The following is a 144,179-nucleotide window of genomic DNA, read 5'->3' as shown; positions in this document are numbered from 1 at the left end:
GGGTTTCATGTGATAAGCGGAACTTACCCACTTGTAGAATTTTTAAGTATTTTTCTCCAAATGGAAATACCTCTCACTGTAAGTACTTTGGAGGTAAAAGCCAACAAAACTCTCCAAATGGGTTATTTTCAATCCCACAGTCATAGTGCTCAGTAGTAATAAGTTGGTTCCAGGTCTATTCATGAGAACCACTGAATATAAAACAAGTAAAATATATTATAAAGAAATAAAAAAGTGTCCAAAATGGCACCCTATTTCTTACATAGCACCCTACTTTAAAAAAGAATATCGGTCTTGGCCAAAAGTAGGGAATAGATGCCATTTGGAATGCAGMCACTTACTTCCCATCTTTATCTAAAGATATAGTTTTGTCACATAATGAACCCATTGCACTCACCCACCTAATTGAACTAGTCTTACTATTAGCTACCAATCAACTATTCAGAGTTGAATTGACTATTATCTCTTCTAGATCTTCTCTGTCATCTAGTGGTGTCAAGTCAAATTGCACTGCTGTAGTGTACCACTGTCACTGAGTTTGGCAGAGGTTTCCAAACCTATTTGAACTGTTCCCTCTCCAAAGCTCCAGAGATTATTCGGTCACCACAGACAAACAAGGACCCAGTCTCAAGATGGGACAAAGAACTTGGGATACACAGGTGGTTTGGGTAATAGAACTTTCAAATTAAATTCCTGCATAAATTGGTCATTACATTTGATTTGATCTTCATCTAAGTCACAACAATAGACAAATATAGTGTGCTTAAACTAATAACACACAAATGATTGTATTTTTCTTGTCTATATTGAATACATCATTTAAACATTCACAGTGTCGGTTGGGAAAAGTATGTGAACCCATAGGATAATGACTTCTCCAAAAGCCAATTGGGAGTCAGGGGTCAGCTAACCTGGAGTCCAATCAGTGAGACAAGATTGGAGATGTTGGTTTGAGCTGCCTTGCCCTATAAAAAAAATKGAGTTTGCTCTTCACAAGAAGCATTGCCTGATGTGAACCATGCCTCTAACATAAGAGATCTCAGAAGATCTAAGATGAMGAATTGTTGACTTGCATGAAGCTGGAAAGGGTTACAAAAGTATACCTAAAAGTCTTGATGTTCATCAGTCCACGGTAAGACAAATTGTCTATAAAATGGAGAAAGTTCAGCACTGCTACTCTCCCTARGAGTGGCCGTCCAGCAAAGATGAYTGCAAGAGCACAGCACAGCATGCTCAATGAGCTTAAGAAGAATCCTAGAGTGTCAGCTAAAGACTTACAGAAATCTCTGGACCATGCTAGCATCTCTGTTGACGGTAAAACAATAAACAAGAATGGTGTTCATGGGAGGACACCACGGAAGAAGCCACTGCTGTCCAAAAAAACCATTGCTGCACGTCTAGAGTTTGCAAAAGTGCACCTAGCTGTTCCACAGCGCTACTGGCAAAATATTATGTGGACAGATGAAAGTACAGTTGAGTTGTTTGGAAGGAACACACACAACACTATGTATGGAGAAAAAAAGGCACAGCACACCAACATCAAAACCTCATCCCAACTGTAAAGTTTGGTGGAGGGAGCATCATGGTTTGGGGCTGCTTTGCTGCCTCAAGGCCTGGACAGCTTGCTATCATCGATGGAAAAATGAATCCCCAAGTTTATCAAGACATTTTGCAGGAGAATGTTAATTGAAGCTCAACAGAAGTTGGKTGACAACGACCCAAAACACAGAAGTAAATCAACAACAGAATGGCTTCAACAGAAGAAAATACGCCTTCTGGAGTGACCCAGTCAGAGTCCTAACCTCAACCCGATTTAGATATTTTCTACATTGTAGAATAATAGTGAAGATATCAACTATGAAATGACACTTAAGGATTCATGTAGTAACCAAAAAAAGTGTTCAACAAATCCAAATATATTTTATATTTGAAATTCTTCAAAGTAGCCAGCATTTGCCTTGATGACAGCTTTGCACACTCTTGGCATTCTCTCTACCAGCTTCACCTGGAATGCTTTTCCAACTGTCTTGAACGAGTTCCCACTTATGCTGAGCACTTGTTGGCTGCTTTTCCTTCACTCTGTGGTCCAACTCATCCCAAACCATCTCAATTRGGTTAAGGTCTGGTGGTTGTGGAGGCCAGGTCATCTGGTGCAGCATTCCATCACTCTCCTTGGTCAAATAGCGCTTACAGAGCCTGGAGGTATGTCATTGTCCTGCTGAAAAACAAATTATAGTCCCACTAAGCACAAACCAGATGGGATGGTGTATCGCTGCAAAATGCTGTGGTAGCCATGCTGACTAAGTGTGACTTGAATTCTAAATAAATCACAGACCATCAGACCTCCTCATCCATGCTTCACGGTGGGAACCACATATGCAGAGACCATCCGTTCACCTACTCTGCATCTCACAAAGACACGAAGGTTGGAACAAAAAATCTCAAATTTGGACTCATCAGACCAAAGGACAGATTTCCACCAGTCTATGGCCATTACTCATGTTTCTTGGCCCAAGCAAGTCTCTTCTTCTTATTGGCGTCCTTTATTAGTGGTTTCTTTGTGGCAATTCGACCATGAATGCCTGATTCACGCAGTCTCCTTTGAACAGTTGATGTTGAGATGTATCTGTTACTTGAACTCTATGAAGCATTTATTTGGGCTGCAATCTGAGGTGCAGTTAACTCTAATGAACTTGTCCTCTGCAGCAGAGGTAACTCTGGGTCTTCCTTTCCTGTGGCGGTCCTCATGAGAGCCAGTTTCATCATAGCGCTTGATGGTTTTTGCGACTGCACTTTTAAAGTTCTTGAAATTTTCCAGATTGACTGACCTTCATGTCTTAATGTAATGAATGCCTGTCATTTCTCTTTGCTTATTTGAGCTGTTCTTGCCATAATATGGACTTGGTCTTTTACCAAATAGGGCTATCGTCTGTATACCACCCCTACCTTGTCACAACACAACGGATTGGCTCAAACGCATAAAGGAAAGAAATTCCACAAATAAACTTTAACAAGACACACCTTCTAATTGAAATGCATTCCAGGTGACTACCTCATGAAGCTGGTTGAGAGAATGCAAATTCCCACACTGTAATTGTTTGGACACAAATGCTCTCACCGCATACCTCACATAGAAGATGGCGCTGATAGAGATGGCAGCTTTGCTTCAAGTCCTTAGGAAACTGTGCAGTATTTAGTTTTTTTATGTATTATTTCTTACATTGTTAGCTCTTTTTTATAACCATGTGTATGTGACCAATAAAATGTGATTTCCAAGCTTCACATATTCTGGTAGTCTCCTAAAAAAACTCGTGGGTCCTCCTCGTCTTTTTCCAACGAGCCTCCAGCTATAACTCCTTGGCAGGCGCCCTGCTCCGAAAATCAATACATGTTACTTCTCTCGTGGATAATTGTGCCAGATCCAGTGCAAGCTTGTTCTGTTCTTCATCAACACAATTAACCAAAACAAGGCCGCTTCTAGTCACCTTGGTTGAATCTATCTTTCCCACTGCTTTCTTCACAATCCTTGATATCACAAATGGATTTCCCAAATGAATCTCCTTGTCCAAAAACGCAGTCCAATAACAAATGCATTATTGGACCGGTCCTTCAACTTTTGCTCGTTTTGTTCCATTCTTTGATTTCACTATTTTTCATTCATTGTCACACAGTTCACTTGCCGCACTTTCAGATTCTAGCACAGTTGCCATTATCTCCCAACCACCACCATACAAGAGTTCTAAACACCTAGCCCCTAACCTTAACCCATTGTAAATGTAAACTTCTATGGGGTATGGAAGTCCCAAGGATTCCGGTTAGCACGGACCATTCGATTATAAGAGTTCCGGATGTGGGAGGAACAGCTGTTTCGGACACGATGACGTATATCCGCTTTCTTTTAGCTATCGGCTGGCTAGCAAGCTAACAACAACAACCGTTCGGATATTCAGATTACATTGAAGGACGTGTAATTGAATTTCACAGGTGATCAAGGCAAAGTACAGTAATTGAGCTTTACAGGTGATCAAGGCTTAGTACACCCCCTGGAAGCTAAGGTGGGTACAGACAGAACGTTGAGTTGAGGATAACTAAAGATAACTGTTGTTAGCTAGCTAACGAATGTTAACTCTGATAGCAAACTTCTGCTGGTAGTATAGGCTGGTACCGAGATAGCTAACAAACATCAAATATCCGTGCTAAATGAAATGGCAAGCTAACGTAAATTAGCTTGATTGTTTAATAAGTACTATCTAGGCTTGTCGATTAAGGCAGCCCCCCGCACCTCTCTGATTCAGAGGGGTTGGGTTAAATGAGGAAGACACATTTCAGTTGAATGCATTCAGTTGTACAACTGACTAGGTATCCCCCYTTCCCTTCCTTTCAGTGTCATAACTCAGAAGGGTCGCTTTATAAAAATAAAAAAGTTACATATGGTAAATTGTTATTAGCCGTAGCCAGCTAACGTTCTAAGAAAGCACTATCAGAGATGTGATCCTCATTCCGCCTGACACTTTATGTTCTGACAAACCATAGCTAGGTATTGTAGTCTGTGCAAATCGAATCTACTTGCATAACAGTGTAAACTTCCCCAAACAATGTGTCTTTAATATTTTTTCAGTTTTCAATGCGGTGACCAAGTATCAGCTAATGTTACATCTTGCAGCTGGATAGCATTTTGTAGTCGTCCGCATTGGAAGAGACCATTCTGTTGTTCCAGCCCAACATATCTGGGCTATGTGCAAGGCACCATAAGACTCCAAGAGGACACTAACAGATGGTGTAAAACATGGACCAGGGTGTTGCCGACAGTCCTGCTATCATTGTCATTAAGGCACCCAACCAGAAGTATGATGACCAGACAATCAACTGCTTCCTGAACTGGACAGTGGATCAACTAAAAACCCATATCTCACATGTGTATCCCAGTAAACCGGTGAGTAGGCTCTGGATTACGTACAGTGAGATTGCTCTCCGTATTCATTTCCCTTGAGGTCTGTTCAGATCAATGATGTATATAAAAAATCATTGGTTCAGATGGGGATTGAACATTCAGTATAGAAATATATTGCATAGTAGATTCAATAAAATAGAACAATAGAGCCATGTCCACTCTGATGTGGGATGTCTTGATTCTGAAATGCACTTCCCTGTTTATTTAACTTTTTAATTCTTGGAGGTTACAGCCATCTGGGACAATTTGTCGCTATCCCTGAAACATCGTATAGGCAGACTGTCAGTAGCACAAATGTTTAACTAGCTACTGTTTTCCCACTGGGCATAAACTGGTTGAATCAACATTGTTTACATGTCATTTCAACCCCCCCAAAAYCTGTGATGACTTTGAATTAACGTGGAAAACGAATTGGATTTGCAAAAAGTCCTCGACGTAGTCTTTTTTTCCCCCACCCAAGTTTTAACCTAAATCCAATGACATGGTGAAATGTTTTGTTGRTTTCACGTTGAATTCACTTTAGTTGATAACTCAACCAAATGTACATCAAAACTGACATCTGTGCCTGGGTTAGGCTACTGACATCTGGGTTAGGCCTACTTCTCCCTCAAATTTCCAGGGCTGCATTTGTATGCACAGTTACAGCAGCCATCATCGAGGATTATCTGTTGTACAAAGATGTAAGTGACTGGATGCGTTGTGATCTGATGCAGGGGTAGGCTATAAGTAGGATACATAACCTAGTAGTCCAAGACTAATTTGAATTGAATCTTTTGTTTACGTGAATATTTTTCAATGAGTGGGCTTAATCCGATTAGTTGGAGAGAGAGAAACAGAACCTGGCTCGGTTTGTTTTGATGTGAATGAGCCAATTAGTAGTATAGGTTTATAAACCGTGTCATGTGTTTTATCTACCTTGTTTATTTGTCTGTGAAAAAAGGACTGCAGAATACTGACAGTCTAACTAGCTTCATTTAGTCTTTGCTGAATTCACCATCACATGGATAAAGCAATAATGAAAGGTTGTGCTTTGGCCTGTATTTGAAAAGATTCCTGTCTTGAAAGTGTGTAGATTTGACGTCAGGCTGGACGGAGGCCAGTGAGATTCCTCTGTTCTCTGATTTCCTTATGGTTCCTGCTCAGTAAACACTGAGCACTTAAAATCACTCTCGTCTGGTAATCTCAGTCTGTTGTGTGTTCTCCAACTTCTCTGGTTAGCATCATCTACCACTGTTTACCATAATAGTTTTAACCAGGTGACAGCCTTCTTTGTTAAAGCTGCAATATGTAACTTTTTGGGTGACCTGACCAAATTCACATAGAAATGTGAGTTATAAATCTGTCATTCTCATTGAAAGCCAGTGTAAGAAGCGGTATATCTGTTCTATGTATGCTATTTCTTTGCTTCCCGGCGTTGTCATTACCCTACCCTACTAACCTAATCCTTGGTTTCCTAACACCTGTCGCAGGGATTTTTCTGCCATTGTAATCCTTGGGCGTATGGCCCAAGTGTTTTTTTTCGGGCTACCTAAGCCCCCTTTTGATCCAGAAAAAAAACCTGTGTCAATCTGATTAACTAAACTGAGATTTAAGAGTACATGTGGCCAAATCGTTTTTCAAAACGTTCATAGATGACCAGCAGGGTCAGATAATAAATAAGTTGTTCTATGTTCTGAACTGTCTGATTTTCATTGTAGAGCTCCAAAGACCAGAGGCTGGTGTATTCTGGGAAGCTGCTCTTGGATCACTTAACACTGAAAGATGTGCTCAGAAAGGTCTGTCTGCTGCATTCATTTTCTTATTATTTCATCTTCACTTGATATTCTGTCCAGAGATTACGGCAGTGTATGCATTCATCTTAGATTACATTCTTAAAGTCAAGATGATTACTTTGACAATTGTAGTTTAATGCAATAGTGTGGCTGTCCGTGCTAATGGCCACGGATGACTCTTACAGCAGGATGAGTATCACATGGTCCACCTGGTRTGTGCATCACGCACCCCTCCTGGGTCCCCCAAGGTCCTCAGGAGCCACAGTAACAAGGCCACTGGAGTCCCCTCTACTAGCTCCACGGTGAGTTACCGGTATGCACCCATTGATTGCCACACATTTCATCATCCCAGCACACCTTGGGCTAGCCTGAGTGCCAGTCTGTTTGTGCTATCATGCCAACTCATTGTCATGCCAAAAATGGCTTGACAATGAGCTATGGAGATGGCAAGAGCACAAACAGACCTGGCTTATCTAGGCCTACTTTCTATTGTAATCCACACCAGCTCCTGAGATGATTATACATACATACATACAGTTGAAGTTGGAAGTTTACATACACTTAGGTTGGAGTCATTAAAACTAGTTTTTCAACCACTCCACAACTTTCTTGTTAACAAACTATAGTTTTGGCAAGCCGGTTAGGACTTCTACTTTGGATTCCTAYAAATCAGCTTGGCTAGACAATCTGGACCCTCTCTTCATAAAATTATCCGCCGCCATTGTTGCAACCCCTATTACTAATCTGTTCAATCTCTCTTTCATATCGTCTGAGATTCTTAAAGATTGGAAAGCGGCCGCGATCATCCCTGTCTTCAAAAGGGGAGACACTCTAGACCCAAACTGTTACAGACCTATATCCATCSTGCCTTCCTTTCTAAAGTCTTCGAAAGCCAAGTGAACAAACAGATCACCGACCATTTCGGATCCCACCGTACCTTTTCCGCTATGSAATCTGGTTTCCGAGCTGGTCATGGTTGCACCTCAGCCACGCTCAAGGTCCTAAACGATATCATAACCGCCATCGATAAAAGACAGTACTGTGCAGCCGTCTTCATCGACCTGGCCAAGGCTTTCGACTCTGTCAATCACCGTATTCTTAACGGCAGACTCAACAACCTTGGTTTCTCTAATGACTGCCTCGCCTGGTTCACCAACTACTTCTCAGATAGAGTTCAGTGTGTCAAATCGGAGGGCCTGTTGTCCGGACCTCTTGCAGTCTCTATGGGGKTGCCACAGGGTTCAATTCTCGGGCCGACTCTTTTCTCTGTATATATCAATGATGTCGCTCTTGCTGCGGGTGATTCTTTGATCCACCTCTAAGTAGACGACACCATTCTGTATACATCTGGACCTTCGCTGGAAACTGTGTTAACAAACCTCCAAACGAGCTTCAACACAATACAACACTCCTTCCTTGGCCTCCAACTGCTCTTAAATGCTAGTAAAATGAAATGCATGCTCTTCAACCGATTGTTGCCCGCCTGCCCGAATATAGTATCACTACTCTGGATGGTTCTGACTTAGAATATGTGGACAACTGCAAATACCTAGGTGTCTGGTTAGACTGTAAACTCTCCTTCCAGACTCACATTAAGCATCTCCAATCCAAATTAAATCTAGAATCGGCTTCCTATTTCGCAACAAAGCCTCCTTCACTCATGCTGCCAAACATACCCTCGTAAAACTGATTATCCTACCGATTCTTGACTTCGGCGATGTCATTTACAAAATATCCTCCAACACTCTACTCAGCAAATTGGATGCAGTCTATCACAGTGCCATCCGTTTGGTCACCAAAGCCCCATATACTACCCACCACTGTGACCTGTATGCTCTCGTTGGCTGGTCCTCGCTACATATTCGTTGCCAAACCCACTGGCTCCAGGTCATCTTTAAGTCTTTGCTAGGTAAAGCTCCGCCTTATCTCAGCTCACTGGTCACCATAGCAACACCCATCCGTAGCACGCGCTCCAGCAGGTATATTTCACTGGTCATCCCCAAAGCCAACACCTCCTTTGGCCGCCTTTCCTTYCAGTTCTCTGCTGCCAATGACTGGAACGAATTGCAAAAATTACTGAAGCTGGAGACTTATCTCCCTCACTAACTTTAAGCGTCAGCTGTCAGAGCAGCTTACCGATCGCTTCAGCTGTACAAGGTCCATCTGTAAATAGCACATCCAACCAACTATCTACCTCATCCCCATATTTGTTTTTGTTTTTCTACTCTTTTGCACACCAGTATTTTCTACTTGCACATCCTCAACTTCACATATCACTCCAGTGTAAATTGCTAAATTGTAATCACTATTGGCCTATTTATTGCCTTACCTCCTTACTTAATTTTGCACACACTGTATACAGATTTTTCTATTGTGTTATTGACTGTACTTTTGTTTATCCCATGTGTAACTCGGTGTTGTTTTTGTCGCACTGCTTTGCTTTATCTTGGCCAGGTCGCAGTTGTAAATGAGAACTTGTTCTCAACTGGCCTACCTGGTTAAATAAAGGTGAAATAAATTAAATTAAAAAAGTGGAGTTAGAGAAGTAAAATAATCCAAACGTATTTGTCTGTTTTCTCAGATGGGTCAGAGCCCCAGTGTCCCCTCCCAGAGTCAATCAACCTCCTCTGAAGAGAGCTTTGACGGGCTGAGACATCGGACAGGCCCCGCCCCTAACCATGCAGCACACCCTGCCTTTATGCAAGGGTAAGTCCTTATACACCAACACGGTTAGTTCTGGACACGTTATGATTGGCCAAGAGGTGAACTACTGTTGAGAGGTCTCACTTCATAATAGATTTTTGTGTGTTTTTATGTGTTAATGCGCTTGTTGTCTACTGGTAATGCCCAAATCCCTTACCCCGCAGCTGTGTACTTACCTTGCAGCTACATGTGGAACCAGTTCCCGCCACAGCAAGGCCCTCCCACCAACATGCCAGCCTACCCTGGCATACAGTACAATCCCATGACGCTGCTGTGGTGGCAGCAGGTGTACGCCCGGCAATACTACATGCACTAGTAAGTCTGCTGTCTCCCAATAACTGTGTGACAATATGCTCAATTACCCATGCTGTGTCATGGAATCACTGAGATTCAATCACAATTATCTCACTTTCACATGTTCTCTATATAAAACTAACCAGGTTCTCAGGTGGACGAATTATCTGACGCATGGAAAAAAGTCACGACCATGCTGATGGAACGAGGAAGTATCGGTACAATTTCATAATTGTCGACAGAAAATGTTTGTTCGACATGGGATCTTTTTGTGTCGTGAAAATGAATAGTGCGATAAATTGCGGTGGAAACGCCTTCATGCACAAATATTGTTTTTACGTGGATTTTATAATATTCGCATGAAATCTGTCAACAATTAGATGGAAAACTAACTACTAATCCAGATTCTCTACATTAATTTCTCTCCTTTCTCTCCCTCTCTCTCTGTCTCTCTCCCTCGCCCTTCAGTCAGATGTTGGCTGYCTCGTCTCACCATCTCAGGCCTGACCTGCTCTCGGCCCAGCCTGGCCAATCAGATCCTCTGAACCCGCCTCCCCCGGAGGAGCGCCATGGCGACCCCAACATCCAGTTGAATGCCCAGGGAGCGGAGGCGCTGCTGAACGAGGAGGATCAGAACTGTGATTGGCTGGACTGGGTGTACACTGTGTCATGCGCCGCCATCTTGCTCAGCATAGTCTACTTTTACTCATCCTTTAGCCGCTTCGTCATGGTGATTGGTGCCATGTTGCTGCTATACCTGTGAGTATTCCCATGCACCCTCTGAAATTAATGCTGTCTGTCCCTTTTAGTGGTGACATACTAGACTGGCCCCAGAACTCGATGTATGTGCTGTCTTGCCAATATCCAAAGATTTTTAAGCCTTGAGACAATTGAGGCATGGATTGTGTATGTGTGCCATTCTGAGGGTGAATGGGCAAGACAAAAAATGTGAGTGCCTTTAAATGGGGTATTTAAACGGGGAACTGCAGCGCTGCTGGGTTTTTCACCCTCAACAGTTTCCAGTGTGTATCAAGAATGTTCCACCACACAAAGGACATCCAGACAATTCGACACAACTGTGAGAAGCATTGGAGTCAACATGGGCCAGCCTCCCTGTGGAATGTTTTCAACATCTTGTAGAGTCCATTTCCCAATGAATTAAGGCTGTTCTGAGGGTAAAAGGGGGTGCAACTCAATATTAGCAAAGGTGTTCCTAATGTTTAGTATACTCAGTGTATTTGTACAAATTGTGTAAATGGAAAGTGAGTTCTGAATACTTTATTTTAACCCTATACCTTTCTTTCCTGGTCTTCTTGGCTCTTTGACCCAACAAATGTGTTGTGAAATGGTCACCTATTATGTATCACAGGGTTTGTTATTGGCTGTTTCTCTGTGTTTTCGTTAGGCACCAAGCAGAGTGGTTCCCCTTTAACCTGGAGAACGAACTTCAGAACCCTGGGGACGGGCCCCACCAGGACGAGATGGAGGCTGACCTTCATCATGACCTCCAAGAGACGGTAGGTCATCTGCAACCTCTGACCTTTTACCTTTAGTTTAAGTGCTTTTGAATGTCAGGACAGAACCCCTGGAATGATACAGTAATTTAATTTGCAATAGCAGTGATGCATGATTTATGTAATGCTTGTTGCTTGTCTGGTAACGTAATATGGCATTGCTATGGTGAATGATTACAATTGTAAGACGGGGGGGGGGGGGGGGAATCTATCCAGTTTTACAGTTTGTGTTGTTTGACCTACACAGGAGCGGGTGATGGATGACGGCTTAGGGGATGATGATGCGGACAGTGGAGAGGAAGGACCAGAGGATCCCAATGGTATTCCCCATGTTGGCTTCCTCAATACAACTTGGTCATTTATTGTCACGTTCTTCATGTCTCTTATACCTGAGGGGCCCCCCAATGCTGCCAACTGAGGCAATGAGCCATGGAAGTCAGAATGCCACTAGTGACTGGACTGAATACACTATCTTAGTATGCCCAGTGAGTTCACCCCTAGGTCTACACAATCATTGTACATCTACCTGATCACAGGGCACTACCGAAGAACTGAATGGTCACAGACAAAAAGGTTTTGAAGTGAACAACAGAATGACACTTTGGGGGAAAATGACATAATTTGAAACTTTCAATATCATGAGATCTAAATATTCTTCAGTATAATCTTCTCGGTCGTTGTAGTATAGGAAACTATGACTTGTAAGAAGACGGAGAACATTTATCCCTGTGTAATATTATCTGTTTAATACAATGATAATTAGCCCTATTTCTGTGTGAAAGAATAATCAAGTATGTACTGTCTGTATAGTTGCAATAATTGTTAAATTGTATAATAAGTGTATTATGTTAATATAAACTTCAAGCAATCAGTTAGAAAGTACCCTAAATCATATTTGTTGTGATGTTTGGAGCGTAATCGGTTAAAATGGAACCTTGGGGCGTTCGTTTGTTGGTAACGGTCGTGAGCATCAGATACATGCTCGAGCTCAAGCATGATTGAAAACAGACAACTTTTTTTTTTWAAGAAAATATTTTATACAGTATAAAAAACATATATTATTGTTTTTTATATGAATTACTATAACAATGGTGCAGTAAAACCGTCCTGATACTGGGTTTCCATGGTTACTAAATAAATTGCGGCGCGTCCTCTGAAGTTGAGTGTCACAACAAATGCTTGCTAGTTAGCAAACTAACGTTAGCTCATTACTTCGAAGTTTGACAAAGAAAATAACCGGTTGAAAATACTGAAACGAGTTGCCTAGCTGGTATCGCTGGCAATTATGTAATTTTTTGAGGCATTATCGGAGTCTGAACCTGAAGACTCAGTTCCGTCGATCAGGCCCAATTTTAGTTCTGAAAGGGACGATGAGTAATTGTTACAATCAACCGAAGTCATCCGGAATGGTGGAAAGGGTAAAGGCATTGAATTTGCATTGAATTTGGCCGTCACGTCAACAAACGACAGGCACGGAAATGTGTTTCTCTCAACTGAGTTTTGCAAACCAAAGAAGATGGGAGTTGACGTGTCTGTTTTCATCAGAGATAAACTAGGCCTAACTACGACGCAACGCGAAGTGCCTGGACACAGCCCTTATTAATAACCGTGGTATATTGGCCAAAAATACCAACGTAATTAGAGCAGTAAAAATACATGTTTTGTCATACCCGTTGTATACGGTCTGATATACCACAAACACCCGAGGTGCCTTATTGCTATTATGAACTGTTTACCAACGTAATTAGAGCAGTACAAATAAATGTTTTGTCACACGCGTTGTATACTACGTCTGTCAGCCGATCAGCATTCAGGGCTCGAACTACCCAGTTTATTATTAGTAGCCTATGACTGTCAGTGAGCATTCATTAATTTGATGACAAACCGGTGTGCCCCTTTTTGACAGCTGTCTTGGTTGGACTTCTACATTGGTAGGGTCAATATGCAGGTACTGTATGTAGGCTATAACCTAGCTACTGTGCCTCGGCAGTCAATGGCCAGATGCAGAAATGTGAAGGTAATTAGTCTATTGCAGTGATTCCCCGTTCCCCCAAAAGAAACTCAGTCCAGCTTTAAACTTACTCTTGAAAGTTGTAATAGTAGAATGCACAAGGTGCAATTTCGAAATTGGGTAGTGCATCATCAGTTCATCTTGTAATGCATACCTTAGAGAGCTATTTATAGAAATGTCCAGATCAACTAGCCCATGTCAGCTAACGTCTTTTTAGCCCATAGGTATTGCTGTAAACATTTTGTTGGTTTTATTTGTCAGGATCTGTATTATTCCCATTTCAAGTTCTTCATCAAAGCACCATCCTATTTGTATTGGCTCCACCTGATCATGGAGTACCCTCTTGTGATCAATGCTCTGAAGAGGCTCAATCTGTTCTCAGAGGCACTGTAGGAGTTGGAACGATCTGGTATTATTTTGCTAGCAAGAATGTATCATTTTGTAAATATGCAAGTGCAGATATTTATTTATTTCACCAAACAGAGACAAAGGAGAAACAATGGCTACCATTTAATTTAGATTTTTTCCCACCGCTGGGTCTCGTTTTTTCAGAGTTCCCAGTTGTCTTGAGCGCACCGAAGTCTGAGATATGCGAGTTCCCAGTTGTTTTGAAGACAGTATTAATCTCAGCGGAGGGAAGGAGAGAGCAGCAGAGGGTCCGCCTCTCATGGTCCCTGCTCTCTCCTTCCTTTCCTGTGGTGACATTGACCAGAGAGAGAGTACGCTGTCTTGCACCTGATGCCGAAACTCGAGTCGCACCGCATCTACATTTGCATCTGCCTCATTCACAAATAAAACATTTTCCTATGACCAGAGAAAGTTAAATATTCCTCTATATTAAAATAGACACGACGAGCTGCTAATAATAATGAAAACGCAGCGCTATCGATACACTTGGCTACTTATTCATTGCAGCGGCAGCGCAATTGGAAGTAGGGAGAAGCGCGTTTTATGTTTTGCAATAGTGTTGAAGTAAAACAGTGTTGACTGCTGAATAAAAACTTAAACATGAACTCACTCGTAAAAAGTGCAGCTCTTTGCTGTATGCTTTGACAGTTTCTCTCTGGTCATGGTTTTAAAGGTTATGAAATCTCACAGTCTAGTATCAAACTTTGCTTTGGCTGGGGTCGTGGAAGCTGCAGGCATGGTGATTTGAGCTATCCGATTGGCCAGCGCTGTAGGCACACTCGAAAGAGTTTGTCTTTTCAGACAAATGAAATGGTCCAAAAGGGAAACACTTTGCTTACCTGGTGCGCAGGGCTTCTGAATCAAGTGAACCTACCGCCAACAGCGCAAAAAAAATATATGTTTGGTGATCAACTATGAATGCCTAGAAGATAGACCAGTCGATGACCACTGGTTTGTTGTAAGCCATGACAAGTAGTGGCATGATGGACAAACAGACAGGTACCCAGGCTAGTTTCTCCCTATGGTACTCCATAAAACCATGGTCTTTGGTATCCATGCTGTTTTGGTGCCCCTTTTGGGGGGGGTCCTTTCCAGTCCTTTCCAGTGGCAGTTGTCTTGGAGGTGCATCAACGTCCTGTGTCTCTTCTTCAACTATGGAGAAGTAAGAGAGAGTTTTGCACTTTGGAGCTGTGTACTCTGTGAAATCCATATGAAAGTTTCCTCACTTGGGGCTCCCGAGTGACGCAGCGGTCTAAGGCACTGCATCTCAGTGCTAGAGCCATAACTACAGACCCTGGTTCGATTCTAGGCTGTATCACAACTGGCCATGATTGGGAGTCCCATAGGGTGGCTCACAATTGACCCAGCATCGTCCGGGTTAGGGTTTGGCCGGGGTAGGCCGTCAAATCTAAATAAGAATTTGTTCTTAACTGATTTGCCTAGTTAAATAAAGGTMAAATTAAATTGAAAAAATTCATGTTTTGTTGAGATTCATGTAAATTGATTGTTGTAAACAGTGTATGGAAACTCTATCTTAGATCCTCACGGGGGTTGGCTGGTGGTGAATGCTATCTCAACTAGGGATGCACGATATATCGGTGAACATATCGGAACCGGCCGATATTAGCTAAAAATGCCAACACCGGTATCGGTCTGATGTCTAGTTTAACACCGATGTTAAAAATCTGATGTCAAAGCTACCGTGCATACCTATATAACGTAGGTACATAACGTAATGAGTTGAGCAGTCATTTGAAAGAGTAAGAACATTTCAGTGAGACAACTCAAAGGCGAAATCCATTAAAGCCAAGATAATGGAATTTGTTGACCTTGACAATCAACCGTTCTCTGTCGTGGGTGATGTTGGCTTTTGCCGACTGGTCGAGCACTGGTGCACACTACCAAGTGCGCTATTTTTCAGATGTTTCCCTTACAGAGTTACACAGTAATAGCGTCACTGCTATTAGCTTCACGACATACATACTATGGAACGCTGTTTGGGTATCAAAAAAGATACAGTAGCACTGTTAAAGCTGTACAAAAAAGTCTGCAAACACCGGCCACAAACAATGTTATTTACAATACCGCGTTGGTAATAAAGCATAATTTGTTCGACCGCAACTTCTGGGGTAGCTAGCTTTAGCTTGATACCTAGCTAGCACCAATACAACCAGCCTGAAAACAATGACCATTAGAAACTGCAGTCATTTTCATTATTCTTAGCAATGATTTAGGAATCCTTGTGAGAAAGTATTAGCTAGGTTGCCACTTGTTTGCCTAGTAAAATTTAACTTCAGTTCATGAAAATAAATAGCTAGCCAGCTGTTGCACAAAGCTAACGTTATAAGCAGCCAGCTAGCTTCATCTGGCTTGTGATGCTCGACCAGACCAGGTTATGTGTTGTGAAGCTAGCCACAGTAAGGATTAGGCACAATAGTGGAATYTGCGGGTTGCCTTCAAAATAAAAGTATGTCATTGACAGTGATGCAAATGAATACAAATAGTAGAACTTTGCCATACTTTCCACTATTGTGGCTAATCCTTATTGTGGCTAGCTTCACATAGATGGGTCCGACCACCATTAATCAAATAAGAACTGTCTTATAAATTAGGATTATTTTAGATGATGACACTTAGCTATATAGTCAGCTTGTAACGCTCGTCTTCCTCCTCTTCTGAGGAGGAATAGTAGGATGGATCGGAGGACCAATGCGCAGCGTGGTAAGTGTCCATATTTTAATAAAGAAAATAGAACACTGAAACAAAAACAACAACGTGAACGAACGAAAACGAAACTGTCCCATATGGTCAGACACAGGAACAATCACCTACAACCCACAATAACAAACAGGCTACCTAAATATGGCTCCCAATCAGAGACAACGACTGACACCTGCCTCTGATTGAGAACCATATCAGGCCAAACACATAGAAACAGACAAACTAGACATACAACATAGAATGCCCACTCACATCACACCCTGACCAAACAAAACATAGAAACATACAAAGCAAACTATGGTCAGGGCGTGAAACAGCTAACTATAGCTCCTGAAACAGATTGTCCTTTTGATATGTTTTTGGGGAAGAACATTGTTTGCATCCATGAGCTACCTAGCTTTTTTTTTATGACCAGCACTGTAGGTGCGCGAGACAACTTTACCAGCATCATAGCATTCGTATCGATGAATCGTGACATATGAAATACGAGTGATAGTGTAATCAATGTGTAATAACTACGTAAAAAAATTATGAACATGTTAAATTATTTATGTGACGTGCTGTCATATTCGGGTCCTGATTGGTCAACAAGCTTATTTGACACTCAAATAGTGTTATTTGACGTGTATCTTTTTTGACGCGCAAAGACGCAAACGGCGTTCCATAGAAATCCTGGTGTAAGAATGAAACGACTGAACAGCAAGTAAGTGAAAGAAATAGGTTTTGATTATGTTTTACTGGTAATGGGGACATACTGTACATAAATGCCAACAAATAACTTGTTGGTCAGTGTGGTGTGTGTGTGTGTGTAACCTTTATTTAACTAGGCAAGTCAGTTAAGAACAAATTATTATTTACAATGATGGGACTCCCAAACTATGGGACTCCCAATCATGGCCGGATGTGATACAGCCTGGATTTGAACCAAGGACTGCAATTACACCTCTTGCACTGAGATGCAGTGCCTTAGACCGCGGTGTCCGTGTGTGTTAACTATTTAACTGTACTAGAATGCTTAAAAGGCCGCAAAAAAATGTAATATCGGTTATCGGTATCATTTTTTTTGTCAAGGAAAGTATCTGATATCGGTATCTGCCAAAAATATCATATCAGTGCGTAATCTCAACTCATGCTATGTATTCCAGAGCACTCGGGTCATGTGGACTCCACCGCTGAGGGAGAGCTTCTCCTATCCCTTCTTTGTCCTGCAGATGCTGCTGTGAACAGGTATTTTCAGTTCACATGCCATTGATCTTAACTATTTATAACCATCTTGGGCTTCACCACTCTTTTCAAAACCCTATTTATGTTTTATAGATAAATATTCAGTTAGATATATATTCACTTAGATAAATTAATACATGTCACTGATGATTCATGCAAATAATACTGTTGTCTTTGCACCATTTTGTAGGCATTCCAACCGGAAGATCCCTAGTAATTTTTGGTGCTTTCAATGTGTTGTTCCTTCCTCCTTGGCCATTTGCCCAATTTGTTTTGCTAACTCAGGTAAATAAATCCACACACTGAGGTAAAAACGCATACCTGGGATGTACCAGTCAATTTTCAAGATTCTGTTTATGTACTGAAGATCCTCAGCTGTACAGTAGGGTTCCGTGACAATACATTGAAATGCTTATGTTGTCTGTCTCTTCAGGTTGCATGTCTGTTAGCCCATCAAATAACAGGCTTCGAAGTTTGACAAAGAAAATAACCGGTTGAAAAATACTGAAACAAGTTGCCACGCTGGTATCTCTGGCAATTATGTAATTTTTTGAGGCATTATCGGACTCGGAGTCTGAACCTGAAGACTCGATCAGGCCCAATTTTAGTTCTGAAAGGGATGATGAGTAATTGTTACAATCAACCGAAGTCATCCGGAATGGTGGAAAGGGTAAAGGCATTGAATTTGCATTGAATTTGGCCGTCATGTCAACAAACGACAGGCACGGAAATGTGTTTCTCTCAACTGAGTTTTGCAAACCAAAGAAGATGGGAGTTGACGTGTCTGTTTTCATCAGAGATAAACTAGGCCTAACTACGACGCAACGCGAAGTGCCTGGACACAGCCCTTAACCGTGGTATATTGGCCATATATACCAACGTAATTAGAGCAGTAAAAATACATGTTTTGTCATACCCGTGGTATACGGTCTGATATACCATATACCACAAACACCCGAGGTGCCTTATTGCTATTATAAACTGTTTACCAACGTAATTATAGCAGTACAAATAAATGTTTTGTCACACGCGTTGTATATGCCCAGGGACAAGTGTTATTTCGTCACACTCATTCCTGTACGGTGGTGTTTTCTAGGCCATCATCGCACTGAGAAACGATGTCGCACGAGTCTGCAAACCTGGAATCATCACAATTGCAGTTATTTAGTTATATGCTGTGGTAAATTGGTGAAATTACGTTCCTCAGAATTTGACATTTTTTTGTGACCATTTTCAAGAGAGATCTATTGAATTCCAATGGTATGATAGCATCCCAAGGGTCTCAACTCTATACCCCCAATGTAACACCTGGTAACATGCAATTACATACAGACTATTGGGAAAGTATTCAGACCCCTTCTCTTTTTCCAAATTTAGTTACATTACAGCCTTATTATAAAATTGATGAAATTTTTTTTTCTTCTTCTCATCAATCTACACACAATACCCCATAATGACAAAGCGAAAACAGGTTCTTAGAAAGTTTAGCAAATTTATTTAAAAAATTTAAAAAAAATTAAATACCTTATTTACATAAGTATTCAGACCCTTTGCTATGAGACTAGAAATTTAGCTCAGGTGCATCCTGTTTCCATTGATCATCCTTGAGATGTTTCTACAACTTGATTGGAGTCCACCTGTGGTAAATTCAATTGATTGGACATGATTTGGAAAGGCACACGTCTATATAAGGTATGACAGTGCATGTCAGAGCAAAAACCAAGCCATGAGGTCAAAGGAATTGTCCGTAGAGCTCCGAGACAGGTTTGTGTCGAGGCACAGATCTGAACATGGGTACCAAAAAAAATTCTGCAACATTGATGGTCCCCAAGAACAAAATGGCCTCCATCATTCTTAAATTGAAGAAGTTTGGAGCCAGCAAGACTCTTCCTAGAGCTAGCTACCTGGCCAAACTGAGCAATTTGCGGAGAAGGCCCTGATGGTCACTCTGACAGACTGAGCAATCGGGGGAGAAGGGCTTTGGTCAGGGAGGTGACCAAGAACCCGATCTCTGACAGAGCTCCAGAGTTCCTCTGTTGAGATGGTTGTCCTTCTGGTAGGTTCTTCCATCTCTGCAGCACTCCACCAATCAGGCCTGGTAGAGTGGCCAGATGGAAGCCACTCCTCAGTAAAAGGCACATCACAGACCGCTTGGAGTTTTCCAAAAGGCATCCAAAGGACTCTCAGACCACGAGAAACAAGATTTTCTGGTCTGATGAAACCAAGATTGAACTCTTTGGCCTGAATGCCAAGTGTCACGTTTGGATGAAACCTGGCACCATCGCTATGATGAAGCATGGTGATGGCAGCATCATGCTCTGGAGATATTTTTCAGCGGCAGGGACTGGGAGACTGGGCCAACTTTGATTTGATTTGAGGGAGACATGGTGGAGTGGTAACGCGCGTGTAAGCAGTTGCTTCCGACGCCACTTGGGTACACTGCTGCATCCACCGAGAGGCTCTTGCTGCCAAGGCCTGCCAAGGCCTGACAGCTTGAAAGACGTTTTGGACACTACAGTGAAAATGGTTAACTTTGTTAAAGCAAGGCCCCTGAACTCTCGTGTATTTTCTGCATTATGCAATGATATGAGCAGAGACCATGTAATGCTTTTACAACATTTACAATGTGCGCTGGTTATCAAGGGGCAAAGTATTGACAAATTTTTTTGGAATAGAGAGACGAGCTTAAAGTTTTCTTTACTGACCATAATTTTCACTTGTCTGACCACTTGCATGATAACGAGTTTCTCACACGACTGGCCTATCTGGGTGATGCTTTTTCTCGTCTGAATGATCTGAATCTAGGATTATAGGGACTCTCCGCAACTATATTCAATGTGCGCGACAAAATTGAGGCTATGATTAAGAAGTTAGAGCTCTTTTCTTTCTGCAATTAGCTAATTTTGCTAGCATGTGTAGTACACGTGTCCAAACGCTCGCGCAGATGCAGGCAAACGTCGGACGAAAACTTCAAAAAGTTATATTCCAGGTCGAATAAACTGGTCAAACTTAGTAGAGAATCAATCTTCAGGATGTTGTTATCATTTATATCCAATAAGGTTCCAACCGGAGAATTCTTTTCAGTCTCTATAAGTAATGGAACGCATGACGGTATAATGAGGAAAGCGCGTGACCAAGAACTGTCAATCTGCCAGACCACTGACTCATTCCCCTCCCATCCGGTCCCACAACACAGCATAAGCTTAATTCCACATTCTACTGACTGTTGACATCTAGTGGAAGGCGTATGAAGTGCAAACAGATCCATATATTACCGCGAATTGAATAGGCGATGACTTTAACAACGACCACTCTCAGAATTTTCACTTCCTGTTTGGATTTTTTCTTGGGTTTTTGCCTGCCATATGAGTTCTGTTATACTCACAGACATCATTCAAACAGTTTTAGAAACTTCAGAGTGTTTTATATCAAATAGTAATAATAATATGCATATATTAGCATGTGGGACAGAGTAGGAGGCAGTTCACTATGGGCACGAAATTCATCCAAAAGTGAAAATGCTGCTCCCTATACCAAAGAAGTTAACAAGGACAACACACAGGTCTTTCCATCATTGTATAATTTTTTGTGTGCAAATGAACTCAAGCTTACGGACAATGTCAAATGTGATATAGCAAAGCACCTGAGTGAGTTGGATGCACAATTACGCAGGTACTTTCTCGAAACGGACGACACAAACAACTGGATTCGTTATCCCTTTCATGCCCTGCCTTCAGTCCACTTACCGATATCTGAACAAGAGAGCCTCATCGAAATTGCAACAAGCGGTTCTGTGAAAATTGAATTGAATCAGAAGCCACTGCCAGATTTCTGGATAGGTCTGCTCTCATTTTCTTGCCTTGGCAAATCTCGCTGTTAAGACACTGCCCTTTGCAACCATGTACCTATGTGAGAGTGGATTCTCGGCCATCACTAGCATGAAAACCAAATACAGGCACAGACTGTGTGGGAAATTATTTAAGACAGACTCTCCAATACAACCCAACATTGCAGTCATGTGCATCCTTTCAAGCACACCCTTCTCATTAACCTGTGGTGAGTTATTCACAATTTTCGATGAACAAATAAGGTTTTATATGTAAGATGGCTAAATAAAGAGCAAAATGATTGATTATTATTATTTGTGCCCTGGTCATATAAGAGCTCTTTGTCACTTCCCACGAGCCGGGTTGTGACAAACTCACACTCATTCTTATGTTTAATAAATGTATCGGATAGTGTGTGTGTTGCAGGCTTACAATGATGTCAAAAAACAACATTTGAGAGTGTGCTGACCAAGGTGCTAAGCTGGAGGTTGAATATTTGGGACTATAAAAAGTTTGGGAACCACTGGTCTAGAATGTCATTGTATGCTGTAGAGTTAAGATTTCCCTTCACTGGAACTAAGGGGCCTAGCCCGAACCATGAAAAACAGCCCCAGACCATTATTCCTCCTCCACCAAACCTTACAATTGGCACTATGCATTGGGGCAGTTAACGTTCTCCTGGCATCCGCCAAACCCAGATTAGTCCGTCGGACTGCCAGATGGTGAAGCGTGATTCATCACGCCAGAGAACGCTTTTCCATTGCTCTGGAGTCCAATGGCTGCGAGCTTTGCACCACTCCAGCCGACGCTTGGCATTGTGCATCGTGATCTTAGGCTTGTGAGCGGCTGCTCGGTTATGGAAACCCATTTCATGAAGCTCCCAACGAACAGTTATTGTGCTTATGTTGCTTCCAGAGGCAGTTTGGAACTTGGTAGTGAGTGTTGCAACCGAGGACAGATTTTTACGCGCTAGGCACGTCAGCACTCGTCTGTCCCATGCGTGTGTGGCCTACCACTTCCTGCCTGAGCCGTTGTTGCTCCTAGACGTTTCCACTTCACAATAACAGCACTTACAGAGTGTGCAACGCTGTCAAGGCAAAGGCTGGCTACTTTGAAGAATCTAAAATATATGTTGATTTCTTTAACACTTTTTTGGTTACTACATGTTTCCAAATGTGTTATTTCATAATGTTTATGTCTTCACTATTATTCTACAATGTAGAAGATAGTAAAAATAAAGAAAAACCTTGAATGAGTCGATGTGTCCAAACTTTTGACTAGTACTGTATGTAAATGTGATATTTCTGTTTTTTATTTTTAATAAATTAGCAACAATTCTACAAACCCGTTTTTGCTTTGCCATTGTGGGGTATTTTGTGTAGACTGATGAGTAAAAAAAATATTTAATCAATTTTAGAATAAGGCTGTAACGTAACAAAATGTGGAAGAAGTCAAGGGGTACGAATACTTTCCGAAGGCACCGTAGGTCATTTATTTTCCTTTCACACACGTTTCCCTTGACCACACATAAGGTTCTGAGCTTTCACCACCACCTGCGTTTGACCTTGGCTCTACCTCTGTTGTCATGGAATATATTTTGATTTGTTTAACACTTTTTTGGTTACTACATAATTCCATATGTGTTATTTCAAAGTTTTGATGTCTTCCCTTTGTCTAGTACAAATAAAGAAAAACCCTTGAATGAGTAGGTGTATCCAAACATTGTTGGGAAGTAAGCATTTCACTGTTAGTACACACCTGTAGTTTACGAAGCATGTGACAAATACGTTTTGCAATAGAAAATTAAAACAAGTTTGTTATTGGTCACTTTCCCTCCGTTTCAGTCCGTTTTCTTCCATTTGGTGCGTTATGAACAAAGCCCTGTACTATGTTCTCTCACACTGATTCCCACCTTACTGTGCTACACTTCACAGTTCTGCGATCTGGGACGTGGAGGATCAGGAGAACGGGAAAGTTGCCGCTATGTACCCTCCTGTCCATCAACTTCCGACCTCACTTCACCACAATGTTCCAGAACAAAGTCTACAAAGTGCTGAAAATCCCCAAAGCTGCCAAATATGACTTTTTAATATAGGGATATCATTTTGATTAAACATGTTAAATTTCACCTTCAATCTCAACTTCTTTAGTCTGGTGTTTTTCTTTAATCTCTACACTACAGAATAATGCCTTTATCTCTTGAACAGTTTAAAAAGCTTTAGCTGAATCCCAAATCATCCTGTTTGCCTCGCCCCTCCATTTGCGCATTCACACGCGCCTCCACCATATGCACCATATGTCTCAAAACTGAGTGACTGAAAATTATGGGGGGTGTAGAAGCTAATTGGACCCTCCGATAGCCACTTTGACTGAATCTGCTACACTGGCTTCCAGTGGTGTAAAAATACTTGAAAGTACTACTTAAGTAGTTTATTGGGGTATCTGTACTTTACTATTTATATTTTAGACAACTTTTACTTCACTACATTCCTAAAGAAAATTATGTACTTTTTACTCCCTTCATTTTCCCTGACACCCTAAAGTACTCGTTACATTTTTAAATGCTGAGCAGGACAATAAAATGTTCTAATTCACAGACTTATCAAAAGAACATCCCCGGTCATCCCTACAGCCTCTGATCTGGTGGACTCACTAAACCTATGCTTTGTTTGTAAATTATGTCTGAGCATTGGATGTTTAATGTTTAACTATTACCCTGGCTATCCGTAAATAAATAAAAACAAGAAAATGATGCTGTCTTGATTTGCTTAATATTAGTAATTCAAAATGATTTATACTTTTACTTTTGATACTTAAGTATATTTTATCAATTACATATACTTTGGATACTTAAGTATATTTAAAACCAAATACAGCAGTATTTTACTGGGTGACTTTCACTTTTAATTGAGTCATTTTCTATTAAGGTATCTTTACTTTTACTCAAGTATGACAATTGGATACTTTTCCCACCACTGCGGCTTCAGAGCGAAGTGGTATCCCATAACGCATTGCATTATTTTTGAGTTTGCGCAATTTAACAAATGAATATCGGCTTGCCTAATTATGAGTCACCTGCATTTATTTGTGTCTGATTTCGAGACATGACACTTTACATCTGAAATACTTCCCACATTAAATGTTTAACTATTACCAAGGTTTTTATCGTGTAAAACGACAGGGGGAATTATTTCATTTGAATTTCATGCTTGTTTTATTATTTAAATGTGGAACATGAATTGCATCATTCAAGTCAAGGGTGTGTCCTGGAGTTGATGGGTTTATTTGATCCCTTCGCCACTCTTGAAGTCACCCTGCGAGTTTCGTCAGCAACACGTGACAACGGAGAGCCCCCAGAGAGAGTTGGTAGGGGTTTGGGATTCACCGTAGGTATTGTACACATACTGATGGTGTGCTTTGCACTTGGCTTAAATATGCAGAGAGGAACAATAGACATTTCATTTACTTTTAATTGCTTTCCATCAACACTTACAAAAAATAGTTTCCATCCTACATGTTCTTATCGTATTCAACAACATATTACAGGAGAATGTTCTGTGCTTGACTGACAGCAGTAGTGAGGTCAGTGTAATACATGGTCCTAAAGAATACCCTGTTTATAGTACAGATCAGAGCCATATATTATTTATGGTAAAGATCATATAATACAGATGGAATCCATTGCACTGCAATACCATTTGTGTTCTACAATGAATTGTACCTACTGCATACATATAGTATCACAAATACCAAAACAACATTTGTAATGACTTAAAATAGCCAACATTTTACCAGAATTGTGTTCAAATGAATTGCAACAATGCACATTAAAATTTTTGTTAAAAGATAGGTGTTTGGGGAAATGCATTAGATTTCTGTAAATTTCATTAGTGATATTGAAGTTACAATAATTCTGTGCACATTCACTGATATTGCATGTCAAAAATTACAGTTCATACCCATTCGTGAACAAACACTACATCTGTGACATACAAACACATACAGTACATTATTGACAAATTAGTATGATGAAGTGTGTACTAATGAGTTCATATTTGTCATGTAATACATCAGGTTGGTTGTCGGGTTGAGGAGGACGCGACTTTCACAAAAACATTCAGAGCACTACCGCATTCATATTTCACTTCAGTTTCAACCGATATGAACAGCCTGTCGATATTCCGTCCTAGCTTGCTCGTCTCTCTTACGCATTTTGGGCAATGTGTGTGTGTGTACTACTTGAACATTAACACTATGTCTACAGTATGAATAAAAGACCAACAAAGAGCATTCACAAGGCACGTAAGCTCTTGTCTGTATAAATCAGCTACACACTAATAGTCAATAGAGGAGACACACAACGTGGATGGGGTTTGACAAACTCCCCCTAGACAGCGCAATAGAAGCATCACTCCAGACATTGTATCGTACTGAAAACTCGTATATTATTGCTAAAACAGGAGCATGTGCGCTAAGCAAATGAGAAATATATAATTGCATTTTACAGATCATTTCTGGAAATATTTTTCAGCATAAAAATGACATCTGCAATATTGAACCTACTGATACGGTGTACATTGTGACACACAAGTATCAAAACTTGTACAGCATAAATTGTACAATATTGTGAGAATACAATTTGACTGCACAGAATAACGTTGTTCATTGCTTTTAGAAGAAATCTAACGGCACATTACTTTTTTGTTCACTTTCCTGTTTACCAAAAATAATTGTCCCGAGAATAATAAATCCAACAATAATACACAAATAGGTTATAATAGTGAAATACTGTGCGAATAGTGACAGACAAGCGATGAGTGTAAAAAAACTTCCCACAATCAGAAATCATGTTGATTTCAAAGTTGTAACTTTTTCTAGACATTTGAGCAACAGTTCTGTGGATCTTCAGATTCAATGGTTTTTAACTCAATTCAGACCTGTGCACTAATTCCTACTGGCAAACAAATCTAAAGTGCTTATTGTAGTATTCATCCCATCACTTTCTTAACCTTAAAATTAGTATTTCAGAAAATGTTCCATAGAAACATACAACAGAAAGCACACAATCCCACAGAAACAGCATAACAACATATACTTACAAACAAAGAAATATTCTCAGTTGAACAACTTCATCTGAGCAGCAATACCAATAGTGAGAATGCAACTTGCAGAGTATATAGTACAGATACAGTACAGGGGCAGTGAAAAGATGTCACCGTTGTCAATGTTTCACAAGCAAGACAGATTATGGGGGTAAAGGCGTCCGAATGTCTACATTTACATTTAAGTCATTTAGCAGACGCTCTTATCCAGAGCGACTTACAAATTGGAAAGTTCATACATATTCATCCTGGTCCCCCCGTGGGGAATGAACCCACAACCCTGGCGTTGCAAGTGCCATGCTCTACCAACTGAGCCACACGGGGTCTACATTCTTCGTTTGGTTTGCAACAGTTTAGATTTAGATTACCCGTGTTAAGTCATGATGTAACCAGTTTGCACTGACGAAAATCACAGAAATAACAACTTGAATCATCATGGCTTGACTGACATGTGTTTCTGGAGCTGGTTTGTGTTTAGTACATTTTTGGAAAGGAAATATATATTATTTAAAAAATGTAGACAAACCAGAATAGCTCACATATGACATGTGCCCCAAAAAACAGGATGCACGTGTGAATCTCTTAATTGGTAATAAAATCTAACTTAAAATGTACATGAGAAAATATACCTTATATAGTACAATTAAGTAAATTTACGCATACACAACAATTGAAGAAGATTCCGCATATGTGTGACGGTGGTGGCCCCATCCTTTGGCATCTGTGGCAGTGTGTGGGAAATGATTGGTTGACACGGGGTTTCGGTAGGCAGTGTGAGTCTGGTTCATTCATGTCCCGGCAATGTGCTCGCCACTGCGGGGCAGTCAGTCCTCTGTGCACTGGTGGGCCTCAAGACCCCCATAGCTACATTGGACCACTGGAGGTCACTGGAGCTCAACTGTTGACCCAGCAGACCCACAAAAGGGGCTTCTTTTCCAGAGACCAGTCTGATTGCTCTGCTCAAGTCCTAGCTTGCTCACTGTACCAGGGTGGCCCTCTGTGGGGTTAGGTGGGGGGTAGGACAAGGTCTCCTCCATCACAAGGCAGTCTCTAAGGCTGAACTCTCTCCTCCTGCCTCGGTAGTGTCCATGTTGACTCTAACACAGGCTACCTTCTCCTGGCTGCCAGAGACAAGGGAGGGAAGCAGATGGGAAGAGAGGCATCAATGGGCTGGTTGTGCTGTGCTGGGCCAGGATATCAATGTGTCAAGGATAAGCAGGAAATGTGTTTCTGATGTAAGTGCAATGCTGTCTGTGAAAGTGTCAGACGGCAATGCTAAAATTAAACTCAAAGCTCATACCATGCTCTAAGAATATACGGTTGTTAACACCCTAGACTTGAAGATGGCGGGCTCATGTCTTAAATTATGTTGTTCTTAACTATTATAATTGGGACGGAAGGATAAAACGAGGCAGCACCCAGTTAGATCCTCAGGACATGTAAGAACCTCAGGGCAAAGCCTCTTCAACGCTTTGCTTTTGTATATCGTAGGCAAATATATCCGTAGGCAAATACAATATTCAGGAGAATAGAATGTATTCTTGTTTTATGGAAATATCCACACACAATTCAGATCTCACAACATACAAGCGACTGAACATGATGCAAGTTATGACACAGCAAAAGCAATAACTTAATACTCTCGTTACATACGAATGGATAGATTGTCCTTATCATACCTATTAATTAATTCATGGGCTAGTCACAGAATTAAGTCGATTATTTAGTTATATTAGATTCGTTACTGTCCATAAGAATAGTCACAGAATATAATAGAATTATATGATCTACAAGGGGTAAGTTATCAATGTGATCTTGTCTTAATGAGATTTCAGTAGACCTGAGGTGTGCCTGGGGAAAAAGGCCCCTCCATTTTCAGGACAAAGAGGGGTGACAGCTAAAGACGAGTCGTTGTCGGCATAGCTACCTTTGGCTACGCTTCATAGACGGGCCGAAGTCGGCGCTCAACGCCACTGCTTTGCATGCCCCGCTTTTGGCCATTTCCTCAGAGATATTAACATTGCCGAGGTCACATGAGCTACATGCAGCGAGGAACAGGACAGAACAAGGGAGGGGAGACAGACATGCATGCATATGGATAAGGTAATCAAACAAAAGATTGAAGTGCACACAGGACTACTTGGCACCAGTTCTCTGTCATTGTATCTTGCACTAAAAATATGTACAGGCTTATGTGTAACAATTTCTCTGTTGCCAATTGTTACTCTTGGACAATGATTGTCTGTGGTGAGTTCTCTACGTAATCAATGTGTACATTAGTCATTAGTATTCACATGGTTTTAGAGCCTTTTTACCTGGCCATGATACTATGTAGCATTATGTATCATAACAATCCCGCCCAAAACACAAACGCAACACGCTAGGAATGTGTTTTCAATAAAAAGGCATCATCTACAGGTATAGTAAATAGCCAAGTTACGATTTTGGCCATGCGCTCATTGATGTTACTGTAAATTACTGAGTAGGGTTAAAACTCAGCACGTGGGCTGGATATATCAGACACCCACCCCTACCGCCTCTTCATCCATTGGGAGGGTTTGAGCGATTATTCTGTACGATCTGTTCAAGATAAACACGTTACAGAACTAACATCAGCACTGTTATCTTTACATACTGAGACAAGGATGTCCCTACTGGCCAAGAGCAGACGCTCTTATCCAGAGCGACTTACAGTAGAGTGCATACATTTTTATTACATTTTTTGTTTTACATACTGAGACAAGGATATCCCTACGCGCCAAACCCTCCCTACCGGCCAAACCCTCCCTAACCCGGACGACGCTATGCCAATTGTGCGTCGCCCCACGGATCTCCCGGTTGCGGCCGGCTGCGACAGAGCCTGGGCGCGAACCCAGCCCAGCCTGGGGCGCGAACCCAGAGACTCTGGTGGCGCAGCTAGCACTGCGATGCAGTGCCCTAGACCACTGCGCCACCGCCACCGCCGCCTCTTCATCCACTGGGAAGGTCATCGAGCGATTATTCTGTACGATCTGTTCAAGATAAACACGTTACAGAACTAACATCAGCACTGTTATCTTTACATGCAATACCAAGAATGTAGAGATGGAGGACAAATTTGAATAGTATAACAAAATCATATAATACAAAAACAAAGCATGTCCAACATTTAGCTATCCAGTGTAATGTACTCTGGTTGAATGGTGGGCAGCACTCACCTCCCTGAGAGAGTTTTGACTGGGATCTTGAGCAGGTTCCCACCGTCATAATGGACCTTCACAGCATTCACGCCCACCTGTTCTTCTATGAGYAATAGAGCCTGGGCCTCCTGGGACCAAGGGGACAAGCGGAGAATTACAACTGAGTGTACCCATGAGGGTGCAGGTAAATTGCCATGGTCTGAGCCCCTTTGCCCGTTCTAGTCACTTGATTTCTGTGGGGACAGGTCATGTTAGCGTGCTAGACAGTGAACGTTGTCTGGGAACTAATGGCTTTAAAAGTATTATTGTGTGTTACCCGTTTCTCCCTCTCCTTCTTCTTCTTGTCATCCTCTTTCTTCTTCTTGCTCTCGGGCATCAAGTCGTCCAGATAGCTGAGCTCCCTCTTGGTAAAGAAAAAGTCGAGAAGCTTCCGAATGAAGACGAGGGCCAGCACCTTTAAGCAAAAACAGGATATTTTAAGAGGGAGAGAGGAAGCAAAAGAACTACACAGGCCCATACACACGGTTTTAGATATTTTCATGTTTACAAACACCCTTGTTGGTAGACAAGATATCACATTTCTCCAGTTTGTAAATTGTGAGAGTGATATTAACCATGGAGAGATAGAGTGATGGCAGTACTACTATAAAACATTTAGCTCTATGGGTATTACCATCATGGGGAAAACGACAGCGGCTGCGGAGGCCTTGATGACCCACAGCAGTATGAGGCAGGTGAGCTGCACCAGGGTGAAAACATGGACCTTCCACAGGGGAACGTATCGCAGGTAGATCAGGTCAGGCTGGTGCTTGGCTGGCATACCAAACAACTTGATACGGTCAAAGAACTAAGAGAGAGGGAGAGAGATGTGAACATTGTCCTGAGCACCATTTCATCATCCGTTTCGCATTTTTTTGTCAGGAAACACATTTGAAATGAAAGAGTTCAACTGCAATGACATGTTTTCTTGATCAAAGGGAGTTTAATTACAAAAAGAGTAAGCTCATCATTACAGACAAAGGCATTGCATTGCTTTACTGTCTAAAGATCCAAATCTCTGATCATATCCTCAACTAATCATTGAATATAATCTCACCTGAATGCCTTTGAGTGAAGAGGCTCCCATGTAGAGGAAGACCCCGTACAGCACCGGCATAGGAATGAACTGGAGGTTGGGGGAGAAAGGTTGGACATACAGTATATAATAATAATAATAATTTCAAGCGTCTTTAAAAAAAATCATCCATGTCAACATTTCAACTGTAAGGTGAACACATAAGAGTCATTCACATTGCATTATGGGTCCAGCGCCCATCGTCTTATATTAATAACCCATCTTATTTTTTAGAACACTTTTCTGAAACCCAAAGAGGTGTCACCTTGAGTGCGGAGGTCATGAAGACGGAGCAGCCCATGAGGACAAATATCATGAAGCCGGTGACCCTCTGCTCTCTGATGCCCAGGAACTTGGGCTGTTCTCCTGGCGCCGAGCAGCCCGACTCCACCTTTTAGATTTGATTCGATCACATTAGACGAATGTCTAGTATACTCAAGAGAAATACATTCTTTTTCTAACAAAAACCCAACTCACAACTAATCACTTACAACAGAGGTGTCAAACTTAATACCTGGAGGGCCGAATGTCTGCTGGTTTTTGTCATTTCCTATCAATATGTTCAGTTAAGACCTAGACAACCAGGTGAGAGCAGTCCCTAACTAATTGATGACCTTAATTGATCAATGAGGTACAAGGGAATTGCGTTTTACACCGCTGACCTCGAACGAATAAACAAAAGACAGCAGCAGGCTTGCCAACCTTGAGGCTGTTGACGTGGGAGATGGAGAGCACGGTGGCGGCTACGAACCAGGGCAGGCCCATGATGGAGCAAACCCCCAGCATTACCGCCACCACCAGCAGGTCCAGATGGTAGCCACAGCCTTTCTACATGACGGAGAAGAAGGGGGGGGGGGGGGAACCGGGGGGGGAAAAGACGAGGATAAAAAGTGATTATAGTATACTGTAGTTGGGAGCACCGAATTGTACACAGTGAATACTCTTCATGAAAACACTAGCTACATTCAACCCAGTGAATGATAATATAATGGACAGGACAAGGTGACAAGAACAAAACATCCTTGTAAGAAATGCGTCTGTTCCACCCCACCTTGACGGTGTGAATGGAGTCTGTAGACCACGGAAGTCGCTGCCATAAACCAGCGCCGGCTCACCTTGAGCTTGTGCTCCTTGCGGTTGATGATGACGGCGGTGATCTGCTGGTCCATGAAGATGAGGATGGTGCAGAGCAGAGCGGGCAGCGCCGCCACCAGCAGGGTCCACCAGGGGTTGGTGCCCAGCGGGGAGATCAGCCAGCCGCGATGCTTGGAGGTAGGCTGTAGACCAGAGCATAGAGTTAGCTTTTAAACTATAATGCTCATAGCTGGCAGTCAGGCTATAGTGTTCGAGTTAAGTTTATTTGTCATATGCACAGGAACACATGGTGTAAACAGTACAATGAAATGCTTGCAGGTTCCCCTCTCGACAATGCGACAACAATAAGAATAGAAAATAATTAAGTAATGCAAATGTATAAAAAGAGTAGAAGCTCAATAGAAGCTAAAATAAAATAGAATAGATATTTAGCAGAGGTATAAATACAAGGAAGGCACATTACAATATTTACACGTGTGCCGGGGAAGGGAGATATGAAGTGTGGTGTGCAATATTAAACAGAAGTCCAATAGCAGCAGCAGTGGTGTGTGTGTGTGTGTGTGTGTGTGTGTGTGTGTGTGTGTGTGTGTGTGTGTGTGTGTGTGTGTGTTTGTACCTGCATATGTGTGGGCTTGTGTGAGTGAATGACTGAGTGACTGACTGAGTGAGTGAATGACTGAGTGACTGACTGAGTGAGTGACTGAGTGACTTAGTGACTGACTGACTGAGTGACTGACTGAGTGACTGACTGAGTGACTGAGTGAGTGACTGACTTAGTGACTGAGTGACTGACTGACTTAGTGACTGAGTGAGTGAGTGAGTGACTGAGTGAGTGACTGACTTAGTGACTGAGTGAGTGACTGACTTAGTGACTGACTTAGTGACTGACTTAGTGACTGACTTAGTGACTGACTTAGTGACTGACTGAGTGAGTGACTGAGTGAGTGCAGGTGTGCTAAGGTACGGAGAGTCAGTGTAAACGGTCAGTTCCAGTTCAAGTGTTTGGTTTGTGGGTAAAAACTGTCTCTGAGCCTCGTGGTCCAAGACCCGATGCTCTGATACCGTCTGCCAGACGGTAGGGGAATGAACAGTCCGTGGCTGGGTTGTGTGTGGTCCTTCATGATGTTTTTCATTGTACATTACATTGTCCTGTGTACACTTTACTGTATCCTGTGTGACTTTGATTGATTTTAGCTATAATGCAAAAGGCTAGTATCTAGCTATCGCATTACACTATTACACCTGCCGTGGTGCTTGGAGGTGGATCTGCAGCAGGGCAGAGAGTTAGCTTCAACGCTAAGGCTAAAAGAAAGCCATCCCGTTGCGCTCGACAGATCTGAATAGGTCAGTGTCCACATTAGCTTACTGGTATCACTACTGCCTCTAGTATCAGCCCAGGATATATATATATATCATTGCTGTCATCAGTATCACATGACATGTTGATATGATCAGTATGCCATATGGCAGTACGGCGTCTTTTGAATGCCTACACAGAGATACAGTATCAAAAGAGTCCTACCTCAAAGCGGTCGGGTACGTTGAGTTTAGGAGAGGGGATGCCCATCAGATAGTCCACCAGCACCATGATCATAATGGTCAGAAACACGGCAAAGTCACTGATGGTGGAGCGTACCTGCACAACCCATAATAATGACATTTTGCATAAACGTGGTAACGTGTAAACAACAAAGCCATTGTAATTCACTCAGTGGGAACACCCACACACAGTAGCTAATGGTAACAGCAAAGCGTGAGACATATTGTGTGGGAAGAATGTGACGACCTTGAAATTAAACTGTGAATGTTGTTGCAGCACAATACACTTTTAGAGGAACATGGACACACACACACACACACACACACACACACACACACACACACACACACCTGTCTCTTATACACATCTAGATGTGTATAAGAGACAGCATTGATCGCAAGTGAATAACACACCATTGTAGGGAAGTATCGCTCGGTCTTGATCTCCTTGAGGAAGGAGGAGAGGAAGAAGGTGGTGAAGAAGAGGATGATGGACCAGAAGAGGACATCTGGGATGTAGGGGCCGTGGTGACCACAGGCAGGACCAGCAAACTCTCCATGGAGCAGGTTACACATCTGGCAAAGAGAGTAAAAGGGTCAGAGAAATACACAGGCTCAACAGATGTTTTCGCAGTGTGTGTGTTCCTTGTGTGTGTGTGTGTGTGTGTGTGTGTCCTCTGACTGACCGATACGTTGAGACTGTTCCAGGAGATAGTGTCTGGTGTGTGTCCTGTCTGGTTCCACGTCTGCAAGATCTCAGTGGAGGCGTTGGCCGGTGGAGAACACTGACACCTGAGTCAAGAGAAGAAATCTTACACACTCCATGCCTTACACTCCCCACACAACCATCATTTCCCCTTTTCCATCTTTGGGCGCGAGTCGGTGGTAATATCATCTGAAACACTGCAATCCAAATAGAAAAGGTACATTTCCTGACTAAAATGTGTGTTTGGTCAGCTATTTTTTTTAAAGGCAGCGGAAAAATGGCAGCTCCCATTTCCCGCGGCTTTTGCCCYCCGCCGAGGCTCTCTGACCCAGACTCACGAGTAGAGGGTGAGGTTGTCCAGCTCGTTGTGCATGTTGACGGGGTAGTGTTCCCCCAGGTGGAAGAGCTTCTCCAGGGCCTCGTAGATGAAGATGATGCAGATGAGCGCGGCGAAGGCCTCCTCTGTGAAGCGGGTGATGTAACAGACCAGGGAGCTGGCGTCCGTGGCAACCAGGACCAGGCAGAGGAAGGCCGTCCACAGGCCGATGCTGGTCCTCAGAGACAGGTAGGACAGGCCGTAGTCCCTGGGTAGGAGAGGAGAGGAGTTCGAGACTCAATAGTGGTGGGGCTGTCAAATCACTAAACAATGCAATCGAGTTGACTCGCGGGATTCTCTGCGATTATTCGCAAATTACGAATTTGCTCAAAGTGAGCTGTAATTTAAGATTTTTCATACAAGAAAACATAACAAGAATATTGATGTCTTGATTTTATCTAAAGCAACGGTTAGAAAAATTTGGTAAATTAAGAAAGCACACTTTATTTAACCTCAATATCAACTTTACAAGGCATTGTACTCGATTTTAGCTGTATATATATAATATATTTAGGATGTTTTCAGTGTATTTTCACATTCATATCTTATTAGGTACTGCAAGCAGTGAGCTCAAAGCATATAAACGTTATGACAGTTGTAGGGGAGGAGCAAGCACTCGGACCATGCCTTATGAAATGATTGAATGACCTTGAGCCTGTCCCGACTTCTTTCATAACTAGTTATGGCCCTGAGTTTTTCCTGACCATGTGACTTGACCAAGAAAAACTCCAGGCACTTGATTTACTGTGCATGTATACAGTACATAAAATTCAGGGAGTTACTGATCAGAAACAAATTAGAAATCCCCAAATGGCAGGTGAGCTTGTACTTGCAGGTTGTTACCACCAGAGGGCCACAGTGCAAATGACAGTGAAACCAGGATATGGTTGCACACTCACTTGCAAAACTTGAAGAGGATCTTCTCGAAAACTAGGACAGGCCCCGTACTGCCCAGTATAGTGAGGGGCTGACCCGCAAACAGAGAGAAGGCCACTCCTGTGAGGGATGCCCCAAACAGAGACTCTATGGCACTCTGTAGCAAAAGAAGAGAGGGAGGGGAAGAAGCAGTGAGAACGGGAGGAAGAGGAGGAGGTGGTAAATACATAAGAGGAAACCAGAGAGAGGGAGAGACTAAGGGGAATAAGGCAAAGCGGACAGAACACCCCACATAACATAGCACATCAGTTTAAAGTGACATTCCAGCTCAGGCTGCCGAGCATCAGACAGTGTAGATAAACTGCTTTACTTCATCCACCCCGTCGGCCTGTCTGTACTTATATCCCTCCGCCACTGGCCTTCTAATGAGTTTACTCAGACGCATCACACACCCCGGCACGCTGACGCTAGCTACGCCAACAGTCTCCCTCTGGAGTTACTGTAGGATTTGTGTGTGTAACTCATTGTCAGGATCAAAGCATGGAGACAGTATTCTGAGTAGCTCGCAGTGAGGAAGAGGAACACTGTCTAACCACATCCGATTTGCTTATAGTGATATGAATCCTATATGCTTTTAGTGATATTTGTATATAGTAATAAGCAAATAGGGTAAGACCTTTTGGTAAGACCTTTTGTTAAACGTATACATAATTAGTGCAAGGCTTACATTGACTTGTTAAACTCTAAGTGACTTGCATACATTAAGGGATACTGCACAGATAGAAGACAGACTGCTGTAATCGGAGTGGCATTCATTGACACTCATGGACAAGGACCCACTCACTATGTTKCCCTTAGTGGCCTCGCCCAGCAGCCCCCCGAAGGTGATGACAGGGGACATGCAGGCGCAGTAGAGGAACAGGATGGAGGCCAGACACTGCAGGTTCAACGAGTCCCGGATATCGCTCCAGTAGAACGGCGCCTTCCTCTTTATATCCATCACCAGGCCTCCAAAGATCCTAGAGGACGGGCAAAACCACAACGCTTCACAGCAGGCTAACTAAAGTATCCCAGATGAATCCCAGATTACATCCTTAGACATCTGGATTAGGTTTTTTTTGGACCATACAAGCCACTGGGCACACACCTGTCGAGTCAACGTTTTCCTCGCCATTTCAATGAAATGACATTGAACCAACGTGGAATAGACGTTATTGACGTCTGTGCCCAGTGGGAACGCATTATTGGACTCCGAGATAACTCTTTTGGATCTATAGGGCTCCCAGAGATTTGTTAGGACCCACAGATAACTTTTTCAGAACGTCAGTGTTGTACGGTACACCATAACCTAGGTACTTTCTGATACTGTAACATGAGAAACGGTTCCCTGACTGAGATGATCAAGCCTGTCTAGTAACATGACGACTGGGCCAGCAGCCTAACCTTTCAGCGCCTTTGGCGTTCCAGTTCGACAATTATACTGACCAAAAATATAAACGCAACATGCCACAATTTCTAAGATATTACTGAGTTACAGTTCATATAAGGAAATCAGTCAATTTAAATAATTTCATTAGGCTCTAATCTATGGATTTCACATGACTGGGAATGCAGATATGCATCTGTTGGTCACAGACACCTTAAAGAAAACGGGCCACACAATGGGCCTCAGGATCTCGTTACGGTATATCTGTGCATTCAAATTAGCATCAATAAAATGCAATTGTGTTCATTGACCATAGCTTATGCCTGCCCATACCATGGAACATTTCTAGTATCTTTTGTTTCAGCTCAGTACACTGAACAAAAATATTAACGCAACATGTAAAGTGTTGGTCCCATGTTTCATGAGCTGAAATAAATGATAGAAGAAATTTTCCATACGTACAAAAAGCTTGTATCTCTCAAATTGTGTCCACAAAGTTGTTCAAATCCCTGTAAGTGAGAATTTCTCCTTTTCCAAGATAAATATATAAAATCAAATTGTATTGGTCACATACACAGATGTTATTGCGGGTATAGCGAAATGCTTGTGTTACTAGCTCCAACAGTGCAGTAGTATCTAACAATTTACAACAATACACACAAATCTAAAAGTAAAAGAATGGAAATAACATATAAAGTAAGTATGGAAGTAATATATATATGTAATATATATATATATATATATATATATATATATATATATATATATATATGGAAGTAATATATATATATAGTAAGAAATATATAAAATATTAGATTGAGCAATGTCGGAGTGGCATAGACTAAAATACAGTAGAATAGAATACAGTATATACATATGAGATGAGTAAAGCAGTATGTAAACATTATTTAAACATTGTTAAAGTGACTAGTGTTCCATTATTAAAGTGGTCAGTGATTCCAAGTCTATGTATATAGGGCAGCAGCCTCCAAGGTGCAGGGTTGCGTAACCAGGTAGAAGCTGGCTGATGATGGCTATTTAACAAGGTCTGATGGCCTTGAGATAGAAGCTGTTTTTCAGTCTCTCGGTCCCTGCTTTGATGCACCAGGGCCCCGAGCTTAATGATGAGCTTGGAGGGTACTATGGTGTTGAAAGCTGAGCTGTAGTCAATGAACAGCATTCTTACATAGGTAATCCTCTTGTCCAGATGGGATAGGACAGTGTGCAGTGCGATCTGTGGATCTATTGGGGCAGTAAGCAAATCCATCCACCTGACAGGTGTGGCATATCAAGAAGCTCATTAAACAGCATGATCATTACACAGGTGCACCTTGTGCTGGGGACAATAAAAAGCCGCTCTAAAATTTGCAGTTTAGTCACACAACACAATGCCACAGATGTCTTAACTGCAGACCACGTGTATGGCGTCGTGTGGGCACGTGGTTTGCTGATGTCAACGTTGCGAACAGAGTGCCTCATGGTGGGTTTAAAATCTTTGAAACTGTTGCATGTTGCTTTTATATTTTTGTTCAGTATAATTTGACCTAATATTATGACCATGGATGAGTAGATGTACCCTGATATGTATCAAATTACATTTTAAAACAGTTAATAGTAAAATGTTTCTATGCTCATATATGGTTTTGCAGAAGGATTTTAGGCTAATGTCCACACATCAGCTACAGCGAGTCAGCCTACCATTACATCTGTGCTAGAAGTTAGAACTTCCTTCACACAAAGTACGACAAAAACTCAAAAGATGCCCATAGGTTATTCTGTGACTTTGGCTAATCCACTTTTTTTTTTGCCTTGGTATCGAGTATTGATATTGAGTATTATGATACTAAACCTGGTATCGAAGTCAAAATTCTGGTATCGTGACAACACTACCATCAATAGGGTCTGCCAGAAAAAAATGTGGAGCCCCCAAATGTGGTACACATTTATAGACACTTCCTACAAGAATTAATTGACATTTTAGAGATCTTTGGTTAATGGTAATTTCCTAACTGTGATGCTTAGAGCTAGGTTCCTTGCTGAGGGGAAGGAACCCTGTTAGTTTCCCACCGAGGTTGGACACACTCCTGCTCTCTGACCCAGACACCACTCAACCCATTCACACCCAGGTTCCTACCTCACACACACACTCCGCTAACTTACACAAACACACTCAACCTACCAGTCTCAGGTCTAAGTCACCACACCTTTGTGTGTTCAGGGACTGCATAACACCCCGTAAAGACTATCCCTTATCCCTACCTTAGTCCCTCTCTCTCTCTCTCTCTATATATCCCTTATCCCCTATCCCTTATCCTTCCCCCCCTCTACCTCTCTCTCAGTCGTTCTCTGCCGGCATGCTGCTTTTTATAGCAGCACGCCGAGAGTGGATCTGCGGAGGGGTAAATAATGCAGTGCCCAGTCTGCGAGGTGTGTGTGTCCTGGGGGAGTGAGGTCACAAATAATCACACTCTACCAGCAGGGCAGCCACGCGATCTCAGAGGCTTTCACCAGAAGAGCATGAGTATTTACTTATGTCAGCATCGTAATTGTAACGTGTGCAGTGCATTGGTGCATGTCACAGTATGTGGGCATGGTATGTTATTCATTTTTTTCTTCATAAACAGTCTCAATAATGGATTACCTTATACATGTTTAATGAATTTCATCAAGAATAAAAAGCATCAAAACAGTAAAAAAAAAAAAAGAGTTTTACAACCTATTGCCTATGTCATACCATAGTATTTAAAACAAAGTCTTAGGCAGTGTCTCAAATGATACCCTATTCCACATGTATGGTAGTCCACTACTGTTGATCACAGCTCTTTGTAAGAAATAGGGTGTCATTTGAGATTTACCCTTATCAACTCTTCTGTATGGGGCAGTTTCCCCCAGACACAGATTAAGCCTAGTCCTGGAATAAAAAGCAAGCTCAGTGGGGAATCTCCATTGAAAATGCTTTTAGGTCCAGAATGAAGCTTAATCTGTGTCCCCGGAAACCTCCCCTATGAATTCGTACGCATAGCTCACCGTCCGGTTCTCTGCAGCTCGGGCCCAGCTCCGTGGCCTTCGTCCTCCTCCTTCAACATCTCCCCAGAGGGTGAGGGCGACCCGTTGGGCTGCGAGGGAATCTTCCTCTTCAACTACAAGTGAGAGAGCCATTATAGGTTTGGCTCAGATGGTAGAGCATGGAGTTGGCCACGACAGGGTCGTGGGTTTGATTCCCGCTGGGGCCATCCATACGAAAAATACATGCGCGCATGACCGCATGACTAAGTTATTACAGGGCTGTTATATCCTCTACTGCCACCAGGAGGCACAGTCATACACATCATGGAAACATCATCGAAAACTAACATGCAAGCCAGTGTTCTTCAATCCTGGAGACCCACTGGTGGTACAGGGTAGACTATACTTCCAACACATCTGATTCAACTAATCATCAAGCCCTTGATTAATTTAATCAAGTGTGCTCGTGCTAGGCTGAAACAAAAACCCCTTGTGGCTCTCCAGGATCAAGATTGAAGAGCACTATGTGACCAATCATCTGAAATCAGGCTTGACTTCAGACTTCATGTTGATTTTCTGTTTCTGTTTATATATGTCAACTTAGACCCTCGCCTGCGATGGGACGTTCTTGGGGGGTTCGATTCGTATCGAGGGGTCCCATTCTCCTGGGGGCAGGACTGTCACCTGGTCCAGAAATTCATCTATCCCAGACAGCAGGTCCATCCGATCTTTGGCCTTGTACGCCACATCATGGAATATCTACAGAGAAATGCAGGAAAGAGTATAGCTTTTACGTTTTGATCTTAAAATTGATCTAGTCTGAACGCCACACCCATCCCCCCCGATGGGAAAAAGTTACTCAAAGGAGTTAGTCTATTCTATGCACGTGGGGGGGAGCTAATTCATGTTTATGACTGAATGTTACCAATCTTCATAAGACTATAAGGATAAGTGCACAAACAGCAGCACGTAAAACGTCTCCCGTCCTCTCACCTCATCTGTCATCAGTGTGGCCATGGATCTGCCAATCTCATGGTACTGAGGGCCTTTACCGTGTGGACCCAGCAGCAGAAACAAAAACCTGTAGGGGACACAAACCATTTTCACGCATTAGACTGAACGCAATGTAGATGGCCAGGTATAGGCAGATACAATGTGTTTTATTCAAAACCCAACATAATTTAGTATATTTGGTGATATGACTCCAAATACAAAATGGTTTAGGCTACTGGTAGGGGAGCAGGTGCATGAATAAAACCTAGAAACAGCAGGTTAGACAGAGAAAGAGCAGTGAAAGAGTGGGTGTGGAGATGTAGTGTACCTACCTGGTGGGCACGGGCACCTCTGTGAGCCCTGTGATGAGGACGGCGGGGGACAGGCGTACGAAGGCGATGATGGGCCTCTCCAGGAAGTCCACCTCCCCTACCAGCACGTTGGACGCCTCGGCGCCCGGGGGAATCTTCTTCATGAAGTTCATGTCCACCTAAAAGAAGCGGAATGGGACAGAGAGAGAGAGAGACTTTATGAAGTAACAACTATATGTGACAGTGTCTCCCAATCCTGGCTCTGTTTCTGTGAATCCTGTGAATCCTGGTCCTGTGAATCAGGTGTGCACTAATCAAAGGATTGATGATGAGTTGATTAGTTGAATCAAGTGTGTTAGTGTTTTTATTTTCACCTTTATTTAACCAGGTAGGCTAGTTGAGAACAAGTTCTCATTTGCAACTGCGACCTGGCCAAGATAAAGCATAGCAATTCGACACATACAACATGTTAGTGTTAGGGGGGGAAAAAAACTAAAAATGTGCATCCCTTTGGGTCTCCAGAACCAGGATTGGGAAATAGAGGACAGCGCCGGACTGAATTCTTAATCCCGCTCCCGCCCACTACTTTTCTTACCGCGCCCGCCCGCTCCTGCTGACTTCTCGTCCGACTCCCACCCACTCCTTTTCTTACCGCGCCCGCCCGCTCCTGCTGACTTCTCGTCCGTCTCCCACCCACTCCTTTTCTTACCGCCCGCTCCTGCTGACTTCTCGTCCGACTCCCACCCCACTCCTTTCTTACCGCGCCCGCCCGCTCCTGCTGACTTCTCGTCTCCGTCTCCCACCCACTCCTTTTCTTACCGCGCCCGCCCTCCTGCTGACTTCACGTCCGTCTCCCACCCACTACTTTTCTACGCGCCCCCCGCTCCTGCTGACTTCTCGTCCGACTCCCCACCCACTCTTTTCTTACCCGCGCGCCCGCCGCTCATGCTTGACTTTCTCGTTCCGTCTCCCACCCACATCCTTTTCTTACCGCGCCGCTTCCTGCTGACTTCAACGTCCGGTCTCCACCCACTACTTTTCTTCCGCTGGCGCCGCCCGCTCCTGCTGACTTCTCGTCCGACTCCACCCACTCCTTTTCTTACCGGCGCCGCCCGCCCGCTCTGCTGACTTCTCGTCCGACTCCCACCCACTCTTTTCTACCGCGCCCGCCCGCTCCTGTGACTTCTCGTCCGTCTCCCACCCCACTCCTTTTCTTACCGCGCCCGCCCGCTCCTGCTGACTTCCGTCCGTCGTCTCCACCCACTCCTTTTCTTACCGGCGCCCGCCCGCTCCTGCTGACTTCTCGTCCGACTCCCACCCACTCCTTTTTCTTACCGGTGCCCGCCCGCTCCTGCTGACTTCTCGTCCGACTCCCACCCACTACTTTTCTTTACGCGCCCGCCCGCTCCTGCTGAACTTCTCGTCCGACACTCCCCCACTACTTTTCTTACCGCCCGCTCCTGCTGACTTCTCGTCCGTCTCCACCCACTCCTTTTCTTACCGCGCCCGCCCGCTCCTGCTGACTTCTCGTCCGACTCCCAGACCCACTACTTTTCTTACCGCGCCCGCCCGCTCCTGCTGACTTCTCGTCCGTCTCCCACCCACTCCCGCAAGAACTGGTCCCAAATCTGGCCCCAGGCCCGCAATGTAGGTGTATGGGACACAGATTGCTTTTGCATCCCCGATCCCAGCAATTTAGATAACACATAGCATACAAAACAGAAAGACTAACCGTTTTGAAATAACCTTGCACAACTTTAAAAGAAGCAGGACGATTCGCAGGCAGACAAATCCATGCGTCATCAATGTTTATTTCCAGTCAATGTCGGAGCCTAAACTATAGCCAATCCTATTTAGGAAGTCATTTTCCATGGAAAGACAACTGCGTCGTGCTTCTCCGCCCATGCATATAGGCTACAGGCTATTTAATTGACACCACACATAGGCGCATTTGTTGTCGCGCGCCCAACAAAAACGAGGAAGCAGAACTAGCCTATACGAGTTTGTGAACTGTGACACAAAAAGGTATTTTTAATACAATAGATAACACATACAACACAGAAAGACAACCGTTCAAAATAATCTGTGGGACTGTAACATGTTTTCATCCCAAAGTTGTGTTTGACCGCCCGCCCACAACATGAAAAATGCCAACCGCGCTGCTATGATCTGTCGGGGACCATAGGTCCCGCGGGATGCACACGGCAGTGCGGCCCTATATTGGGAAACACTGGTATAACAAATCAAGCCGAACAAAATATATACGTTATGTCATGATATCTACCTGGAGCCCAATTGGCACAACAGAGTAGGGAGAGACTTCAAATGAAAGGAAGGAATGACGGGGGATAGAGGGATCATGCTCAGTGGCAGATGGACGCTAAGGTTGGAGGAAGCTACGGTGTTAGTGGCGTAGAGGGAAGCTATAAGAGGCAGTACTGAGCAAAGGAGTCCCTTTCATCACAAGGTCGCGATGTAACAGAGCTGGGAGACCTTGCCCACTGAGATGGGTAATATCTGCATCTCTCTCTCTTCCACAAACACACACACTCTGTCTCCTTCTCCCTCTTTTGATTAGACTACCCCAGTCAAGTATGAGCTTGCTTCTTGGCAAACACATGAAAGCTGATGACTCCTCACGGCCGCCAGCCTACTTATTTCATGGCTGAAAAGAGTCATACATGGATATAATGAGGGATAAGATCTCACTTAACCAAACCCAGTTATTGAATTAAAACAATGTACAGTTCACTTTGAGACTGGCTCTTGGTTCTAGCAGGCAGGGAGTGGGTGAAGTTTCTTATGCTCAGAGAGTAAGGGCTGTGATTGATGATGGTTGTCTTGGATGTCTGGATGAGAGTGGCTGATGATGGGGGGGGTTTCTTTGCCCAGTAGCAGGGGTTACCTTGCTAAAGTCCACACTGCTGTTCTCTTTACTGACCCCAGCTCTGGAGGGTCTCCTGTCTCCAGTCTTGCTGCTGCTATCCAGGTTACTGGGGACAGAGTGCGTGGACATCAGTGGCCCTGTAACGACAGACAGACAGACAGACAGACAGACAGACAGACAGACAGACAGACAGACAGACAGACAGACAGACAGACAGACAGACAGACAGACAGACAGACAGACAGACAGACAGACAGACATGGGATAGCGGCAGAAGAGTGTTAGAAATTTCAGCTCTGGAGGACCGAGGCACCTGCTGCTCAGTGCATTCTCGTGGATACATTAGAATGCCTACATTTGATTACATTGTGTTTTTCATATATCATTTATATGCAGAGTTTGCAAAGCATCAAAACACAATACAGGTTCTTCTTTTGAAATGTATTCAGAAATGATGTAGCTATACTGACTGATTTGCAAATCTTTTTCAATAGGTTCTCTGTATAGGCCCAGACTACATATGCATATATAATAGTATTTGATACATAGTTTGATTTATACACTCTCAAAGACCTTAACAAATTGCTAACATAATGAAAATTCATTATGGCCTACAGTGATAAGGGTTCAAGAAATTGCACATCCGCCTCCCCACTTCAATGCACCCTATAGCCATGTGAGGTGAGCCGTACACAGGAAACGCCAGCACTTCAGCGAGGGAGACATGCATTGAGGAAATTACCACAGAAATTAATGAACTGTAACATAGCGACACCACACACTCCCCTCCCTCTGTCTCAATCACCTAGAACGTAGATGAATGTTGAAAATGAATAGGTGAGTTTCCTTGTGGTCATCCTTGACCTGTGACCTGTTGTAACCCGGCCCTGCGGGCTACTAGGCAGCCATGTCTGGATGAACAGAAGCGCCATCGCTCACATTCCTTACAAAGCCTCTGGGAGTGACGGGGATTAGTGGAGGTTGCGTCCACGGACACACTTCATTCAGGAAGATAAAGCCCGGAATGCGGGCTCCATGCTGGACCTCAGGCCACAGTCCATATGCAAACGAGTCCCAATAATCAAATCATATCGTTCCAAAACCAGGGGCACACTGAGGACAAAAACTACTGACTCTATGATAATCTGCCTTCATCTGCATACTAAGAGCTGACACGACATGTTATGTGTGGTACTGTGGCATGAGTGCTTCCGTGGCATTAGACAGTTCATTAGATAGTTATTACCAGAGAATCTGGCAATCAAAATGTGAGTAGGTGTACTGTATATACAGTTTCGGCCAAATAATTTGGCACCCTTTCACTTTTCATAAATAATTCTCTATTTCTTCTAAAATAGGTTTACATTTTTTTTTTAATAAATATATAGCCACATAAGCATTAGTGAAGTCGGGCACTGATGTTGGGCGATCATGCCTGGCTCGCAGTCGGCCTTCCAATTCATCCCAAAGGTGTTCGATGGGGTTGAGATCAGGGCTCTGTGCAGGCCGGTCAAGTTCTTCCACACCGATCTCGACAAACCATTTCTGTATGGACCTCGCGTTGTGCACGGGGGTATTTTCATGCTGAAACAGGAAAGGGCTTTCCCCAAACTGTTGCCACAAAGTTGGGAGTACAGAATCGCCTAGAATGTCATTGTATGCTGTAGCGTTAAGATTTCCCTTCACTGGAACTAAGGGACCTAGCCCGAATCATGAAAGACAGCCCCAGACCATTATTTCTCCTCCACCAAACTGTACAGTTGGCACTATGCATTGGGGCAGATAGCGTTCTCCTGTCATCCACCAAAACCAGATTCGTCCATCAGACTGCCAGATAGTGAAGCGTGATTCATCACTCCAGAGAACGTGATTCCACTGATCCACACTCCAATGGCAGCGAGCTTTTCACCACTCCAGCAGACGCTTGGCATTGTGCATGGTGATCTTAGGCTTGTGTGCAGCTGTCCGGCCATGGAAACCCTTACATGACGCTCCTGACAAACAGTTATTGTGCTGACATTGGCTGAAATAGCCGAATCCACTAATTTGAAGCGGTGTCCACATACGTTTGTATACATACTGTATATACACAGAGTGTACAAAACATTAGGAACACCTTCCTAATATTGAGTTGCACACCCTTTTGCCCTCAGAACAGCCTCAATTTGTTGGGGCATGGACTCAACAAGGTGTCTAAAGCATTCCACAAGGATGCTGGCCCATGTTGACTCCAATGCTTCGTAGAGTTGTGTCAAGTTGGCTGGATGTCCTTTGGGTGGTGGACCATGCTTGAAACACACGGGAAACTGTTGAACGTGAAAAACCCAGCAGTGTTGCAGTTCTTTTTTAAATTTTTTAATTTTTAATTTTACCCCCTTTTCTCCCCAATTTTCGTGGTATCCAATCGCTAGTAATTACTATCTTGTCTCATCGCTACAACTCCCGTACGGGCTCGGGAGAGACGAAGGTCGAAAGTCATGCGTCCTCCGAAGCACAAACCAACCAAGCCTCACTGCTTCTTAACACAGCGCGCCTCCAACCCGGAAGCCAGCCGCACCAATGTGTCGTAGGAAACACCGTGCACCCACCCCCCTTGGTTAGCGCGCACTGCGCCCGGCCCGCCACAGGAGTCGCTGGAGCGCGATGAGACAAGGATATCCCTACCAGCCAAACCCTCCCTAACCCGGACGACGCTAGGCCAATTGTGCGTCGCCCCATGGACCCCCCGGTCGCGGCTGGCTGCGACAGAGCCTGGGCGCGAACCCAGAGACTCTGGTGGCACAGCTAGCACTGCGATGCAGTGCCCTAGACCACTGCGCCACCCGGGAGGCTAGTGTTGCAGTTCTTGACATGCTCAAACCGATGTGTCTGGCACCTACTATCATACCCTGTTCAAAGGCACTTAAATATTTTGTCTTGCCCATTCACCCTCAGAATGGCACACATACACAATCCATGTCTCAATTGTCTCAAGGCTTAAAAATCCTTCTTTAACCTGTCTCCTTCCCTTCATCTACACTGATTGAAGTGGATTTTCACCTGGATTCACCTGGTCAGTCTGTCATGGAAATAGCAGTATGCTGTTTTGTACACTCAGCATCCAACATTGCAGAACCAATTTTAGTTTTGTAAACTATATAAAGTTTATCATTTTAAGACAAATGGCATGGACACAATTATTGGCATCCCGGAGCTAGTACTTGGTTGCACAGCCTTTGGCCAAGATAACTGCAGACAAATGTTCTTACAGCCATCAATGAGCTTGTTGCACCTTTTACGGGTCATTTGTCCTACTTTTTTAGCAGCAAGCTGCTCTAGTTCTTCGATGTTTGAGGCGGTGCCCTCCACCAACTGCTGTTCACAGATCTCGCCATAAGTTTTAGATGTGATTAAGATCTGGCCTCTTCTCTCGCCACTCCATTACGGTCCATCGTCTCTCTTGAACCATCCCTGGGTGCTTTTGGATGCGTGTTTTGGTGTCGTCGTCCTGCTGGAAGACCCAAAACCTTCAATGGAGACCCAATTTTTGGACACCGGGTTGAACATTGCACTCCAAAACACCTGCAGGTTCATTGTGCTTTGTGCACGTTCAAGGCCCCCAGTACCAGAGTCAGCGAAGCAACCCCACAGCATTATCAAACCTCCCCATCTTTGATTGTAGGGAGGGTGTTCTATTCATTGTATGCTTCTAAAAGCTCCAACAAATCATCCTTAACCGCCTGTCTATGCCAGCATGGGATTCAAACTCAAATGAGCGATACTCAGAACGAGGTGAAGTAAGTACGTAGTATATCGTTTGTTTGCAAATGTTGTCAAGCATGGGATTCAACGTTCACTCACGCGATACTCACAACGTCGTACTTTATATTGTTTCGTGGCAAACGTTGTCTTTACAGACATTAAGTAATGGAAGATTACAGAACCACACTAATAAGACCATAAGCTGCCACCCTTAATGCATGTTTCTCTCCAAACCAGCAGTCTCTAGTTGTCATGACCAGACCTTCCAGAGTCAGCTCTCTTCTACACACACTGCTATATATATATATATACATACAAGAGATAAAGACTATCCAGGTCTGGGAAGACAAATAGTCACGGTGGATGACACCACCCTCCCACCCCAACCCCACTCTATGGCTTTATATTTAGCATGCTATTTGCACACGTAGGAGTCTCTAGCGAGACTCTTAATGGAGAAAACGTCTCTGAGACATCTGTGTGTTTATACTCGGGAATTACGGAGGAGCGACGCCAAACAATGCTGCTCTGGAAAAAGACGAGACGTTTTTAAGTTGTTTAAGTCTGTCCCGACTGTATATTCACAATAGGACAGTCATGCAGAGCAGTGACAGTTATAGCTGGGAGGATACGCCATGATATGAGACCTGTTGCCATAGTGGCGAGTCGGATTAACTCGGATTAACTCAACTCTTACACTGACTGGATTAAACAGGCCCTCAAGGGATGGAAAATAAGGGATGGAAAATGTGCAGTCGATTAAAACCCCCTTCAGGTTTCATCTTAGGACTGAATGAAAAAAAAAAAGGTTTGCAATGGAAAAAGTGGACAAAGAAATATCACAGAACCAGTGTTCAACAGAATACTTTTTTCTTACTGTTGGACAAAAATCTACTGGCCTGAACAGAATTTCTACAGGCCCAGACATTGTGTAGTTAAAATGCATTGCCCAAGCAGGGCCTACAGGCTGGCAGGCTTCCTCTCTATATTCAGCTAGCAATGTATCAAAACGCTGTGTAATAGAATCTAGCGATATAATTATTTAGAATTGCATTCATTGGGAAAGGGGGATACCTAGTCAGTCATACAACTGAATGCATTCAACTGAAATGCGTCTTCTGCATTAAACCCATCCTCTCTGAATCAGAGAGGTGCGGGGGGGGGGGGGGGGGGGGGGGGGTGGGGGGGGGGGGGGGGGCGGGGGCTGCCATAATCAGCATCCTTGTCTTCGGCAACCAGTGGGTTAACTGCCTTGCTCAGGGGCAGAACAACAGATTTTTACCTCGTCAACTCAGGGATTCAATCCAGCAACCTTTCGGTTAGTGGCCAAACGCTCTAACCACTAGCCTACCCGTCGCTCTAACCACTAGGCTACCTGCCGCATTCACTTTGTTTCATTTTGAGAATATTTTTTTTACATCTCAAAATAGGACAGTGCCCCTTTAAGACGACTGTGTTTCAAAAGAGAAGCTATTGATCTGGCCACAGTAGGCTAGCCAAGACAAATGCTAGGTGTCTTTTTGTAGCTTTCTTTGTGCAGACTATCAACAGTAGCCAGCGTATTGCTAGCATGTTCACTATTGAAGGTTGACGTTTGTAAATCAATTTCCCTAAAGTAAATGGATTGGTGAGCTCTTCTTTTTTACTCTGGACGGCTCGCGTGTGCCGCGTGAGCAGATCAACTTATGTACTGCTCGAGAAGTTGTGAGTCGCGGTCAGCGTGGTTGAATGATTTCTCAAATACAAAACAACAAAAATCTGTTGTTCATATTTCTCAAATACAAACAGCATGACTTTTCCGCGTGTAGTCTTCAATGGTGTTCAAGACTGCAACACGGCAGGTAATTTAGAGCCATTTTATGGGATCTAAACCAACCATGCTATTTTTTTTTTTTTTTTCGCATTGTTTGTAACTTATTTTGTACATAATGTTGCTGCTTACCATCTCTTATGACCGAAAAGAGCTTCTGGACATCAGAACAGAGATTACTCATCTTGAACTGGACAAAGATCAGGGTGCCTGGTAAGGAGCCGGCGACGAGTGGCTAATATGCCTTTGCCATCGGTACTATTGGCCAACGTACAATCACTGGATAATAAGGTGGACGAACTACAAGCACGTATATCCTATCAATGGGACATTAAAAACAGGAATGTCTTATGTTTCACAGAGTCGTGGCTGAACGACGACATGAATAACATACAGCTGGCGGGTTATACACTGTATCGGCAGGATAGAACAGTAGCCTCTGGTAAGACAGGGGGTGGCGGTCTATGTATATTTGTAAACAACAGCTGGTGCACGATATCTAAGGAAGTCTCAAGGTTTTGCTCGCCTGAGGTAGAGTATCTCATGATAAGCTGTAGACCACACTATTTACCAAGAGAGTTTTCATCTATATTCTTCGTAGCTGTCTATTTACCACCACAAACCGATGCTGGCACTAAGTCCGCACTCAATGAGCTGTATACGGCCATAAGCAAACAGGAAAATGCTCATCCAGAGGCAGCGCTCCTAGTGGCCAGGGACTTTAATGCAGGGAAACAAATCCGTTTTACGTCATTTCTATCAGCATGTTAAATGTGCAACCAGAGGGAAAAAAACTCAAGACCACCTTTACTCCACACACAGAGACACATACAAAGCTCTCCCTCGCCATCCGTTTGGCAAATCTGACCATATTCTATCCTCCTGATTCCTGCTTACAAGTAAAAATATAAAGCAGGAAGCACCAGTGACTCTGTCAATGAAAAAGTGGTCAGATGAAGCAGATGCTAAGCTACAGGATTGTTTTGCTAGCACAAACTGGAATATGTTCCGGGAATCTTCCGATGGCATTGAGGAGTACACCACATCAGTCACTGGCTTCATCAATATGTGCATCGATGACGTCATCCCCACAGTGACTGTACGTACATACCCCAACCAGAAGTCATGGATTACAGGCAACATCCGCACTGAGCTAAAGGGTAGAGCTGCCGCATTCAAGAAGCGGGACTCTAACCTGGAAGCTTATAAGAAACCACGCTATGCCCTCCGACGAACCATCATACAGGCAAAGCGTCAATACAGTACTAAGATCGAATCGTACTACACCGGCTCCAAAACTCGTCGGATGTGGCAGGGCTTGCAAACTATTACAGACTACAGGAGGTCAGAGAACTGGCCGTGTGGTGCCAGGACAACAACCTCTCCCTCAACGGGATCAAGACAAAGGAGATGATTGTGGACTACAGGAAAAGGAGTACCGAGCACGCCCCCATTCTCATCGACGGGGCTGTAGTGGAGCAGGTTGAGAGATTCAAGTTCCTTGGTGTCCACATCACCAACAAACTAACATGGTCCAAGCACACCAAGACAGTCGTGAAGAGGGCACGACAAAACCTATATTCCCTCAGGATACTGAAAAGATTTGGCATGGGTCCTCAGATCCTCAAAAGGTTCTACAGCTGTACCATCGAGAGCGGAACCGGAACGACGAGTTCCACCCTCTCTCTTTGCAAGTCACGGGCTGAATTTTCCCTTACCATTCCCTTACCTACGAGATCCTGACTTGTCAGTGACGGAAATAACCAGTGACGGAAAACCCTAACACCAGAACTACTGCTCCCTGCTATCCCACACATCCCATTCCTTCCCAACAGATTCTAAGGTACCAGTTATGTTTCCCTAGATCTGTCCATTAGAGATTACATAGCAGGTAAATGTCAACTGGAACGCCAAAATGCACTGAGAAGTTACTGGCCCGGTCAGCCCAGTGACTGAGGAGATCCACTGGCTCGACATGTTTTTACCGGCCCCGCCGCAGCGGGCCATTGTTAATGTCGGACCCTGCAGAACTATGGTATGGTAAATGATGAAACACATTCTCGAGGGGAGCCATGCACACACACTGAGCAGAGAGAAGTGGAGGGACCAAGCCAAGCAAGGTGGGGTTAGTGTGGAAGGGCTGGATGAAGAAAGGTGGAGACAGAGGGAGAAAGGAACGTGAACAATAAATAGCCTAGGAATGGCGCGAGATATGAGAGAAAAGGAGAGAGTGCAGACAAATGTATTTGATAAGACTAAACTAGAGAAACACAGACAGAGAGGTATGCAAGAAAAGAACAAGGTAGAGGGAAACAGTGTGAGGTCTTGTTGAGTTAATAGAGGAGGGGTATAAAAAGTGAACCTTGCTGGGGGGTTTGTCATGGATTTGTAGTCGGGTAGGGAAGGAAGGCACAGCCAGCATGCTGGTGCTAGTGTTCTCTGTTCAAGCCGTGACTCACACTGGCAGGCTACACAGATATTTGCCTTCTAAGGGCAGCTGCTGGAGCCCTYTAGTSTGCAGCGACGGTTGCYGAKYGGWATACGCCTCCTCATCCTTYGTAATGKCGGTGGGTGGCGACTCGTCGTCCTCAGGCGGTGACACCACCACCTCCGGGATGRCCTGGSGGACCGGRGCGGGGCCAGRRGCGCGGGGAGGGTYTGGGGAGCGGCGGGGAGTAGGGGGSGTGTTCTGGGGGGTGGTGAGGGGCGAGGGTCCGGGGGAGGGCCCCCCAGCGGAGGTGGAGGAAGAGGAGTTAGGCAGGAGGAGGTTGAGGAGGACGGAGACCCGGGACTCTCGCCTCTGGGACAGGTTGGAGACGGAGGCCCCCGGCTTCAGGGAGTGGCGGGAGGCAGAGAGGCCCTCCCCTGGAGCGGCGGGAAGACACAACAACAAAGAAGAGAAAAGAGGGAGAGAAGAACGGGAGGAGGGAGGAAAAGGGGGGGGGGTGGTAAAAGGAGGAACATATGAGGGAGAATGTCATCAGAGAGGTGGTTTTAGGGGTGCATTCTCTGGGGGCAGAGAGAGAAGGTGGTGGGAGCTTGGGAGGAGTGTGGTTAGAGAGAGACAGAGGCGTCGAGAGGTTCTTGCAGGGGAAAGGTGAGGTGTCCACAACAGACCAATAGGCTTGTCCACTCAACAATCACACAGTGACAGACTGAGGGGGAGCATTTTGGGTAGAGAGATGCTTGCAAGCAGGAGAAGAGGTGTGGGCTGGTTAGCATAGTGTCAGGGTACAGTATATTGTGCATACAAATACAGAACCACACACAAACCAGACATATTTCATATCTGTCCAAGCCGTGCAATAATTGATTGTGTAGCACATTAATATATGACATTTCACACGTATTTTATACCCAGGCAACATTGCATTCAATGCATTCAATAGAACAACATGTGACAGTAGGACAGAGACCATTACAACTGTAGCACGGGCTCGTTATTTCAGTCACATAAAATAGTCACACACCATACTCATCGTACACATCACACCCTCAGGTCATGCTCAGCAAACGAAACATTTCGAACTGCAAGAAGAGCATCACCCCGACCATTCCGACATAGAGTAGAAGCCATTGTTAATTCTGAGGCCAAACCCTGAGCCAGGCCAGCCACACGCACCATCCGCACTCAGATGTATCTTTTACCGTGGGGGGGAAGGGGTAGTAGTTGTCTCTATGAGGCTTATGTCCTCATTGTAGCGTCTACTCACTTCATTAGTTTGACACCTCCTGAACTGCCATGGTGGATTTGGTCTTGTGTGGCTCAGTTGGTAAGACCGTGGCGCCTAGCAACGCCAGGGTCGTGGGTTCAAATCCCGCTGGGGCCACACATACTAAAATGTATGCACTCACTGTACTGCAAGTCACTTTGAATAAAAGTGCCGGCTACACGGCATACATTACATACATGATTGTTGTGGTCATAGCATCTCCAAACATACATTCTTAGGGAAAAGGGTTCCAAAAGAGGGTTCTACATGGACCCCAAAAGGGTTCTACCCGGAACCAAAAAGGGTTCTCCTATGGGGACAGCCGAAGAACCCTTTTGGAAGGCTTTTTCCTAAGAGTGTGTGTGGGAGATGCTGTCACCTTTCCTTTTTTGGAATACCAAGGATTGCAAAGATTATGTGAACCCCCTCGAGGCTGGAGGAAAAAGGAAATGGACTGTGCGTGGCGCAGGGGATCTCACCGTGTCTCTCAAGCAACAACGGGTCTGAATGTTTCTTGCCTATGTCTGCGATTGAGCGCACCAGCGGGATGCGGTTGCTGAGCTTCCTCTCGTTCTGGTGGTGGTGTCTCTTCAACATGGCCTCACGCACCTTCTGACCACAGCTCCTCCTGCAGCTGGCCTGACGCCACCATGCTGTCAATCAGCATGTCTGGACACACCATGTAAACACACACACGTACGCATTGTATTGCCTTGTAACGTTGTTCAATTGGAGGTTACACACACTGGTACACACACACACACACACACACACACACACACACACACACACACACACACACACACACACACACACACACACACACACACACACACACACACACACACACACACACACACACACACACACACACACACACACACACACACACACACACACACACACCACACACACACACACACACACACACAACACACACAAATTCAGTTTCACCTTATTCAACCAACTTTTCATTATTGCCTTGTTTATCATTTGCACACCCAAATCGAAATAATCAAATAGCATGCACATGAGCATACACACACACACACACACAAACTCTTCTGATATGAATATACCTGCAATCTCCTCGATACAGGTGGCCCTCATGTCTAGCATGACGGTTCCGTTGAGGATGCAGCTCCTCAGCTCAAACAGGCTATGTAGAGACAGGGTGGCCACGTAAGGCTTGCTCCAACGCTCCCCTCCATCTTCCACGTCCTCCTCAAACTTCAGCCACCTAAACACGCACGCGCACAGACAAGCACATACCAATAAAAAAAATCGAAATCAAATTTCCCCAATGCTGACTGAGAACAGCTTGACCAGAGGTCAAGACCAGGCCTGGACATATCAGACAATTTGCATTCCCTTGAGTGGTTCACTTTTGAGAGGTAATGGGAAAAGTTTGATAACGTTTTTCCGGCTTTTACCTCCTGTCAGCCTGAAACCAGTTTCAACCAGTTTTTTTAAGAGAGGTAAATTGCTGTGTATTTGTGTCTGAGCCGTGAGCGTAGGCTGACATTGTCTGGGATGGTGATATTGCCATGGCTATGGAGGATGACTAAGATAGATTGACTCACAGCCAGACTTGTAGGCAGTAGAGCTCTGTCAATCTTACCCATTACTCATGATAACACATTGCCACTCACACACAAGACGCGTCACTATCTCATAGTTCTCTGTTCCCCAGCCCCCGCAAGACAATTTCAAGGGGGTTATAAAAGGCCACAGTTTACCAGCCTACCGTTTTGGCCATTAAAAAGTTGGTTTCCCTGAATATTTTACCACAGTCAAGAAGACGACTTCAACATTCTCAAGACGCAAAGCTAAACTCATCGACGTTTCATGGAAAACCTACGGTAGCAATAAAGTGCCGCTGAATTTAGACCTGAACGAACAAAGAACAAAGAACGACATGATGAAGTCACATGGACCCTGGAGTGTGGAGGCTGGACCCTGGGCTGGGCTGTGAACTACCTGGCTGTCTCCTTCCACTCGGTGGCGCTCCCGTCCCTGAAGGACAGCTCGTCCAGCTCGGTGAACAGGTCGTGGGGGACGTGCTCCACGTCGTCATCTTCCGTACCCAGGATGAACTGCACCCGCTGGGAGGGCGTGTCTAGAGGGGGAGGGGGGAGGGGAGAAGACAGAGATATAGAGACGAGGACTGGAGGAGAGCGTGCGAGGAGCAGGATCCACCGCTTAGCTTCTGAATGGACTGCTGTGAATTCCCGTAAACGCACACACACACACACACACACACATACACACTCCCCCTCCATCAGTGTCACTGCTTGCTCCTGGAGGCCTGGGTTTGCCTTTAAGAGTGATGTTCCATTCACAGCATGCACACTCTCTCTAAACGAACGGACAGATAGATAGGTCTCCATGTTTCTGCCTCCATTTGAAGAGCTCAGCCAAACACTCACAGATGCCTGAGAGACTTTGCCAGGTACCCTGGCTACTACAGGTTTCTGTTTCTGCCTCTGGGAAGGATGATACAACACACTATTCAAATTGAGAATAATAATCCAAGTTATTTGGGAGAATGCTTGAGGGTAGCAGCTGGGGTGGGAGTTGTTTTGAGTTGATGTGATTCCAATACGCTATGATTATGTCTAGTGCTACACTACTGACTCGTTATCCAAATTAGCCCATGGTAGCCTACTACAGAAACACATTATTTACATAAGTATGCAAACCCTTTGATATGAGACTAGAAATTGAGCTCAGGTGCATCGTGTTTCCATTGATCATCCTTGAGATGTTTCTATAACTTGATTGGAGTCCACCTGTCATAAATTCAATTGATTGGACATGATTTGGAAAGACACACACTTGTCTATATAAGGTCCCAAAGTTGACAGTGCATGTCAGAGCAAAAACCAAGCCATGAGGTCGAAGGAATTGTCCGTAGAGTTCCGAGACAGGATTGAGTTGAGGCACAGATCTGGGGAAGGGTACCAAAAAATGCCTGCAGCATTGAAGGTCCCCAAGAACACAGTGGCCTCCATCATTCTTAAATGGAAGAAGTTTGGCACTGTCATGTCTACTCCCGCTCCCCCTCTCCGGCGCTCGACTTCGCCAGATTATTCATTATTACACACACCTGCCACCATCGTTACGCGCACATGAGACTCACCTGGACTCCATCACATTCCTGATTACCTCCCCTATATCTGTCACTCCCTTTGGTTCTTTCCCCTTTTATTGATTCTGTTCCTGTGTTTTATGTCGGTACGCTACTCGTGTTTCTTGTTTTATTGATTATTAAATTCACTCCCTGTACTTGTTTCCCGACTCCTAGCGTACACGTTACAGGAACCAACCAGACTCTTCCTAGAGCTGGCCGCCCGGCCAAACTGAGCAATCGGGGTGGGCCTTGGACAGGGAGGCAACCAAGAACCTGATGGTCACTCTGACAGAGCTCCAGAGTTCCTCTGTGGAGATGGGAGAACCTTCCAGGAGGACAACTATCTCTGCAGCACTCCACCAATCAGGTCTTTAAGGTAGAGTGGCTAGACGGAAGCCACTCCTCTGAAAAAATAGGCACATGACAGATCACCTGGACTTTGCCAAAAAGCACTTAATGGACTCAGACCATAAGAAACAAGATTCTCTGGTCTGATGAAACTAAGATTGAACTCTTTGGCCTGAATGCCAAGTGTCACATCTGGAAGAAACCTGGCATCATCCCTACGGTGAAACATGGTGGTGGCAGCATCATGCTGTGGGGATGTTTTTCTGCGGCAGGGACTGAGAGACTAGTCAGGACTGAGAGAAAGATGACCGGAGCAAAGTACAGAGAGATACTTGGTGAAAACCTGCTCCAGAGCGCTCAGTACCTCAGACTGGGGAAAAGGTTGACCTTCCAACAGGACAACGACCCTAAGCACACAGCCTAGGGTCTGAATACTTATGTAAAAGTTATATTTCAGTTGTTTTAAAAAAATATATAAATTAGCAACATTTTCTAAAAACTTGTTTTTGCTTTGTCATTATGGGGTGTGTGTAGACTGATGAGGGAAGAAAACAATTTAACCCATTTTTAACGTAACAAAATGTGGAAAAAGTCAAGGGGTCTGAATACTTTCCTGAATGCACTATATGTGCCACCACATATTTATTCAATTGCATGAGGAGATGAACGAGGACCACCACGGAAGGTAGAATAGAAGTTAATTGTGAAAAAAAAAAAAGACACTACATTAACCTATTAAATTGTTGTCAGCATATATAGTATCTGACTTTCTTCCTTTTTTTTACTATTGCTTTAGTCAGCTAATGGGTAAAAATGGTTAACTTATTAAATTGTTGTCAGCATATAAAGTGTCTGACTTCATAAATGTATTACACCGTTTCCTATTCCTTTAGTCAGCACCTCTACGAACATTTCTAACAGTCAGCTTTCTACTGGACTTTAAGGTAGAAGTTGGTTACCATAAGTGGGGTCCTCGCGGTCCTCCTCTTCGTGGTCCTCCTCCCGCTCCCGCCTCTTGCGGTGGTGTTTGTGGCCTCTGCGATGGTGCCTGCGTTTGCTCTCCCGGCCCAGGGGCACATGGACCCCGACGTAGACCGCCCTGTGGCCTAAGACAAACCAGACGAGACCAGAGAGAGATTTACCTGGTTTCCATTTTCTCTGAATAACCTACTTAGATAGGGAAGGAAAAGACCATCACTTTTTTTCACATTTGTTTATTTCTGCTGTTACTTTTTTCCACAATCCCTCATTATAGTTTCTGTTCCACTGGATTGTTAGATTGTTGCTCTGAAATGCAAATGTCCTAGTTTCTGTGCCAATAGTCACGTTGGAGGAGGAGTCGATGCACTTTGAATTGTGAGATACTCTCAAGTTAGGGAATAACGAAAATAAGACATGAGGGGAGAAGAGAAAGGAAAGGATAAGAGAAAGACATGAGTCTATCAGATGAATATACAAAGAGAAAGAGATGAAGGGAAGGAGCCATAGAGTCTTTTAGAGGGATACAGAGACGGAGAATACAAGAACAGAACAGGGGGGAGAGGGAAAAGATAACGAAGGGAGAGAGAGAGAGAGAGACACACGACAGATACAGCGAGGGAGGAATCGGAGATACGTGTGGCAATGATGCTGTGGCTAGCAGCATTCTCCAGACGTGAGCCTCAATTGACACTTCCTTTAACCCTCGAGTCTAAGTAGCCGTACTGCTATTAGCCCATAGCATTGAATAACAGATTCATACATGGAAAAATAGAAAATAGTGTCTGACTTTCTTCCTTTTTTCTTTTTTACTATTGCTTTAGTCAGCTAATGGGTAAAAATGGTTAACTTATTAAATTGTTGTCAGCATATAAAGTGTCTGACTTCATAAATGTATTACACCGTTTCCTATTCCTTTAGTCAGCACCTCTACGAATACTTCAAGAGGAAGTTTATTTTGAAGTGTGGGAGATATAGAAAAAAAATACTTTGACACACATTTAAACCCTTTTTTAGGCACTAAACTACTTCAATATACACTGAGTGTACAACACAGTAACGACACCTTCCTTTTATTGAGTTGCCCTCAGAACAGCCTCAATTCATCAAGGCATGGACTCTACAAGGTGTCGAAAGAGTTCCACAGGGATGCTGGACCATGTTGTGTCAAGTTGGCTGTATGTCCTTTGGGTTGTGGACCATTCTTGATACACACAGGAAAGTTTTGAGCGTTAAAAACCCAGCGGCATTGCAGTTCTTGACACAAGCTGGTATGTCCACCATACCCTGTTCAAAGGCACTTAAGTCTTGCCCATTCACCCTCTGAATGGCACACATACATACACAAGCCATGTCTCAATTGTGTCAAGACTTAAACATCTTTCTTTAACCTGTCTCTCCCCTTCATCTAGACTGATTGAAGTGGATGTGACATCAATGAGGGATCATCATTTTCACCTGGATTCACCTGGTCAGTCTATGTCATGTTCTTAATGTTTTGTACAGTCAGTGTATACGTCCATTCATTTTTTTAAACTGGTACCGGGCTACCTTCAAGTCCTGTGACGCTTGTGGGGGTCGTAGAGCAAAACCACCGACATGTACGTGTTTCCATAGACATGTCATAATAGTTTGTAGGCTAAACCGTTCGGACACTACAGACGTTTTCGTGAGAAGACCGATTTACGGGATGTCTCATGGTCCGACAAAACACGGAAGGTCAATATCTCTAGCTTAAACAGACGGTTTTTAATGCGGATTCTTTTATTATGCTAATTTGATTTTAATCAAAAGGGTTAAACGCCTCTCCTCTGTCTGCCTCGTTCCCAGGAGACGGACCACAGAGGATCACTCTCAATCACAGCTGGCTCACTGCCAGCTCTGTTTCAAGGCAACACAGAGTTATTTTCTAAAATGAATATAACTCAAATATTGCCCTCATCCTGGAAAAATGCACTGTGAATGTTTTATTTTTTTTATATATTTTTTTTTAGGGGTGTGAATGTTTGTGAGCACGTACTGTGAATGTTTCATGTTTCAAATGACTCATCATACTGATTTGTATGACCCTAAATAGCCTACTGACTATTTAGTGCTCTCTTGGTCAACCATTCCGTATACTGCGCTGCAACCTCAAACGAAATATGCAGCCTTTTTCTGCCAGGGCCAGGTATTGGCATGTGTTGTCTTTGCTCAGTACCTAGTAATTAGAGATAATGACAGGTCCTGTTTGAAATCCCCTTGAATGTACAGCTCCGATCGAGAAAGCTAGCATCGTAACCTAGACAGCCGAGATACTCAGAGGCCATGTGGTCAGCTAATCATGTCCTAATCTCCCAATGTGCGGCTAATCAAAGTTAGATAACCAGAGAATGTTTGCGGTAAGGAGACACCACCGTACTGTTATGTACTGTAGTTTTATGTGATATGACACTACAATACCACAGCTGATACTATCCCAGCGGGCAAAACTGGTCAAAATCCTCCCATAACCAGTTTCTGGTTGCAATGACATAATTTCAGATGTTTTTTCCCCGCGGGCAAGGCATTTCATCCCATTGGAAATCCTTATTTGTAATTGAAACCAAAGCTTTAGGCTAATTCGGGAAAATTGTGACATAATTATACATCATTATTTTTTATATAGCCCTACAGGTATGTTTAAAAAACAAAACACAAAGAGTCTCCAGCTGAACTTGAATAAAGCTGTACATGACAGATAAGTGCAATTACAGTTACAATATTCCTGTGGGCTCATGTACGCCTGGCTAATGAACATTCCCTTCTGGGAAGCTACAGGAGTGGAGAGCCAGGCTGGGGCTGGCTTTAACCTTGCCAAGAACTCAGCGACACCTGTTCTTTCTATTCACAGCACGTCTCTAGGCCTATATGTGGACAGGAAGCGCCCACACAGAGACAACTAAACAGGCATGTAGACAACAGTAACAAAGGAAAACGCACATACTGTAGCTATACACACACACACACACTGACTGATACATGAGCCCACAGTTGGAGTCAATTCAATATCAATTCAGGAAGTAAATTGGAAGTGGAATTGACCCCCATCCTGACTGCTACACCACTCCAACACATTCCCCACAGGACTAGACATACACAACGTTACAGTAAGTGGGTAGGGCTGTACTGTAGGGTCTTACTCTCCAGCTCTTCCGTCTCATAGTTGGTGTGGGTGGTGGAGCTGGTCTTCCCGAGGTCAACGATGGCCTCCTCGTCAAGACCCTGAGAGACAGAGATGGAAAGAGGTGTCAGACCTTTAATGGACCAATAAACTGACAGTTGAAACCAAGACTGAGCCAGAGGCATATTGAAAACGACTTTAGAAGACCGCCAGAGTGGCATAACAGCACATCCAACCATTAGTCTAGGTTTACCACCGAAATCACCGACAAGATTGATGTCTGTCTGATATTCAGGGAACAACATGTGTATCAGCAGCTTTTGTTGCCTTCGCAGAGAACAAGCTGCTTTGACACACACGCCATTTCAGTGTGTTCGATTTGATTTCAGGATTCAGGAAAAATCAGGCTACTATAATATATTGTCTCCGGGAATAGGCATATTTGACAGTATTCCTGCACCTGGGCTAGGAAATGTTAGCCTGATCCCACCATCCAGAACACTGTGCTCTCGTTTCGTTTCACTTAACTGAATCCGTGTAGCAAAACAGAATACCATACGCTCGTGAGATCAGGATGGTCCTAACGAAGTTTGGGGAAATGTAGCTTATCGGATAGGATGAAGATTTGTCACCCTCTGGAGGAAAGGTAATGGTACTTTATCACAAGGATGTTTCAGTGAGTCTTCGTGGGGAGATACACTAGGGCCCTCAAATTAAAATCTGGACCTCGAAGCCAGTTTCACTGCTTTAAATAAAAAATAAATCCCTCTAATCAGGAACTGATTTAGACTTGGGATACTAGGTGGGTGTAATTCATGAATTATCAGGTAGAACAAGAACACCAGCAGGCTCCAGAACTTGCAGGGTATGATTTGAATAGCCCTACACTAGGGGTTTAGGCATATATCGGCTTTAAGTATTCTTCATGGACCTGTACTGATACAGTACAAGCATAAGGTAACATAAATCACAGTTTGGCAAGAGTAAGTAAGTAGATGTATCATTTAGCATAAATGTACTAATGCAGGGATGCAAAAAGCAGCATCCCAGAAATGGGGCAATTTAATAATAAAGTGTATTTGTTAAGGAACAGTTTCAAACATTGACACATTGAATTAGGCCTATCGTTAGTCAGGGCAAGCACTTTTTTTTTTTTTTTTTAACCAAATCTCTATTTTGGGATGTAAATAGCATGCTATAGAAGTGTTCAGACACTTTCTTGTGATTTCACTTGGTTTTGAGAAACTTACCCCACCAGTGATAGACCTCCTCAGGCTCATTCGGCAGTATGTGGGCACGCAGAAAACACGAACAAAGCTCCAAAAACACCCAAATACGTCCTTTCAGAAACGGCAAAGCTTCCAGTATAGTGATGCAGGTCTTTAAATGTTGTACACAATGAAATTGTGGCATTCCAAACTATCCGCAATTATAGATTTTATTTTGTTGAACTCAAGCAATACTTTTTAGTGTGTAAGCATGTGTGTCCTTTCAGCAAATAGAGATTTTTTTAATTTTTTTTTAACACTGTCCTTTAAGCTTGCTCGAATTTGCAGCATCACTCCATAGATGGAAATAATATAATATTAACCAGCACTGTCAGCAATGCTCAGTAACTGGCTTTTAACTTTGGGTAGTTACACACATCAGTTCCTAGATTGGCTTTAAAATAATGTCATATTAAACTGAGTCTCAGCGATATGTTGGTACGAGCAGCAACGCAGATATTCAAATGAGCGCGACGTAACACTTTGCTCTCACACAGGCACACAGAATATCTGCGCATGTGCAAGGGCGCGCTTCACGCTGCTACAACGTGATAGCTACAGGACCAAAGCAGTGGAGTTAGCCTCATGCTCAAACGGTCTTAGTGCAGTAGAACAGAGGAGGTTCTGCCTGAAGATGAAAGTTAATAGAAAAACTGTTGTAGGCCAGTTACAGTTGAAGTCGGAAGTTTACATACACTTAGGTTGGAGTCATTTTCAACCACTCCACAAATTTCTTGTTAACAAACTATAGTTTTGGCAAGTCGGTTAGGACATCCACTTTGTGCATGACACAAGTAATTTTTCCAATAATTGTTTACAGACAGATTATTTCAATTGACATCATTTGAGTCAATTGGAGGTGTACCTGTGGATGTATTTCAATGCCTACCTTCAAACTCAGTGTCTCTTTGCTTGACATCATGGGGAAAATCAAAAGAAATCCGCCAAGACCTGGAGGCGAACATAGCACAGCAGGCTATGCATCGGGAGCTGCTGGAGGAACAGCGTCAGCAGACCGCTCTCCTGCGAGCTGAACTCAGCCAGCTGACAGCCGCCCAGGCCAGCATAGCGGCAGGCGCAGCAGTCTCTCGTCCCAGGTTTATACTGAAGCTGACAGAGGCTGACGACATCAAGGCTTACCTCCCAAGCCTTCGAGAGGATGGCGGCTAGGGAGAAATGGACCCATGAGCAATGCGGCCAGCCTGCTAGCACCCTTCCTATCAGGCGCGGCACAGAAGACCTATCAGGATCTGACGGTTGACCAGGCGACGCATTACGAGGTGCTGAAAAAAGGAAATCCTGCGCCGGTATGGTTACACCCTGATTAACAGGGCACAAAGATTCCATGATTGGGCGTATGATCTTACAGCAACCCCCGATCACAAATGCATGATCTAATTAGGCTGGCCAAGAGCTGGCTAACTGCTGAACCCCTGACGCTCATGACATCGAGAAAGTGGTCATAGATACATTTATACGCTCTCTCCTGTTCTAAGTTAAAAGGTTATCCAGCCAAGCTAACCCGCAGAGTGAAGATCAGCTGGTAGAACTGGTGGAAGGACAACAGGTGGCCTTGGAGGTCCTGCGCAGTGGACAATCAAGAAGGCGGAACCCTCCACTCGACCGAAGGAGCAAAAAAGGAAGGAGGACCATGCTGGGAGCCCAGCCAAGGATGGGGGGGATGCCAACAGCTAGCTTCCCAAGACGATGCCCCTTCCTGAACCTGGACAGCAGGAAGTGCTCCAAGTGTGGCGAGCCGGGACACATCACCTGGGACTGTCCAAATCACGATGTCCCGAGGCCTTTGGCCTCAGCTAGTGAGGTAGCCACCGGGTGTCCTTGCGGCTTACTGAGGGCATACTGTGCTGAGGAGAGTGGTACTTCCCCTGTCACCCCGGTAAGAGCCAACAGAAAGGACACCACAGCACTTTTGGACTCCAGGAGTATGGTGACCCTGATCCAACCTGACTTCGCCCTGTCCCCGAACCTGACTGACACTGTGGCCATCACATGCATACACGGTGAGACTAAGGACTACCCTACCACACTCCTCCACCTACAGACCACAAAGGGACAACACACGGTAACAATGGGAGTCGTCCCAAACTTGCCTGTGCCGGTCCATATCGGAAGGGATTTCCTGATGTTCCGCCAACTGTGGACCAATATTTTTGGAGATGTGATGAACCGAGGGAACCAGAAGGGGGGAGGGAGGTGGGAGGGACACCAGAAGGAGGGATGCCCGGATGTGTGGATTCCAGGAAGTGGACCCCCAGGCATCAACCGATCCCCTCTCAGAGGGGGACTCTGAAGTCAGACTGGAGGGAGAGGTGGCGAGTCTGGAAGACATGTTCCCAATGGATCATGAGGTGGCACCAGAGCCCGTCTCTCTAGTGGGTCGGTTCGGCACGGCCCAACTGGAGGATCCCAACTTGGCCAGCGCTCTCTATCAGGTGACCGTAGTGGACGGAGAGCCCGTGGAGGGGGTAAGTCAGATAACCTACCCCCATTTCTCTATAAAGAAGAAGTTGCTATATCAGGTCGTGAAGAAGAATGACGAATGTCTGGAGTTGTTGTTGGTGCCCCATCCCTTTGTACCATCTGTCCTGCAGTTGGTGCACTCCCACCTTCTTGGGGCTCACTTAGGTGTGGGAAAGACCTTAGACAGGATCAAGGCAAGATTTTACTGGCCAGGGGTGAAGAAAGCAGTGGAAAAATACTGCCGCAGTTGCCCAGAGTGCCAGCAGGTGGCTCTAAAACCCCCATTTTCGCAGTCCCTTAATTCCCCTACCCATTATTTCAGTTCCTTTCAGCAGGATCGCAATGGACCTGGTGGGACCTCTACCCAAGAGCAACCGAGGGCACCAACACATTCTACTGATTCTGGATTATGCCACCAGATACCCGGAAGCCATTCCCCTGCACACCATGGCCACCAAGGGAGTCGCACGTGAGTTGGTTGTGCTGTTCTCCCGAGTAGGCGTTCCCGACAAGATATTGACTAACCAGGATTACCCCTGGAGAACGGAACGGACAACGAGAACGGCTTGTGGACTGTGAAGTAATTAGTGAATTCCCCCTTCTTCCCCAGTGTACAAAAATCCCTTAAATTTCCCATTTGCATTCTATTTGTGCTACTGGTGCATGTTTTGTTATTGAACTTGGTGACGCAGAAACCCCACACCCTTGAGCCTGCTACAGCATCATTAAATATATTGAGGCAAAAATTACAGACAGTAATGTACAAATAGCTAAATCAAACTCAACTGGATGTACATGAAATTGATTTTAATATAATTTAAATATATAGGTCTATACAGGGGTTGGAACAGTAATTCTATTCTGAACAGAACCACTATTCTTTTCGTTCCATTCTACTGTTCCGACCTGCAAAATAAAGTTCTGAACCGGTTCGAACCCAAAAAGTACAGGTTTATATCGTTCCTTTTTAAACCTCTGAAATATATATATTTTTTATTTTAGCTCGACATTATTTACTTCACCAATCAGTGCTGATAGAGCAGTTTAGGAGCGGGCAAGCTATAGTTGTTTACATGCATGGTAAACACTGGTACCCTCATAGATATCATCCTAACCAACTTGCCCTCCAAATACACCTCTGCTGTTTTCAACCAAGATCTCAGCGATCACTGCCTCATTGCCTGCATCCGTAATGGGTCAGCGGTCAAACGACCTCCACTCATCACTGTCAAACGCTCCCTGAAACACTTCAGCGAGCAGGCCTTTCTAATCGACCTGGCCGAGGTATCCTGGAAGGATATTGATCTCATCCCGTCAGTAGAGGATGCCTGGATATTTTGTTTTTTAAATGCCTTCCTCACCATCTTGAATAAGCATGCCCCATTCAAGAAATTTAGAACCAGGAACAGATATAGCCCTTGGTTCTCTCCTGACCTGACTGCCCTTAACCAACAGAAAAACATCCTATGGCGTTCTGCATTAGCATCGAACTGCCCCCGTGATATGCAACTTTTCAGGGAAGCTAGAAACCAATATACACAGGCAGTTAGAAAAGCCAAGGCTAGCTTTTTCAAGCAGAAATTTGCTTCCTGCAACACAAATTCAAAAAAGTTCTGGGACACTGTAAAGTCCATGGAGAATAAGAACACCTCCTCCCAGCTTCCAACTGCACTGAAGATAGGAAACACTGTCACCACCGACAAATCCACTATAATTGAGAATTTCAATAAGCATTTTTCTACGGCTGGCCATGCTTTCCACCTGGCTACCCCTACCCCGGTCAACAGCACTGCCCTCCCCTCTGCTACTCGCCCAAGCCTTCCCCATTTCTCTTTCTCCCAAATTCAGTCAGCTGATGTTCTGAAAGAGCTGCAAAATCTGAACCCTTACAAATCAGCCGGGCTAGATAATCTGGACCCTTTCTTTCTAAAACTATCTGCTGAAATTGTTGCCACCCCTATTACTAGCCTTTTCAACCTCTCTTTCGTGTCGTCTGAGATTCCCAAAGATTGGAAAGCAGCTGCGGTTATCCCCCTCTTCAAAGGGGGGGACACTCTTGACCCTAACAGCTACAGACCTATATCTATCCTACCTTGCCTTTCTAAGGTCTTCGAAAGCCAAGTCAACAAACAGATTACCGACCATTTCGAATCCCACCATACCTTCTCCGCTATGCAATCTGGTTTCAGAGCTGGTCATGGGTGCACCTCAGCCACGCTCAAGGTCATAAACGATATCTTAACCGCCATCGATAGGAAACAGTACTGTGCAGCCGTATTCATTGCCCTGGCCAAGGCTTTTGACTCTGTCAATCACCACATCCTCATCGGCAGACTCGACAGCCTTGGTTTCTCTAATGATTGCCTCGCCTGGTTCACCAACTACTTCTCTGATCGAGTTCAGTGTGTCAAATCGGAGGGTCTGTTGTCCGGGCCTCTGGCAGTCTCTATGGGGGTGCCACAGGGTTCAATTCTTGGACCGACTCTCTTCTCTGTATACATCAATGATGTCGCTCTTGCTGCTGGTGATTCTCTGATCCACCTCTACGCAGACGACACTATTCTGTATACTTCTGGCCCTTCTTTTGACACTGGTTAACAACCCTCCAGGCGAGCTTCATGCCTCACTCTCCTTCCGTGGCCTCCAATTGCTCTTATACAAGTAACTAAATGCATGCTCTTCAACCGATCGCTGCCTGCACCTGCCCGCCTGTCCAACATCACTACTCTGGACGGCTTCTGACTTAGAATATGTGGACAACTACAAATACCTAGGTGTCTGGTTAGACTGTAAACTCTCCTTCCAGACTCACATCAAACATCTCCAATCCAAAGTTAAATCTAGAATTGGCTTCCTATTCCGCAACAAAGCATCCTTCACTCATGCTTGCCAACATACCCTTGTAACTGACCATCCTACAAATCCTCGACTTCGGTGATGTCATTTACAAAATAGCCTCCAAAACCCTACTCAATAAATTGGATGCAGTTCTATTCACAGTGCCATCCGTTTGTCACCAAAGGCCCATTAACTACCCACCACTGCGACCTGTACACTCTCGTTGTCGGCCCTCGCTTCATACTCGTCGCCAAACCCACTGGCTCCAGGTCATCTACAAGACCCTGCTAGGTAAAGTCCCACCTTATCTCAGCTCGCTGGTCACCATAGCAGCACCTACCTGTAGCCGCGCTCCAGCAGGTATATCTCTCTGTCACCCCCAAAACCATTCTTCCTTGGCCGCCTTTCTCCTTCCAGTTCTCTGCTGCCATGACTGGAACGAACTACAAAAATCTCTGAAACTGGGAAACACTTACTCCCTCACTAGCTTTAAGCACCAGCTGTCAGAGCAGCTCATAGATTACTGCACCTGTACATAGCCCATCTAAATTTAGCCCAAACACTACCTCTTTACCTCTGTAGTTATTTATTTATTTTGCTCCTTTGCACCCCATTATTTCTATCTCTACTTTACACTTTCTTCCACTGCAAACCAACCATTCCAGTGTTTTTTTTTACTTGCTATATTGTATTTACTTCGCCACCATGCCTTTTTATATTTTTATTTATTTATATATATATTTTATATATTTTGTTTGCCTTCACCTCCCTTATCTCACCTCACTTGCTCACATTGTATATAGACTTATTTTTCACTGTATTATTGACTGTATGTTTGTTTTACTCCATGTGTAACTATGTGTTGTTGTATGTGTCGAACTGCTTTGCTTTATCTTGGCCAGGTCGCAATTGTAAATGAGAACGTGTTCTCAATTTGCCTACCTGGTTAAATAAAGGTGAAATAAATAAATAAAATAAATGCACGATGTACAGACAAATGTAGGGCGAGATATGTGATTTTTGCAGGTGGGGAGAAAGAAAGAGAGGGTGGATGAGGAGGCTTAGTTTGAAGCGCTTGGCATCTTGTTATGACATGCATTATTTGAATTAGGCCCACAGAATTATACCTACGGATGATTGGCTTCTATGGAGGAACTTTGAATGTCTTTGAACTATCGAGAGTTGGCTTAACGTTGGACTAGAGCGAAAGCAAGCTTGTGTGTGCAGAGCGGCACCAGAACTAAACATGTCTTACCTTTTTGTAGTTAATAAATCCAATATGAAACATGATAACTATAGTATCCTTAACTAGCATTGAAAAAGTTAATCCATTCTTCTGTAATTAAAAATTCTCCCTAATTTCTGAATCACGCTTGTAATGTCAGTAGGCTACAGTATCCTATGCTTCAGAAGGGGAGAGGCAGGTAGCCCACACACGAACACACACACAAGGATTTTCAGCTGGCAGGCAGACACTGGAATACGTTTCTGAGTGACAAAGAGAGGGCTTTGTTGTGTTTTTTTGTGGGACTGAAAAAAATGCCCGGAAAGTAAAACAACGCTATTAATCGGTTCCCATGCTTTTAAAATATTGGTTCTGTTCCAAAACAGTATAAATCACTTTAGTTCTGATTCTGTTTTTGGTTCTGTTTCCTGAACCGGTTCCAACCCCTGGGTCTATGTAGCCTATACTGTATTTATATTTTAATACAGTCATCTCGGTTTTCATTGAATAATCCTTTTATCATAAGCTTGATATTACCAATTGCAAAGAAATCGGCATCTTTGTATTTGTAGTCATATTCATTCTGAAGTTATCAGCGGTCACAGAATGACAGATAAAATCAAGATGTTTATCTTTAGCGGAGATCTTCTGTGTATAAAGTGACACGGAAGGGCCAAACATTTTCTAACAACGCACTTAACTGTTCTGGCCTGGAAGGCAAACGGATTTGGTATATAACAAGCGTTTTCAAGAGCAATAGTTTTAGGAAACAGCTCGGAGATTTAACGATGCTCCTGTGAAGGTTCTAACGATGAACTTAGCCTTAAGGTGCTTTTGGGAAACAGGGCCCTGAACTATGATGCAGCAGAACATCTTTAATTTTTAATAAGGTGGCTTTGGAAAATAAATGAAATCACCAAGATGTCTGTTACAGGCTATGGTTACATTGAAACGCCACAAATAAAGCAATACTATGAGCCCAATGAAATTAAATAGCGTAATAGTCGTGATCGTGGCAATACATCAGAGCACTAGACAAAAGGACCATTTACACCGTTCCAAAATGTATTCATATTTCACGCCTTGTAGCAACAACACTGCCTAACAGAAACGTTCACACTTCATAGTGACAACCTCTTGGTCCCAAAGTCCAATTAAAACCTTTTTTTTTTTTTTTTTTACATTTTAAATCAGTGCTATACTGGAAATAATAATTACACTTGATATGTGACCAGAATCCAACCAAACCTAATACAACGCCTCTTAGCCCTCATTAGTGATGTTTCACAACATTCCCCTCTGTTTCCTTTGCCCTCATTAGTGATGTTTCACAACATTCCTCTTCCTTTCCTTTGTTATGGTTAAGAAAACATCAGAGCAGCACTTGTCTGTGCTTGCACTTGTCCAGTCCGTCATTACAGACAGGTTATTTCAGAAATTCTTAATACAATAGAAATAAGCCTATTAGGGCTGGGTGCTATACCGTATTTTACTAAATGCCGGTATTGATGCCGTGACTGTTTTTTTCTTCTTCTTTACCGTCTATAATGGTATTTCAATGTTTGTTTGTTAAATCGGATACACCAATCCGTTTTTATAGTTTACTCCGCTACTTGTGTCGTCTCTCTCTCTCACCAAACCCCGCCACCTGTCACTCAAGGAGCGCAGTTGTTGTTACTCGATCACAAGGTCATTTGCAGACAGTTCACTCAGAGTTACTGTACTGTCTTTGGTTCACTCTTTGGTCTGCATGGTCAATGGAGCAGATGCAACAATATGTTGATGACAACCATGCTGCCTTCCACTTTACTTCTTAATATAAATCCGCAAGTGTTCTATAATTACACTATTAGTTTGTGTATCTTACTGTCTGCAAACAGCTAGCTCGTCTTTTCTTAGCAAGTTATGGCTCGAATAAATCGTGTTAGCCGCTAATGCTTATCGCTAGCTAGCTACTAAATGTACTGAGTCAGAGCAAGCGTAGCTAGCTAATAAAGCCTGATACCAGTGCTGTTGTAGGCCTAAATCAGCATGTTGTTTTCTAAATGAGAGGGGAACAGGCAAAGCATGAATATGTTGGCTACATGAAGTAAGAGAAAACATTTAATGTAGCCAAAGATTATAGGGTCCCACACCCCTGGGAAACGCTGACCAACACTTTGCTTCCTACCCTGTCACAATAACGCATCCAAAAAGATCCTATTAGTATTCTAATTCCTAATTCTATGAATGCCTCCCTGGTTTTGCCATCCATTGTCATGTCAAACGGCACTGTATTCAAAGTGCCCAACATTTCACCCAAGTGTTTTGATCTAAATTGCAAGTCAAATCGCAAATGCAATATTTGGTCAAAAATAAGGTCTACATTTTTGTGCAGCCCTACATGACAGTGTGGAAATTATCTCAAATGAGATTGTTTTATACTGTTCAATCAGAATGGGGAAAGACATCCTAGGGTCATGCCATATCGCCCAGCCCTAAGGCCTATATGGTACTTGGTTGGTTAAGTGATGAAGAAGAATAACAGTATATTTGAGGGCTTTAAATGCAACATCTCCTCCATTGGAGGAGGATTTGAGATATCCCACCAATCACAAAGAAACACTGCTGCTAAGCAGCGGAGAGAGCTGACACAATGGGTGAGGATGTTAAACACAGTAGGAGGATAGGAACATGATATGCACAGAGCACATATCTCTGACATTGGGGTCCCTTTTGCCCCGACCCCTCTCTCCACTGAAGTATACAAGCCCCTCTTGCACTGAGCCCCCATTCTCATGAAGAGCACGTATGCTCGAGCCACGACAAAGAGAGACACACAGATACAGACACACAGAGGTACACCACAGGCACATTTGCAGTGCTCACAAAGGCAGTTCCCCAAGGAGCAGAGCATCCATGGTGAAGGACACTGTTTGAAGGACACTTCATGGTGGTAGCCTAGCGGTTAAGAGCGTTGGGACAGTACCTGAAAGGGCGCTGGTTCGAATCCAAGAGCCGACTAGGTGAAAAATCTGTTGTATGTGCCCTTGAGCAAGGCACTTAATCATAATTGCTCCTGTAAATCGCTTTGGATTAGAGGGTCTGTGAAATGACTAAAATGTGAATGAGAGCGCTGTCTGAGAGACAAACAGGATTGGCAGAATAGGACTGCCAACACAAAGCTGTGTTTTAAATCTAAACTAGGCCTAGCTAAAAGTCTTACAAGAGTCAATTAAAATGGAACAACTTGTATTTTTTCATATCAGTCAACGCACAAGTGACATGCGTCTTGAAAAAACATGTCTACCACACACAGCTAGTCAACCTGTAAACAGAGAGTGCACACATATAAAACATGCTCTTTCCATGACATGAGACTTACTATGTGAATCCAGGTGAAAGCTATGATCCCTTTTTGATGTCACTTGTTAAATCCACTTCAATCCCCGTAGATATAGAGTACGAGACGGGTTAAAGAAGGATTTTTAAGCCTTGAGACAATTGAGACATGGATTCCGTATGTGTCATTCAGAGGGTGAATGGGAAAGACAAAAGACGAAGTGCCTTTGAACGGGGCATACCCTTCATCTAGGTGCCAGGCGCCCCGGTTTGTGTCAAGAACTGAAACGCTGCTGGGTTTTTCACGCTCAACAGTTTCCCGTGTGTATCAAGAATGGCCCACCACCCAAAGGACATCCAGACAACTTGACATAACTGTGGGAAGCATTTGGAGTCAACATGGGCCAGCATCCCTGTGGAACGCTTTCGACACCTTGTGTAGAGTTCATGCCCTGACGAATTGAGGCTGTTCTGATGCCAAAAGTGGTGGGTGCAACTCAATATTAGCAAAGTGTTCTTAACCTTTTGTACACTCATTAGGATGGCCTTTGGGTCTCCATCTCACCCCTCAAGAGATAGCATCCATAATCGATTTCAAGAGTCATCACACTGGCCAGGGAACTGCAGCAGTGATCTATTCCATTCCTTTCCATGTGACTGTCTTACGATGACATTGAGATTCACGCCACCTATACATTACCATAATCACTTCTCTCCCGTTTGAAATACCACCTTGGGAGAACAGTGAGCACCTGCCTGCTGAACTGACTTCGGTGTCCCAAATGGCACCCTATTCCCTGCATAGTGCACTACGTTTGACCAGAGCCCTATGGACCCTGGTCGAAAGTAGTGCACATTATAGGGAAAAGGGTGCCATTTGGCAAGTAACCGACTTCTCTTCTGCTGCTCATGGATTTCCACGGCAATTAGCTCTCTGACAGTCTCTTGATGGGGGAATGGTAATAAAAGTGAGAGGTGAGCCAGGAAATAAAGACGGGTTTGATAGCGGGCCAGAACTAGTGGAGTGATGATGCTGGGCTGGGCTCAGTGGGCTGCATAACTACTGTTGTTGACTGTTCATTGTGATGGGGACTTGGGGAGGCTAGAGATTGAATCAGTTTAATAAATTGACCGGATACAAGGCATCAAATAGGCTAGGCTATACTAAGCCAGCGTTTACACTTGAGAAAAGCAGATTATTCCAGGTTCATTACCAGTTCAAAGCCTCTTAAAATATACCTAGTGCCTACGGAAATCTATTATCTTGACGTTTAAGAGCATGTAAAGAAATAAAATAACTGTCATATCTACTTTTTACTATTTTCTACATTGTAGAATAATAGTGAAGACATGAAAACTATGAAATAACACATATGGAATCATGTAGTAACCAAAAAGCGTTAAACAAATAAAAAATATATTTTTGATTTTAGATTCTTCAAAGTAGCCACTCGTTGCCTTGATGACAGCTTTGCACACTCTTTACATTCTCTCAACCAGCTTCACCTGGAATGCTTTTCCAATGGCCTTGAAGGAGTTCCCACATATGCTGAGCACTTGTTGGCTGCTTTTCCTTCACTCTGCCGTCCAACTCATCCCATAACCATCTCAATTAGGTTGAGGTCAGGGGGATTCCATCACTCTCCTTGGCTAAATAGTCCTTACAAAGCCTGGAGGTGTGTTTTGGGTCATTGTCCTGTTGAAAAACAAATGACAGTCCCACTGAGCACACACCAGGTGGGACGGTGTATTGCTGCAGAATGCTGTGGTAGCCATGCTGGTTAAGTGTGCCTTGAATTCTAAATAAATCACAGACACCGTCACCAGCAAAGCACCCCCACACCATCACACCCCCTCCTCCATGCTTCACGGTGGGAACCACACATGCGGAGATCACCCGTTCACCTACACTGCGTCTCACAAAGACACGGCGGTTGGAACCAAAAATCGTACATTTGGACTCATTAGACCAAAGGACAGATTTCTACCGGTCTAATGTCCATTGCTCGTGTTTCTTGGCCCAAGCAAGTCTCTTCTACTTATTGGTGTCCTTTAGTAGTAGTTTCTTTGCAGCAATTTGACCATTAAGGCCTGATTCACGCAGTCTCAACTGAACAGTTGATGTTGAGATGTGTCTGTTACTTGAACTCTGTGAAGCATTTATTTGGGCTGCAATTTCTGAGGCTGGTAACTAATGAACTTGTCCTCTGCAGCAGAGGTAACTCTGGGTCTTCCTTTCCTGTGGCGGTCCTCATGAGAGCCAGTTTCATCATAGCGCTTGATGGTTTTTGCGACTACACTTGAAGAAACTTCCAAAGTTCTTGAAATTCTCCGCATTGACTGACCTTCATGTCTTAAAGTAATGATGGACTGTCGTTTCTCTTTGCTTATTTGAGCTGTTCTTGCCATAATATTGACTTTTACCAAATAGGGCTATATTCTATATACCACCCCACCTTGTCACAACACAATTGATTGGCTCAAACGCATTAAGACGGAAAGATATTCCACAAATGTACTTTTAACAAGGCACACCTGTTAATTGAAATGCATTCCAGGTGACTTCCTCATGAAGCTGGTTGAGGGAATGCCAAGAGTGTGAAAAGCTGTCATCAAGGCAAAGGGTGGCTATTTGAAGAATCTCAAATATAAAATATATTTTGATTTGTTTAACACTTTTTTGGTTACTACATGATTCCATTTGTGTTATTTCACAGTTGTGATGTCTTTACTATTATTCTACAATGTAGAAAATAGTAAAAATAAAGAAAAACCCTTGAATGAGTAGGTGTGTCCAAACTTTTGACTGGTACTGTATACACAGTACATTCGGAAAGTATTCAGACCCCTTGACTTTTTCCACATTTTGTTACGTTACAGCCTTATTCTAAAAAAAAACTCATCAATCTATACAAAATACCCCATAACGACAAAGCGAAAAAAGGTTTTTAGAAATGTTTGCAAATTTATATATTTTTTTAAACCTGAAATATCACATTTACATAAGTATTCAGACCTTTTGCTACCCAATTAATTCTCTTTTACTCGTCTATTCAAAATCAAATAGAAATTCACTAATTGTAGGCTAACTGTAAGCCGCCCTGCACAATCGATGAACCAACAGCATCGCCTCGGGTTAGTTCTCTCCCCGACTCATGGAAAGACATTTTGGAGTATAGTATGCACAACAGTCCACACTCAAAGGCGAGTACTCCAATTTGTGTAATTTTGGAGTATAGGCTTGACCAGTTATGGAACAAAGACATCTTAAATCAGTTTTGATTTATGTTTTTCTGCCATGTGTAATATGCGGTAGGCTATGCGTTGTATAACAGCACAATCAACATTTTAATTCAGGCTTTTCTTTCGTGCTTGGGCTCATTAGCCTAATAAGCTCTAATATGCATATGGGTGTTTTGAATCCATCATCACCTTAGAAAGCGCTGTTCATTTTGTTGTTAGGCTTTGAAACAATGTCCACAAACAACCATGTTTTACACTGTTTCAACCTGCTGTTGAACTTCTTTCTCCAAATTGATCATCACAGTGAGGTGAGTTTTAAAAGGCATGATACTGTTTTGATGATAAGTGTTTGACGTGATTTTCAACTGCGTTTGCATTGATGCCAGTGTGGTTATTGGGACAATAGAGCCCTGAGTACTAGGCCATTAGAGACCTGATGGTAGTTAGCAAGTTGGGTACTACCAACGCATGTCCAGAGTGCATAAAAGGAGATTATCGTGACTCAACAGCGATCACTTTGAATTTTATTGCAGTCATGACTCATGACTGGCGGTAATACGGTCACCACAACAGTCCTAGACGGGAGTTTGTTTCTGCGGTAACATGGACTCTTAAAAACGTGATGATACTTTGTTGCTCCTTGCTGAAACAAGAAACTAGCAAATGACACTTTGGTTGCCTAGGCAACGCCCCACAATGCAACAGCACACACAGAAATAGAATTAATCAAATAGGTTTGGAACCTCTGACACTGGCAATTTGACTGGTAAACTCATGGGTACACTCGCAATGGCTGCCTGGTATTGTGATGCAATACTTTCCATGGTAATGTAGAATGTTCGTTCAAATGATGTAAACTGATGTGGCTCATGCAATGGAATGTATTTTTGGTAATGTCAGTTCAGTTGAATTAACAAATCACAGCACATACTGATGGGTACACTTCCAGCTTTTACTTCCTGCTTTGCTCCTATTGGGTACACTCGCAATGGCCGACAGTTCTATTCATTCTATTTCTATGACGGCACATGCAGTCAGGAGCGAAAAATATATATTACGGAGACCGCGGTCATTTGGCTGGCCAATTACCGTCATCCATGGTTTTGATTTAGCTTAACATGTTAGACCAATAAACTGTATTTGTGTGTAAAGGGTCAGTTACTGTATAGTCTACAATATCTGTTAAAATGGGGGCTACCTTTTGAAATTAAATTCACTGAGCATTGAACACTGGTGCTTGTCACCGTGACTGTGTGTGAATGTGAAATGAATCGGTGTGGATGACTGGTGTTTAGTGTAGGAGTGATTTCAGAGACAGCCAGGTTCCCTCTATTCCAGGCTGTTGTTACTGGGCCTTGTTCCAGGCAGGGGGGGGGGGGGTGACGTAAGTGAGGAGTCACATAGCTCTAGAGACACACACCAGTCCTCTGAGTTGTATCTCCACCGTCACACATGGGCCAAACGCAATACCAGAGCCAGCAGCAAATTGCATGCCCCCCGCCCCCAGAAAATAGGCTAAAGCATAGGCTACACAGTCACGGAAACCATTTCCATTCCTCTCTAAAACACATTTTCCTCTCCTTGTATGTACAACCTAATAACCACAGGTGTCTACATATTCCCCCTTCCATGTCATTCTCGCCTTATCTAGGCTATTTCAATAGCCAAACATTTTGTATTTCCCTCAACTTATGTTCAATAGATAAACAATAAACATCATATACATAATCTATACATTTTTATCAAAGGAGCATACTCTAGTCTGCTGCCCCATATTCCTCCTCTACTCCTTCTCTCTCACGCTCTTTAAAGCAGCCATATCTGTTCCTGTCTCATTTTCTCCCATTCTGGCTCCTCAGGGCTAGTGAAGAGCGGGAAGGACCATTTCCTTTCTAAGAGGCATTTGTTGGTGAGGCAGGCAGGGACTCTCCCCCTATCACTCCCCCCCACCCCCCTCTGAGCTACATCCAATATTCTATTCGGTAACCACGACCACTATTCTATGGTACAGCAAGACAATGTCAGAGATGGAGAAGACACGCACACGTACACACACACGAACATGCACACAAAACAAACAGACAGAGCAGACCTACCGTCAGCACATGCTCCCCTTCATGGTTCCCCTCCATCGGGGCTAAAACATCAGCGGTAGCCGAGGCAGCTGTGGCGTTAGCTGGCTTTGTCTCTCTGTTATCTCCCCTGTGTGTGTGTGTGTGTGTGTGTGTGTGTGTGTGTGTGTGTGTGTGTGTGTGTGTGTGTGTGTGTGTGTGTGTGTGTGTGCGTGTGCGTGTGCGTGCGTGCGTGTTTCTGTGAGCGTGTGTGTGTGTCTGAGCTCTGACTAAGACACTGGAATACTGGGCTGCTGTTGCCTGCTCGTCTGTGTTTATACGGAGGGAGAAAGCAGAGTGCTGCCTGTCTTAAAACAGACCTGCTCCTCTCTGACAGCCCGCTCCTTTCTCAGCAGCCAATCCCCCGCCACCATGAATATTTCATTTGCCCAGCCAAGAGCGCACCCAGACGTGCACGCAAACAGAGAGGACATACACAGACACAGAGGACACACACACACATACCCCCCCACACACATACACACTCAATCACCCACAATGGCATTCAGGGCACACACCCGCCCGCCCACACACACACACACAAACATTACCGAGAGGGCGTAGAGAATTGAAAAGGACAGACAGAGATGTACTCATTAAATGTCTTTGCCTCCTTTGATTCTGATACATTAGTGATCTTTATCACAGTCTCAAGGTCATGTACCCGTCTTTCAGCACCTTCTAATCCCATAGAGACTCATGACCACATGAGGTCGTCAAACATAGGGAAATAACAGTGTAACATCATACTTATACAATGGTAATAGACAGAAGATGGTAAATCAAGGTCTCTGTCCCAAATGGAACTACTTTTGACCAGAGCCCTACAGAAGTAGTGCCCTGCACTATGGGTCCTGGTCAAAAGTAGTGCACTTCATTGGGAATAGGGTGCCATTTGGGATGCCTATGCCTACACCGCCTAAAGAAAAGAAAATGTTCAACTTTTAGTCGCAATCACAGAAAGCTAGCCTACAAAAAGTAATGAATGGCTAAAGACAGGACAGAAGACATACATCTGATCATTGCCTCACGTACAATACAGTTCTGATGAAGCCGGGGGGCAGGGTGACACCTAATGGCCAACTCTGAATCTCACATGAAGGCAAAGCATTGGCACGCCAGCTGACACACAGTACATTTTTAGATTCTAGAAGACATTCTTATCCAGAGTGACTTACAGGAGCAATTAGGGTTAAGTGCCTTGATCAAGGACACATCGGCAGATATTTCACCTAGTTGGCTCTGGGATTCGAACCAGCGACCTTTTAGTTTATTTATTCTAAACCGGATTTGAAGGTCAGGCTCTCCAATGATGTTCTTGTACTATGTGTACTGTCAGCAAGACAGCGTCTCATTTTGACCAAGATGAGTCCCAATTAAGTATAGGCTCTGGTCAAACGTAGTGCAGTATATAGAGAATAGGGTGCCATTTGGGACTCAGCCTGCAACAGGCAGTCTATTCTTCTTTGTAAGCACCATGGACTCACCACCAGCTCTGGAGACCATTTATCCACCACTGCACGGAGAGAGACTGATCACATGGCCGAAAGCAAAGACTCACTCAAGTCTTTTAATCTGAGAGGATTATTAACCAGATTGGATTAGTATAGTAGAGGGCTGGAGAGCTGAGACATGAAGCCAACAGGTGGGATTGACCAGTAGCCATGATCAATTAGATTACCCCAGATCATCCCTACTCGGATGGTATCGCGCCGTCCCAACCTTCGCTCTCTCTCCCCCGCTACTCTCTCCTCTTCCATCCTATCATCTCTTCCCTCTGCTCAAACCTTCTCCAACCTATCTCCTGATTCTGCCTCCTCAACCCTCCTCTCCTCCCTTTCTGCATCCTTTGACTCTCTATGTCCCCTATCCTCCAGGACGGCTCGGTCATCCCCTCCTGCTCCGTGGCTCGACGACTCATTGCGAGCTCACAGAACAGGGCTCCGGGCAGCCGAGCGGAAATGGAGGAAAACTCGCCTCCCTGCGGACCTGGCATCCTTTCACTCCCTCCTCTCTACATTCTCCTCTTCTGTCTCTGCTGCTAAAGCCAATTTCTACCACTCTAAATTCCAAGCATCTGCCTCTAACCCTAGGAAGCTCTTTGGGCCACCTTCTCCTCCCTCCTGAATCCTCCTCCCCCTCCCTCCCCCTCCTCCCTCTCTGCGATGACTTCGTCAACCATTTTGAAAAGAAGGTCGACGACATCCGATCCTCGTTGCTAAGTCAAACGACAACGCTGGTTCTGCTCACACTGCCCTACCCTGTGCTTGACCTCTTTCTCCCCTCTCTCTCCAGATGAAATCTCGCGTCTTGTGACGGCCGGCCGCCCCCAACAACCTGCCCGCTTGACCCTATCCCCTCCTCTCTTCTCCAGACCATTTCCGGAGACCTTCTCCCTTACCTCACCTCGCTCATCAACTCATCCTTGACCGCTGGCTACGTCCCTTCCGTCTTCAAGAGAGCGAGAGTTGCACCCTTCTGAAAAAACCTACACTCGATCCCTCCGATGTCAACAACTACAGACCAGTATCCCTTCTTTCTTTTCTCTCCAAAACTCTTGAACGTGCCGTCCTTGGCCAGCTCTCCTGCTATCTCTCTCAGAATGACCTTCTTGATCCAAATCAGTCAGGTTTCAAGACTAGTCATTCAACTGAGACTGCTCTTCTCTGTGTCACGGAGGCGCTCCGCACTGCTAAAGCTAACTCTCTCTCCTCTGCTCTCATCCTTCTAGACCTATCGGCTGCCTTTGATACTGTGAACCATCAGATCCTCCTCTCCACCCTCTCCGAGTGGGCATCTCCGGCGCGGCCCACGCTTGGATTGCGTCCTACCTGACAGGTCGCTCCTACCAGGTGGCGTGGCGAGAATCTGTCTCCGCACCACGTGCTCTCACCACTGGTGTCCCCCAGGGCTCTGTTCTAGCCCTCTCTATTCTCGCTATACACCAAGTCACTTGGCTCTGTCATATCCTCACATGGTCTTCCTATCATTGCTATGCAGACGACACACAATTAATCTTCTCCTTTCCCCCTCTGATACCAGGTGGGAATCGCATCTCTGCATGTCTGGCAGACATATCAGTGTGGATGACGGATCACCACCTCAAGCTGAACCTCGGCAAGACGGAGCTGCTCTTCCTCCCGGGGAAGGACTGCCCGTTCCATGATCTCGCCATCACGGTTGACAACTCCATTGTGTCCTCCTCCCAGAGTGCTAAGAACCTTGGCGTGATCCTGGACAACACCCTGTCGTTCTCAACTAACATCAAGGCGGTGACCCGTTCCTGTAGGTTCATGCTCTACAACATCGCAGAGTACGACCCTGCCTCACCAGGAAGCGGCGCAGGTCCTAATCCAGGCACTTGTCATCTCCCGTCTGGATTACTGCAATCGCTGTTGGCTGGGCTCCCTGCCTGTGCCATTAAACCCCTACAACTCATCCAGAACGCCGCAGCCCGTCTGGTGTTCAACTTCCCAAGTTCTCTCACGTCACCCCGCTCCTCCGCTCTCTCCACTGGCTTCCAGTTGAAGCTCGATCCGCTACAAGACCATGGTGCTTGCCTACGGAGCTGTGAGGGGAACGCACCTCCGTACCTTCAGGCTCTGATCAGGCCCTACACCCAAACAAGGGCACTGCGTTCATCCACCTCTGGCCTGCTCGCCTCCCTACCTCTGAGGAAGTACAGTTCCCGCTCAGCCCAGTCAAAACTGTTCGCTGCTCTGGCACCCCCAAGGTGGAACAACTCCCTCACGACGCCAGGTCAGCGGAGTCAATCACCACCTTCGGAGACACCTGAAACCCCACCTCTTTAAGGAATACCTAGGATAGGATAAAGTAATCCTTCTAACCCCCCCCCCCTTAAAAGAGTTAGATGCACTATTGTAAAGTGGTTGTTCCACTGGATATCATAAGGTGAATGCCACCAATTTGTAAGTCGCTCTGGATAAGAGCGTCTGCTAAATGACTTAAATGTAAATGTAAATGTATCATCCGTGAGAAGGCTGGGCGCCCTGGCTGGAGGTGTGCTGTGCTCCCCCTGGGGCATCATTTTACTCCTGGGTTTTTTCTGGATCAAAATGGGGCTAAAGTGGTGACCATGGGCATGGCCAATGGTGAGGTTGCTGACCAACATTCTTTAAACCCGCCTGTTGGCAGCAGTAACAAAATGTAGCTGTTTTAAAGCACATTTCCTGCAATTTTACATATTTTGCCATGTGACTGAGAACATTTTACCACTTTGAAGCACATTTCCTGCAATTCTACCACGGCTTAAAATTAGGCGGGTCGATTTTGTATTGGCGGGGTAAAATGTATATTTCACCAGCCACGATGGCGGGTGGTCAGGGCTCCACAGTGCGAGCATTTGTGAATGAAAATAGTCAAGTATGATCACATGTATAGCAAAATAAATGCTGCTGTATCTGATCTCAAATTATTTCTTCCGTTTTGTTTCAAAGCTGGTAAATTTAAACGCACAAAGTCAAAGAACTACGAATCCTACTATAGCCAATCCCGCCTCGCGCTGCAACACTGCCTGGCTGGGGGCTGTGCGCAGGTGAAGAGCTGAGTGAAAGATTCATTTTGAGAAGCGCTCTGCACAGGTAGACAAGTTGGTCTAATTTACTTGAAAGGAAGTCTACTGACGTGAGACTTTGTCCTTGTGTTTCTTCTTCTTGTTTTGTTCACAAGCTAGGTTGTTTTTCAATGTTTGAGTTTCAACTGTTAGACAAGAGAAGACAATTGGGCAACTACTCAAACTCTCAATCGCACAGTCGCAAACATGACTAATGTCGCGTTACCAAGGTAACCTTAAAAGGGAAGGTGAAATTGTTTGTCTCATCTGGGATATTTTGGTTAAAAGACTCAGGTCACAAAAAAATGAAATTAAACGATATACCACATTACTTCTAACTAGTAACACATGTATTGTTTTAGAAACATTACAAAGCATGTTCATCCATTTGCGGTATTTTGTTGGTGTAATTTTAGCTGTAAAAAACATATTTTGGCTGGTAAAAAATCTGAGTGGCTGGTAGATTTTTAGATCTACCTGCCACAGTGGCTGGTGGACCAAAAAGTAAATGTTAGGCCCTGAATTCTACACATTTTGCTAAGGTTTATGCTATCTGAGTGACTCAAACATTATAACAAAATCAATGGGGGCACCATGCCTTAACCAAAAATACTCCTGAATGCAACATTATTGGAATTTTTGATTCTCCCAGACTGTCTATCTTATATTTGTGTGATTTTTTTTTGTCCCGTCTTTAGTCAGATGTCCCCCACAAAAACAAAAATTAAACGGTTAAAGTAATTTTTTTTCAACCATAATTGGCAGTTCCACGATTATACTAATTGTGCCAGCCCTAACTGAAATACACCCCTCCAGTTCTGGAGGATATGACAAATGCCTGAACTAGGTCTATGTTAGTACAACTATGTTACTTTATCATAGCCCGAAAAACATCATTTGCACAGACATGACATTTTGAACTTACAAAACATGAGGTCCAACAATCAAATCATAAAAACACTGCCTTTTGTAGGGCCCTATAAAATCAGTAAAAATGTTTTGCCTGATTCCGTAATTTCCCCTAAAATTCATTTTTTTCAGTTATTCCAGGTTTCCGTTTCCCCCTGTTTTTTTATGTAGAAAAACAACTAAATTCGATTTTCTAAGTCCACAACAATGTTTAAACTACATCAGGAGTCCACTTTTGAGGTCTGGGAAAAATTTGTGAAATTTAGATTTTGGGGTGTAGTAACCCTTTAATTCCAGTGAGCACCAGCAAGAGGCTGTTGTGAAGCTGTGTTTTTGTATTGCACACGTGATGGTAGAGTTTGCAAAACAAATACCCACTGGATAGATGCAAATAATCATTGTATCATTATGCCTGGTAAGCATAGGCTACGTTGTAGTGAACATTTAATTGAATGCCTTTCCATCTACCAGAAGACTTTTCATTAGCATCATCGCTAACGGCTACACAAAGTGGTAAACGCACATACACAGACGGGGAATTCTCATTGTCTCTTTAGAAAGTTGCAGGAAATACGAATCAATGATGCATTTTGTCCATGTCTTATGATTAACTTAATTCATTTTCAATACATTTTAGTTGATTCCCTAAATTAAATGCATTTTTGAATATTGTACAATTCCGTTTCAATGTCGGATTCTGTGATCCCGTCCATGTTATCCGTATCGCACATTTATAGGGCCATACTTTTGTATACTGAAGGTGTCGGACTGGAACCAATGGGTTGACTGCTTTGGGGGGTTGGAGTGGGGATGGGGGACTTTCTGCACTCCAGCTCACGGCTAAACCACCGTCCTCAGGCTCCTCTCAGCACCTGACCTTGGAAAAGATCCAGAGCAGGAAATGTTTCAGTCTAATTGAGTCTCGTAGACAGACAGGCTATTGTCCAGACTCCAGTATGAATGTTCAGACATGGAGAAGCTAGTATACAGACTCCTCAGACTAAGCTACCTCCTGTAAATTCATATGACTGCAGAATCAAGTCTCCACAAACCGGAAAAGCTTACTAACTACTGGGCTTCATGGGCTCTCGAGGTTTCCTTTCATTTGATAACCTGTCCTGCTTATCCTGACACACGCAGATATAGGTGAAGCCCAATGAAATCAGATTGAACAATACACCTCAGTGGTAGGGAGTAGAGACCAGAATCACCAGCCATCATTTTGGTCTGTTTCTCCTTTAGGCTTATACCCCATTGTACCTACTTCACGACCCCACTCCTACAAATCATGCTTAGACGAAGCAATAAGTTCAGTGCAGTAAAAACTCAATCAAATTCTCATGACTGGAATTTAATTAGGGAGGGGGGAGAATTCTGTCGGCAAATAATGACATTTCATTTTAAAGTAAGTAACCAAGCATAAACAAACAAAAGCGTACAAAAAAGGTATTATTTTCACATTCTTGGCCGTGAGCCTTCCAAGAAAAACTGCACTTAAAAGCTTACAGTCTTAGCCCACTACAGACTGTGCTTTACTTCAACCCTACCCCAGACTATGCCTAGCATTATACATACAGTACTGTATAAACAGAAGCCCCATTGTGTCTTGTGTAGGTTCATGCGGTACAAAATGTAGGGTGAAGATGGAGGCTTTGTTGGATACTGGAGTCCAGCAATTAAGGAAGACGTCAGCTTCTTTGATAACGCCTCTACAGAGCTTTAAATGGAATAGAGCAGAGAGCCTGAACCTGCTGAACTAAGAACCTATTTCAGATCTTAGTGGGGGAAGACAGCAGGACACAAAGCCTTTTGGCACGATTCTCCTGGCACCTGAGATACAATTCCATGACAACAGAGGTAGAGCCAAGGTCAAACGCAGGTGGTGGTAAAAGCTCAGAACCTTATGTGTGGTCAAGGGAAACGTGTGTGAAAGGAAAATAAATGACCTACGGTGCCTTCGGAAAGTATTCGTACCCCTTGACTTCTTCCACATTTTGTTACAGCCTTATTCTAAAATTGATTAAATCGTTTTTTTCCCTCATCTACACACAATACCCCATCATGGCAAAGCAAAAACTGGTTTCTAGAAATTGTTGCTAATTTACTGAAAATAAAAAACTGAAATATCACATTTACATACAGTACTAGTCAAAAGTTTGGACACACCGCCTCATTCAAGGTTTTTCTTTATTTTTACTATCTTCTACATTGTAGAATAATAGTGAAGACATAAAAACTATGAAATAACACATTTGGAAACATGTCGTAACCAAAAAAGTGTTAAACAAATCAACATATATTTTAGATTCTTCAAAGTAGCCACCCTTTGCCTTGATGACAGATTTGCACACTCTTGGCATTCTCTCAACCAGCTTCAAGAGGAATGTTTTTCCAATAGTCTTGAAGGAGTTCCCACACATGCTGAGCACTTGTTGGCTGCTTTTCCTTCACTCTGCAGTCCAACTCATCCCAAACCATCTCAATTGGGTTGAAGTCGGGTGATTGTGGAGGCCAGGTTATCTGATGCAGCACTCCATCACTCCCTGGTTAAATAGCCCTTACACAGCCTGGAGGTGTGTTTTGGGTCAATGTCCTGTTGAAAAACAAATGACAGTCCCACTGAGCACACACCAGATGGGATGGCAAATCACTGCAGAATGCTGTGGTAGCCACGCTGGTTAAGTGTGCCTTGAATTCTAAATAAATCACAGACACTGTCACCAGCAAAGCACCCCCACACCATCACACACCCTCCTCCGTGGTTCACGGTGGGAACCACACATGCGGAGATCCTCCGTTCACCTACTCTGCATCTCACAAAGACACGGCGGTTGGAACCAAAAATCGCAAATTTGGACTCATCAGACCAAAGGACAGATTTCCATCGGTCTAATGTTCATTGCTCGTGTTTCTTGGCCCAAGCAAGTCTCTTCTTTTTATTGGTGTCCTTTAGTAGTGGTTTCTTTGCAGAAATTCGACAATGAATGCCTGATTCACGCAGTCTCCTCTGAACTGTTGATGTTGAGATGTGTCTGTTACTTGAACTCTGTGAAGCATTTATTTGGGCTGCAATCCGAGGTGCAGTTAACTCTAACTTATCCTCTGCAGCAGTCCTCATGAGAGCCAGTTTCATCATAGTGCTTGATGGTTTTTGTGACTGCACTTATAGAAACTTTCAAAGTTCTTGAGATTTTCCGGATTGACAGACCTTCATGTCTTAAAGTAATGATGTACTGTCGTTTCACTTTGCTTGGTTGAGCTGTTCTTGCCATAATATGGACTTGGTCTTTTACCAAATAGGGCTATCTTCTGTATACCACCCCTACCTTGTCACAACACAACTGATTGGCTCAAACGCATTAAGAAGGAAACAAATTCCACACGTATAAATTAACTTTTAACAAGGCACACCTGTTATTGAAATGCATTCCAGGTGACTAACTTATGAAGCTGGTTGAGAGAGTGTGCAAGAGTGCAAAGCTGTCATCAAAGCTACTTTGAAGAATCTCAAATATAAAATATATTTGTGTAATTTTCATAGTTTTGATGTCTTTTGTAGAAAATAGTAAAAGATGAAGAAAAAACCTTCAATGAGTAGGTGTGTCTAAACTTTATACTGGTACTGTAAATATTCAGACCCATCACTCAGTACTTTGTTGAAGCACCTTTGGCAGCGATTACAGCCTCGAGTCTTCTTGGTTATGACGCTTCAAGCTTGGCACACCTGTATTTGAGGATTTCTCCCATTCTTCTCTGCAGATCCTCTCAAGTTCTGTCAGGTTGGATGGGGAGCGTCGCTGCACAGCTATTTTCAGGTCTTTCCAGAGATGTTCGATCCGGTTCAAGTCCGGTCTCTGGCTGGGCAACTCAAGGACATTCAGAGATTGTCCCGTATACACTCATGCTTTGTCTTGGCTGTGTTCTTAGGGTCGTTGTCCCGTTGGAAGGTGAACCTTCGCCCTAGTCTGAGGTCCTAAGCAGGTTTTCATCAAGGATCTCTCTGTACTTTGCTCTCTTCATCTTTCCATCGATCCTAACTAGTCTCCCAGTCCCTGCTGTTGAAAAACATCCCCACAGCATGATGCTGTCACCACCATGCTTCACCGTAGGGATGGTACCAGCTTTCCTCCAGACGTGACGCTTGGCATTCAGGCCAAAGAGTTCAATCTTGGTTTCCTCAGACCAGAGAATCTTGTTTCTCATGGTCTGAGTCCTTCAGGTGCCTTTTGGCAAACTCCAAGCGGGCTGTCATGTGCCTTTTACTGAGGAGTGGCTTCCGTCTGGCCACTCTACCATAAAGGCCTGATTGGTGGAGTGCTGCAGAGATGGTTGTACTTCTGGAAGGTTCTCCCATCTCCACAGAGGAACTCTGGAGCTCTGTCAGAGTGACCATCCGGTTCTTGGTCACCTCCCTGACCAATGCCCTTCTTCCCCGATTGCTCAGTTTGGCTGGGCGGCCAGCTCTAGGAAGAGTCCTGGTGATTCCAAACTACTTCAATTTAAGAACGATTGAGGCCACTGTGTTCTTGGGGACCTTCAATGCTGCAAAAATGTTTTGGTACCCTTCCCCAGATCTGTGCCTTGACACAATCCTGTCTCGGAGCTCCACAGACAATTCCTTCGACCTCATGGCTTGGTTTTTGCTCTGACATGCACTGTCAACTGTGGGACCTTATATAGACAGATGTGTGCCTTTCCAAGTCATATCAATTGAATATACCACAGGTGGACTCCAATCAAGTTATAGAAACATTTCAAGGATGATCAATGGAAACAGAATGCACCTGAGCTCAATTTCGAGTCTCATAGCAAAGGGTCTGAATACGTATGTAAATAAGGTATTTCTATTTTTAATTTTGTATACATTTGAAAATATTTCTAAAAACCTGTTTTTTGCTTTTTCATTATGGGATATTGTGTGTAGATTAATGAACAAATAATTTTATCATTTTAGAATAAGGCTGTAACATAACAAAATGTGGATGAAGTCAAGGGACCTGAATACTTTCCAAATGCACTGTATATCGGGAAGGCAAGGGGATGCGGTCACCATGCATGCAGTAATTGAGGGGAAATGGATATGGGAAGAGTTCGCTGGTCAGTCATAGGACCTATAGGTCTAAATGCCCAAAATTATATTTGAGAAAATTATTCCCATATCATCTCAAACTATGGGGGATATTCTTAAATTGAGGATGAAGGAGTTGTGAAAGCTATGGCCTGATTGAATTTCATCTCTTGAAAAGTGGTTCTAAAGCTTTCCTACCAAGTGCATAAAAATCCTGTAGGAGCATGTCCACTAATTGACTTAGAGGGGATTGGTGTACACACACAAGCTATCATTTGTTGGGGAAAGTAAGCCCACCAAGTAATGTACTCTGAGCCTGTGTATGAATGAAAGCTATTTTGGTTTCACTCAGTGTCGGGTGATTGATGTCTAAAACCTAAGTAGTTTCATTTGGACTTGCCGAGCACAGGCAAGGTCTGTGGCCATGACAGCGCTGTCCATTTGGATGGGCATTGGCTTCAATCAGGCCACAGCTTTCACCACCCCTTCCACCTCATTTGTTTATCTATTCCTGTTGGTTTCATTTTTTCTATAATTTCCCTATTTTTCTCTCTGCATTGTTGGGAAAGGCCCGTAAGCATTTCACTTTTAGTTTACACTGGTTGTTTACAAATGATGTGACAAATAAAATGTTAGTTGATTTCATAATCTAATACATTGAGGTTTACAATGATTGTTTGTCAGGAGTTTCAGGGGCTCTCCACAAATGCCATAAACAGATTCAGGAGGAATCATGCGCAGTAGGAGAGGTCAGGAGGGTTACACTTAAGTGATAAGGCATTATCACTTTTATACAAAGGGTTACCAACAAATTCAAATAACGATTGATATATTTTCATTAAAAACATTATTTTGATTTAATTTATTCATACTATTTCATCCTTCCACAAGATATAGTCCCGACACAAATCTAGGGTTGCTACCCAAGCCGGCTGGTTGTTTGTTCCATTGGATCGGTTGCCGGCTGGTCTTTCGTTCTATTAGTTCCAGAGACTCGACCCAGTCGTTCCGTCTTTTTGTTCTGTACAAGCAAGGGATAAATGTTGTTTGTCCTAAATATTTCATTGCCATACTGGCTGGCAACGTTCTTATCCCTTGCTTGCTAGCCAACTACGGATAACTTACAGTCACGTGCAGCCAGAATAACAACAGTAGCCACATTTGCATTTCTTTAAGCTGTTTTCTAGTGACATTTATTTGGATACATCCATAACAATAAGCTAATGAGGTGCAATTTCGCCTGGCACAGAAAATGTGCTTTCTCGTCAGGACACTGTTGTTCAGAGGAGCTAGCCAACAACACAGCCAACACAATCACTTCAAACTGAAGCTGGAAAGACTGCAAACTGGCTTCACTTCGTTTCGTTGTACCTTTTTTCAATTGACATTTCTTTGTATATATCCATACAAATTATGTCAGCTGATTCGTGATTTCAACTGGCTTATACAAGTTTATACAAATCTCTGCTGTTAAAAACTAAATGTTGGTCTAAAAGAAATGTGAGATAATGTCTACATGCTTTGTATAGTGGAGATCAAGTTTATAACTTACGAAACGTCATAGATTTAGCCGGTGGTAACTTGTGGAATAGACACCGGCTGGAATGCGCTTTTAACCAATCAGCATTCAGGATTAGACCGACCCATTGTATGATTGAGGGTTAAATATGGGAGACCAGCTAGGCCTATATGATGACATTCCTGGTAACACTGTATTTAAACAGTCCCAAAGGTGAACAGAGCAAATCTAATGCTCTGCTGACATAAGAACAATCACGTATCCTTCAAGTCAAGATGGAGGGAGGAGCAGCTCTGACAAAGAGTGAAGCTGGGCTTCATTAAACATGTCCTTTTCAAGCAGTCATTTGTCTGAGGTCTCCTGTGTCACAGTCAAGCCACTGATTGACTGGAGGCAGCCTTGAGTGGAAAGATGCACGCAGGGCAGCAAAGGGTCAGTTTACTCCACCCTCTCACCTCCCCAACACACACACTTCCTAAGACATCATTATGATAACACTGCAATTGGATGAGGAGGAATGGCAAGTATACTTACCTTCTAGTAAGTGACAGCTAAGGAAGGACTGATGAATGTAAGAAAGGATGGGAAACCACATATAAAGATGCACTCGATTCTTAGCCTGAGTACCAGTTGATTTGTGCTATGATGCCAAGTCCTTGTCACTCATAGCCATCCCATACATTTTATGCTTGACAAGGAGAACAATGCAGCAGGCAAGAGCACAAACCGATCTGGGACCAGGCTACCAACTCTAATCTCACTTTAGAGAGCACTGCCACTGTGGACAGAAGAAATAAGTAGGGTATATAGGTTTTGGGCCATGTTGCTCTTTTGCCTCTTCAACACTTATCTTTCTCTCACCAAAATGAAAGACCCACCCAACAAAACAGGAAGTACAGTAAGCCATTATTATCACGCATGCCTCACAGCACATTACCTGCTAACTAGTCCACCTGGGAAGTCATATCAGTATAATTTTAACAGTCAAAACTAAATTGATCAAAGCATATTTAACTTGCAACTCAGTCAGAGAAAAGTAAACTTTACTAGCTAGCTAGCTATTTACTTCAACATTTTCTTAGGACAGTCAATGAGGAGTTCATGATTCGCTCATCCTCCTCACAAGCGTCATAGCGACAGAAACAGAAAGCCACGAGTGTCTTGTTGACATTAGCTAGCAACTTGGCTAGCATCCCCCAAAGCCGAAGCTAAATCTGACACAGTATTAGAAAACTAAATAAAATAACTGTTGCTTTGCATAAGTGCGGTTGTCAAAACATTTTTAAATCGTATTTTCTCACCATGTGTTTTAATAGAAAAGCTATTCAATCCAGTACAGAGACCGGACCACTGTGGCAAAATAATCTTTCTCCATCTCTCTCTATATATATATATATATATCACATTACGTTATCGATGACTTACTGTCCTCAAAAGGGGTCTTTCCTGTTCACTGTTTTCTTCCATTTCACCTGTCGCCTCAGCAAATGTGATAGACCGGTGACACTTCAATATACTAAAAGAAAATGTGACGGTCTGGTAAGGTTTCGCAACTGTAGCCACTCAGCGTACGTTATGAAGACGCCCTTCGACACGATTGACAGCCTTTCGCACCACTAGCCGATAAATGATTGGTGTCCATAGCCAATTCAATCTAAGGAATGCCAGATGGACGGCGCGTATCCCTGTCCTCTCCTCAAGCGAGTTTTGTGACAAAGCAAGGGACTAGCAACATGGTCTTGAACAGGTCCTGAGCAGACAACAGGGATGCAAATTCTATTCAAAATAGATACGTCAAAGGGGACGTAGTAAATCAACATACATTCGAGACATTTGTCGAATACTGAAATGTGTAGACTATATTTAGTAAACCACAGAGCAGAGAACAGTGCTTTGAAAAGCAAAAACACAAAAGAGAGCATGCTACACTCTTCATCGTCCATGACAGTCAGTGACAATCACTAGCTAATTGTCAACCTAAAGTAGAGAACATTTTGATTTCATGAGTTTTCTGTAGGCTTGCCTTGAAAGTCGGCTACTCTAAAACAGGGTTTATCAACCTATTTCAAAGCTCACTGAGGCCCCTATGCCAGGGGTTCTAGGCCCCTGCAATTAAGAATCACTCTTAGGGTGCGTTCGTAAATTCACTCTGGCTACTATCTACTCTGATTTCAGAGCACTCTCATCTGAGTGTAACTGATGAATTTACAAACGGACAATCTGACAAGGCTCTGAATGAACGAACACCCAGAGCGCACTCTGACCCTCCAGATTGAATTTACGAACACACCCCTAATCTCTAGACTAGAGGATAGGTCAAGTTTCCATAACAGCCCACAGAGATCATCATTATTTCCAATTAGAACCAGAGTTATAAGTCATGTAAGTTAACTAATTACACAATTTGGAACAAAATCATTGTGACTGATAACTGATATTAAATGATGCATTACTCTTCAGGAGACTAAATGTACTATGAAGCACTATGATTTTAAAATATAGGCCATGACAAAATACGATGAAATAAGGTAAGGCCTCTGAGCCTGATCAGTGTCAGGGACAGAATGCATTTTCTCATTCTAACCAGCAAGTGGCAGTCCCGTATTACTACATTTTGCCCTAGCCTGGAATATAACGTATAGATTGTTATATTTACTCAACATAAATCATTAACTATATAAGGAATAGAAGGGCAAATTAAGTTATTGATTAAAACTACCTAGACATTGCAATATTTTCTTAATTCATGCATTGTAAAATGTTAGTATCCTGTGACAAGGTTGGGGTCATTTCCATTTTAATAAACTACATTAAATTCTAGAAATGCATTTGTTTATTGAATGGAACATGTATTGAAATTGATTTTGAATAAGGATTTTTCTATTCTTGAATTTGAATTACAATTCCAAAATGCACTAAAATGCAATCATCCCCAACCCTGTTATGTTTGGCCTGATCAACAAGCTATTCCATTCAATTTGAAGCCCTCGGATCTCTCTCTATCTTTTAAACCCCAACACCATCTTTCAGACCAAAGATACACCCATAGTCATTCTGAACATTACAACAAGAATCAAACAAAGGTTCAACAAGCCAAACCCTGCCTTCAGCAGTGTTCGTGGGAGACTATAAATAAGGCTCCCCCAAAAAGGCATAATCACACGGCAGAGCTGAAATAGAACTGTGAGGTGGGAGATCAAACTATCACCTCTTAATTGTGCCCTGATTCTTAACAGGCTGAGAGCCCATTAACGCACAGTGAAATGCCATCTTCCTTACTTAAAACATGCACCATGCTGAATGCAGCTGGGAGAGATCAATCTGAAATATCATACACACATGAAAGCTGCGTACGCCTCCTCACCTGCACTGGACGATACTAACACTAACAGATGCAAATTGCTACATTTACAATGCATGAAGAAGACAGAGTTTTCACTCTTAAAGCACCAAAATGGAGAGAAAGGGGTAGTGATTTCACAGTTTAAAAATGGGAAGTGTCTAGCCCTTGAGGTTGACGTCTTGTAGTGATATCAATATCAAGGAACCCTCTTGTAAAAGCAGTAAGGGGGGACTTTCTGCAGTTGTGTTTTGGTAGCTCAGCTGTAATGTCCTAATATTGTGCAATTTGGTCAGCCTCAACTGACCCCTAGAAATGCATGCAGGTTAATGAAGGTTACCCAATCAAGAGGCTTTTCACATAGGCTTTTACTGATATCCTCAACCACACAAACAGCTGAAATCCTGTCCATACGATGCAATAGATTTGAGTGTTTAACGTGACACTGGCCACCACACTGATGAGTATTGAACAGGTCAAGTTTTGTGACAGGAGGCTGCAGAAATCAAGAGTCTCTAGTCTCTTTTCCTACAGATTTACAGGATGTAGTTTTTTTATAGTGGTGATGCTCTCCCAGGCACTAGGAGAGAAGGGGTTAGGGAATGTGAAATTCCCAACTCTGTCGGAAGCGCTCCTCCAAATTGCCAATGCATCGATTTTGACCACAGACCTGTTCCACTCGGCCGCCTCCTGACTCCACTTGGCCCTAACCCCCCCCTCCCGACCAAACCATGTCTGCAGTCTTGTGGGAGCTTTAGTGCCCCTGAACCCTGGTTGGCTCCACTGAGACCCACAGCATGGGGAGGTAGAGAGGGAGGGGGGGTATGGAGAGACCCATCCAGTCTAGTTCACCCAAATGGACACAGCGGCGGGTAGGGGATGTGGTCTGGAGATAGAGGGGGGCAAGGAATGGGGGGGGTTCTACGACCCACCAGCAGAGGTGCGTCCCAGCACCCCCTGGGAAGAGCGCTGGGGATTTGAAATCAATGCACTGTTAAGTGCAGCCTAGCAGCGGGACACTGTCTCTTGTTCTGGCATTAGTTATGCGCCACAGAGTGGGGCCCTATCAGGGTTCGAGGAGGATGGAGTAGGCTACCATGCAGGGCCTGCAAGCGGCAGCGCCTCTCTGTTTCTTGAGTGTCTCTGCTAACACTCAACGCCCTACTCAGGAAACTTAGGGTCTTGCTAAGTTGAGACTCAACTCACACATAGGCCTAACACATAAGGGTCCTGTGAGCGTTTCACCCCATGCCGCAAACACGGTCCACGCCTTTCCCTGACGGTTGAGGATAAGATTCAATGAGCAAATATGTTTTTTACAGTTGTAACGCTCGTCTTCGGGTGAAAGAGAGGAGGACCAAGGCGCAGCGTGGTAAGTGTTCATGATGATGAATTTTAATGCTAATCCAACAAACAGAACACTACAAAATACAAAACAACAAACGAAGTGAACAAACGAACGAAACAGTACCGTGTGGCGAACAAACACTGACACGGCAACAAACACCCACAACTCAAAAGTGAAACCCAGGCTACCTAAGTATGATTCTCAATCAGGGACAACGATTGACAGCTGCCACTGATTGAGAATCATACCAGGCCGAACTCAAAACCCCAACATAGAAAAACACACATAGACTACCCACCCCAACTCACGCCCTGACCATACTAAATAAAGACAAAAATAAAGGAAATAAAGGTCAGAACGTGACAACAGTACATAACATTCTGAGGGTTGCTAGAAAGAACGCTTTGTCATCATTATGAAAATCAAATGTCCCCCAATGAAAACAAATTGAAATTTTAAAGGAAAGTCAAAGGAGAAGTTGCTGGAACATCATTGTATTAAATCAGGGGTGTCAAGCTCATTTTGCCCTGCGGGCAGCATTCGGTCTTCACCAAGGTCCGGAGGGGAGCACTGAAAATGTGTTATATTTCCTCGCTGTCAAAATGTGCCAAGATTTGATGCTCCCTGACTGTCTAGCTTTCGTTTCGGTGATTGTTAGCGAGCTGTACAGAGTGAAGAGACTGTATAAACATCCATGATCATTTCTACAGTTTCGATTTGGTTTTAGTCATTTCAATTTAGATTGATGTCGTTTTTTTTACGGGGGCAGGGGAGGGGAATCTAAAACATCAGCCATAGGATTTTGCACATCATCATAATGAATGTATACACCACTACAGCCCCGCAAACACTGTGGCATCTGACCCCATAGCATGTTAGAATAAGATATGAGAATTCAAGTGGTCCCCATTTCAAACCAATAACTTGGTCTTGCTATTAATGTTGACAAGAGTCTTGTAAGATATACAAGTGCTGAGAAATACTGTACACACACGAGTAAAAAAGTGTGAGTAAAAAGTGACACCCAGCCCCAGTTTCCCCTATAGAGGAATGTAGAAGTGTCACAAAGCTCAATAGATGGATGTGTTTGCCGTCTACGTATGTGCGAAGAACCGGTTGCTGACAATACAGGAGTCAAAGATGTATTTTCCTTGCTTGCTGAATCATTTTTTAATGTAAAAAAATATGCTGAGAACTCCATGAAAGACTCTTCAACAGGATACCAATAAAGCACATAGGTTTGTATGAATGACTTGACATGGTGGCCCATAGTGGTCCATAGTGGTGGCACTATGGTGGTCAACCAAATGCCTATCTTCTCTTGTTACAGATCTGAGCTGGGACTTTTCATTCGACATAATGACATAATATGCAACACATCAAAAGAGGATATATCACAAAGAAGAAACCTTTTATTTGATTTTAACATGTATTTAACCAGGAAACCTTCAATTAAGACACAGTCTCTTTCACATCTCTAAAACATGCACCACCATCTCAATGCATTCTGACCTTTGGTTACTTTTTGAAGGGGAGCTTTAGAATTCTCCTGACCCAGAAACATGTTGTTGCCTGTGGTCCCGTTTAGCCACTGAGAGCAGTGATAGTATGTGACTGGAGAGATGAGGAAACTGCCTCAGGTTCCGGTCTGAGGATGTCAACCCTCCTTGGCTCTCTGTCTCAGCGGCCTTTCTCATGGCTCTTACAGGCCGCTCTCGTATGGATTATGACTCCTGGGTGCAGAACTGCAGGCACCCCATTACAACGCCCTGGTGTCATTATTATTTCCATTGCAATGTCCTACCATCCACTAGGGGCAGGGTGAGCAACTATTACCACATAGTACGCTCGCAAGCTACGGCTCTGAGGTTCATGGTTTCAATCCCAGTAATAGGCGCTCATTTTACATTTTATTTAAACCCTATCCAAACCTTAACCCTTTCCTTAACCACTCGGAATGAATGCCTCAACTTTACTGTTGAGTTGACTGAAAGCTAACATACAGTGCATTCGGAAAGTATTCAGACCACTTGACTTTTTCCACCTTTTGTTCCTTTACAGCCTTATTCTAAAATTGATTAAATCGTTTTTTTCCTTATCAATCTACACACAATATCCCATAATGACGAAGCAAAAACAGGTTTTTAGAAATTTCTGCAAAAAAAAAGATATATACTGAAATATCACATTTACATAAGTATTCAGACCCTTTACTCAGTACTTTGTTGAAGGACCTCTGGCAGCAATTACAGCCTCGAGTCTTCTTCGGTAAGACGCAACAAGCTTGGCACACCTGTATTTGGAGAGTTTATCCCATTCTTCTCTGCAGGTCCTCTCAAGCTCTGTCAGGTTGGATGGGGAGCATCACTGCACAGTTCTCTCTAGAGATGTTCGAATGGGTTCATGTCCAGGCTCTGGATGGGCCACTCAAGGACATCCAGAGACTTGTCCCGAAGCCACTCCTGCATTGTCTTGGCTGTGTGCATAGGGTTGTTGTCCTGTTGGAAGGTCCTGAGCGCTCTGGAGTAGGTTTTCATCAAGCATCTCTCTGTACTTTGCTCCGCTCATCTTTCGCTTGATCCTGACTAGTCTCCCAGTCCCTGCTGCTGAAAAACATCCCCACAGCATGATGCTGCCTTCACCATGCTTCACCTTAGGGATGGTACCAAGTTTCCTCCAAACGTGACGCTTGACATTCAGGCCAAAGAGTTCAATCTTGGTTTCATCAGAACAGAGAATCTTGTTTCTCATGGTTCGAGAGTCTTTAGGTGTCTTTTGGCAAACTCCAATCAGGCGGTCATGTGCCTTTTACTGAAAAGTGGCTTCCGTGTGGCCACTCTACTATAAAGGCCTGATTGTTGGAGTGATGCAGAGATCGTTGCACTTCAGGAAGATTCTTCCATCTCCACAGAGGAGCTCTGTCACAACTCACAACTCTGGAGCTCTGTCAGAGTGATCATCGGGTTCTTGGTCACCTCCCTGACTAATGCCCTTCTCCCGCGATTGCTCAGTTTGGCTGGGCGGCCAGCTCTAGGAAGAGTCCTGGTGATTCCAAACTAGTTCAATTTAAGAATGATTGAGGCCACTGTGTTCTTGGGGACCTTCAATGCTGCAGACATTTTTTGGTACCCTTCCCCAGATCTGTGCCTCGACACAATCCTGTCTCGGAGCTCTACATACAATTCCTTCGACCTCATGGCTTGGTTTTTGCCCTGACATGCACTGTCAACTGTGGGACCGTATATAGACATGTGTGTGCCTTTCCAAATCATGTCCAATCAATTGAATTTACGACAGGTAGACTCCAATCAAGTTGTAGAAACATCTCAAGGATGATCAATGGGAACAGGATGTACCTGAGCTCAATTTCGAGTCTCATAGCAAAGGGTCTGAATCTTGTGTAAATAAGGTATTTCTGTGTTTTATTTTTAATACATTTGCAAAAATGTCTAAAACTGTTTTCGTTTTGTCATTATGAGGTATTGTGTGTAGCTTGATTAGGGACATTTTTTTAAATACATTTTATAATAAGGCTGTAACGTAACAAAATGTGGGAAAAGTCATGGGGTCTGAATACTTTCCAAATGCACTGTGTAGACAGGTGTGTGCCTTTCCCTATCATGTCCAATCAATTGAATTTAACACAGCTAAACTCCAATCAAGTTGTAGAAACATCTCAAGGATGATCAATGGAAACAGGATGCACCTGAGCTCAATTTCGAATCTCATAGCAAATGGTCTGAATACGTATGTAAATGATGTATTTCTTTTTTTGTTTTTTATACATTTGCAAACATTTCTAAAAACATATTTTCACTTTGTGATTATGAGCTATTGAGTGATGAGAAATGTGTTATTTAATCCATTTTAGAATAAGGCTGTAGCGTAACAAAATGTGTAAAACGTCAAGGGGTCTGAATACTTTCTGAATGCACTGTACATCAAAATATTCCGTAATTAAAACATCCACACATATGTTGCTGCAGTTGTGCACAGGGACTGCATTTTCTTTTGTGATTGAGTTGCGCTCTTACAGTATGTGAAAACAGCACATTGGGACCAATGAAGGCCTATGGGAAGGGCACATACTGTACAAAGTCCCTATACACCCAGACAGACCTATACCAGTGCTGTAGGACTACATGTTGAAATTACGGCTTGCCAGTTTATTCAATATACACTGAACAAAAATATAAACGCAACATGCCACAATTTCAAAGATTTTACTGAGTTACAGTTCATATAAGGAAATCGGTCAATTGAAACACATTCATTAGGCCCCAATCTATGGACTTCACATGACTGTGAATACAGATATGCATGTGTTGGTCACCGATACCTTTTTTTTAAAGTAGGGTCGTGGATCAGAAAACCAGTCAGTATCTGGTGTGACCACCATTTGCCTCATGCAGGGCAACACATCTCCTTCTCATAGAGTTGATCAGGCTGTTGATTGTGGCCTGTGGAATGTTGTCCCACTACTTTTTCTTTTTTTAAACTTTTTGTTGTTGTTGTCATTTAGCAGACGTTCAATGGCTGTGCAGAGTTGCTGAATATTGGCTGGAACTGGAACACACTGTTGTACACCTCGATTCAGAGCATCCCAAACATGCTCGACGGGTGACATGTCTGGTGAGTATGCAGGCCATGGAAGAACTGGGACCTTTTCAGCTTCCAGGAATTGTGTACAGATCCTCGCGACATGGGGCCGTGCATTATCATGCTGAAACACGAGGTGATGGCGGTGGATGAATGGCACGACAATGGACCTCAGGATCTTGTCACGGTATCTCTGTGCATTCAAATTGCCATCGATAAAATGCAATTGTGTTCGTTGTCTTTAGCTTATGCCTGCCCATACCACAACCCACCGCCACCATGGGCCACCCAGCAAATTGCTCGCCCACACGACACCATACGCGCTGTTTCCCATCTGCCCGGTACAGTTGAAACCAGGATTCATCTGTGAAGTGCACACTTCTCCAGCGTGCCAGTAGCCATCGACTGTGAACATTTGCCCACTGAAGTCGGTTAAGACGGCAAACTGCAGTCAGGTCAAGACCTTGGTGAGGACGACAAGCACGCAGACGAGCTTCCCTGAGATGGTTTCTGACAGTTTGTGCAGAAATTCTTTGGTTGTGCAAACCCACAGTTTCATCAGCTGTCCGGGTGGCTGGTCTCAGACGATCCCGCAGGTAAAACAAAATGGATGTGGAGGTCCTGGCCTGGCATGGTTACACGTGGTTGTGAGGCTGGTTGCAGGTACTGCCAAGTTTTCAAAAATGATCTTATGGTAGAGAAATTAACATTCAATTCTCTGGCAACAGCTCTGTTGGACATTCCTGCAGTCAGCATGCCAATTGCACACTCTGTGGCATTGTGGTGTGTGACAAAACTGCACATTTTAGAGTGGCCTTTTATTGTCCCATGCACAAGGTGCACCTGTGTAATGATCATGCTGTTTAATCAGCTTCTTGATATGCCCCACCTGTCAGGTGGATGGATTATCTTGGCACTGGAGAAATGCTCACTAACAGGGATGTAAAGAAATTTGTGCACAACATTTGAGAGTAAGAAGCTTTTTGTGCGTATGAAACATTTCTGTGATCTTTTATTTCAGCTCACGAAACAACCAACATTTTACATGTTGCTTTTATATTTTTGTTCAGTATAGATTCAATCGATTGCTAATATAGAGCTTAACTGATAATGAATAAAAAATTATTTTGTTATGGGAAGCTAAGAAAACAATGTGCACATCGGCATCATCCCACTGCACCCAGCTCCTATATACAACAATGTCTGAGTTTCAAGAGCATGCTGTTGAGGTGTCTATTGATTACTGTACCTTTTGCATGAATGGTTTTGAACAGCGACTGGAGTCTATCGACTTGTTGTTGGAGTTCTGACTTGTCACGGCTCCCTGAGCTCTCTCTTGTTTTGTCCAGGAAAAGATCTATGATGCACTATGCAGAAATCGATCCCCTATTTCCTGGTTGCTACAATTCGCCTAATTTCAGTTTAAGCGACAAAACGAGCAAGTATAGCGCAGAGAATCATTGTACCATCTAAACCGCTGTGAAAAATATTTTCCATAACCAAAAATATTGTATTTTCAGCTGTTTGAAGCTGGTGTACAAAACAGAAAGTAATAGATGCAGTAACAACAGGAACAGGAGGCATAGAAATAGCGCACATAGAACAAATTCTCCACTTTCTTGAACTGCTTTCAATGAGAATGACAGGTCTATAACACACATTTCTAAGGGAATTTGGTTTGGTCGCCCAGAAAGTAAAGCTTTAAGTCAATGAAGGGAGGGCGTTTAGAGAACGGCACACTGCAGTGCAGGGCAGTGCAGTCCAACACAAGATAGGCACTTTAGTAACTTTAGTAACACACCACACAGAATGTCCTGCTTTTAGGTTCCTCTCCTTCTTTCTTTCTTCCTCTCTCACATTTCTCACACGCTATGAGCAGAGATTGTGTAGTTAATGCAAGTCTGTATATGCTGTAAATAGGCTCTTCTCTGAATGTTTGGTGAAAGCAAGTTAATCTCCCAAGTGTCATGTTAACAGCAGAATTTCACTGTATAGCGTGGTCTGCAAGAGAGAAGGTCCAGACCATATAAACTCAGCTAAAAAAGAAACGTCCTCTCACTGTCAACTGCGTTTATTTTCAGCAAACTTAACATGTAAATATTTGTATGAACATAACCAGATTCAATAACTTAGACATAAACTGAACAAGTTCCACAGACATGTGACTAACAGAAATTGAATAATGTGTCCCTGAACAAAGGGGGGGGGGTCAAAATCAAAAGTAACAGTCAGTATCTGGTGTGGCCACCAGCTGCATTAAGTACTGCAGTGCATATCCTCCTCATGGACTGCACCAGATTTGTCAGTTCTTGCTGTGAGATGTTACCCCACTCTTCCACCAAGGCACCTGCAAGTTCCCGAACGTTTTTGGGGAGAATTGCCCCAGCCCTCACCCTCCGATCCAACAGGTCCCAGACGTGCTCAATGCGATCCGGGCTCTTCGCTGGCCATGGCAGAAGACTGACATTCCTGTCTTGCAGGAAATCACACACAGAACGAGCAGTATGGCTGGTGGCATTGTCATGCTGGAGGGTCATGTCAAGATGAGCCTGCAGAAAGTGTACCACATGAGGGAGGAGGATGTCTTCCCTGTAATGCACAGCGTTGAGATTGCTTGCAATGACAACAAGCTCAGTCCGATGATTCTGTGACACACCGCCCCAGACCATTTAAAAAAAATAAAAATAATCACCTTTATTTAACCAGGTAAGCAAGTTGAGAACAAGTTCTCATTTACAACTGCGACCTGGCCAAGATAAAGCAAAGCAGTTCGACACATATAACAACACAGAGTTACACATGGAGTAAAACAAACATACAGTCAATAATACAGTAGAAAAATAAGTCATTATACAATGTGAGCAAATGAGGTGAGATAAGGGATGTATAAAGGCAATAAATATGCCATGGTGGTGAAGTAAATACAATATAGCAATTAAAACACTGGAATGGTAGATTTGACAGTAGATGACTGTGCAAAGTAGAAATACTGGGGTGCAAAGGAGCTAAATAAATAAATAAATACAGTAAGGGAAGAGGTAGTTGTTTGGGCTATTTATAGATGGGCTATGTACAGGTGCAGTGATCTGTGAGCTGCTCTGACAGCTGGTGCTTAAAGCTAGTGAGGGAGATAAGTGTTTCCAGTTTCAGAGATTTTTGTAGTTCGTTCCAGTCATTGGCAGCAGAGAACTGGAAGGAAAGACGACCAAAGGAGGAATTGGTTTTGAGGGTGACCAGAGATATACCTGCTGGAGCGCGTGCTACGGATGGGTGCAGCTATGGTGACCAGCGAGCAGAGATAAGGCGGGACTTTACCTAGCAGGGTCTTGTAGATGACCTGGAGCCAGTGGGTTTGGCGACGAGTATGAAGCGAGGGCCAGCCAACGAGAACGTACAGGTCGCAGTGGTGGGTAGTATATGGGGGCTTTGGTGACAAAACGGATGGCACTGTGATAGACTGCATCCAATTTGTTGAGTAGAGTGTTGGAGGCTATTTTGTAAATGACATCGCCAAAGTCGAGGATCGGTAAGATGGTCGGTTTTACGAGGGTATGTTTGGCAGCATGAGTGAAGGATGCTTTGTTGCGAAATAGGAAGCCAATTCTAGATTTAACTTTGGATTGGAGATGTTTGATGTGAGTCTGGAAGGAGAGTTTACAGTCTAACCAGACACCTAGGTATTTGTAGTTGTCCACATATTCTAAGTCAGAACYGTCCAGAGTAGTGATGCTGGAYGGGCGGGCAGGTGCAGGCAGCGATCGGTTGAAGCGATCGKGCATTTAGTTTTACTTGTATTTAAGATCAGTTGGAGGCCACGGAAGAAGAGTTGTATGGCATTGAAGCTCGTCTGGAGGGTTGTTAACACAGTGTCCAAAGAAGGGCCAGAAGTATACAGAATGGTGTCGTCTGTGTAGAGGTGGATCAGAGACTCACCAGCAGCAAGAGCGACATCATTGATATATACAGAGAAGAGAGTCGGCCCAAGAATTGAACCCTGTGGCACCACCATAGAGACTGCCAGAGGCCCGGACAACAGGCTCTCAGATTTGACACACTGAACTCTGTCGGAGAAGTAGTTGGTGAACCAGGCGAGACAGTCATTTGAGAAACCAAGGCTGTTGAGTCTGCCGATGAGGATGTGGTGATTGACAGAGTCGAAAGCCTTGGCCAGGTCAATGAATACGGCTGCACAGTATTGTTTATTATCGATGGCGGTTATGATATCGTTTAGAACCTTGAGCGTGGCTGAGGTGCACCCATGACCAGCTCTGAAACCAGATAGCGGAGAAGGTACGGTGGGATTCGAAATAGTCGGTGATCTGTTTGTTAACTTGGCTTTCGAAGACCTTAGAAAGGCAGGGTAGGATAGATATAGGTCTGTAGCAGTTTGGGTCAAGAGTGTACCCCCCTTTGAAGAGGGGGATGACCGCAGCTGCTTTCCAATCTTTGGGAATCTCAGACGACACGAAAGAGAGTTTGAACAGGCTAGTAATAGGGGTTGCAACAATTTCGGCAGATAATTTTAGAAAGAAAGGGTCCAGATTGTCTAGCCAGGCTGATTTGTGTGGGTCCAGATTTTGCTGCGCTTTCAGAACATCAGCTGACTGGATTTGGGAGAAGGAGAAATGGGGAAGGCTTGGGCTAGTTGCTTTTACGGTGCAGTGCAGTTGACCGGGTAGGGGTGGCCAGGTGGAAAGCATGGCCAGCCGTAGAAAAATGCTTATTGACATTCTCAATTATAGTGGATTTATCGGTGGTGACAGAGTTTCCTATCCTCAGTGCAATGGGCAGCTGGGAGGAGGTGCTCTTATTCTCCATGGACTTTACAATGTCCCAGAACTTTTTTGAGTTTGTGTTGCAGGAAGCAAATTTCTGCTTGAAAAAGCTAGCCTTGGCTTTTCTAACTGCCTGTGTATATTGGTTTCTAACTTCCCTAAAAAGTTGCATTTCACAGGGGCTGTTCGATGCTAATGCAGAACGCCACAGGATGTTTTGTGTTGGTTAAAGGCAGTCAGGTCTGGAGAGAACCAAGGGCTATATCTGTTATATCTACATTTCTTGAATAGGGCATGCTTATTTAAGATGATGAGGAAGGCATTTTTTTTAAATAACCAGGCATCCTCTACTGACGGGAGGAGGTTGATATCCTTCCAGGATACCCGAGCCAGGTCGATTAGAAAGGCCTGCTCGCTGAAGTGTTTCAGGGAGCGTTTGATAGTGATGAGTGGAGGTCGTTTGACCGCTGACCCATTACGGATGCAGGGAATGAGGCAGTGATCGCTGAGATCTTGGTTGAAAACAACAGAGGTGTATTTAGAGGGCAAGTTTGTTAGGATGATATCTATGAGGGTGCCCGTGTTTACGGCTTTGGGGTTGTACCTGGTAGGTTCATTGATAATTTGTGTGAGATTGAGGGCATCAAGCTTAGATTGTAGGATGGTTGGGGTGTTAATCATGTCACAGTTTAGGTCACCTAGCAGCACGAGCTCTGAAGATAGATGGGGGGCAATCAGTTAACATATGGTATCCAAAGCACAGCTGGGGGCAGAGGGTGGTCTATAGCAGGCGGCAATGGTGAGAGACTTGTTTTTAGAGAGGTGGATTTTTAAAAGTAGAAGTTCAAATTGTTTGGGTACAGACCTGGAGAGTAGGACAGAACTCTGCAGGCTCTCTGCAGTAGATTGTAACACTGCCCCCTTTGGCCGTTCTATCTTGTGTGAAAATGTTGTAGTTAGGGATGGAGATTTCAGAGTTATTGGTGGTATTCCTAAGCCAGGATTCAGACACGGCTAAGACATCTGGGTTGGCAGAGTGTGCTAAAGCAGTGAATAAAACAAACTTAGGGAGGAGGCTTCTAATGTTAACATGCATGAAACCAAGGCTTTTACGGTTACAGAAGTCATCAAAAGAGAGCGCCTGGGGAATAGGAGTGGAGCTAGGCACTGCAGGGCCTCTACATCGCCAGAGGAACAGAGGAGGAGTAGGATAAGGGTACGGCTAAAAGCCATGAGAAGTCTAGGACATCCGGAACAGAGAGTAAAAGGAGCAGGTTTCTGGGGGCGATAAAATAGATTCAAGTTATAGTGTACAGACAAAGGTATGGTAGGATGTGAATACAGTGGAGGTAAACCTAGGAATTGAGTGATGATGAAAGAGAGATTGTCTCTAGAAACATAATTGAAACCAGGTGATGTCATCGCATGTGTGGGTGGTGGAACTGAAGGGTTGGATAAGGTATAATGAGCAGCGCTAGAGGCTCTACAGTAAAATAAGCCAATAAACACTAACCAGAACAGCAATGGACAAGGCATATTGACATTAAGGGGAGGCATGCTTAGCCAAGTGATCATAAGGGTCCAGTGAGTAGTGAGGTTGGTTGGGGTCACGGTGATTCAGACAGCTAGCCGAGCCATGGGTAGCAAGCTAGCAGAAGATGGAGGTCTATTTTTAGCCACCCCGTGCGTTTCCGTCGGTATATTAGTGGGTTACGTGTGGTAGAGGGGACCAATCCAATTGTCAATATAGTTATAGTGGCCCAAGAAGATTGTTCGAAAGACCTGTTCAGATAGCAGCCGATATGCTCAAGACAGCTAACGATTAGCGGGCCGCAGTTAGCAGATGGGCGTTCAGGTTACGTCGCGATGGAGGGGCCAGTTGAATAACTCCCACGGGCAGATAACGTCGATATTCCAGTCGTGAAGGCCCGGTGGGGCTCCGCATCGGCAGTAAAACGGGTCCGGATAGGTGATTGTAGCCCAGGAGTGGCTGATGGAACTCTTCAGCTGGCTAGCTCCGGGATAATTGGTGTTTGCTCCGGATTCGACGTTAGCCAATAGTCACTCGGATAGCAGCTAGTTAGCTGCAAGATCCAGGTGTAAATGTCCAGAGCTTGCGGTAGAAATCCGGGGATATGGAGAGAAAATAGGTCCGGTATGCTCTGGTCTGAGTCACGTTGTACAAAACTGCCGATAGCTTTCCGAGCTAAAGGATAGCTGATGACCGCTAGCCGTGGTTAGCTGAATACTAACGTTAGCTAGTGAGCTGGCTAACTTCTGGCAGGCTTCTGTTGCGGATTTATTTTTGTGCTGAGTTTATGCTATATAGGTCCTCAGGCACCACCAGCCCTCTAGTGTATAGCCTCAAGGCTACTGGCCCCTTGAGACCTTAGTGGCCCTGTGCTGCATTGCCCTCTGAGATCTATACAGGCTACTTTTAAAGCACTCATTTCCTTCAAGGCAAACTTTACTTGTTAAATATCTTGAGCGTTCGCTTGACAAGCCTAAATGTCAAGCTACGTATAACACCTCATGCCTGGTGTTATAGGCAGAGGTCAATACACAAGAGCAAACAAGAGCACTTAGCTCGTCAGATGCTACGGAATACAATGATTCACTGACATTAACACAGAGCAAACAAGGAAGATGTTTTGCTCTAAACTCCGTTCCCCCAAGAGTCTATTTCTTGCATGCTTCCTTCCTGAAAGGCCAGAGCAATCAGAACTCTAGCTTGTTAGGAGGTGTTAATTGGAGTTAGTCAGATTTTTCACTTTCTGTCAAGGAGTCTGACAACAGAATTAATTAGAACATGGGGTATTTAAGTCAATTCAAATGGGAATCATTGAGGACAGGATTTTTAAGTTCTCACTAATTTCTCATTGCGAATGTTATGACTTCTCCCTTCACTACAACTAACCATTTGGACATTGGATCAACTGTAGTGCAGAAATGTCTGTGAAAAGGAATATACAGTGCCTTCGGAAGGTATTCAGACCCATTGACTTTTTCCACATTTTCTTACGTTACAGCCTTATTCTAAAATGGATTTAATTGTTTTCCCCCCTCATCAATCTACACACAATACCCCATAATGACAAAGCAGAAACTGGTTTTAAGAATGGTTTGCTAATTTATAAAAAATAAAAAATAAACTGAAATATCACATTACATAAGTATTCAGACCCTTTACTCAGTACTTTGGCAGCGATTACAGCCTCGAGTCTTCTTGGGTATAACTTGGCACATCTGTATTTGGGGAGTTTCTCCCATTCTTCTCTGCAGATCCTCTCAAGCTCTGTCAGGTTGGATGGGGAGCGTTGCTGAAAGGCTATTTTCAGATCTCTCCGGAGATGTTCGATCGGGTTCAAGTCCGGGCTCTGGCTGGGCCACTCGAGGACATTCAGAGACCTGTCCTGAAGCCACTCCTGCGTTGTCTTGGCTGTGTGCTTAGGGTGGTCCTGTTGGGAGGTGAACCTTCGCCCCAGTCTGAGGTCCTGAGCTCTCTGGAGAAGTTTTTCATCAAGGATCTCTCTGTTCTTTTCTCCGTTCATCTTTTCCTCTATCCTGACTAATCTCCAAGTTCCTGCCACCATCATGCTTCACCGTAGGGATGGTGCCAGGTTTCCTCCAGACGTGACGCTTGGCATTCAGGCCAAATAATTCAATCTTGGTTTCATCAGACCAGAGAATCTTGTTTCTCATGGTCTGAGAGTGTTTAGGTTCCTTTTGGTAAACTCCAATCGGACTGTCACGTGCCTTTTACTGAGGAGTGGCTTCTGTCTGATCACTCTACCATAAAGGCCTGATTGGTGGAGTGCTGCAGTGATGGTTGTCCTTCTGGAAGGTTCTCCTATCTCCACAGAGGCACTCTAGAGCTCTGTCAGTGAGGTATTTCTCTTTTTTAAATCTGCTAACATTTCTAAAAACCTGTTTTCACTTAGTCATTAGGGGGTATTGTGTGTAGATTGCTGAGGATTTCGTTTGTTCAATCCATTTTAGAATAAGTCTGTAAAGTAACAAAACGTGGAAATAGTCAAGGGGCCTGAATACTTTCTGAAGGCACAGTATTATCCATTATTTAGACTGGTTTACACCAGTTTAATGGTGAATTAATATATAGTTTTGCATGATCAGGAAGGTTTCACAGCTAATTTCCTGCAATTCTACCCATTTTGCCATGCCATGCAATATATGATAATATGACAATTGCATAAGAGTGACTAACAAAATCTATAGGGGCCTCCTTGAGGTCAGGACCCCTTGGTACGTGCCGTTCGAGCCCAGTCAGTAATTCAGCCATGAATACTACAAGTTTAGATATCTGGCCACACTGATTTACCAATCTAAAAAATGTTAGCTGACATGGGCTAATTGACTAACTGTCAGTGACTGACATAACAAGAGGAAAACTGATGATGTACAACCAAATTTCGAAATTGCACCTTGTGTATTCTTCTACTATTCTAAGCAATAATCTCTGCCCCATGGCAATATTTGTAGAATTGCAGAAAGCTTTGGTTTAAACTGAAACATGTTCCCTACTCCCCCATTGCAAAATGTGTAGAATTGACAGAAATGAAAACTTACATTTTCTCTCTCCATAGTCAAGAGGGGGGCAGGGGTTGGGGGGTAACTGAGTCCAGTTATATGCATAAATGAGCTAGCAAACTTATAGGCCTAACAATATCCTGTACTTACTTCTTAACGGAAGTGCACAGTCTTATTATACAGTTAGCAGTCTGGTTTTTGTTGAACTTTACTGTTGTATGGGGCTGGTGGTGGACTTTCGCGATGCTGACACCCAGACCGTACACCATCCACCACACCTCATGTCATATTGAATGAACTCATACATTGTAATAATAACAGGCTAATATTAATAACAATAATGATCAGTAAATTATTATCTATAATATGGATATGGTTGTGGTCTTTGTAGATGAATGACTACAGTCGTATTTTGTCTAAATGGAGTTATCGCCAACAGGCTGCATTAAGTCCATCACAAAAACTTGAATGTTGTATTTATTTTTATTTTTGAAAAATAAAATAAAAATAAGGCAAATTTTAACAAATTATACATGTATCTCAGACCAACGCGCTCGTGCGGGGCTCACGACAGCTATATCTCCAAGCGTCTCAAATTAATGCTTCGGAATTATTGGGAAAGGTACGAATTAAACAAAAATATTTGGTTGTCCAAGATGATCAGGGGTGATAATCAAAAAGATTTGTCATCAACATCCGGGGCGAATCCTCATCTACAAATGCTTTCTGGCCTGCACACGCACGTGCGCGTTCGTGATCACCATGAAAATGGTGAGTAGCCTCATGATAATCATACTGTAGCTAACTAAAGTTACACTTAATTGTTTGTGGTTGGGTCAACCATCCCATAATACCAAATCATTTATTATGTTGGATATTTCCATAAAATAGGCCTATAACTTCATTTTAATTAAAGTTAGACTCATCGATAATACGTAGGCTAGGTGCAGAAAGTAAACAGAATAGCGGGTACATTTTGTAGTATTTACAGACATTCGATCTCTTCCTGTCTGTTGTCGCCACATGCTTCAAAATTTCAACTATTGTTCCTGTATCCAAGAAAGCGAAGGTAACTGACCGAAATGACTATAGCCCCGTAGCATTCACTTCTGTCATCATGAACTGCTTTGAGAATCTAGATTGGGGTCATATCACCTCCAATTTACCCGACACCCTAGACCCATTACAATTTGCATACCGATTACACGGACGACGCAATCGCCATTCTGGACAAGAGGAATACCTATGTAAGAATGCTGTTCATTGACTACAGCTCAGCCTTCAATAACATGGTGCCCTCCTAGCTCATCACTAAGCTCAGATTGCTGGGTCTGAACCCCTCCCTGTGCAACTGGGTCCTAGACTTCTTGACTAGGACCCAGGTGGTGAAGGTAGGCAACATAGCGGCCACACGGGTGCATGCTCAGCTCGTGACCACACACATCTCCAACTCAATCAAGTTTACTGATGACACCACAGTGGTAGGCCTGATTACCAACAACGATGAGACAGCCTACAGGGAAGAGGTGAGGGCTCTGGCAGAGCGGTGCCAGGAAAATAACCTCTCCCTCAATGGAAACAAAACGAAGCAGCTGATCTTGGACATCAGGAGATGGCAGAGAGAACACGCCCCCATCCACACCGACGGAGCTGCAGCGGAGCGTCAAAAGCTTAAAGTTCTCTGCGTGCACATCACTGAGGATCTGAAATGGTCCCTGAACACCGACTGGTGCAACCGCGCCTCTTCAATAGGCTGAAGAAATTCAGCTTGCCCCACTACCGTCCAGAAGGCGGAGACCGTACAAGTGTATCAAAGCTGGGACCGAGAGACTGAAAAACAGCTATCTCCAGGCCATCAGACTGTTAAACAGTCACCGCTAGCCAGCCTCCGCCCAGTACCCTGCCCTGAATACCCTGCACGTTAGAGACTGCTGACCTATGTACATAGTAATTGAACTTTTTAATAAATTACTATACACATACATATTCTGGACTCATTCAGAAGCTAATTTCCTGCAATTCTATTTTACCATGATTAAATATTGTATTCTTGACATAGCTCATTCTAATACTGTACATTGCATTTATATACAGGATTCTTGACTTAGCTCGCTGTACAGATCACTTAGTAAATATTGTGTAAATTCATCCAGTGTATGGATTGCATTTGGATTACTGTTAGTGTTATTCATTTTTAAATTGGATTAGTTCTGACTTAACTTTTTTGTACTGTTCTACATAATGCTGTTTTGTTAGGAGATAGTGAGTGCAGCGAAATGCTTGTTACTATAACATCTGCTAAACGTTTATTTGATTTGCGCAACGATTAAGAACGTTCAAGAGTGAGGCTCAACTTCTCCGCTGTTTTGGAGCCCTGGCACATGCGCAGATACTATGTGTGACTGTATGAGGGCGAAGACTCACATCTCAGTGGCTGCGATTGGCAATGTAATTTCACGGAGTCGTCCTTAAGTAAATATATATTGTTGATAAGAAACGAGACAATTTGCAAAGTGGGACATTGTTTATGAAAAGCTTGTTTTTATTAGCCATTTCATAACACCTCCATGAAGACAGTTTGTACAAGATACATCACATACTAAAGTGCACAAATACTGTACAACAAAATGACCTTAAATAAAATCACATGAGTAAAAAATTAAATCAACTGGGGACATGCTTTAAAACTTGTCACAATGCATGTGTGTTCGTAATTTGTGCAGCTTGCTTGGGAGCACAAAGCTTCGGCACCTTTAGATAAAAGGGTATTTAAAAAAAAATATTTAAAAAAGTGGGCACTCAATTTAAAACAAAAAGAATACGATTTTAGTAGTCTTTAGGGGCTCGTGTAAAAGGCATAGTAGCCCATGCCTTTGGGGTTGTCTTTGTTGTACTCTTCCGTTGTGGTCAAGTTCTCACACTTGATGGTGGGGGAGTTCTCCGTGCTCGACCCACCAGGTGACATCCGGCGTCTCTTGCAGACCATGGAGTACACGCCCGAATCGKTAGAGTCCACAGATTTCAGCGAGTGGGASGTCTCKAYCCARGTGGAGGCTGCGGTGCTCTCMTCGGGCAGCTTGTCTTTGCTARCAGCCAGTKGGTYGTCTGTGAAGGCTGGGGGGCTGGGCCGAGGGGACCAGGGCAGGCCTGTGGTCATCTTTCTCTGGTAAGTGCTTCTGKTGCCCCAGCYGGCYGCCATTGAGGCGAARGCCGAGTCGGGGTAGTAGCTGAGGGCGTGGGAGGTCTGGAGGGGCAGGGGCTTGATGCCGTASGACAGCAGACTGCTGGCTGAGTAGTCCTGGTCGTAGGAYAGGTCMAGCTTGTTGGAGCCCGACTGCTGGACYGGGGTGACGAACCAGCGCTGAGCCGAGCTGGCCCCGRCRTCYTCRGCCTGGGGGGAGAGGAGACTGTTKGTCTGGGGCACRGCCCGCTCCCCRGTGTAGAAGCGGTTCTGKGGCAGGTTGTTGACAAACTGGTCCTGGAAGAAGGGCTGCATGGCATAGCGGGCACCCGGCACAATCTGGTGAGAGCGAGGGGAGGCTGTCGGGGAKGGRGTCAGCCTGTCACCCTCTGGGGCTGTATACATCCTGTGGAAGAGAGAGACAAAGGTCCAAGGATGAGTAATTTGCAAGAGAAAAACAAGTTCACACTTGACAGACTAAAAGTAGCAGAGCAGAAAAAAAATGGCCACAATACCACATGCAAAAAAGGAAGTCATTGTCACTTACGAGTCATAGTTGTCTCTGAAGCCTTTAGCAAAGGGGTTGTGGTCGATTTTAAGCTGTGTGATCTGGAAAGGAGAGATCGATGTTCAAGCCATGGTCAGAAGTGTTGACAACTTATTTTATAGACAGTCAATATTCACAGAGTATACCAAACACTAGGAACACCTTCCTAATGTTGAGTTAGCGCCACCCCTTTCCCTCAGAATGTCCTCAATTCCTTGGGGATATGGACTCTATGGTGTTGAAAGCATTCCACAGGGATGCTTCCCACAGTTGTTAAGTTGGTTGGATGTCCTTTGGGTGGCGGACAATTATTGATACACATGGGAAACTTGTGAAAAACCCAGCAACGTTGCAGTTCTTGACACAAACCGGTGCGCCTGGCTCCTACTACCATACCCTGTTCAAAGGGACTTATATCTTTTGTGTTGCCCATTCACCCTCTGTATGGCACACATACACAATCCATGTCTCAATTGTGTCTCAAGACTTAAATCATTATTTAACCCATCTCCTTCCCTTCATCTACATTGATTGAATTGGATTTAACAAGTGATATCAACAAGGGATCGTAGCTTTCCCCTGGTCAGTCTATGGCAGGTGTTCTTAATGTTTTGTGTACTCAGTACAGAAACTTAAGAATTCTTAAGATTTATCTAGATTGATAGTAGTGGGTATCGTACATCTGTGTTCTGGTAGGCAGTGACTGCAATGAACTGGTTCTCTGGGAAAGTGAAGGTCTGTGTCTTGGCATCACTGCCTATGTCCTCCACTCCCTCTTCGGTGACCTCCACGATGTGCAGCCGAGGCTGGTATTTGTGCAGAGACTGCAAGACAATCATCTACAAAAAAAAAGGTGTGAATTCAAAGTTAGTGCTTGGGTTTTTCATGCTTTCAAAACAGTTAATGTGGTCAGTTATTTGTCAAGTCACCAATTACTTTGGAGATTTTTGCCAATAGCACTGTCAAAATAAATAAAAAATATGCTTTTGGACTGATTTGTGATCTAGAACACCAAAGGCCACTTTTTAAAACTAGCCAAAGATATTTGAGTCCAAATGAATAAATTGCAGTGTAGGCCTCACCTGTGTGTTGTTATTGTTTGCCCCCTTGTTGTTGGTCAGCTTCAGTTTGCCGAAGGAGATCTCTTGCCTCATCCAATGAGCTCCAGTGTTCGGGGATTCAGGATGAACATACATCTTGTTACCTGTGATTGAATAAATTGTGGGACATAGAACATAAAAATATTAAAGTACAATGCAGCACAAATGCAAAACAAAAATATAAGGAATAACACTGATATTTTCCCATTTCTTAATTTTAACTTCTGTTACATGTGTCGAACTCTATACATTTCCAAAAAGACCAGCAATTTGCCAATTTACTACTATGGGATCACATGATCAGGATTTCAATTTTCAAAAGCAATCAGATGTGAAACTGGAGCTATTAGGCTAATATGTAAATATGGTTAAATTGCACAGGTAAAAAAACATTTTGGGAGAAAATGGAAGATTGAAGTTGACTATTTTCATGTTATTAAACCTCATTGGTAAGCCATTTTACACCATATGGAGAGAAAAAAAGATGACTAATAATAATTTAATCCGTTTTCCAGGAAAACTGGAAACGGGTCAAGCACATTATAGACCAATGTTACCAGCTAACAATGTTTGAATGGTTGTCCATTCTTTTAAAATGGGTATAATCAACCAACAAAAAATATTTATAGGTAAAGTGATGGTGTGGTTGGAAACGACCAGCAGCACAGCATAAATACCCAGTTAATTGAGTGTAAATGTTAGGTAAATGTGTATTGACATTAACGAAACGTTCCTAATTGACAGGTTATGCGTCATCGAAATGTAATTTAATTTCCGTTAATTGAAATGTGCTTCTGTAGGCCTATAGAGAACTTATTTTGAAAATATCCCTCTAAATAGGTAGCCTACATTACAGGCGCATTTCATATTAGTCTCACCTTGCATGTTGTTGTCTGCTTTCCCGCAAGTAACCCACTTTCCTCCTTGAAATCGCCAGTGATTTGGATCGGCCAACACCACCTCAACAAACACGTTATAATGCGCCGTCAAGTTAAGTCCAGTGATGTTGAAACTGAGAAATGGAAACATCCGCCTGAAAGAAAATACAATTTGTCACAATTATTCAATTTCAAGTGTTTACTCAAACGAAAATTATCAGAAGGAGTCGTTGCAGTCAAGAGAATTCGTAAGGTTAGGTCATGGCATGAACTAATCAATATTTGACACTTTTCCTCACTTAGACTATGCCTGCACGAAAAAAAAAACATTTACATTTAAGTCATTTAGCAGACGCTCTTATCCAGAGCGACTTACAAAAAACCGTCTTAAACGTTTGTATAGACTACATAATAATTTACAAATACACAATTAAATATGTACAAGTCGGCATGTATGGCTATTCATAAAAATGGTGTGAATAACATTTGTCAAAATATGCAAATATGACACCGAAATATAAACGACTTTTGGAACATCAGATGGGCGGATATTTAGTAAGGTCACCATCATAAAACATGACATTCCGTCAATTTGTCTCCAACGTCTCTGCTCACCTGCCCTGTTTCGTGATGATCATCTCCGTCTGGAATCGGTGAAACTTGAGCCACAGGGGCCGGTTGCAGAGATAAACTTGAGCCCTCGTTCCCGGTGTGGACCCCGGGAGAGCCATGGAACCGATACCTGAACCCGTTCCCGGATAGGAGGGGTACAGGCAACCTGGACCCTGGCCGAATTGGTAGCTACTGCCAAACTGACTCCGGCTAGGGCACACGGAGGATGAAAAGCCTGCCGGTGGCAGGACCGATCCGTAATGAAGGGAAGAATACCTGGATCCATTTGACCCGCTGTACATTGTCCCAGTTTGTCCTGCGTATGGAAAGAGGGAACACTGATTTGCCACATCGGAGCTCGTCTGTGAGGACGAGATAAAGTATCTGTCAGAGCCAAGTTCATCTATGTGGTACCGCCGGCCAGTGGACTGGTCGTCTTCACCGAGGACCGGTGAGCTTTTTCTTCCGTCTGGGGCAGCTTTAGTCCCGGTGAAGGCATTGCCCTCTCCCTCACCCATCATGGCGTTCCCCACTCCGCTCAAATATTTATTGGGACCGTTACTTGGTTCGGATTCCGTCCGGTCAACTTCTTGATATTCGATCTGCAATGGCCCCGGGCTATTATTTGCACTATCTGACGACGAGAGGTTATAAAAAGTATTGGGTAAGTTGATGGTTGATGCGCTGGGAAGAATATTCTCCAGCTGCATTATTTTTGAAATAGCAAACACTACAAAAATTTAAAGGATCCAAAATTTGGCTACAACCATCAAGACGCTACACCACTGCGCCCTGGTATGAGTCCTCTGTGTGCGGCTCACCACTCCTCTGCTAACTAATGTTGACCTTCTCAGTTGCACCTACGAATTTACGCTCACTATATGATTATGATCTGCTCACGAATTGTTCAAGGGCTCTTATAAGATCGCCTTATTCACACACCCAACTCACGGCAAGCATCAGGGGAGGAGCTTTTGGGGATCCATGGAATAAGCTACAGCCCTTCCCATGCCCATTGGTTCAACTCACTGATTTTAATTCAATTAGACATAGGCTACCATAATTGACATTTGGCTAACCATTTTAAATCCATTGTACATTTGCACTGACTTTGGGTAGCCTATAACGAAGTCACTTTTTAGATATTCTGATAATGATTTAGGCTATTCTACAGGCCTATGACATTGAATTTGCTAAATTGTTAGTTATGCGCAATGTTTGGGAATATTATGGATAAAAGCAATTAGCCTATATGTATCAACTTTTGCTGAACATTGTACAGTTTGATTAAAGTATGCCTGAAGGACTAGAAAATCAGTTTCTTCCCGTAACATAGCGAAGTAATTGGGAGATATCCACACACAGGGTGTTCACCCACTGACCAGAGTGGGTGAAAACGGGCTTTGGTTATAGAATATAGTATGAAGACATGATTATTCATGTTATGAATCGCTCGGTACGGTCTCTCTCTAACATATCGTTAGCGTTCTGTCAAAGGTCCGATTTAATATAATGCATCCGATAATAAGCACCAAGCTCTGTTGACATAGCGGTGCACGTTTCTCGTAACAACTGGAGAAAATTACTTTGGTCGTCAACTTTAAAGTTGTTTTCGCGTGTCGCAAAATTAGCATGACGAGTTGAATTACATGTAAAAGATGTTGGAAATAAAAAACTACGCTCAGTAAGTACTCAGTTGAGATTTCAGAGATGGGCCTAGGCTTGTTTTTGTTTTTAAAGAATTCTTCGAAAAAACAGGAATGTCGAATTAATATGAAAAGCGTATACTAAAATATGAAAATACTACATGTCATGTCTCAAACGCGATATCCATCTACCTCTATACTGCGGATTCGAGAGGAAAGATGAGTTAAATGGGAAAATGAGCCTGTCAAGTAACCAATAGGCTAGATTCTGTGCAAGAATTAAGTCTCTGACACGATGCAATTTTTCCAGATTTTTGACCACTTTTTTCCCCTCTGGCCTCCATTAATTTAGTCACCCGAATTCTGGCCATCCTACAAGGGTAAACACTCCAATAACGTTTGATCCGATTGTGATGGAGACATGAGGGTTGGACCATTGGTTTTCTTATAGGAATATCTACACAATTAACATATTTTACTCTTGTTAAAATTTTGTAAAAAAACCTTGGATTGAAACTATTTCGGATTATTTTGTTACTTTACGCATTCAACGGGGCTATATTGTATGTACGAATTCGTACCCTTTGCAAGTTACAACAACAAACCTCTTGCAGATTTTTCCCACAAACAATTCCTAGCAGCGTCTAATCAGTCGGCACGTGCGCTAAACGTCACATTTAGGCTCTCCATGCATATCAACTCATTATTTGTTGTTTTCTCTGTTGAGAACTCTTTTGTATGTCAAATGGAAATGCCTGCCATTGAAAAATCTATCTTCGAATACGAGGAAATTGTGCATGTTGGAGTCAAATTATAAGACGTTAAAATGATGTGAAATAATAATACACCTTACTTTATTTACATCATTACGTACGCGACATCAGCCAGTACTCATCTGTCTTCCAGTCCTCATCTGTTCTTTCTGAAGTGACACATTTGTTTGCAGCACCAATTATGTGAAGTGACTGTGAGCCTGTTTACAGGAAACGATGAAAAAAGTGAAAGCGTTACCTGTGAGGTCTGTGGTTTACACAATTAAAATAAATAATCAATTTTTGAGATTAGTTTGTTATTAATCTCACAAAAAGGCTACTCGTGAAACATATATTCATAAATGACCATCAATTGAGAACAATTGAATAACCTATAATTAAAGGGAAAATAGTCTAAACAATCATGGCTCTCAATCAAGCAAATAATATGTAGCCCAGGCAAGGCCTACTTTTGGGAATGGTTTAATTGAATGGGATAGCAAGATGATTAGCCTACATGTAATCAAATAGCCTAAACCTATATTTAAATAAACTGATGTTGATAGATTTTTTGTATTTTATTTTAATTGTAATATAATCATAACTCTTAGATTAAAAAATATATATATTTTAATTTAATGTAACATCTGATCGTGTCCTCATAATCAAACTGTTATGCTATATGAAAGGGATATGCGGATACAAATCCCACAGGGTTGCTCTTCTCCAAGAAAAGGAAAACGGCCAATTATTTTTCCGTCTGAGGTAACCGGTGATGTATAACGAAGAGACAGCTCGGGAAAGAGCCACAGCGTTATCTAAATTCCTTATTCAGAATACGACGAGTACATGTATAGAGGCTTGGCAGACGATGCCTGCGTGCCCCAAGAAGAACAACACGACACTGCCACTTCGCGTTGACACCCATAAAGCCCATTGGCCACTATTGCACATTCAAAAGTTGACGCAAACGTAGCTTTTACATTTGTCATTTTTATTTGGCGGTCTGCTAAAGATAACATAAACAATCTTATGTTTGAGTAGACATTATGTTCCATTTCTTTTAGAAACGAATTGTTTTTAAATAGGTTAATAGTAGGCTATTCCACAAACATACACAAATAAAAGGGATAGGAATTATATATCTGTTATGAAATGTATCCCCTAACTAAAACTAACATCACCAGAAAAAAGGTTTAGGCATACAAGCTACTCGATAATGCTCACTGCTCACTGTGAAGTATTGTAGAGATGTGAGAATTAACCTAGTGTTGAGCAGCAACCGCCTTGTTTCACGTTGGGACTATCTGGGACAGCGTTCTTTAGTGATTGTGCAGAGCAAACAGAAATAACATCAGGCTACTATAATTCCAATGCTGAAATTGGGCAATCCCATTTACCTAATGCTTATGTCTCCTTTCAGACATCTACTGCAATGCACTAGTAGCGCGTGGGTAAAAAACACGGGGGAAGCCAAACCAGGGGGAAAAAAGTATATTACAACCTATGTGTTGTGGTAATTGCGTTGTTTACTCTTTAATAATTTAGTTCATATGCCACCGTGCCCACTGGGCAAAACCCGGTTGAATCAACGTTGTTTCCAAGTAATTTCAACCCAAAAAATCAACGTGATGACGTTGATTCAACATGGAAAACTAAATGGATTTGCAAAAAGTAATCAACATAAGGGCATTTCATATTTTTTTCTCCCAACTTTTAACCTAAATCCAATGAAATGGTGAAATGTTTTGTTGAATTCACTTTGGTTGACAACTCAATCAAACGGACATCAAAAGATTGAACTGACTTCTGTGCCCAGTGGTTGATATAGAGTAGCACAGTATGAGTCATAATACCCATAAAATGGGAAATGGTTCCAATCATACATTTTTCCCATAGAGGATTCTAGAAACACTTAAAATTAGGCCGGTGTTTCATGTAGGCTTACCCTGGCGTGACGTTTTAATCTCTCTAGGACAAAGTAACTTTTATCAATATATTCACCTGTATTGACCCCCCAAAAATGATAACCACATTTGCAGCAAATTAGCATATCATAAAGAACTAGAAAATGCCATGATCATCTGGACGAGACTGCCGATAGGAATCTCTGGATTAACTATCTAATGTTAGCTAAATGTAGTAATGAATAAATTGGCTACATTTCTTTAAATGGATAATTCTGTGCACTGTCTTGTGCAAGTTTTAAATAGTCACCCATACATGTTAGCAAAGGTGTCAGCTAGAGATGAAGTGCAAAGCTTGCAGGGATTTGTAGTCTTACATGTCTACTTTGATACTAATTAGCATTTTCGATTCTGAGTAAATAGAGACCCATATATTGATAAAAGTCACATTGTCTGAGAAAGATTTACATGGTTATCGAAACGTCATGTCAGGGTAAGAATACACAAAACACAGCCCTTACTTCAAGTGGTTCCCTATGGGAAAAGGAATAGTGGAAAACTATTGGAACCATTTCCCTGTTTGACCGCTAGGGTTTATGGGTATTATGACACCTCCACTGTGGGGCTCTATATAAGCCAGAGACAGCAAGAAGACAACAGTCACACAGTGGCAGAATAAATTCAACACGTTTGTTTCATCACAAAACCAGAGAGCAACGTCTGTCCAGTGAAGTTCACAAAGCATATTGCATGTAACAAACAGTTACATGACCTACCTACAAATGTATGTTTCCCGAAATTTACGGACTGCAAGTCGGAAAGAAAACAGCAAAGGTCCTTTGCTGTTGTTCTGGGATTGAGTTGCACTTTTCGCACCAAAGTACGTTCATCTCTAGGAGACAGAACGCGTCTCCTTCCTGAGTGGTATGACGGCTACATGGTCCCATGGTGTTTATACTTGCGCACTATTGTTTGTACAGATGAACGTGGTACCTTCAGGCATTTGGAAATTGCTCCCAAGAATGAACCAGAGGTCTTGGCTGATTCCTTTTGATTTTCCCATGATTTTCTACATTGCATGTAGGATAGATAATAAACAGAGTAGCAGCAGCGTTTTGTGTGTGTGTGTGTGTGTGTGTGTGTGTGTGTGTGTGTGGTGTGTGTGTTGTGTGTGTGTGTGTGTGTGTGTGTGTGTGTGTGTGTGTGTGTGTGTGTGTGTGTGTGTGTGTGTGTGTGTGTGTGTGTGTGTGTGTGTGTGTGTGTGTGTGTGTGTGTGTGTGTGTGTGTGGTGTGAGTCAGTGTAGTTATGGTGTGTGGGTAGAGTCCAGTGAGTGTGCATTTGAGCCGGTGCAAGGAGTCAGTGCAAATATGAAGAGGGTCAATTCAAATAGTCAGGGTAGCCATTTGATTAACTGTTCAGCGGTCTTATTTTTTTTAATTTCACCTTTATTTAACAAGGTAGGCCAGTTGAGAACAAGTTCTCATTTACAACCTGCGACCTGGTCAAGATAAAGCAAAGCAGTGTGACACAAACACACAGAGTTACACATGGGATAAACAAACGTACAGTCAATAACACAATAGAAAATCTATATACAGTGTGTGCAAGCCATTTGATTAACTGTTCAGCGGTCTTTTTTTTTTATTTCACCTTTTATTTAACAAGGTAGCCAGTTGAGAACAAGTTCTCATTTCAACTGCGACCTGGTCAAGATAAAGCAAAGCAGTGTGACCAAACAAACAGAGTTACACATGGGATTAAACAAACGTACAGTCAATAACACAATAGAAAATCTATATACAGTGTGTTGCAAATGTAGTACGATTAGGGAGGTAAGGCAATAAATAGGCCATAGTGGCGAAATAATTACAATTTAGCAATTAAACACTGGAGTGATAGAGGTGCACTGGGGTGCAAAGGAGCAAAAAATAAATAACAGTATGGGGATGAGGTAGTTGGGTGGGCTATTTACAGATGGGCTGTGCAAAGGTGCAATGATCGGTAAGCTGCTCTGACAGCTGATGCTTAAAGTTAGTGAGGGAGATATAAGTCTCCAGCTTCAGGTATTTTTGCAATTCGTTCCAGTCATTGGCAGCAGAGAACTGGAAGTTGGCTTTGGGGATAACCAGTGAAATATACCTGCTGGAGTGCGTGCTATGGGTGGGTGCTGCTATGGTGACCAGTGAGCTGAGATAAGGCGGGGCTTTACCTAGCAAAGACTTATAGATGACCTGGAGCCAGTGGGTTTGGCGACGAATATGAAGCGAAGGCCAGACAAGGAGAGTATACAGGTTGCAGTGGTGGGTAGTATATGGGGCTTTGGTGACAAAACGGATGGCACAGTGTTAGACTACATCCAATTTGCTGAGTAGAGTGTTTTGTAAATGACATCGCCGAAGTCAAGGATCGGTAAGATAGTCAGTTTTACGAGGGTATGTTTGGCGGCATGAGTGAAGGATGCTTTGTTGTGAAATAGGAAACCGATTCTAGATTTAGTTTTGGATTGGAGATGCTTAATGTGAGTCTGGAAGCTGGTCAAGGGCAGTCAAGTCTGGAGTGAACCAAGGGCTAGATCTGTTCTTAGTTCTACATTTTCTGAATGGGGCATGCTTATTTAAGATGTTGAGGAAGGCATTTTTAAAGAATAACTACGCATCCTCTACTGACGGAATGAAGTCAATATCCTTCCAGGATATCCAGGTCAGGTTGATTAGAAAGGTCTGCTCGCTGAAGTGTTTTAGTGAGCGTTTGACAGTGATGAGGGGTGCTCGTTTGACCGCGGACCCATTACGGACGCAGGCAATGAGGCAGTGATCGCTGAGATCCTGGTTGAAGCCAGCAGAGGTGTATTTAGATGGCAGGTTGGTCAGGATGATATCCAAGAGGGTGCCCATGTTTACAGATTTAGGGTTGTAACTGGTAGGTTCCTTGATCATTTGTGTGAGATTGAGGGCATCTAGCTTAGATTGTAGGACAGCCAGGGTGTAAAACATATCCCAGTTTAGGTCACCTAACAGTACAAACTCTGAAGATAAATGTGGGGAAATTAATTCACATTTGGTGTCCAGGGCACAGCTGGGGGCAGAAGGTGGTCTCTAACAGGCGGCAACAGTGAGAGACTTATTTCTGGAAAGGTGGATTTAAAAAAATAGAAGCTCGAACTGTTTGGACACAGATCTGGATAGCATGACAGAACTCTACAGGCTATCTCTGCAGTAGATTGCAACTCCACCCCCTTTGGCAGTTCTATCTTGGCAGAAAAAGTTGTAGTTGGGGATGGACATTGCAGAATTTTTGGTGGCCTTCCTAAGCCAGGATTTAGACACGGCTAGGACATCAGGGTTGGCGGAGTGTGCTAAAGCAGTGAATAAAACAAACTTAGGGAGGACGCTTCTGATGTTAACATGCATGAAACCAAGGCTTTTACGGTTACAGAAGTCAACAAAAGATAGCGCCTGGGGAATAGGAGTGGTGCTGGGGGCTACAGGGCCTGGGTTAACCTCTACATCACCAGAGGAACAGAGGAGGAGTAGGATAAGGGTACGGCTAAAGGCTATAAGAACTGGTCGTCTAGTGCATTGGGGACAGAGAATAAAAGGAGCAGATTTCTGGGGTGGTAGAATAGATTCAGGGCATAATGTACAGACAATGGTATGGTAGGATGTGAGTACAGTGGCGGTAAACCTAGGCGTTGAGTGACGATGATAGAGGTTTCGTCTCTGGAGGCTCTGGAGTTAAGCCAGGTGAGGTCTCCGCATGTGTGTGGGGTGGGACAAAAGAGCTATCTAAGGCATTTTGAGTGGGACTGAGGGCTCTACAGTGAAATAAAACAGTAAGAACTAGCCAAGACAGCAGTAGACAAGGCATATTAACATTAGAGAGAGGCGTAAAGCAAACACAGGTGTTGATCAGGAGAGCTAAGACAACAACGGGTAAATGGCGTTGAATGGGCAGAGAGTGTTAGTTATGTACATACAGGACCTGAGTTCGAGGCTGGGGCCGACAGGTAAACAAAATGAGGTACCGTGTTGTTGAAACAGTCCAGGGGGCATCCGCTGTGTAGCCGAGTGATCGTAGGATCAAAAGAGCAGCAATAGGTGAGTCAGGGTGCCATTTGGTAGTCACTACTACGCTAGACAAGCAGGGGACACAGCGTTCAGAAACGCTAGCGGGCCGGGGCTAGTAGATGGTTCTTCGGCGACACCGTAACAGAATAGCCTGTTGAGACCCCCTCGGACGGTTACGTCGGTAGACCAGTCATGATGGATCGGCGGGGCTGTGTCCGTGTCGGCAGTAAAAGGATCCAGGCCAATTGGCCAAATAGGTATTGTAGCCCAAGAATTGGCTGAAGGATCTCTTCGGATATCCGGGAGATGGGCCTAGCTCGAGGCTAGCTTCAGGCTAACTGGTGCTTGCTTCGGGACAGAGACGTTAGCCAGGAGTAGCCACTCGGATAGCAGCTAGCCAGCTGCGATGATCCGGTGTAAAGGTTCAGAGCTTGCGGTCGGAATCGGGGATGTGGTAGAGAAAAAGCAGTCCGATATGCTCTGGGTTGATATCGCGCTGTGCAGACTGGCAGGAATTGACCGGGCTGAGGCTGGTTGATGTCTGAGTTAACGGTGATGACCGCTAGCAGTGGCTAACTGACTACTAGCTAGTAGCTAGTTAGCTGGCTAGCTTCTGATGGGGGTTCCAGTTCTAAAATAGTGTAAAATAGCAGGTCCGTACCACATTGGGTGAGGCGGGTTTCAGGAGAGTATGTTCAGTCCGTAGATAGAAATTGAGATAAAAAATATTTACGAAATGCATACGAAGAAAACAATATATACATGGGATGGGACAAGACAAATAGACGTCTGACTGCCACGCCATCTTGGAAAAAATGTATACCCCCTTATGGCTTGGGGGTATACGCTGTGCAGGAGCCTTTTTGTCCCAGACTGGCTTGCCATGTAGTAGCAGAGAGAACATTCTATGGCTTGGGTGGTTGGAATCTGCCTGGCATAGAGGTCCGGGATGGCAGCGAGCTCGACCACAGTGATATACTGGGCCATGCGCACTACCCTCTGTAGCACCTTATGGTCGGATGCCAAGCAGTTGCCATACCAAGCTGTGATGCAGACAGTCAAGATGTATTGACTGTCTGGTGCAGCTGTAGAACATTGGTGCAGCTGTAGAACATTCTGAGGATCTGAGGGCTCCCTCACTATGAGGGAGCCCTATCTCTACACTGCAGTCTCACTTTGGATGGGTGAAACTAGAAGCCGGTGCTGAATGCATCTTTTGAATGCAAACAGTAGACAGTTAGCTGTAGCCAGAGCTATGTTTTTAGAGAGTTGGGCCAATGCGGTTTCTGCATTATGATGCATTTGCATGACACTAAAACATATTACGGCAGCCATGTTAGCTCCCCATTAACATTACATGGGGGACGATTTTAACGTGTAAATATTGGTTGGGGCAAACAAAAAAATTACAGCAAAGCCACAACACTAAACAAACTGTTAGGGCCTACATAAAGCTGTCCCAATAGCAGAGCTTTCTCAGCACCATGGAGTGATTCCTTACCACAGCTACACCTGGATATCAGCAGAGCCTTGTCTGACAGCGAAACAGTTCATTCAGCCTCATTTACTGCCTTTTTATAAAAATATAGCTGATATGGCTGACTTGCTTAAACTAGTGTGGTTTCTACTGACAATTGAGATGTACATACTATGGAATAAGGGAACGACGAGCGGATAAGAGGCAATCCATAATTTCGATGAAGACATTGAGCGAGCTAGGACGGATGTAGTCAATCTAACTATTTGTTCAGCACTTTTGAAATGTACAGCGGCAGAATTCAGAACATGGGCTGTTCTTACAGTTTTCTCCCTCTACACCAAGTCAGAACCGTAGGATAAATAAAGGGGGCATATAAGCAGACAATGAAAGCGCTTACAATATTTGATGATTACATTTCTCTAATACAGGCTATAGGCTACATGTGCACCACCAAGTCAGAACAGTAGGCTAAGTTATAAAGGGGAAGAGACCAAATTATTATCATTTATGCAGCAGCATACAAGAGATTTTTGGACTCACTTGAATTGGAAGGTGGTGCGGCGGTCCTTCTTGTGTGCAAATTTTGTCATCACTGTCTGGCATTCTCTGGATTTATGGTGCTTTTAAGTCAACTAGGAACTTGTGAATGTTTATCTTTTTAAGCTTGGAAAAGATACCCTTAAACCCAGACTTGGCCCACACACCCACTCCACTGAATAGCAGGCTAGTGATTGCTATCCAACTCTTGCAGTTAGCCACTGATTCCTTCCAAACCACTCATTGTTGCATTTTCGATTGCCAACTTGTTGTGAAATGTTTGTATCCAATGGTTGATAAGCACCGATACGTTTTCTCTATAATTTCTCTTCATATGACAAGGATTGAAAAGGATTTCCCAGTAGATTGTCGACTTGGTTCATGATGATGACTGCTTGCAAGCTAAGATTTTAAAAGTATGATGTTGACATGATCAATCCAATCAAATCTACAGTAGATATAACGTGATTTGACATCATTTTATCTGTGCCCAATGACCTTCTTGGATGGGCACTTCTAATGTAAATCTATGGCAGCACCCAAGGGGCTTGAATTTTTGAGCTCTCCTTGTAGATTTTGCGGTGACGTAGTGTCCCCATGCCTGACAGAACACTGAGTGAATCACGGCGCAACTAGAGAACATTACCAATCCCTACGCTCCGTTTTGTCCAATGGCTGCCCCACCACCACAGAAAGCACTGAGCTAGGCTGAAACACTTGCATTTTGGAGCTGACTTACTCAAGAAAGCAAAAAACAGACCATGTTTGTATGCATCTTTATTAACTCCCACAAAAATGTTTTAAAATTGTTTGCAAACTGATTTTTTTTGTCAGTGAATCCTACTGGGGAACTTCTAAAATGATTACACTGGAGAGGCTAAAGGGTTATGTGAAACAGGGTAACTCAAAATCAGTAATTAGCTTTTAGACTAGGGCGAAATCACGAAGGGCTGTCTTGACTATCAGTCCTGGACGCTTCAGGGGGAAATGGACAGAGCAAATCAGAACATGAGGCAATGATAACCAGCCTGGTATTGTGGAAATCCTAAGTGTTAGAACTACGACAGGCACTGAGACCATTGTGCTTACTTTCTGTTGTAAGGAGCCTGACTCTCTCTCTTCCCCTCTTTCTCTGTTATTTTTTCTCTGCTCTCCTTTTCTCGCTCTCTCTGAAACACACACAACACACATCAGGCGCACAACCCACACACACACACACACACACACACACACACACACACACACACACACACACACACACACACACACAGCTTGTGAGTATCCAAAAACTCAAAGGAGGCATCTATTTGATGATTTGGACACCAGAGGAGGCTGGTGGATGGAATGGTGTCAAACACAAGGAAAACCATAGCAACTTACAGGAACAATTAGGTTTAAGTGCTTTGCTCAAGAGCACACATGCAGATTTTGTAACCTTGCCTCTGGGATTCGAACCAGCGATCTTTTATTTGCTGGCCCAACACTCTTAAACGCTAGACTACCTGCCGCCCCTATCATAGCAGTGAGTTGAAGTTCAGGGCACTGAGGACAGAAGCGCACAGGACCATGCCGCTGAGGTTACACTGATGGGGTAAAGGGGAACTTTACAGTCGGTAGGCTTGGCTTTAGGCAGTGTCTCGGTATTAAAGACGAGGCTCTCTATTTCTCAGCAAACAGCTGTCAACACCTCGTTAGTCTAACTCCACCGAACTGTGCTTTTTAGCAGTTAGAGTATGATCAGTAAATTATCATAAATCCATAAGTAAAAGTAGTATATCTACTATCTATGTTGGGGGAAATAGGCAAGGAAGTGGAAGTTAGTCTCTGCTCACTGGGAATAAATCAAGCCTGAAAGAGAGGGACACTGTTTTTCAAAACAGTCAAGAAGAATATAATAAAAAATCTGTTTATCTGAATTATTTCACAACCGATCATCATACTTTACAGCTATGTTTCACAGATGACTGCATGCATGTGGCGAGAAAAACTCGATAAAACAAACAATAAAAACGCAAACGCTATCATTTTAACGGGCATAACCGCACGGCTTCAAGTTTTGTTGGTTTTTCCAAAGTGACTCCAAAGCTGCGGACGCCGTTTGAAAGTAGAAAACAGAATAAATGTGATTTATGCAGCACCTACACATAAACTAATTCCAAATGAGGCCGATGTTTAGGTCGAATCGTAAAGGAGCTCCCGTTCTGACCTGTCAGCATGTTCCTTGACCACCCATAAAAGTCCAAGTGTGTCGGAGATGACCTTGGATGGCCTGGGGCCAGGGGCTGCGCGACAGGGGAATGGAAGTCTTACCATATTGTTGTCAGAGTAGATAATCAGCATAGCACATGAAAGGAATACATTCCAGGTTTTATGGGCCAAGGCGGCTGCTGAAGCCTTTGCTCGGGAGTGAATTCATGTACCCCATTGCAAGGATTAATAACACCGGGCTCATTAGTGCATCCCAACTACTGAGACCCCTGGCGGGAGGCATGATGGGAAAATAACCAACTTCATCGCGCGCCATCCTGACCATGCTCTCCTCCGCAAATCATCATCCTCTCTTGAACATTTTTATTGTAAAGAATTTATCTGACAATTCTATCATGGAAGGTCCCTCAGTATATTTCCCACTGTGTAGCAAGAACAAACATGGACTCAAAGGGATGGTGTTTACGCAAGTCAAAGCTTATGTTACCACACTTGCTGTCTTTGAAATAGACAGATTCCACACATTTTATTTGGTTATATATTGCTTTCTTCAATGGCTATAGAATGCAATTTGGTATTGCTTCTGCTTTCTCTTATCTCATTTTGTGCTTAAATTGCTGAAATACCAATGGTAATGAAGGATGTGGTTTATAGGACCTTGATTACAGGTCAGTTCTGCAACATTTTTGTCATGCACATGTTCTCAATTTCCTTAATGACATTCAAAATAAAAATAAAAAAGATAAGCCACACCATTAAATTGTGTAAAAATGTCAAATGTATTCATGCTTGATGTGTATGTCATTCCAGATACTCTACTCTGGCAGAGCAAATTATGTAATAGAAGTTTCGCCCTTCTCCATCGTCTGCCAGCCAGTCACTGAGGTTGCCAAGGGAGTTCTCCACTATGCATGTAGCACATTGTACATCATCCAATGTATAAATTGAAGCTACATAAAAACAACAACACATTAATGCACAAAATCAGAGGAATGTTACTTATTAACGTTCCACAGATAAGCCTCAGTATATCTCAGGAGGCTGTTTCTGTATTTGTACTCTCTGTGTGTGTGTGTGTGTATGGATGGAGGGGTGGATTTATTGTCGCATCCTGAATCTGGGGGAAGTGTTTAGCCTAGGCTGAGGCTCAATACTTGGATATAGGGAGGAGGTTTTTAGGGGGCTATGATAATCCACTGTGTTAAGATAACTCTTCAGTCAGGTACCTACGCTGCTTGCAGAGAGATAGGCTTGAAAGGCACACAGACTGTATTTGATCCCAAGGCACTCCAACATGATTTTTGGATTACTGCACTACGGGAAGTGTCACCATCGGGCCTTCTCCTGGGACAGGGACACAATATGGAAGACGGGCCCAGCAAGTGTCAGGCTTGGTGTGCACTTTATGTCTGACTTTCCAACCACTCCTACAACTAGGACAAATCTTTCAAAGTACATTAGGATTAGATAAACAGTATTTTCTAAGCTTGAAGTACATACTGTAGTTCTGGACTGGAGTGTCCTATTCTTTTTGAATGGCCTATGTCAAGGCAGCAGTCCCGTTCTTCATTTGCCCCTTCTGGCAAGTTTAGTGTAAAATATTAGTCCTGCTGACAATTGTAACTTTATTTAAGGACTATGGTGCTATTACTGTGATTGCATGTATCTTGTGAGACATGTCAATGTTTACCATTACATATTGACACACAGAACATATTGAGGCTAGTCTGGGGATACAAATTACCACTGCATGGTTTTGGCACATGTAGCCAACTCGTATCTTCTCTTAGTGAAGCATGGGTAAAACATGTGAGCTTGTGAAATCCAAGATGGATGCCAGTCCTTTGGCCTCCGTCTCACCCTCACCCTCATCCCCATTTGAACATCAACCTTTGTTGACCCACTTCTCCACTTCCATCCCATCCCATACCAGAGGAATCGACATGAGGGGCCAAGCAAAATGACAGGTGCTAAAAGTTTGACACCATTGGCTGGATATGTGTTCTGTGGAACGTGAGGCGTAAGGAGTGGGGAGGAGGGGGGAGGGATAGAAGGATGGTAGAGTTGTATCGACTTGGCATCAAGCCTTGGAAGAGAACACACCCTTGACAGGCACACTCTCTTGGCCGGGGTGGGGGTGGGGTGGGGGGGTACTCTATCCCACAAGCACTATTACAGCCGAACAAGGTGGGCTTTTATCACATTGCTAATCCTGACTCAGAAACTGCATTTCGTACCCTCTTTATTGTGGTTAAATCAGTGAGTCAGAAGTGAGAATGTAGCATCTAGAGAAACACAGAGGAAAGCCCAAACTGACTCACTATGCTAGTGGGAGGATGGCTATGTAGACATGTTTAATGGTTTAAGGGTGACCCTGCGGTGAAACCGTGCCATTGCCCAGGGATCTCGAGTACCTCTCTGGGGGCCTGCACTTACAATGCTGGACTTGGCTTTCCATTGCACTTCTCTTTCTGTCAATCTCAGTAAATGTCTAGCTAATATATTTATATGACTTCACTTACTTGCAGAAATATTCTTGGCTCTCAGTACATTTTCTCAGACATCAATCAAATAATGAACAAATCAATCGCTCATTGAATATTCGGTTCTGAAGGAATGCATCCAGTGACAAATGCAATTAGGGACCACAGAATGGAATTGTATTAAAACATTCCCTGTAATTTGGCAGCTGCGTGTTTTAGATGTATTGGAGCAGGCCACACACACATGCACCGCACACTCATATGCACACACACAGAGAGACCTGTGTGCAGCGGACCCCTTCAATATTGAACACAGGCGCAGGCCCTGCGTCTCTGTATTTACATGTAAATGGCCTACAACAATCTGGGTCCCTCCTGTACTGTAGGATCCCTCCAAAAGGCTGGTGGATGGATGGGTGACGACTAGTCAGATGGAGAGACCACATCAGATGGGCTTGCATGGTTCTGGAGCCAAAGCTGCAAAGGGAGAGCCTGGCAGTCAGGGTAACAGCAGGGACTCCCACATACATTGTGGCGGCCCATAGCGGTACAGTCTAACTGGAGAGCAGCACAGTGTCAAGTACAAAAGCAAAGAACCCTATGTCAGAATGAAGATTTTTTTTAAATTGAAAATGAGCTTACATGCTCCCCAAAGCAACGTCCAACAACGTGGAAAGTCAGAGAGGTATGGATCCACTGGGCACACACTGGTTGAATCAACCATTATTTCAATGAAATGATGTTGAACCAACGTGGAATAGATGTTGAATTGACAGTGGGGAGTGACCGTTTAATCCTTTTTCAACCCAGCAGGTTAAGAATTGACAGAAATTGGACGGAACGTTTGGTCACAGTACAACCCATTGGCAGCTCCTGTAAATGACTGCCTCCACCACAGCCGTACGAAGAGGTATCAAGACAAACTCCCTCAGGTTGGACTTGAGTGACAAGAAACACCGAACAGCGACTATCACGAGTCTCCAAGTAACACGGGGAAGGGAAAGCAGTCTATCTGTTCCTTTGGATCGTCTGTCGAGTGTTTGTCGCGTTTGTCATGTTTGCCGTGTCCTTCTGTGCTAGCAGGTTAGACATGGTGGAGGTCTAGACACATCGATCAAACATTCTGTCGGTCAGGGACGGGGACGCTTGCTTTCGAAGATCATCTCATTGCTTTGGACCTTGCTAGAACAGAACAGATGGGACCAGTTGGCCCCCAAACCCGGCACTAATGCTCCGGGTTCTGTTTCAAAAATCTGTTGTATAGGCAACGAACGACTGGTTCCCCCCTCCGCAACAAATGCTTGCATGTTATTAGTCACTCATGCACATAGACATCCACATACAATATTAAGTTGCCAGATAATGTGCAACTCACAAATGTATAGAATAAGAAGGTTAAGAGGCCAATTCAAGTGTACAGCCCACTTAGGACTTGCCATGAAAATGTTTTTTAGGTGAAAAAGCAGACAATGGGCTATGTCTTGAATATTCAATGAATTTCCATCGAACAATGAGTATAAAAGATACAAAAAACATGACAACTACTAAGTGAAACTCCCACTTGGACTGGTATACAAGCATCCTCTTTCCTTACCAGCTCAGTAAGAAAAATGACACGCAGGGGATCCCCTATGAAAAGGGAAGCAACACGACTCTTTCCAATCACACAAAAAAAAGTCTGATAAAGCAGCAGAGGACAACCCAACATAATATATGCAGGTAGGCCTGATTTGAAGAGCGCTTCCCTCCTCCAGCCTAGTGGTTAGCACGTTGGGCCAGTAGCCGAAAGGTTGCTAGATCGAATCCCCGAGCTGACAAGGTAAAAACAAGGCAGTTAACCCGCCGTTCCTAGGCCGTCGTTGTAAATAAGAATTTGTTCTTAACTGACTTGCCTAGTTAAATAAAGGTTCAATAATAAAAATAAACAAAGCTCCACACCAGCAAGAGCAGCGATCACACCTTCAGCGAGTAGGCTGTTGAAAGGGGAGCCCCGGGCTGAGGCGGTGTGTTTGTGTGTTAGACACAGCGAGGTACATTTGCGTGGGAGGTGTTAGAGTTGAGACCCCTTCATATACAGTCAAAAAGAACAATGTATGAAAGCAATACTTGATCATACCATTACCAATGGGCCCTTGATTCAGGCTGTTCAGAGGCGTTGTTGGGATCAGTATTTTGTTGAATTCTGCTATGGTATTTCGGTATTTTCATTGGGCTGTTATGGTGGTATTAGTCTAATGACCCTTAAAGGGGCCATCTGCAGTTGCTACATCCCATTTTGGACTTATTCATTCATGATATGTACCCATTGATTCTTGAAGAACGTAACTTCAATGCCTCATGAGCTTAGTTCAACTGTTGTACCACAAAATACCGTATAAGCTTGTTTGACTCAAATGTTTGTAAACAAAGTACATGTAAACAAACAGGGTATAGCCTCAAAACATGGTTAAAACTTTAATATTGATATCATGAATGGTCCGTCCTTGCATCCATAGCTTTTTCTATGAATTTGAGACTGGTTACGTATCTCCAGCCCCATCCCAGCATGCTTTGTTATTGTTTCAACTGCTGATTGCTGTATTAATCAACAGCAACACTCAGCTTGGTTGGTTTGGTATGTCCTTATATTTGATATATTAAAAGAGCTGTGGTCTGTATCCTAGTTTGTGCAAATATCAGGCCACGTAGACGTTGTTCAGGACAAGTCTTTTGACTTTTGAGGTTCCTGTTGCTCGCAAGACTTGGGGGGTGTGGTGAGAATTGTGGGTAACCAGGCACGCCTCTGATCCCCATCTAGTCTATGTGTGTGTGTGGGTGGGCTTGAGGTGAAGTGAGTGTGTGGGTGGAAGAGTGAGTGGGTGGATGAGCCGCTCCAAGGTTGCCTACTTTCGCTTTCTCACTCTTTGTCTTTCGCTCTCCTCTCTCCTGACACAATATTGTGTACAATCCTATGTACCAGCCAATCATCCCCTGTTCATAGTGATTTATTCAGTGAGGCTCTCTTTCAACCTGACAAAATAACCTGAGCCGGTTTCCACCCATCACTGTCCGTTCTGATCTTGGCAGGGTCTGCATGGCTTGAGGGTCAGTGCAAGGGTAAGGCATGGCTAGCCGATCACTGCCAGTGCCAGGTACGTTCCGCTCTGTGCTCTTTGTGTTCTGTGGCATGCCTAAAATGGGTCTCTGCCTCCCCACTATGCTCCTGCCTGCCAGTGCCTGTGAGTGTAGCCGTGTTTCCCATAGCAGGAAGAGGAGTCTGTGACCCTGCTCCTGCCTGCAGCCTGCTGGTCCTCCTCCCTGCCGAGACCAGAAGGCCTGCTCTCGAGCTCTGCCAGCTCTGCCACAGTCTGTGGCACTGATGTCATAATGGCAGGAGCCTGTAGGCGGCTGCTATTGGTGAGTTCTATTAACACCGGATTCCCAAGTTCCATCAGCTGGCTGTGTAATATTTTTGGGGGTTTGTTTTTGTGGTGGGCCAAAGAATTTTAGGTTGAAAACAAGATGTTCTTCAACATCCTGTTAATTAATGCACATGTACACTTGGTAATGTGCAGATGTTGTTGTGAAATCTTTAGGGTCTTTGGAAGGATTTTGACCACAACCAGGTATTGAGTTTTAGATGGCCGTTTTGATACGGGTACCCTCCCCACGTCTATGTTTATGGTTCAATCCTGTCTCCTGTAAAGAGCAGCAGCAGGGGCGAACCATCACATTTGGTGCCCAGCGTGGGGGCGGTTGGTAAGCTGTCATGCTCCAACTATCCCATGGAGCTTTTCTTCTGTCTTTTCAGTAAAATTTTGACTAACCTCATTTGCATCTGCTAATTAGATCCTGTTAGCATAATTCATACACATGACACCCTTTTGAAGCTAATGAATAGATACATCTCCAGACAACTCGCAAAGAGTATAATGAGGTTCAAGTTACTCGTAAATACATGTTTCTGAAGGGCGCAATCTACAAGAGAAAATGAGATGCATCACATTTTGTAGCCTCCCTGAAAACCAACAGGGAGAGTCTGAAACTTGCTAACCAGAAAACATTAGCAACGTGTAGTGGACATGAGTCGGTCATGATCATGTGACGAGGTAGCCCCGCCTGCGAACTTCACAACCAACGTGTAGCGGACATGAGTCGGTCATGATCATGTGACGAGGTAGCCCCGCCTGCGAACTTCACAACCAACGTGTAGCGGACATGAGTCAGTCATGATCATGTGACGAGGTAGCCCCGCCTGCGAACTTCACAACCAACGTGTAGCGGACATGAGTCGGTCATAGTCACATGAGGAGGTATCCCCACCTGCGAACTTCAAAACCAGTGTCTACCCTTGGCTCAAAATGGCATTTCTTCTTAGTCTAATGGTCTACTACGTCGGTTGCTTCCATGGGAAACCTGTATCCCACATGTTTCAAATGCACCAAACTTTAACCGGAGTGGCTGCGATTCTGGATTTTCTGGAAAAGATCAATCTTTTTTTACCTAGCTGCTGCCCACTCCCCTGCCTACATACCTTCTGCTCAGTTCTCCGCTGCTGCTTTGATCGGCGATGAAAGCCTTTGTATTGTGTAGCCTACACACTTCATGTCGTACACAAAGGACACGGTCAACATGTTCCAACTATTACATTCCATGCCTCAGTAGGCTATTAAGCATCAGCGTGATTCCATGTTATTTTGTTCAGGAGGGGAGTTAGGCTACATGCAGCTATTTACATGTTGTACACAAAAGACATGATCATCATGTTCGTACAAACTCGCAGAAAGTGTGGGGAGTTACATGCAGCTATCTAGGCACCATATCAAACACAAGCAAGACACAGACACGCAGTCTAATTAGCGATGTAATGGTCTTTTTCATCATCACTGCAAACATTGGCTAAGCAGGAGACAGGCAGTCAAAGTAGTCGTGTTCTTTTTCAGCAACTCTGCGTAGTGGCTACGATATGGCAGCAACTACAAAGATTAGCCTACATCATTATACAAAACGCAGATTGTTTTTGCTCCAATGCAATGTGTAGGGACTGCGTCCTGCTTGTGCAACTGCAATATCAGTTACAACAGACAGAGAAGGTTGTAGCCTTCATAATGGGCTTGAATGTTCGTTAAAATCACCACTGAGTTTTTATTTCAGCTGTAATGTATCCATAAAATAGAGTGACGTTACAGACGACCACAGATGGTATGACTGGTTCATAAAGACTCAATCAAGAATCTGAGAAACACTAACATTCACTTCAAGTCAAAATAGGCTATAAGCAAATATGTTCTCTCAACAACACATGAATATTGATATACTGTATGTATGTATGTATGTATGTGTGTATATGTACAGTACCAGTCAAAAGTTTGGACACACCTACTCATTAAAGGGTTTCTTTATTTTTACTATTTTCTCTCAACCAGCTTCATGAGGTAGTCACCTGGAATGCGGTAGTCCAACAGTCTTCAAGGAGTTCCCACATATGCTGAGCACTTGTTGGCTGCTTTTCCTTCACTCTGCGGTCCAACTCATCCCAAACCATCTCAATTGGGTTGAGGTCGGGTGATTGTGCAGGCCAGGTCATCTGATGCAGCACTCCATCACTCTCCTTGGTCAAATGGCCCTTACACAGCCTGGAGGTGTGTTTTGGGTCACTGTCCTGTTGAAAACCCAAAATATTGTGCCACTAAGCGCAAACCAGATGGGATGGCATATCGCTGCAGAGTGCTGTGGTAGCCATGCTGGTTAAGTGTGCCTTGAATTCTAAATAAAACACAGACCGTGTCCCCAGCAAAGCGCCCCCACACCTCGTCCTCCATGCTTCACGGTGGGAACCACACATGCGGAGATCCTCCGTTCACCTACTCTGCGTCTCACAAAGACACAGTGGTTGGAACAAAAAATCTCAAATTTGAACTAATCAGACCAAAGAACAGATTTCCACCGGTCTAATGTCCATTGCTCGTGTTTCTTGGCCCAAGCAAGTTTCTTCTTATTGGTGTCCTTTAGTAGTGGTTTCTTTGCAGCAATTCGACCATGAAGGTCTGATTTACACTGTCTCCTCTGAACAGTTGATGTTGAGATTAGAGGTCAACCAATTATGATTTTTCAATGCCGATACCGATACCGATTATTGGAGGTCAAAAAAGCCGATACCGATTAATCGGACGATTTTTTTTTTTTTTTATTACAAAAAAAATCATGTTGACAATTTTTTATATATATATATAGATATATATAAAAAAAATTGTCAACATGATTCTTTTATATATATATATCATACACACACACACATTTTTGTAATAATGACAATTGCAACAATACTGAATGAACAACAATGAACACTTTTATTTTAACTTAATATAATACATAAATACACACACGCACACAGCTCTGAAGTGACAATGATACTGAAGAGTCTGCTTAGGAGACRAATACTCTCAACTGTTTGAATAAAAATAGAGTTTAAGTTACCTGTGATGAATGTTGAAAACAAAAACTTTAATTTCTATATGCAGGAAATCCTATTTTAATAATGGGCATGGTAAGAATTGACAACCAAAGTGCGAGTCATAATTCCCATGACACCTAGCAAAATCTGAAAAGCGGTTCCTTCATTTATTCCATAGGATATTTTTAGATTCACTTAAAATAAGGTCTGTGTTTCGTGTAGGCTTACATTACCGTGCCAATTTTATAACTGTAGATATCCATAGGACAAGGTAACTCTGATCAATATTGGCTAAATATAAGCGAAGATAAAAACATTTGTAGAGTGGATTTATGAAAATATGTTGACAAACGTTACCTTATCCTAGTGAGATTTACACGGGTATCAAAACGTCGAGGCGGTTTAAGCCTGCACGAAACACAGACCTTATTTGAAGTAGATCAAGACATTCTCTATGGAAGACATGAACGGTAAAATAATGAAGGAACCCCTTTCAAATTCAGCCGCAAGTTATTACAGGAATTATAACGCGTCGACTATTTATCTCTAAACCATATACCTTTGACTAATCCGGAAACTATCACCTCGAAAACAAAACGTTTATTCCGTTCCGTATTTTATCTAACGGGTGGCATCCATGAGTCTAAATATTCCTGTTACATTGCACAACCTTCAATGTTGTCATAATTACATAAADTTCTGGCAAATTAGTTCGCAAAGAGCCAGGCGGCCCAAACTGTTGCATATACCCTGACTCTGCRTGCAATGAACGCAAGAGAAATGACACAATTTCACCTGGTTAATATTGCCTGCTAACCTGGATTTCTWTTAGMYAAATATGCAGGTTTAAAAATATATACTTGTGTATTGATTTTAAGAAAGGCATTGATGTTTATGGTTAAGTACACATTGGAGCAATGACAGTCATTGATTGATTGTTTTTTATAAGATAAGTTTAATGCTAGCTAGCAACTTACCTTAGCTTACTGCATTCGCTAACAGGCAGGCTCCTCGTGGAGTGCAATGTAATCAATGCAAGATTGGATCCCCCGAGCTGACAAGGTTAAAAATCTGTCGTTCTGCCCCTAAACGAGGCAGAACGTTCCTAGGACGTCATTGAAAATAAGAATGTGTTCTTAACTGACTTGCCTAGTTCAATAAAGATATATATATATTTTTTTTAATGAAAATAACAAAAATCGGCAAATCGGCGCCGATTTCCGATTGTTATGAAAACTTGAAATCAGCCCCGATTAATCGGCCATTCCGATTAATCGGTCGACCTCTAGTTGAGATCTGTCTGTTACTTGAACTCTGTGAAGCATTTATTTGGGCTGCAATCTGAGGCTGGTAACTAATGAATTTGTCCTCTGCAGCAGAGGTAACTCTGGGTCTTCCTTTCCTGTGGCGGTTCTCATGAGAGCCAGTTTCATCACAGCGCTTGATGGTTTTTGCGACTGCACTTGAATGTTTTTTGTTTTCCGCATTGACTGACCTTCATGTCTTAAAGTAATGACGGACTGTCGTTTCTCTTTGCTTATTTGAGCTGTCCTTGCCATAATATGGACTTGGTATTTTACCAAATAGGGCTACCTTGTCACAACACAACTGATTGGCTCAAACGCATTAAGAAGGAAAGAAATTCCACAAATTAACTTTTAACAAGGCACACCTGTTAATTGAAATGCATTCCAGGTGACAACCTCATGAAGCTGGTTGCGAGGATGCTAAGTGTGTGCAAAGCTGTCATCAAGACAAAGGGTGGCTATTTGAAGAATCTCAAACATAAAATATAATAATTTGTTTTACACTTGTTTGGTTACTACATGAGTCCATATGTGTTATTTCATAGTGTTGATGTCTTCACTATTATTCTACAATGTAGAAAATATTACAAATAAAGAAAAACCCTTGAATGAGTAGGTGTGTCCAAACTTTTTGTCACGCCCTGATCTGTTCCACCTGTCCTTGTGCTTGTCTCCACCCCCCTCCAGGTGTCGCCCATCTTCCCCATTATCCCCTGGGTACTTATACCTGTGATCTCTGTTTGTCTGTTGCCATTTTGTCTTGTTTGTCAAGTCAACCAGCGGTTTGTCTCTGCTCCAGCTTTTTCCTAGTTCGCTCTTTTTCTTGCCCTCCTGGTTTTGACCCTTGCCTGTTCTGACTCTGAGCCTGCCTGACTGACCACTCTGCCTGAGCCTGCCTGCCGTCCTGTACCTTCCTCCTACTCTGGATTACCGACCTCTGCCTGTATGAATATTGTATGAATATGTATGAAAAAGCACACGACTACTTTGACTGCCTGTCTCCTGCTTAGCCAATGTTTGCAGTGATGATGAAAAAGAACATTACATTGCTAATTTGACTGCGTGTCTGTGACTTGCTTGTGTTTGATATGCTGCCTAGATAGCTGCATGTAACACCCCACTTGAGTTTTGCATTGGGGCAAAAGACTATCTGCGAGTTCGTACGAACATAAAGGAAAACCCAGGAATGAGTATGTGTTTCCACATGACTGGTACTGTGTGTGTATATATATATATATATATATATATATATATATATATATATATATGCATGTGTATGATTCATGATATATTTCAGCGATACGGCCCGAGGGGGTGTGGTGTATGGCTAATATACCATGGCTAAGGGCTGTTCTAAGGCACAAAGTGAACGTGACACCAGTAGGGAGCCAGCCGTGCGCGTGCATACTTGTGTGTATGCACATTTACAGTATGTAGTATGTGTGTGTTCCCGTCTGGTCTCTCCAACCAGTTGATCTTTCACATTTCGCATGGGCAGGAGGGACAGGAGGCTGCCAGGGTGCAGCCGGAGCCTGGGTACAGTACGCTAGCAGTGCCCGGCATTCATTAGCACCTCCCAAGCTGTCTGCACTTTCACCAAACGCTCTCTAACATGCACTCACTGGCTTCCCGCTCCCTCCCGTCACCCTGCTCAAAGGCCTTCACCACGCGTTGGCTTCACTTAGCCGCAGCTGAGGCCTCCATCTTGGCTTGGTCCAAGTCAACTTTGGTGGAGTTCACCCGCCGACACTCAGAAGGCGTTAGTACTTCATTGAAGTCCTCAGTAGTAGTAGTCATGCGCTGATCAACTTTCGCTCGCTAAGATCTATCAGTGCGCACTTGATAGTGACGCTGAAATGGCTTGCCTCATAATCCCCTTACTTCGTTGTTGACTTGGTTGACTCTACAGTGCTTACGTTCAATCATTTCAATCAGCGTCTATGGAATCCACCATCATACCCTCCCGCCCGTCCCCTACTACCGTCCGTCTAATCTCCCAGCAGAGCAGGCCTATAATCTCTCCTTCAGGTATCCATATCATGGCACCGCTCACTGTCACCCTTGACTGGTCAGAGCGGACTGTGAGCTGATCAACACTAGCAGGTACTTATGAACTGCACCGTGGAAGCTCCGCCAAGACAGAGGCCAATCTGTGAAGAAAGGTGATTCACCCTCAGAGTGAGAAATAGCCCCACCCCGCCCCCTACGGTAGTTTATGTCCAGCACTCAGGCGACCGGGTCACTTGTTTTTTTTTACACTTTACACCATCATGCGACTTAATGACGCGAGGGAGAGAACGAGGGAGAGCGGGGTAGAGGGATGGGGAGGAGAGGGAGATGTGAGCAGTGACCTGAGGTCTGAATCTGTGAACCCTGATGCCGCAGGAGGCTAGATGGGCCCACTCCGGGCTGATGAGTGAGGTGTCTCTCTTTCTTTCATCCCCCCTCCCTCACCCCCCCCTTGTCTCTCTCTCTGTCTCTCTGTCGCTGCCTCTCTCCTTCTCCCTTTCCTCACAGGATCAACAGGCAGGGAATACCTCAGAGAGCTGAAACCAGGGTGCAAAGAACACAGCGGGAGGGTTGTTTACCATGGTTCTGCCAGCCGGCTCCCTTAATAGCAGGATTATGCCTATGCCACACAGTATCACACAGTATCAGTGTAGGGTAGACCTGTTTTTCACAGTGGCTTTTTTTTGGGGCTGACACACTGTCCTCTCACTGTTACCAGAGTAGTATATGTTATTACTGTAGCGGACTGGGATGCCTAATGCTGTGAGATTGAAATTGTGGCATTTAGCATTTTCGCTAACACTGTTTGGTTGGTTTGAGGGGTCTGTTTGGGTTCTTGTTTGAAGGGTAGGTTTACATTCTGATTTGAAGGGTAAATTTCAGTTACCAGTGCTTATAAACTAAGTACTGTGAAGTATATGAGACAAAGAAGTAGAAAAACAGATATCCAGTCGTATGTCTTGGAGCTATCTGAGCAATGTCTGCTAAACCAGTCTCATCTCTGCAGCAGCTGATAGCCTCCACAGTAGATCTGCTAGCCTGCAGGCTAACGTAAATGCTAATGGCTTTGAAGGCTAATCCGGACTGAAGGCTTGTGCCACGATCGCATGGTGCTCATCTAAGCCGAAGCATGTTCTGACTGTCCATCCCTGAGCACTTGCATCCCCTTCAAATCCACTCAAACAGATAGGGCACACTGACAGCCACTTGGTTGGAATTTAGTTTCAGGCCAATTAGCTCAACAGCAGACAAACCTCAAAAAGCAGCGAGCTGCTCCGTCACATTCTGCCGAATAAGGGGGTAATGGTATTTGATAGGGAATGTATTTCGATGCTAACCCACGTCGTGTTCAATATAATCATGATAGATAGGGAAGGAGGGCCTGGAGTCTTGGGGCCAATTAACGCCTCTGAATGCGTCTTGCTAGCTCATCATGCAGAGCCTCTGTCTGTGTTAGCATATGTAATGATCTGGAATTAAAACACTCCTTACTATCGTAAAGGAAAATGATATTATCCTGTTTTATTATTTTTTTGGAGTATGTTTGATCATATGTGTGATAGACATGTTTCAGTGTATAACCATTTACACCAGGAATCATAAATGAAATTCAGCCCCGGGCTGATTTTTTTCTTGAGCGGATGGACGGAGTGCCGGAACAAAATTACAAATCATTTGTAGACCGCAAATTGACCGCCAGAAGCCCAAACAGATATAATATTTGACTAAAACATAATAATTTCAAACCTTGCTTACATTTGTGTAAGATCACGTGTCTCTCTACTATGTGTGTGAATACTTGGGAACAGATTTCCCAAATGAAAAATGCCTCGTGCTGATGTTTTTAAAACCATTTTTTTTATGTCCATCAATGTAAATTTGGGTGGCCAAATAAAACCACCCGCAGGCCTGTTGGGGAACCCTGCTTTACACTCTAAATGAAGAATAAATTAGCATTTTCTATGAATAGGAATCCCGTCCGTAAAATAAATGTATACATAGAGGTTTAACTGCCGTCGGGTACTGATACATAAAATACACCATTCAAAGCTATTATTATACTCATTAACACATTCCTTCAGTTAAAATGCACCCACAAATGAAGACAAACACCTAGATATTTATAACTGACAGTGTCTTGTTGCTGATGATGGTATGTGTAGGTATTACATTTGGTGTAGTGCTTAGTAAATATCATTTTAAATATGAAGGAGAGGCACTTAACGAGGGCATACAGTCTTTGAATGAACTTATTATAAAAACGGTGGATTATTTAGCATTTTCTGTCTGCATTGTCTCTCAGTCCACAATTTCCCGGTACCCAGATCAATAGATCTTTAATAGATTGGCACGGGTGGACTTAAAAACGGCCAATATTTTCACATTATAAGTGGTTTTGCTTGTAGCCCCGTTTTTGAGATTGGTTTCAAATCCAAGTTGTATTCCAAATGTTCAGATAGCGAGACAACGGTGTTGATCAGTGCTGTTGCTTTTGGAACAGCATTGTAGCGAACATCCTCTGAGGCAGAACTGCAAAGAGGCCACCGCTGACTCCAACTAATTTTAGGAGCTGCCACGCGTATGGGACAGCCTGCTGGGTCCAACATGGGCCTTCACCATGCCACAAAATAAACTAATGGTGGGCGAAAAAGAGAAAATTGATAAAGCCAGCACCCACGCCAGTTTTGTTTTCCAAGTGAACAATACCAGCATTGCTCAGCAGGGGCTCTGGCATGCCTGAAGGTGGTTCATTGTTTGTGAAAAAATCAACAACTTAGAAAATAGATTTTGACTTTTTTGGCTTCGGGTTTCAATGCGGGGTACACTTTGATAAGACTTTTAGCAGTTCACAATAGTTCAAAGAGCAAAATAACATAAGTTTGTTCAGTAAAAACTTTTTTTAAATAGTCTGAGATATCCAATTTAGATTTTGATATTCAACTACAAGAAATGGAAAGTAAGTAAGAGACACCGTGGGCAGTCGGAGAGAGTTAGAAGAGAGCAAGTTGAGGACAATACTGGGGCCCCTGCTGGAGGGAAGAGAAAGCCCGGATCCACCCTATTTATTGAAGTTCTGAAGAAGCCAGTCCTCCATTCCACTTGACCCTGGATGGATGTAAAGTAAATCATCACTGGCCCCGACGCTGTGCCCTCCAGCTACAACACGTCAATCCCCTTTCTCCTTCGGCTCACCATGAGCTGTTTGGGCAGATGCTAAATGCAAAGGGCACATACCCCGAGTCCCGACCCACCTCCTCAACCCTCCTCCTCTCCAACTCCCCCCTTCACATTCAGTGTGTTGGCCTTTGTCTGTCTTAATTGAGCTCCCAACTCCATTTAATGGGCTGTTTAATACTTATTGAAACAGAGCTAGTGCTGCGGGTTAAATACATCTTAATGCGCCACAGCTAATCCCTTCATTAAAAGAGTTGTAAGGCTGGTTGAGCGCCGCAAGATTGCGTCCATTAATTAGGGGGTCTCTCTCTGCGCCCGTCAGGCCGCATGGAGGGGCGTAGCGGCGGGCTGTGAATGGTGGGAGAGGAGGAAAGTAGAAAGAGGGATGCAAGCTCAAATACAGCAGGGGAGAACAAGGAGTTGGGAGTTTCTTTAGGTATCAAAGCTTGTCATTGAATGCTTTTGCTCTGTATATATTTCTTCAGCACCATTTTATGAGAATAATGTTGAAGGTGGATAATTCGGTGGAGTTCAAGGTGGAGAATTACTGACATCAAAATGAATTCAATGTGGAGGGAGATAGGAAGCGCCTCTCCTTTTTATTACAGGTTGTTGATTTTTTGGGAAAATACAGTATATTCCTATTTTACAAATCACAAAAATATGTGTAAACTATACAGCATTACATTTAAAATGAGTTAAAAACATTATGGAATACAGTATATTACAATTTTACAAATCACAACAATTTATGTAATTTATACAGCATTCTATTTGAAAATAATGAATAACATTATGGAATCTTTATCCAAAAGAGTGTCTAAATGAATGTAAATTAATTGTAATAAATGTTGTAGTCATTGTTATAACATTATCGTAAGAGATGTGCGGGTATTTAACAGGTGTACATTTCACTATTTGAAAAGATAACAAAACTGCAACGTTAGTTTGTAGTATCACTTGTCTTTACGGTATGAGGTAGGTGCAGTGTTGGCACTGAGCTGACAGTCCCCATGCTAATGTTCCTGACTCTGTACAGGGTGGTGAGCTGCTCCGTGGCACGACAGGCAGGCCCAGCGTTGTCTTGTCTGGGCTCAGAGCCATGCTGCATTGGCCGGGGCGCATGGTCACAACCCTCCTGTACCCTCCTTCTCCACCCCCTCCCCTCCCATACCCCCCTTCCCTTTCACTTCACTATGGTGTTCTGAACACGAAACAGGCCCCTCGTATTCACTCTTCTGTTCTCACATTTGAAGACAACTTTTGATGTGGAGCTTCCCTTGACGAAAAGACAGCTTCTGATGTCCTGACCTCACGCTTTGCGAACAAAATCTAGCTTGTGGTAGGTTTGACACACTTTACATTTCAGTTCTAGTGCATTATAGTTTGAAATGATCAAATCCAGTTTTGTGTTTATAGAATTACCCCATGTTCTCATCCTATGATGTGCAGTCAGTCTGCTGACCCAGGCTGTCGGTCTCTTGCTTAATGATGCCGGAGAACATCGAGGCCCTTGAGGACAAGTCTTCTTTTCTGGAGTCGGACAAGCAGATTGTGATCATCTTGAACACTCATCCCCCCCCCCCCCTCCCCGCTGTTGCACCGCGCTTTAATTTCCTGACACTTTCAGAGCTTTTCTCGCTGTATATTTTATCACTTTCTCTTAAGACTTGTGCTCAGCTACGCCTTGGCTCCTCTTAATAAACACAGCCAAAAGACAAGATGACTGACTCGCTCTTAATCATTTTTTTCTTCTTCTTCGCTCTTCCTCATTTGAACCTAGCAGGCGT

At 43.6% G+C, this 144,179-nt stretch overlaps 2 protein-coding genes and 1 pseudogene across 6 annotated transcripts; 1 reads left to right on the top strand and 2 right to left on the bottom strand.

The window, feature by feature from the left end:
- The first annotated feature begins 3,892 nt into the window (after positions 1–3,892).
- On the top strand, positions 3,893–12,113 carry LOC111955165 (homocysteine-responsive endoplasmic reticulum-resident ubiquitin-like domain member 2 protein). Its single transcript, XM_023975280.2, has 9 exons — positions 3,893–4,055; positions 4,619–4,933; positions 6,649–6,726; positions 6,909–7,025; positions 9,305–9,429; positions 9,610–9,741; positions 10,189–10,479; positions 11,126–11,237; positions 11,482–12,113. Exons 2-9 carry the CDS (start codon positions 4,787–4,789, stop codon positions 11,650–11,652), a joined length of 1,173 nt encoding a protein of 390 aa, XP_023831048.1. The 5' UTR covers positions 3,893–4,055; positions 4,619–4,786; the 3' UTR covers positions 11,653–12,113.
- A 12,764-nt stretch (positions 12,114–24,877) lies between these two features.
- On the bottom strand, positions 24,878–91,098 carry LOC111955131 (sodium bicarbonate cotransporter 3-like; annotated as a pseudogene).
- Positions 91,099–110,583: 19,485 nt separating this feature from the next.
- On the bottom strand, positions 110,584–116,968 carry eomesa (eomesodermin homolog a). 5 transcript variants are annotated; one of them, XM_023975547.2, is made up of 7 exons: positions 116,884–116,968; positions 114,388–114,700; positions 113,773–113,927; positions 112,877–112,998; positions 112,475–112,633; positions 111,795–111,856; positions 110,584–111,653 (listed from the first exon to the last, which is right to left on the bottom strand). In XM_023975547.2, the coding sequence occupies exons 2-7, from the start codon at positions 114,684–114,686 to the stop codon at positions 110,903–110,905; spliced, it is 1,548 nt and encodes a 515-aa protein (XP_023831315.1). In that variant the 5' UTR covers positions 114,687–114,700; positions 116,884–116,968; the 3' UTR covers positions 110,584–110,902. The 5 variants fall into 5 exon arrangements, with proteins under 5 accessions (XP_023831315.1, XP_023831312.1, XP_023831314.1 ...); XM_023975544.2 differs by having other exon boundaries at positions 114,388–115,018; positions 116,884–116,958; XM_023975546.2 differs by having other exon boundaries at positions 116,905–116,945.
- Positions 116,969–144,179: the final 27,211 nt, after the last annotated feature.

Source organism: Salvelinus sp. IW2-2015, linkage group LG30 (assembly GCF_002910315.2).
Source record: "Salvelinus sp. IW2-2015 linkage group LG30, ASM291031v2, whole genome shotgun sequence".
NCBI lineage: Eukaryota > Metazoa > Chordata > Actinopteri > Salmoniformes > Salmonidae > Salvelinus > Salvelinus sp. IW2-2015.
Note: the sequence above shows the minus strand (reverse complement) of the source record. Positions and strands in the feature narration are given on the sequence as shown.